The sequence below is a fragment of the Hippocampus zosterae genome, chromosome 11, assembly GCF_025434085.1.
Source record: "Hippocampus zosterae strain Florida chromosome 11, ASM2543408v3, whole genome shotgun sequence".
Taxonomy (NCBI): domain Eukaryota; kingdom Metazoa; phylum Chordata; class Actinopteri; order Syngnathiformes; family Syngnathidae; genus Hippocampus; species Hippocampus zosterae.
The window spans coordinates 16,286,625-16,400,382 of NC_067461.1; the positions used below are offsets into that span (position 1 = coordinate 16,286,625).

The 113,758-nt window shown below is 41.6% G+C and overlaps 9 protein-coding genes and 2 long non-coding RNA genes across 21 annotated transcripts in view; 5 read left to right on the forward strand and 6 right to left on the reverse strand.

Annotated features, from left to right (window-relative positions):
- The window catches only part of LOC127610173 (uncharacterized), a 4,356-nt gene extending 626 nt beyond the window's left edge, over positions 1-3,730 (forward strand). The window contains exons 1-3 of the long non-coding RNA XR_007964762.1: positions 1-135; positions 2,695-2,819; positions 3,325-3,730. The exon at positions 1-135 is cut by the window's left edge and continues 626 nt beyond it. This is a non-coding gene — a long non-coding RNA (uncharacterized LOC127610173). The remainder of the gene's footprint in view (positions 136-2,694; positions 2,820-3,324) is intronic.
- A 32,814-nt stretch (positions 3,731-36,544) lies between these two features.
- On the reverse strand, positions 36,545-40,383 carry emx2 (empty spiracles homeobox 2). Its single transcript, XM_052079954.1, has 3 exons — positions 39,554-40,383; positions 38,610-38,794; positions 36,545-37,629 (listed from the first exon to the last, which is right to left on the reverse strand). Exons 1-3 carry the CDS (start codon positions 39,942-39,944, stop codon positions 37,462-37,464), a joined length of 744 nt encoding a protein of 247 aa, XP_051935914.1. The 5' UTR covers positions 39,945-40,383; the 3' UTR covers positions 36,545-37,461.
- A 1,483-nt stretch (positions 40,384-41,866) lies between these two features.
- eif3s10 (eukaryotic translation initiation factor 3, subunit 10 (theta)) lies at positions 41,867-59,276 on the reverse strand. 2 transcript variants are annotated; one of them, XM_052079932.1, is made up of 23 exons: positions 59,095-59,276; positions 58,522-58,712; positions 58,303-58,439; positions 58,051-58,214; positions 55,929-56,128; positions 55,113-55,321; positions 54,841-55,012; positions 53,641-53,745; positions 53,396-53,494; positions 53,186-53,302; positions 52,922-53,107; positions 51,460-51,807; positions 51,250-51,354; positions 51,056-51,169; positions 50,859-50,981; positions 50,622-50,775; positions 49,626-49,804; positions 49,303-49,382; positions 48,667-49,217; positions 47,605-47,631; positions 47,404-47,530; positions 44,811-44,989; positions 41,867-42,624 (listed from the first exon to the last, which is right to left on the reverse strand). In XM_052079932.1, the coding sequence occupies exons 1-23, from the start codon at positions 59,141-59,143 to the stop codon at positions 42,455-42,457; spliced, it is 3,786 nt and encodes a 1,261-aa protein (XP_051935892.1). In that variant the 5' UTR covers positions 59,144-59,276; the 3' UTR covers positions 41,867-42,454. The 2 variants fall into 2 exon arrangements, with proteins under 2 accessions (XP_051935892.1, XP_051935893.1); XM_052079933.1 differs by lacking the exon at positions 47,605-47,631.
- A 607-nt stretch (positions 59,277-59,883) lies between these two features.
- Positions 59,884-63,957, forward strand: dennd10 (DENN domain containing 10). 2 transcript variants are annotated; one of them, XM_052079948.1, is made up of 9 exons: positions 59,884-60,176; positions 60,404-60,600; positions 60,679-60,758; positions 60,841-60,989; positions 61,373-61,484; positions 61,683-61,783; positions 63,281-63,388; positions 63,499-63,593; positions 63,676-63,957. In XM_052079948.1, exons 1-9 carry the CDS (start codon positions 60,131-60,133, stop codon positions 63,841-63,843), a joined length of 1,056 nt encoding a protein of 351 aa, XP_051935908.1. In that variant the 5' UTR covers positions 59,884-60,130; the 3' UTR covers positions 63,844-63,957. The 2 variants fall into 2 exon arrangements, with proteins under 2 accessions (XP_051935908.1, XP_051935909.1); XM_052079949.1 differs by lacking the exon at positions 59,884-60,176 and having other exon boundaries at positions 60,451-60,600; positions 60,906-60,989.
- A 574-nt stretch (positions 63,958-64,531) lies between these two features.
- On the reverse strand, positions 64,532-68,491 carry sfxn4 (sideroflexin 4). 2 transcript variants are annotated; one of them, XM_052079952.1, is made up of 14 exons: positions 68,166-68,491; positions 67,912-67,977; positions 67,544-67,600; positions 67,428-67,454; positions 67,202-67,256; positions 67,085-67,110; positions 66,964-67,017; positions 66,815-66,877; positions 66,631-66,699; positions 66,162-66,252; positions 65,740-65,855; positions 65,589-65,674; positions 65,406-65,523; positions 64,532-65,333 (listed from the first exon to the last, which is right to left on the reverse strand). In XM_052079952.1, exons 1-14 carry the CDS (start codon positions 68,205-68,207, stop codon positions 65,256-65,258), a joined length of 948 nt encoding a protein of 315 aa, XP_051935912.1. In that variant the 5' UTR covers positions 68,208-68,491; the 3' UTR covers positions 64,532-65,255. The 2 variants fall into 2 exon arrangements, with proteins under 2 accessions (XP_051935912.1, XP_051935913.1); XM_052079953.1 differs by lacking the exons at positions 67,085-67,110; positions 67,202-67,256.
- Positions 68,492-68,625: 134 nt separating this feature from the next.
- Positions 68,626-72,556, forward strand: prdx3 (peroxiredoxin 3). The gene is made up of 7 exons (XM_052079955.1): positions 68,626-68,788; positions 70,245-70,335; positions 70,422-70,563; positions 71,075-71,210; positions 71,821-71,924; positions 72,160-72,325; positions 72,415-72,556. Exons 1-7 carry the CDS (start codon positions 68,753-68,755, stop codon positions 72,463-72,465), a joined length of 726 nt encoding a protein of 241 aa, XP_051935915.1. The 5' UTR covers positions 68,626-68,752; the 3' UTR covers positions 72,466-72,556.
- Positions 72,557-72,642: 86 nt separating this feature from the next.
- On the reverse strand, positions 72,643-85,671 carry tm9sf3 (transmembrane 9 superfamily member 3). Its single transcript, XM_052079940.1, has 15 exons — positions 85,475-85,671; positions 82,575-82,770; positions 80,963-81,085; positions 78,549-78,709; positions 78,286-78,363; positions 77,765-77,896; positions 77,521-77,687; positions 77,356-77,450; positions 77,139-77,269; positions 75,311-75,450; positions 75,135-75,203; positions 74,908-75,054; positions 74,744-74,827; positions 74,587-74,663; positions 72,643-74,051 (listed from the first exon to the last, which is right to left on the reverse strand). The coding sequence occupies exons 1-15, from the start codon at positions 85,565-85,567 to the stop codon at positions 73,984-73,986; spliced, it is 1,761 nt and encodes a 586-aa protein (XP_051935900.1). The 5' UTR covers positions 85,568-85,671; the 3' UTR covers positions 72,643-73,983.
- LOC127610174 (uncharacterized) lies at positions 78,319-78,706 on the forward strand. Its single transcript, XR_007964763.1, has 2 exons — positions 78,319-78,463; positions 78,505-78,706. It is a non-coding gene; the product is annotated as an uncharacterized LOC127610174 (long non-coding RNA).
- Positions 85,672-86,385: 714 nt separating the features above from the next.
- si:ch211-117n7.7 (Monoacylglycerol lipase ABHD12-like) lies at positions 86,386-91,244 on the reverse strand. 2 transcript variants are annotated; one of them, XM_052079947.1, is made up of 13 exons: positions 91,045-91,244; positions 89,584-89,696; positions 89,408-89,513; positions 89,206-89,325; positions 89,061-89,091; positions 88,919-88,964; positions 88,579-88,708; positions 87,921-87,958; positions 87,771-87,850; positions 87,591-87,673; positions 87,404-87,482; positions 87,200-87,321; positions 86,386-87,050 (listed from the first exon to the last, which is right to left on the reverse strand). In XM_052079947.1, the coding sequence occupies exons 1-13, from the start codon at positions 91,122-91,124 to the stop codon at positions 87,029-87,031; spliced, it is 1,050 nt and encodes a 349-aa protein (XP_051935907.1). In that variant the 5' UTR covers positions 91,125-91,244; the 3' UTR covers positions 86,386-87,028. The 2 variants fall into 2 exon arrangements, with proteins under 2 accessions (XP_051935907.1, XP_051935905.1); XM_052079945.1 differs by having other exon boundaries at positions 89,061-89,325.
- A 2,763-nt stretch (positions 91,245-94,007) lies between these two features.
- Positions 94,008-99,521, reverse strand: mocos (molybdenum cofactor sulfurase). 3 transcript variants are annotated; one of them, XM_052079936.1, is made up of 15 exons: positions 99,291-99,520; positions 99,122-99,211; positions 98,967-99,033; positions 98,199-98,843; positions 98,017-98,093; positions 97,748-97,947; positions 97,531-97,647; positions 97,088-97,444; positions 96,840-97,002; positions 96,638-96,725; positions 95,786-95,910; positions 94,990-95,086; positions 94,715-94,844; positions 94,512-94,616; positions 94,008-94,263 (listed from the first exon to the last, which is right to left on the reverse strand). In XM_052079936.1, the coding sequence occupies exons 1-15, from the start codon at positions 99,400-99,402 to the stop codon at positions 94,075-94,077; spliced, it is 2,562 nt and encodes an 853-aa protein (XP_051935896.1). In that variant the 5' UTR covers positions 99,403-99,520; the 3' UTR covers positions 94,008-94,074. The 3 variants fall into 3 exon arrangements, 2 of the variants coding, with proteins under 2 accessions (XP_051935896.1, XP_051935897.1); XM_052079937.1 differs by having other exon boundaries at positions 99,122-99,230; positions 99,291-99,429; XR_007964761.1 differs by lacking the exon at positions 94,008-94,263 and having other exon boundaries at positions 95,004-95,086; positions 99,291-99,521.
- A 2,954-nt stretch (positions 99,522-102,475) lies between these two features.
- Positions 102,476-112,417, forward strand: zgc:110045 (uncharacterized protein LOC664755 homolog). Of its 5 annotated transcripts, none has more exons than XM_052079461.1 (15): positions 102,476-102,835; positions 103,763-103,803; positions 104,911-105,021; positions 105,134-105,157; positions 105,238-105,270; positions 105,370-105,486; positions 105,562-105,693; positions 106,081-106,209; positions 106,996-107,076; positions 107,324-107,350; positions 108,183-108,224; positions 108,627-108,702; positions 109,994-110,046; positions 110,798-110,967; positions 112,106-112,417. In XM_052079461.1, the coding sequence occupies exons 3-15, from the start codon at positions 104,944-104,946 to the stop codon at positions 112,140-112,142; spliced, it is 999 nt and encodes a 332-aa protein (XP_051935421.1). In that variant the 5' UTR covers positions 102,476-102,835; positions 103,763-103,803; positions 104,911-104,943; the 3' UTR covers positions 112,143-112,417. The 5 variants fall into 5 exon arrangements, with proteins under 5 accessions (XP_051935421.1, XP_051935422.1, XP_051935417.1 ...); XM_052079457.1 differs by having other exon boundaries at positions 102,502-102,835; positions 111,279-112,417; XM_052079458.1 differs by lacking the exon at positions 102,476-102,835 and adding an exon at positions 102,885-103,586 and having other exon boundaries at positions 111,279-112,417.
- Positions 112,418-113,758: the final 1,341 nt, after the last annotated feature.

Genomic DNA, 113,758 nt, shown 5'->3' on the forward strand with positions numbered 1-113,758 from the left:
GTGGTGCTCATTCTCCAGGCTTGCACAGAAGCCTCCCTGAGGGACTGCAAAATCTACCTTAAGACTGGTGCTTTCACCCCTCCACTACCTTCCTTCAGACGTTTACGAATAAACAACAGGTCATCACCTGTCGTGGTAGGTGATTTATTTGACCCTGAATGGCCATGATGGGCGTGCACTGGAGAGGGTGGCAGGTTGGGGGTTAAAGAGGGAATACCTCCAGCTCCACAGCCCTGCAGGCCTGGAAGTCAACGCCCCCACTGTAAAGCACTTACCACGCACTTCGTTCTGCTTCTTATTTGACTGCTTTCTTTATTTGCACAGTAAAAACGGCCTAATCATTCCCATTTATCACCAGGAGCTCATAAAGTGCCTGAAGGATTGACTAGTCACTTCTTTGGCAGGTGTGCGCATGACGGGGTGGGTGGTGTGAGGGACGGGGGGCGGGGGTGCCCCAGACTATGACATCACATCCTGAAGTCCAGCTGCCTCTGAGTAAGCTACGCCCAGTATTATACCATTTAGGCCCGGCACAGGGCCACCATGTCATTGAGCAGCGATAACGGATTATAGCATGTTTCCCCGCATCTGTCCGATGGATTGAGATGATCAGAGGAGGTACAGGGCAGGATCGTGTCCAGGAACCTAACTAGAGCAGAATTATTCAGGAACAGGAAATTAAAAAATTCCTACAATGCCGATCCACCACTAAAAGCAATTCTTGTACAATCTTTCTTGTCCCCTGTCTGAACCTTCAGTCACTGGGCCATAACAAGTTTGCCTGTTTTCCATGCTTTGGATATCATAAGTCTACACGCTGCTCTGTTCAAATGTCAGATTTTGGGGAGATAAAATAATGAGACCAAGATAAGTCACTTAAAAACCTTTTCCGCTCGTAATATGACATAAAACCTGTACAACTTCTTTGAAAAAAATGAAATATTTTCTAAAGGGGAAATAAAAAAATAAACAAAAGAACTGCTATACAGTAATGTGGTTGCATTGTAGACACCTTCCTATACTGTAGCTGGGGATATGATCGCTTGGAAATAACCAATCACAATCAAATTATTTATAATGGGAGGCAGCGCAACCTACCACCATTTGAAGTGCCTTTGATGAGCCCCAAATAGAAGCTTTAAGGTTTCTTGCTAACACAAGAGATGTCAAATGTTACTGTCCATATTTCTGTAAACAGAAAAACTTGGTCTCAGCTGCCCCTTCACATATTTAGACCACGCAAGATGTTGGTATGTTCGTAGATGCATGCAGTTAAGCAACATTGGTAACGCGCAATTTGCGCTGCTGTGGGCGTGAACACAGGCATCTTGCTTCTCGGCCAATCAAAGCGGCTTCTCTCATTCTTTTCAAAATCAGTGCACACGAGGTCAGTCCTTGACATGATAAAAGCAGAAACTGATGTCCGTGCAGGAATTCAAGGCAAACCAATTACATTTATCAGGAAATTCAAGATCTTAACTTGCAGACGATGTTAAGTTGGACAGGGCGATCACTTCCCACTGGGAAGTCAGAGCTACCTTACACCATGATAGTACGTATTCATGTGTGACCCCCAAATCCTAACAACGCCCCCCCCCCCCCCCCATGCAGTATTTGTGCCATGGCCAGGAGAGGGTCATTTAAAAACAAATCAACTGTCCAATGAATTTATTTCTACAGTGATTGAGTGGGCTGAATGCACACTGCTATTGTATTTATGAATGACATATGATGACATCAGGACGGCCCGGTAGTCCAATGGTTAGCACGTCGGCTTCACAGTGCAGAGGTACCGGGTTCGATTCCAGCTCCGGCCTCCCTGTGTGGAGTTTGCATGTTCTCCCCGGGCCTGCGTGGGTTTTCTCCGGGTGCTCCGGTTTCCTCCCATATTCCAAAAACATGCGTGGCAGGCTGATTGAACACTCTAAATTGTCCCTAGTTGTGAGTGTGAATGGTTGTTCGTTTCTGTGTGCCCTGCGATTGGCTGGCAACCGATTCAGGGTGTCCCCCGCCTACTGCCCGAAGACAGCTGGGATAGGCTCCAGCACCCCCCGCAACCCTAGTGAGGATCAAGCGGCTCGGAAGATGAATGAATGAATGAATATGATGACATCCACCACACACATTTCCATTGAGTTTAGAATCTGTCTGTCTGCAGCTTCATCAAATTCACCAAATTTGCATTTGGCTCCTTGTGCCAACACTTAGGCGTGGTTCCAGCAGGTGTGAAATTTTGTTTCTTTCAGACACCAAATTGTCAGTTGCACCGGGCATGTGAGAGGAACCATCCCCAGTATGTCGTAACGCCCAGCATGATGAAGACATAAGAACTAAATAACCAAACAGGCAAAACGAGGCTTGCACAACCCCAAAAATCAAGATGAGCCAGTTTTTACACTTAAGTGCACTTGCACTGTCTATAAACACTGAGCCGCTGTTGTCAAAACTAGCTATTTTTGTATTCCTGTTCTTTGTTTTTAAGTCTTTAGCTTGGCCTTGTCTTGCCAAAATTGTGCAAAGACAACTGAAATTTTGAACAGTTAGACATGCATTCAAAAGTTTAGAGAAGTGCTTTTAGGTTCATCCAGAAATGTCACCAATTTCAAAGCCAAATATCCCAAATGTATTGTGACTAATGTCTATATTTCAATACAGCATTGTTAATAATGTATTTCATTTTACAACATCCACTAGGAAGAAGAAGATAGACAGCTCCGGATGGTTAATATGAAAGCAAAAACCTGATTCCACACTGTACAATTTCTCCATTTAAGGGATTTCCAGGATGTAATTTTGAAGATGTTGAAGTTATACATACAGTATGTTCTGTCTCTTCATTCTGGAAATAATGTATCTGCCGCCGGTATCCACTTCCCTTTCAACATACAATACTGCATTAAGGCTGCAACGTGCACAGTTGACTGAAATGTTCTGTGCAATAAACGTTCTACATCCGTCACCGACTTGAAAGTATTGTTCCTCCATGAACCAAATCAGACAGAGGGAAATTATGACATGGCGGAATGGCCTCTGAGTATGACTGTGCGCTTTTATGTGGGCAATATTACAGATTTTGTGGCCGCATTACACAACCTCCTCAAAACGGTTAAAGTTAAAGCGGTCATTGTAAAAGTGTAAGCAGGTGTGAACAAAATCCGAAGTATCAAACTGTGACCGCTCGCAAAGGTGGACCCTAAACTCGCGTGTAAAATATTAACAAACGACGGAAGAATTACAGGTGTATTACTTCAAAATTTCAGCGGCATGTGGGAACAGTTAATGCGGCACCACTAATATGTCCTTGCGGGCTTCTGTCATTAACAGGCTGGCTGTGTCAGGAAGGCGGGGTGCGGTGTGACAGAGACCAGTCAAGCCTATTTGTCCAAGACCTCAGCGCACCTTTAAAGGCTGCATGAGGATGTCCATGTTTCAAAAGAATCACTCCTCCTAAAAGCCTTGTCGCTGGGATCACGTACATGCCCCATCAGTCTTCTTCTTGACCAGATCGGGGTCATATTGCGTTGGCAAGTAGTTCATTTGTTTTAGCCACTTCGGAACGCTCTGTAATGGGGTTGCTCAAGTGGAACCATGTACAGTGGAGGGTTTAAAAAGCGCCAATTTTTCTTGTAATAGTGTTTTGAAATCAAGGTATTAATATTTTATTTGTCTGACCTCAAGAAATGAAAAGATGTTTATATAAAGGTCACTGGATGAAAGATTAACACTGCAAGTGTCTATGTAGTGCGTGTGCGTGTGTGTGTGTTCATGACTCTTTGGGGACAAAAGTCACATCACTGGAACCTCTCGCAGAATAAAGTAAAAATAATACCAGACAGGAGCTCTCCCCTGAATATCTGTTTTCGCATTGGTCCTTACAACATCTTTTCCTCCCGGGTATAGGTAGCAATCAGCTCTGCTAATATTAATTCACGTTAATTTGTCTGTCGATGACATTGCAAATTCCATTCATAGTTTTGACTCTGACCTTTCTTTTTACAGTCGAAAGCAAAATGGTGAAATCACCGTAGATTGATTTTTTCTTTCTGTCCAAAGTTGGTTTCAGCCTGCTGTGACATCATATTTTCCCGTCAGGAATAGGTTAGCAAATGTTTATTGTATATTTATTTACTCATGCTGTAGAGCAGACGCAGCAACGTCACCCTTTCGGCAGTCAAACAGAAGTGTAACGCTCGCTCTCCTTTCCACTGTTTTTTTGGCCTCCACATACTCGAGTGAAGCTTTTCCAACAGCCAGCTCCTCAAGGCGTCTGGCTGGCAGGTAGCACTGCAGTTGGTTCATAAAAGCTTATTTGCTGGAAACAGCTGCTGATGAGTATGGCGCGACTCAAAGACACGTGACACAAGGTTGATCTTCGTCTTGCTACGTTTCTGTCTGCGCTAAGTAAGCGGTGTCAAGTCAATCGGGTGGCGCTTTGGCTGCATGGCACCAAAAAAAAAAAAAAAAGCAGTTATTCGAGCAGAGTCTATTTAATGCCTTTTCCAAAGCGGAGCCATGTTTAGCCCTGTCATGTACATTACATCAACGTTTAATTCTGCTGCCTCCTACAACAATCATGTGGAGGAATTGTCAGGGAAAATCTCAGTATACACACCGTGGTAAACGTGTGTGTGTGTGTATGTCTAAACTCACACAGCTATTTTTCTCTCTGTCAGAAACGTGAAGTGTGAGTTGTATTTGAAAGGTGGTAAAGCGGCTGAGGCTCTTTAATTTCCCCCCTCTTCACTGGCATGAGGGATGGTTCAAAGGGTGACTCTCTGACAGTGCATGTGATCGCTCCTCCGTCCTTTATCTGCCTCCCCACATTAGCACGTAAATGAGGCTGCACTTTGGGTTTTGGGAGCTGAAGCGTGCTCAGTGTAAACAGGAGTTGTACTGTTATCATTATTGGACAGATTTCCGACACCCTAACACCTCCCTTTCATTAACATTCAAAAAGGCTGGGATTTTGACACGGCCTCTGTTTATACAGATTTGGAATACTTTGCTGGAGGGATTGTATACAAAATACTGTATACATAATACCGCCACAATTGAGTGGAGTTATTGGCAACCTCAGCACAGCATTAGAGCCCGATGCGTGACCCAGTAATTATGGCTCGACCAATATTTCTTTTTTCATTAACACGATTTTATCCGAAAAGGTGTTTGGACAAAACATGGGGGAAGAGGGTGAGGCGTTCACGAGGGCCAAGGCAACCAGATCAGTCTCCTGTCCGAAGTTTTTAGGAGGGCACTTGAAATGCATGGGAAGGGGGAGCGGGGGGTATGCCTACTACCACATGAACAGAGGTGTGTGTGTGAGTGTGTGTGTGTGTGTGTGTGTGTGTGTGTGTGGCTGGAATGCAACAGTGCAACGGATTCTTATACATCATGTTTGGCTCCAGACAGGACCTCTCACAGTTTACGATGTTGCTCAAAGTGCTAAAAATGTGTCGGGTTTTGTTTCATGTGGTGTAACATAACGTTGCTTTCTTGCATTTGAGTACCCACAACCACAACACCATGCTCTGGTTCAAAGTCTCCTTTTTTAACTCCAGATTACCTAAAAAAAATATTCACCACTAACTCTGGAGAATTGTGTTCTGCACAATATTCTCTTTAACTTCCACCTAAATTCCCAGTGTGTCGCTCAACTTTGCTCCCGCTCTCGGATGTTTGCATTTGGGTGCCTTCATCTGATGTACCGCGGCATGCATGGGCAATTTACAAAATCCTGCCAGTCCGTCATTCATCATTTGTCAGCGGCCTGGGCACCCATGCGTCATCGTCAGTCATTTTTTCGAGCCGAACCAAACTGTCATTATCAGTCCATCATGTTATTTTAACCACATCCATAAATGCTTCCAGCAGTAAATTTAACTGATTCGCCAATCCATCTATTATCCCATGAAATAAAAAACACATTATTGTTAAATAGATGGAAAATACAATTTGATTAAAACAGTAAATGGAGTGCACTACCCATCAGTGTATCTCCACCATACACTGGCTGCCCAAATTTCTTTTTACACACATACTGTACACTCAGATGTTTATTTCACATTCACTTATTTACCAATCTAACTGGTAATTACAGCGGGAGTACTCCTAAAATGCTAAAAAGTTTTGGAGCTTAAAATGACAAACCCCACTTCGCTATGACCAAAGGCATTATCCATTCCAAGGCGTTCTCCTATTCCTATCGTCATTGTCGTCTTCTTCTTGATCTTCTTGGTTTATTGACAGATTTACAGCTCTTTGTTGAATACCGCCACTTACTGTACAGGAAGCGCAAAACAGACGGCGGGTGTGATCGCAACCAGTGCTATCAAGGTGCTCGAACAAAATTTTGTTTCCCGCTACTATTTGTACTTCTAACTTTGAGCGCCAGCATTGCTCTTTGATGCAATAGAAATGCAAAAACATTGTGTGTTGCTCGGTGGAAATGGTTGAATCAACAAACTAGAATGAACAAGTGATCTAGAGAGTGTCTCAATGGTTGTGTTCATATGATGCGATTTGATCACATATCTGTACGTCCGGTGCTATGTTGAAGTGTGTGACTTATCTCGGCGTGTTTGTTGGAGTGCGTTCTCAGGCCGACAGTGGGGTGACTGCAGTGGGGTCCTGAAACTCCATTGTGATTCGAGCAGAGCTTATCACATGGGAGTGAACTGGCAGGCTCTTAAAAGGTATTATACGTGCTCCCGTTCGCCTTCCCTCTGTCTGACAGGAGCCCTTGGGATGAAAGGGAAAAGCTGTGGAAAAAGAGACATCGGTTCCCGACATGGGGAAGTCTTTGTTTCTATTCTCTCCATCCCAAGTCTCCCCAGGAATCCTAATTCCCACCATTCACCTACCTATTGGCAGATAAAAGCTGGGCGAGCAGGAAGGCTTGGTGGTGGTGGGGGGCGGGGGGGAATAGGGGCTCCTCAATTCAGACAGCTTGTAACCAGTCTAGTTGAGGGGGAGCGACACAAAGCTCTTGAGTGAGAGAAGGTTTGGAACATAGATCTCCAGTCGCTTTGAATTTCACAATATGGCCGTGCAAATTCTTCCAAAGGGCATTTTTACAGGAGCTGATCTGAAGTCTGCTATTGAGCCTGTGAGAAGCGGTTTGTCATCACAACATCACATAACATCACATGGGATTCGATCCTCAATCTCGAGAATCCTCCTCAAAGAAGGAGAGCAAAATGTCAGTGCTCAACTCCACAACCCTCTCTCCCTCATTATTCCGGTTTCTTGAAACCACCCTTATTAAATCTGTTCTCTCCTTTTAGGAGGGGGCTGAGACGGTGATGTCCAAGTTCAGCCGATGCCAAGCCTGGCAGCTGATGTGCCTAATGCGGGTGCTTGGCATTCGAATGAGGGGTACCAGTCTTTGGGGAATGGGAGGTGTTAACTTCTAATGGCTTTCTCTGTCACGGCCCTGACATCTGCGGGGCTCGCGGCAAAGTGAGTGAGGCCTTTTTGAAAAATTAATGGAGCCGAATGCATCTCGCAGCAAAAAGAGGGCCGGATTAATCAGCACATTAAGGGCTAGCTCCGGATTGGAAATAATTATTGGAGCTGACAAGGTGCAGAGATGCCAGCACCGGCTCCTTTCAGGAATGCATTTTAAATAGCAGTTTAAAAAGCCTTCAGATGTTGGCATTATCTTGCGTGACCAAATTAGGAGCAAATGAGAAAAGTTTATCTGGCATTTTGGAGTATTGAAAGAGCTTAGGCTTTATAAATTATACAGTGTGGTTCTTGCGTGTGACATTGTGTGTCTCTTTATGCACGTGTGCGAAAAGAGGGTACGGATATCTTTCCTGCAAGTATACGATGATGGGGGTGAGGGTTTTGGGGGGGAATCGCAGGTTTCAGATTAAAAGTGGGTGGTTTGTTTTTCTTTTTTCTCGACAAAACGTTAAGGGGGATTAATTTATATGGGTGCTTGAAACCATCATGCTATTTGTGCAAATGAAGAGTGCATGTCTTAACAACCTGAAAGAGGCAGACACTAAACTGATTACTGCTGACCACCCATGAAAAGCATGAAGAGGGGCTGATTTAATAAGCGGCATGTTTTTTCCCCTTTCGGGAATAATCCTCTCTAATTTTTTTTTTTCTCCCGGAGAAGTGATTGGGCCATGTTACAGTTATTATTCATACTCAGTCGATTTTAGACATCAATTGCGTTTCATCTTTACAGAATCGTGGTGAAGTAGAAGAATGAAAGATAAAAAAGTAACTTTTTAAGATTAAAAAGCTGACATTTTTACTACATGGGTGAGGAAAATGAACAGATCGAATGTTTCCCTAAAGCTGCTAAATGTTGAGTGGCATTCAGATATGCCACCACATCTTACAAATGCAACAATGATTATTTGGGATGAGGCATTAATCAAATTCAAATCGACATCTCATTGAAGTAGGATGCAAATTACAAATTGCAAAGGGTGCAATTAGAGACCCCCCAAAAAATTAATTGCTTAATTTCGGTCACCTACCAAGCTCTATTGTTTTTTTCTCCATGTATTTTTTTACATTTATTTGTCTCGACAGGTTCACTGCTGAAGAAGTTGTGTGTTTAGATATTGTTTTGCGAAACACAAAAGTTGAAGTGATAAAGCCACAAAATTGTTTGCATTATTGTTGCAATTGGATTCATGGTTATGCCGCCATTTGTTTGGTAGATTTTTATTTATTTATTTTTTTAGTTGAAAAGACTGCAAGTCCAAGCGTCAAGTAAGTTAACAGCTCTAATTGAAGTAGTAGATACATAAACTATCATGGTTTATTTGCCTTTATTTTAGCATAAAAGCATAAACCGAACCGACCAAAACATTTATGTAGAATAAATCTGATATTGTTTACTGCAATATAGATAATTTAATTGCTTGTGTTAAAAATTAAAATAAAAAACAAAAAATAATCACGCGTTGTATTGCAATCCCAATTCGATTATTTTCACTGCGCCCTATTTTTTGGATTCATTCTGCATGAAACGAACTCAGTCCTGCCCTGAAAACAAACAAAAGAAATAATATGAAACCAACGATTAGCCCTCATAATGTTAACATTGTTGTGGTTAGGGGAGGACAACACTTTTGAAGGGGCCGGTGGACATCAGTGGGACTCGGCGAGGAATTCCAAATGTTTGCCTCAACTGTTTGATCTTTAGAGCACCTCCATCAGATATGTCACCCTTGGATAGAGATCTGCATTATAGCTGTTAGCCCCTTTTAACTGGAGCAGCTCTCCAGGTAGGAACAACATGCCGGCTGGTCAACTGGAAACACCGAGTTGTCGCAATAATCTTTACGATGTCCGCTGCACTGAAATGAAAGAATCCCAAACTAATCGGCGCATTATGTTGTCTCGAATGCCATCCACGACTGTGTCATTGCACGAGGCATGACTAAAGGCAAGCCTCGCAACACGGGTGGGTGCGCCGATGCAATCATGTTTATGATTCACCTGATTTGTGGGGTGGCAAATACCATTGAACTATTCAATAGGAAATTGAGGGAAACGATATTCTCATACAAGCAGCCACATTGAAAGAATAAATAGGGAAGCCATCGTCGTGATTAGCTTGAAATTTGACTCTTATTGCATGATGCGGCTTATCACCAATTGATACCAGGTTGCATTATCCAGCAGTTATGTCCTGATTGTCGCTTACTTAATATGATGCTGTTGGTAGTAGTTTGAATGAAAACTCAGGGAAGATTCAATACTAGAAGAGTTCACTTGTAACGTGAAAGGTACATTTATCCATTGACAGTTGGCTTGAATCTGGACCAGTCCCCCACAAGCCAGGAAAGTACAACGCCGATAGCTTCCCATGTCGGGGCTGATGTCTTCCTGAGTGCCCTGAATACTCACCTTGTCACAGACATTGTTGACCTAGTCATGATTGATAGTTGGCAAGATCTGTTAAACCGAAACGGACGCCAGAAAAATATGCGAGGCAAGTTGAGAGAAATGAAGAGGTTGATTTCACACATTAGACGGGTTGAAAAACAAAATGAAAGACCTCATAGATCCCAAGATCTCAAGTAGGCTACAAGTACAAGGTGGTGGCCAAGGTGGTGAAGGTGACGTGTATATGCCAGTGTTGGAATAATGAACTTTGCTTTACGTTATTCCAACACGAGCCAACAAAAGGTGTGCATGCCCTTAGTCAAAGTAAGCAAATTCCAAAAACTCAACGCTTGATAATGGACACCGAATTCCTTTCACAAAAAGTCACTGAGTTCCAACACATTCATCCGGGAGCCTCCTTGGAATCTGCCCACTCTTAGGCCTCTGACTGAAGATGCACACATATGTCAGACTCTTGCAAGAGGAGCACTACAAATCCGTAGCCTGAAGCCCTTTTAGCAAAGCCTGGTTGGAACAGGCAAAGGTGTCTCTCAGCCAGATGATTCTCTTCAACCTGTTTCTCTTCCACCAGACTGCGGAAACATGCAGCAACCTTGGGGACTCTGCTGTACATGGCCGACGCTGAGTTGGACCAGCTGGCCATTTTTCTCCGTCATGACAATTAGAGACCCGTGGTGCATTTCCCGATTTGGTCATAAACCAGGTCATTAGTAATCCAAGGTCCCACTGTCTTTATTTCTCCTTATACTAACCGCTACCAATGACAACCAACCAACGACTGTATGCCTCCGCGTGTTGAGCTTCTACATGCATGCACAAATACTGCGATGGCTTTCCGACTGAAACGATCCCTGCGCAAACGAATTATCTCCACACGAAGTGACAAACTTCACAAAGGTGGGTGTTTCTCCAGAAGCATTCCCAGCTATTCATGACTGCCTGTTCAGCTCCTACTTCAGCGCTTGCTGCATGCGGCAGCTCATCTGAGCCCTGTGGCCACAGCCTCGGGCAAAGCATTCTGGGTAGCGCTTGAAAACACCCCCTTTCTCCTCTGTTCAAAAGCTGTTTAGAGCTTACCGATGGCTCCTTCTCTCCTATCTTTGCATACCCACACAAATATATACAGTGGACGCGGATTAAAGGAACTGTGTGAGAGTGTGTAAGAAAAAGGGCTGCATATTTTTTGATGTTGTTGTCATTGTAACCTGATCGTTCAATCCACCCTTACCAGGGTGTTCAATTGTTTGCCGCTGTTCTCCAACCTTCTGCATACATGCATGATTGAATTTTTAACCAAATCAAGCAACATAATCAACCTACTATTCCACAAATGTGTTTCATTAAAAATAAGTCGACGGCTTTGTAGTTTCCAAATAAAGAAGAATCTGCGATCTCCCCAACATCCTGCAATTAAACTATCTTGATAGGACTTCAACAAAGAGAAGATCAAAGGTCATCGGCTGGCACCGCGTCCACTGTGTGGGTGCTAGCGGGACAGTGTGGCAGCGGTGGAGAGCTGAGACTGAGGGCAGCTGCTGTTGAGTTAATGAGCGAGGAGGGCACTGGGCCCCCCGCCGCTACTTGTTGCCACTTAATGGCCCCACTAATCCCTGCGGAGGCAATGGCTGTACGCTCAATTGCTTTGCCCTCCATGTGGTAATATATCCCGGTGGCTGGTTCTCACACCCAACAACGGCGCTCCACAATTGAGAGATGCGGCTAAGAAGAAAGGCCGAGCCGCCTCATTATTTGTCCTTCAGTCTAGAACTTTCTTTGAATGTTGTTTTTTTTTTTTTTTACAAACACCACCTTTCACCATAAGGCAGGAAGGTCCAAAGGCTGTAAAGTTGAGCCCATTATTTTCTTTTCTTAACCAGTCAATGGTTTGATTTTTTTTTTTTTTTTGCAAAATGACTCATTTTCTGTAGGCTATTCTGCCATTTATTTTAAAGTAATTCAAATTTGTCAGGGTTGAAGACACCACTCTTCTGCGTGTGTATGTCAAATTTCCATGATTTTTTTGTTGTGCTTTACAGTGTCTTTAATGAAGAAATGGAAACATCCGGAAAGTGTAGAGACATGTCGACCGTGTGTTCCCCTCAACTACATCCCTGGGTGGAGATATCATGATGTCTGTAGTGTACTGTGCTGGTTATGTTTTGTACTACACCACACGGTATAGGAGCAAGAAACACACACTTGCACACTCACGCTACGACAAGCTGAACATTTTGTTTCAATTTGTTGTGAAATAGCTCTGCTATTACGTGTGGTTCAAATGTTAACATTCAGCAGTTTTGGTTTTGTAGAATAACATGAATGTAAACGCTCTCAGCATTCATACAATCAGTCTAACTTTTTGACAGTGTCAATCAAAAATGCACGTGATTTTCATTGTAGGATTTTGGATGCAGCTCTTGTAATTAGGATCATTAGATTGTGTAAATGGTGTGGTTTGTGTGTGTATGCCAACATCTCCAAGTACTTGGCCAACAGTGTTGTAAGCGCAGAAGGGCATCAGGGAACTGATTTGCTGGGGAGATTTGAAAGCATGAAAATTCAAACCACACTCTAAAAACATTCTGCATCTGAGTGTGGTCGTGGTGGCGGTGTCAGGTGGTGTCGCAGGTCCTGCAAGGTAACGCGTCTACAGCAGAAATGTCGGCGTTTATCATTTATAAAACTTCTCAATATGTCAATGCAATGGTAACAGGACTTACAGTTTGAAAAATTAACAGATAGAACTCAATCACGTTTTCCCCCACTCCGGAGCTTTTTTTTCTCCCGAAGCCACCAACATACATATACCCGTTGTCTGGCTAATAAATACAAAGTTTTCAAAGTTTTTCCTGAATGAAATTAGTCTCACAGGGAGCACAACAAATAAAGAAGAATCTGCGATCGCGGGGCAGTGGAGAAATCATGATTTACAACTTTACAAGTATCTTTTTTTGTTTGTTTGTTTTTGAGCTGCAACTTCAACTCATTTGTGATTAGAGGACGAGGACAGTCGTCACACCTCCAGAATGTGCTGCGACCTGCCCAAAATACAGACATGCACAATCCCTGCTAACAGCGCTCATATATAAACACTTTCCATCCCTCAAACTCACGTCCAGATGTGCGGTGCTCCCGGCTTGCCAGCTGAGCAGAGCACATTACCAACAGCAAAGAGCAAAAAGCATAGATGAAAACAGACTCTCTCAAAACTTTCATTTATGTATATGTATTATGTGTAACTAACTACCCATAATACATTCACACTTGTCTGTGGTTGGAGTTGGAAAAGGTTTTACGCTGTTCTTGCTCCTGCTGGAAGATACTAGCATTTATTGGAGTTATTGACATGGCACCCCATTGCTGTATTTCAAGAAATCCCCAGAAACTGTAGAATATTGTACAAATAAACTTTCAGGCCACTAACTTTATCAACACACTGCAAAGACATACTGTCCATTTCAAACACTGTATGCATATATTAAAAAAAAAAATCCTCGTCTCACCCCTCGGGTGGTGTCCGTCCCTCATTCAGCTCGGGTCCTCTTCCAGAGGCCAGGAAGCTTGAGGGTTCTGCGCAGTATCCTTGCTGTTCCCAGCACTGCACATTTCTGGACTGAGATGTCCGATGTTGTTCCCGGGATCTGTTTCAACCACTCATCTAGTTTGGGGGTCACTGCCCCGAGTGCTCCGACCACCACAGGCACGACTTCGGAGGTGGTGAGAGCCACTGTCCAGGATGAAACATCCAAGCTCCATGAATACATCAAGGAGAAGGCTCCAACGGATGACGTACTCAGAGAATGTCTCAGACAATGGGGAACAGAAGATGAGGCGCTGGAAGAGGGACCATCATGGGAGGACAAGCCCCTACACGGGATGTACCACCGGACAATAACTGAAGTGGCCGATCTCAAGAAGTCCTATCAGTGGCTAGAGAGGGCTGGCCTGAAGGACAGCACAGAGACACTCATCCTGGCTGCTCAGGAGCAGGTCTTGAGCACCAGAGCAATCGAGGCCCAGATATACCACACCAGACAAGACCCAAGGTGTAGGTTGTGCAAAGAGGCACCTGAGACGATCCAACACATAACTGCAGGGTGTAAGATGCTGGCAGGGAAAGCCTACAAGGAACGCCATAACCAGGTGGCTGGCATAGTCTACCGAAACATCTGTGCGGAGTATGGACTGGAAACCCCAAGGTCAAAATGGGAAACACCTCCGAAGGTGGTGGAGAATGACAGAGCGAAGATCCTGTGGGACTTCCAGATCCAGACTGACAAGATGGTAACGGCGAACCAACCAGATATCGTGATCATAGGTAAAGGGTAGAGGAAAGCCGTTGTAGTGGATGTAGCGGTCCCCAGTGATGGAAACATCAGGAAGAAGGAACATGAGAAACTCGAGAAGTACCAAGGGCTCAGAGAGGAGCTGGAGAGAGCCTGGAAGGTAAAGGTGACAGTCGGTTTTCAGATCATAATGCAAAAATAGCAAAATTCAGCATGAGGGCAAAACATTTCAAGCTCAACAAAAATTATAAATGTATAACAAATGTACAAAATATAAAATTTGTACATAAATAGGAATGCTCATAAAATATTGCCTCTCTGAAAGCGCTCGACTCTTTTTTTTAATGGGTAAATTGAACCAAACTACAGTTATCATCTCCATTGTTCAAGCAAAATCCTGAAATACTTTCTATCTGTGAATTTTTAATCAACCACATTAGCTCTCTGTATGACCCCTTTTGGTTTTGCATGTGTACTTAATGCTATGGCGTGGATCTTGATTTTCCCGCAGATGTATTTATCCTGTTCTACTTTTATGTTGTCGCTGTCTCGATCTCACTGATGAGACTGTTGTGTCCAAGCAGGACAGCAGCCAAAGAGTACACACCTCAAGGGGTGGTGCTTCATGTTCCTCTCCAAAAGGATTATCGGGGACACCTCTCCATCACCCCCCCCCCCTCCAAAACATACATACATACATACATATATATATATATATATATATATATATATATATATATATATATACACACACACACACACACACACACACACACACACACACACACACACACACACACACAGTCGAGGGTGTCTCAGTGCTTTCGGCAAATAAACTGCAAGACATTAAAATTGCTAAACTAACCAAGGATGAGGTTAGCACGTTTAACAGTGACTGAGTCCACTTTTCACAGACATCTGGCTGGAACTACATTAAAGCGAAGAATTTGTTTCAGCACATGAAGTCAGGTGGGCACGAATGGCCTGTTTTGAGCTCAGAAGATTTAAAAAGCCAAATCAAACCATCTTTTTATACATGGTGGTGAATGTATATGATGAGCCACAAGTGAAAAGTGAAACGGAGTGAGGTTTTCGCTGCCATTGCCCTCATCATCCTTGATAAATGGAGCAGCGGTAGAAAGGCCTCTTTGAGTGAGCTGTAACTTTTGGCAGCCCCTCGCAGGTGTGGGTGATCTTTCATCCTCCTCCTCCTCCCGAGCCTCCATGTCCTATCTCTGGCCTCTATCAAACATGAACGTGCCGCCCCAGGTTCAGATTAACCTGGCCCCTCTCTACTTGCGCTCACACGTCGCCTGCAATAAGGGAAATTAGGGCTAGTTTAGCAGATCTTACAGCAGCACTCAACGACGCCCCAGATTGTTTGCTGATTGCCCCGCTCACTATATTATTTCCCCCCTGCCCCACCTGCCTCATCCACCCTGTGCTTATCTTTTCATTTTGCCAAAAGCGGCACTTTAACCATCACACGTGCGTGCTCACACACACACACACACACACACACACACACACACACACACACACACACATACACACACACAATCACACACACATAATCCTCCCTCCTGCTTGGTTGGAGAAAATCTATAATATATAACTAACTCACAGCAAAGAACAGGTTCAGTAGTTCTTTGAGATATGTCCCTTGTCACAATGTTTGCTTTGTGGTTTTCCATAAAAAGTCACTCACGTTAATCTTTCCCTTAATTGTTGTTTATTGAAAACATTACCGTGTCGGGTTTTTGTTTTTTGTGATAAACTTAACACTTTATCAAACCACAATTATTGACAGACATTATAAATATAAAAAATGTTTCTCAGTTATGATTAAGTTATTACAACGTTATATTAAGTTATTATAACAATTTTGTATCGTATCTTCATGATCAATTTCGTTTCTTTCTGCTGATTATCGGAAAGAGATCTGTCACATCTACATGGTGAGATGTGCCTAGTGCATGTTCGACACCTACTTAAGGAACCAATATGGATACAAGGCTGCAGAATGTTTTTCCTTGTCCTGCTCCAAATTGAAAATACCTGTAAATTTGGACGGCAGCACAAAAGTGGAAAAAAAGGAAAACACTACATTGTATTTGTGTGTGCCATTTTGTTCACTAGTTCACAGTCTGCTTCCTGGTTCATGGCTGAAGGGGTTGGATTCGACTAATCACATCATTAGTCAAGATGTTTGCATGCGCACATGCAACTTCCATTAATGTCGACTACTTTATTTAATCCGTCCTCTCTCCTTGCCACTCGTGTTCTTCTCTGCAGCACTCGGTGGCAATATGGCCCTTTTCCGCTTGCTTCGCGGTGGAACTTTTTTCATGACCAAATATGGACTCCTCCACATATAGCTTTGTCCATGGTAATATTCATCTTCTTCGAGTCATGCTTTTCATGTTCCAGGTCACTTGCCACAGAAGAAAGCCTGGTCAGAATCCAATCCAAGCTGGCTGTAAATTTGATTTACCTGAGACTTTTTGGAAATTTGGTTGGGGAAAAAAACCAGCAACAATAATTTGATCTTCTCCATTGACATAAATTGATTTAAAGTGACTCAAAGGGTGAAAAGAGAAGGACAAAGTCATGGTTTACATCTTGATCTGGCTCCAGACAATATTTCAAGAGGTTTTTTTTCACCCGTTTTAAAGAATAGGTATACAGTAACTCTCGCCCCAATTATGTTTGATCTAGCTTTGTGGCAGAACGCTTAAATGCCCATGGTTGGGTGAGACCGATCATTTGTCTCTCTTGTCAGTTTCCTGTTTTCCTGAGCGACTCCTCTGACCTCGCTGTCAGGCCTGCCTGCCCTGAAGAGCACTTTCACTTTCCTCATTCTGCACGGGGGATTGAGAGCGGAGAAGGATGAGGAGGAGGAGGGGTTCAAACTTAATCTGACCCGTTGCTCAGGTCAGTGAGCTGCTTACCAGGTCTATCCAAACATAGGGGCTTGTTTTGCTAAAGCTGTGGAAAGAAGAAGTACCCTCTTAAATCAATGCTTTACTGAGAGCTGTGCACATGCAAGGTTGTTATGCGTGAAACCGCAGGAGGCCGAGCTGGCACACAACCAGCAGCGTGCTCCTCTCCTCCGTACTCCCCTCAACATGAAGGCGAAGAAAAAAGAAAGCCTCTGTACGTGGCCAAAAAGGTTTTTCAAGCCCACAGCTTTTATGCTTGTACCTTTAAAGCTTCTACCTTGCTGCAATTCACCGAAAAAAAAATAAATAAAAATTGCTGCAGCGTTTTTCATCCAGTGCAGACTTTATTACACCGGAGAAATGTTTTCAGCTGTGTGCACTTATCTTGTTTCTTTTGACATAGCCCCCCCCCCCCCCCCCTCCGCCTCCCCACCCTTAAAACCATGAAAATAAATAAATAAAAACAAGCAGGGACTGGTCTAAACATGACACTGCCGAGAGACACGTGTGACTGTGGCTGAAGTAGTTGGAAAGCTGACGAGGAATGTAGAAATCAGCCAGATTTATTGTTCCTCTTTGGCTCAGCGCGATCAGAGGAAAGCGGAAAAAGACGTTTTCCCCCCAGATCGAGGAGGCATTTAAGGCATCTTTAAAAGACTTTAGGCCACTTAACAGCCTTGTTGCACAGCCTGCAGATGAAATCAATTGTCATTGGGATGGGCGTTTTATGAGCGGCCAAAGGCACTCCTCTGAAATGGAGCCCCGGGTCCTTGCTCTTAAGTAGGTTGGGCTTTGGGAAGTCATTGAGCCTGACCCGGCAAAGGAAAGGAATTCATATGTCTTTAGTAGTTCGAAGTCAAACAAGCGTGCTATGTTCACTCCCCGCAAGTGAACCGTGGCACACTTGTGAGCTTGGTGACAAACATCACTACTGGTAAGAAGGCACCGGTTGTGATGGTAAACAAATGCTCTAATTCACCATAATGGTTGCCTAGGTTCATTGCTCTGGGAGATGCAAAGGCCAGTCTCAGCAGCTTAATTAGCATTCTAATTTGTATTAACGCTGGCTATTCTCTCAGGGATAATTATGTATCTCAGGTGTGAGCGGGCTTAATGAGGTTACCGTTCTGCACCGAATCAAGGTTGAGTCACCCTATAGAGGGAAAAGTGGCCGCCAATTGCAGTGTTTTTCTCAAAGGTGCAGGATGACCATTAGGCAGCGGGTTCTGGAATTTCAGGACAACATTTTTAGCTAAAAACTCTTATAGCTCTTCATTTATGCAACAAAAATTTGGAGGCCTAACATTCAAACGTCAAATTTCCTGCCTGCCTTAACATTGAGATGTTAGCCCGAGACACACCCTCTTCATGCTTCGTTTAAAGCATTCACCAGTAAGTTGCATCAAAAACAACAATGGAGCACCGGAAGGGTTGCTGTTTTGTACTTTTACTGTTCCAGCGATGTCATATTACGTACAAGTGTCTCATGTGAAGTTGGAATACTTACATCCCTCAATCTTCACAGATACTGGAACATGCACATCACCTACACCAATAGAAGATATATTGAAAATATATGTTGAATCCAGGCGAGTAGACATTCATATTGCAACAGATTCGGCTATTGTTTTTTTTTCTGGTCTGTGTTAGTCTGGGAGGTTTTTGCCAACTTATCAAAAAAGCACAAACTTCAATCACAAAGACGTTTCTTGACCTAAACCATTCTGATTGACCGCCTTTTACCTTATGTGCTATCAGGTGAATACAACTCGGCTTTTCATTCACCGCGCAGTGCCAGCTCCTCTTCTGTTGACACTTTCTCAAGATCTTTGAGAATCAACCACTCACCGAGCACTGAACTGCACCATGTTTAGCTGCTATGGATATGGTGCTGATAAGAATTTGCTTCCTGATCTCATCTAAATTCCAAAAGTCCTGTGATCTTGCGCCATTTCCCTCTAGGCGCATACGTGACATATTGTGTTCAGCAAGCACTAAAGACGACGTACGACAACCAGCCACAACTTAATGTCCACATGTACACTATAAATACCTGCACACTATGAAGAGGCCCTATCAGATTTCTGCCTTTACAAAAGTGATCATGTTCAGTGTCAAAGTGTGGTATTATTTTTCTTTGAAATCAAATAAGACCTCTCATGCGACATAATGAGAGATCTATGTCATATTTTGGTAACCTCGAGCAGTTGCATCAGAGAGTAGAATTTTTTTTTTCGAAATAATAGAAGAGCTCTCATCACTGCAATGTACAAGCGCTATAATAACTGTGAAATTTACCATGGGCACCTATCGTAAAGACAGAATATTTAAGACAGCTGTTGTATTGGATATCATTATTTTGTACAAGTGGTGTGGAGTCAATGCATCTCCTCTTCTGTCTGTTTGACTGGACAGTATGCAAATGTTATCCGCACATCCGTTTGCTGAACCCTCCCATTTAGTTTGTGCAATAATTGTTGATTATTGTTTCCCTCACGGCAATTAGCAAGAGAAACCATCTTATCAAGGACTTTTGAGTTTGATTACCGCAAAAAAAAGAGGGAAAAAAACCCAAAGATAATTGGTATTCATAGGCCAAAACTAATATTTTGAATTCCACAGTTCTTTTTTTTTTCCGTCCTGCTATCTCCAGCCTTGCCTGCAGCGCGCAGGAGGGGGAGAGGTCACACTGGATGATGAGGGATGGCCCGGGCAAAACTTCCACTTGGTGCCACTGGCTAAGACTAATGTGTGAGGAAGTAGTCAACATGAAAAAAAAAAACTCTTCCATGTAGGTCTGCCTGGAGCTGACAAACACCTGCTCTACTTAACCGGTAATGAGTCTACATCTGTCTTGGACTTTTGGGTATGAGCGCAATCCGAAAACATTTTTCGAAAATCAGGTTTTAAATCATGACCGTGCGTGTTCACTTTTGGACTGTATTGGCAATAATCACATTCACATTGGCTAAAATTCCCCTCTGTTTTTCCCCTTGGCACGCTGCTCTTACAGTGAAGACATAACCTGCCATCTGAAAGGTCATACCAATGCTATGACGATTGTATTACCTGAAACACAGGAAGCATCTTTTTGTCTGTGTGGGAAGGGTTGGTTGCAGGCAAAACAGGAAATGAAGAGTGTTGGGCTTGTCTGTCCATGCTGATCCTCCAGCTGACCAGGAGGCAGGGAGTTTAAGCGAGGGGAGGGTGAGAGCGCTCAGATGGGAGGTCACGAGTTCACAGCCCAGGTGTTATGCCTCGCAGCGGGACACTTCCCAGTCTAAACAGTGACAATGCTTTTCGAGAGTGTAGAGGTTAACCTGAGATCAAGACTGTCCACCTCTGACTCCAACCCCCCTGAAACATCACTCGGTCAAAACAGTAAAACACTCAACATTTCAATTTGATAACATTTGATAACAACAATTCGGTTGATTTTAGATCAGTGGTTCTTAACCTTCCTAGAGGTACCGAACCCAACCAGTTAATATGCACATTTGCCGAACCCTTCATTAGTGAAAAATAAATAAATATATTTTTGACAAATCCAAGATATAATTAAAATAAAACGCATTTTTAAAAACAAAAAAGTAAATTAAAATTCAACAGATAAGTATATATATATATTAGGGATTCTCAGCACTGAGGACGACTCGATACACATCTCGATGCACTACCAGCGATGCGATACTTAAACGATACATAGAATTTTCTGGCGACACGGTGCGATACGTTTTACCGTCTTCACGATGTGATACGACGCGATACACATTTAGTTCAAATCAATGTGATCCGATACGATACAGTGCAATTTGTTGTGATATTGCGCAATTAAACATAATGCAAATACGCAAAGAAAAAAAGTTTAAGAAAAGATGGAATTCAGTATGGTATTACAAAAAGTAATAAGTGGTATGGTATTGCAAAAATTTTATAAGTAACTTTATTCCTTATAAAGAGTAGAACTTGTAAAACAACTTATATAAGCCCCTTCACAATTGGGTTTTGTGCAAAGAAAATGTAAACAATTTGGCACCTGAGACTCACAGCTGTTGCTGTAGTGTAAACACAAACAGACTACTCACTGAGTGTCTTACATGAGATATCCATCTCCGTAGGACAGGAAAAAAATACAATTAAAACAATGTGGCAGTCACAGGCTCAAAGCTGCTGTGTGTATTGTAGCGTACAGAGACCACTCTCACTGAGTGTCAAAATGAAATGTCCAAAAGAGTCATCCATATATAGTTTTTCCTTGCGCGGTCACAGTGAGCTGCAAGGGGACCCCCAAAATAAGAGGCGATTTTTTTCTGATCCTGACCTGGTTTGCCAAGGAACTGGACGGGGCGGGAAACTTGTCGGTGATGTGGTGCCATCGTTTTAAGTGGTCTGCATATTTGTCGTGCTGCCGTTGTATAGCTTCGTAGTGCGACATTCTTTGCAAATTACGGAGCTTTTATCAATCTTTCCGTGTTTCTTTTCGAAGGCGTAGTATTTTCAAACATAAGATCTGAATGTTGCGGAAGCATTAAATACAGTAGATTCCTCGCTGCTGCTTGCGCGAACTTCCATAATGTTTCGCTAGTTGTGTACTGTACTGTATGTGACGCACGGCTACCGTCCGTATTCAACACAAAACGCAAAACAATGATGGTGCATTCCATGCGCCTAGGAAAGGGCAGATAGGTGATGTTTAACATGAATAAAACAGCGCTGAAATCGGATTTTACCGATACCCACCAATGCATCGTGATGAATCTCGATTTCACCCGTCAATCACGTCGTACCCAGTGAATGAGCCGATGCACTCGCATCGCGCACGTGCGCAATGATGTATCGATTGATATCGATTATTTTCCACACCCTTAATATATATATATATATATATATATATTCTTTTTTTTTAAACCACACCACGTGTGATCACGGCAGTCACATGTAGACGACTGAGTGAACTAAATTTTCTGCAGCACTGATTGGACAAGCAATGTCATGTGATCATCTGCTGCCACTGATGGTCAAGTTGGCGTGTCATAACTAAATTACATGTTGAGTCGGGTGTGTCTTACCCTCCATTGGCACAGGCTCCGTCGAACCCCCGAGATGGATTCACCGAACCCCGAGGGTTCGATCGAACCCAAGTTATGAACCGCTGTTTTAGATCGACCTATATGACATTGATATTTGTCCCTGAGGGAAGGGGTGAAAATATAAAGAAGTATTTCCCAATCTGGAGTTATTGTCACACTTTAGAGTCAATTGATTGCACATTTGCTTCATGTAAGGCTAAATTCACCTGAATCGTCATAAGTGGGAAACAATAATGACGCGTATGCATAACCCACTACTTGGGGATAAGGCAAAAGCGAGAACATGCCAACTAAGTTTCAATAAACAATAAATATACATTATATCATTTGGAAAGCATCCCGCCCGAGGAGCCCCAGAATCCAGCTTTTCCTTCTTTCCATTTCATTGATTTAATTTCTCATCCTTTGAAGATGTCACTTTGCGAGGAAAATGTATTCATCCTGCACATGCAACTCTTACCGACGCTAATCTTTTCGCCAGCGCAGAAATCTCATGGAGGGATAATCTCAGATAAATATAGTTAATTGAGGCCAGGTGAACTTTCTTTATCAGCTGCATAGTCAACCAATCTGAAGTAAATGTGATAATTAGGACGGACATGTCTTCGCTGTGAACAGAGCGAAGTTATGTCCCTCAGCCATTTTCCTCCAGTTATATCTGATTTCACAACACGTCCGAGATCCATAGCGTGGTAACCATCACAGCGTTACACTGCGTACATTTATGTGTGCTAGGGAGAGAGGCACATCTTTGAGTGTGGTGACTGATCCTAAATTATATTGCAACTTTTCACATCAGCACATTTGCAGATGATAAAGCAAGCCCATTAAAGATGCTGTGGATGTGAATTAAAAGTAGATGATGACTGTGGACGTACTTACGCTCTCTGTGCTCCGCTGAGCCTGGCCACCACTCACACCCAAGAGAAACCTCGTCCTAATTACTCATTCACCCTGACAGAATCTCCTTAATTACAAACTTCATTAGCCCGCAAGACTTTGTTTTTCTGCTGCAAAGGAGGAAGCAGGAGACAACTCAGGCCAAAGTGCAGTCAGGGTGTGAGTTAGCTGCTTTAGCACCTTTATCCCTCGATGCTTTTCCCTTTTTTATTTTTTAGACCCCAGTCAGAGATCTAATTAGATTCGTGGTGGGAATCACACACCTTTTAACTAGCCTCTGGAGCCTTTGTAAAAGGACAGCAAGATGAAGGCGCAGAAAATTGCCAGGGCCTGCTAATGCCAGTCATGTGCCAAGTCGCTGAGCAATTATATATATAAATTTATATATATATATATATATATATATATATATATATATATATGTATATATTTTTTCCCTCGTCTCACCCCCCCTCGAGTGGTGTCCGTCCCTCATTCAGCTCGGGTCCTCCACCAGAGGCCAGGAAGCTTGAGAGTTCTGCGCAGTATCCTTGCTGTTCCCAGCACTGCACATTTCTGGACTGAGATGTCCGATGTTGTTCCCGGGATCTGTTGCAACCACTCATCTAGTTTGGGGGTCACTGCCCCGAGTGCTCCGACCACCACAGGCACGACTGTCACCTTTACCTTCCAGGCTCTCTCCAGCTCCTCTCTGAGCCCTTGGTATTTCTCGAGTTTCTCGTGTTCCTTCTTTCTGATGTTTCCATCACTGGGGACCGCTACATCCACTACAACGGCTTTCCTCTACCCTTTACCTATGATCACGATATCTGGTTGGTTCGCCATTACCATCTTGTCAGTCTGGATCTGGAAGTCCCACAGGATCTTCGCCCTGTCATTCTCCACCACCTTCGGAGGTGTTTCCCATTTTGACCTTGGGGTTTCCAGTCCATACTCCGCACAGATGTTTCGGTAGACTATGCCAGCGACCTGGTTAGGGCGTTCCATGTAGGCTTTCCCTGCCAGCATCTTACACCCTGCAGTTATGTGTTGGATCGTCACAGGTGCCTCTTTGCACAACCTACACCTTGGGTCTTGTCTGGTGTGGTATATCTGGGCCTCGATGGCTCTGGTGCTCAAGGCCTGCTCCTGAGCAGCCAGGATGAGTGCCTCTGTGCTGTCCTTCAGGCCAGCCCTCTCTAGCCTTACTACACTTGGTTGTTTTTTTTGGCTAAAAATTGCGTCCAAAAACGCCTTACTATATATACATGGTCGGTTTTTTTTCGGTCAAAAACACCTTAATACACATGGTTGTCTTTTTTTTTCAGCTAAAAACGCCTTCTTGTACATGTTCGTTGTTTTCGTCTAAAAACACCTGACTCTACATGGTCGTTTTTTTTCGGCTACAAACGCCTTACTATAACCGGTCGTTTTTTTTTCAGCTAAAACTTTCGTCCCAAAACGCCTTACTTGTACATGGTCGTTTTTTTCGATCAAAAACAAAAACGCCTTACTATACATGGTCGTTTTTTTCGGCAAAAAAATGTTGTCCAAAAATGTCTTACTATGTACATGGTCATTTTTTTTCGTCCAAAAAGGCCTTACTTTACATGGTCATTTTTTTTTTCAGCTAAAAACGCGTTACTATACATAGTCTGGGTTTTTTTCGGCTAAAAACGCCTTACGATACATCAATAAGCTTTACTTATCATGTTGGTCAAAAAAAGAAGCGATGTGGTTGCAACTTGAGGGGATTGAACACGCAACCGCTAGTTTGGGACATGGTTTCTCTACCGCTGAGCCACACCGCCACATAACTTACTGTTTGTTTTGTGTTTCCTTTAATAAAGCTGCAAATGGTGGTTAAAGAAAGATGTGATCTTGTTGCAAACACTGGGACACGAACACTCAACCGATGGATTTGGGGCTTCAGCTTTCTACCACTGAGCTAACCCACCACAATGAACCTTCGGGTTGTTTTGTGTTTTTCCTCAAATTAGTTGTATATGATAAATAATAGACATTGTTGCAACAACCAGGGATAGAAAACTCAACCTCTGGTGTGGCACTCCATCACTCTACCACTGAGCCAAAGCACCACTAGGAGCATTGGGGTTGTTTTTTTTATCAATCATGGTTGTTTCTTACGGCTAAAAACTGACTATACATGGTGGGGTTTTTTTTATGGTCTAAAAACGCCTTACTATACATGGTCGTTTTTTTTTTTGGCTAAAAACACCTTACTCTTCATGGCCGTTTTTTTCGAGTTAAAATGCCTTACTATATAGTACATGGTCATTTTTTTCGGCTAAAAACGCTTTACTATATATGGTTGTTTTTTTCGGCTAAAAACGCCTTACTATACATGGTCGTTTTTTTCGGCTAAACATTTCATCCCAAAATGCCTCACTATGCATGGTCGTTTTTTTCAGTTAAAAATGCCTTACTATATACATGGTCTTTTTTCGGCTAAAAACGCCTTACTATACATGGTAGTTTTTTTTTTGTTAAAATGCCTTACTGTTCATGGTCGGGTTTTTTTCATTGAAAAACGCCTTATTATATATGGTCTTTTTTCCGTCTAAAAACGCATTACTATACAGTGTCATTTTTTTGGCTAAAAACGTATTTTTTCGGCTAAAAACGCCTTACTATACATGGTAGTTTTTTTCGTCTAAAAATGCCTTCCTATTCATGGTCATTTTTTTTCGGCTAAAACACCTTACGATACATGGTCAGGGTTTTTTTTAAGGCTAAAACGCCTTACTACACACGGTTGGGGTTTTTTTCGGCTAAAAACGCCTTCTTGTACATGGTCGTTGTTTTCGTCTAAAAACGCCTGACTGTAGATGGTTGGGTTTTTTCGGCTAAACATTTCGTCTAGAAATGCCTTACTATACATGGTCCTTTTTTTTCGTCCAAAAACGCCTTACTATACATGGTCGTTTTTTTCGTCTAAATACGGCTTACTATACATGGTCATTTTTTTCGGCTAAAAGCGCCTTACTATACGTGGTCATTTTTTCGGCGAAAAACACCTTACTAGACGTCCTTTTTTTTCAGCTCAAAACGCCTGACATGGTCGTTTTTTTTGGCTAAAAACACCTTCTTGTACATGGTCGTTGTTTTCGGCTAAAAACACCTTACTCTTCATGGTCGTTTTTTTCGAGTTAAAATGCCTTACTATACAGTACATGGTCATTTTTTTCGGCTAAAAACGCTTTACTATGTTCGTTCAAAAAAACTTTCATCATTCATGCTGATTTAAAGTGTGCATGCTCCTAAAAAGTGTGTAATGTTGCGGTTGTTGCAGCAGCATGGCAAGATCTGATACCAAGATCCCAATTTGAAGCACATTGCTACCTTTTCTTATCGCGTCGCGAGGGCTAGTCAGATTGTGCTAAATTATGTCCGACCAAGCCCCCTTGGATCTGGATTAAGAGATTAAAGTGGACCACTGGGCAGGTGAGGAACCAACTGAGGAAGATGAATGTGAGGAAGGCAGCAGGTCCAGACAAGATCAGTTCCCGGCTCCTCAGGACCTGCTCTGACCAGTTGTGTGACATTGTCCCACACATGTTCAACCTGAGCCTGAAGCTGGGCAGAGCTCCACAGCTGTGGAAAACTTCGTGCATGGTGCCAGTGCCCAAGAGTAGGGAACAGCTACAGACTGGTGGCGCTGACGTCTCACCTGATGAAGACGCTGGAGAGACTCGTCCTCGCCCACCTTCGACCGCTGGTGAGCCCGGCACTCAACCCGCTGCAGTTTGCCTATCAGCCTGGCATTGGCGTGGAAGACGCCATTATCTAGCTCCTCCACTCAGTGCTGTCACACTTGAAGAAGGCTGGGAGCACTGTGAGAATCACAATCACAATTTCTCCAGTGCCTTTAACACCACCCACCCCAACTTACTGGGATGCAAACTGCAGAACGCCGGAGTGGACCACCATCTCACAGCATGGATCATAGACTACCTCACAAATCGGCCGCAGTACGTGAGGTTGCAGAGCTGTGAGTCGGACACGCTTCTCTGCAGCACTGGAGCGCCGCAGGGGACTGTTCTGGCTCAATTCCCGTTCACCCTCTAAACCTCGGACTTCAGACACGCCACTCCAAACTGCCACCTTCAGAAGTTCTCAGATGACTCTGCGATTGTTGGCCTCATTACAGAGGGGGACAATCGGGAGTACAGGAGACTGATGAAGGACTTTGTGGACTGTTGCCAGCAGAATCTCCTCCAGATCAACCCTAGGAAAACTAAGGAGTTGGTTGTGGATTTCTGCAGGAAACAGTCCTCACCAGCACCGATGAACATCCAGGGTATGGACATAGAGAGGGTGACCTCCTACAAGTACCTAGGTGTTCTTCTGAACAACAAACTGGACTGGTCTACAAACACGGACACCCTGATTAGGAAAGGACAGAGCCGAAACGTACTCAGGAAACTGGGGTCTTTTGGAATTCAGGGGTCCTTAAGACTTTCTATAACTCGGTGATGGCCTCGGCCATCCATTATGGCATTGTCTGCTGGTCAGGCAGCATCTCAGCCCGGGACAGAAAGAGACTGGAGCGACTGGTCAGGAAGGCCAGTTCTGTCCTGGGCTGCTGCCTTGACACTCTGGAGGATGTGGGCAACAAAAGGATGCTCACTAAGCTGAAAGCTATGATGGCCAGTCCCTCCCACCCTCTCCAGCCCGCCCTGAAAGCACTAGGTAGCTCCTTCAGCCAGAGACTGTTACACCCGCGCTGCAAGAAGGAGAGATACAGACGCTCGTTCCTACCGACTGCTGTCAGGCTGATGAATAAAAAATAACAATCATAATAATAATAATAATTAAATTATGTGAAGGAAAATTGTAAATAGTACTGTGATTTATCCATTTTGTATTTGTATTGCACTTAATTGAACGGTGTTTGTTGTTTTTTTCTTCTTTCTTCTTTCTACCTACATTCTTGCTGCTGGAGGCTGTAAATTTCCCCAGTGTGGGACAAATAAAGCATATCTTATCTTATCTCCGTCCCCAGACCTCATCCCCATTGAAAACCCGTGGTGGGGGCAAAAGAGGAGAGCGCGGACATGATTTTGAGAAATTGTGCAAAGAAGAATGGTCTAAGAGTCCACTATGTTGTACATTTGGGATGTGAGATTTTTTTCCTCCACTGGATTAATGCACTTGAGGTTAAGGTTGGAATTTCCTTTTTTGGCACAACATTATTTAGGAGGGAAAACAAATTTATTATCATCTAAGGAACACATCTTAACCAGTTGAACCAATAATTAAGGGTGGCAGTCTATATACAGTACTGTACAAGCCATAACTGTAATGGATTCAATGACAAACATGCTTGTGCCTGTGTCCACATGAAGACTAATTGCAGTTGACTTTGCGATATTGCCATTCCACTTTATTGTTGACCGTTTGTCACTTTAACCATATTGTACCGATCAGCTGGGTCATGAATATCATTTTTACTAAATTAAAATTCATTCATTCCTAATGGACAGGGCATCCATGACCAAGTGTTTAAAGAACACATCCTGGGACAGCCACTGGAAATGTCACTCTGGTGTGCACACAGAAAGCGGGCGCACTGGTGATGTTTTGTTCAGGCATGTACAAAGTATATGGAACAACGACTACATTTCTTCTCAGGCCAATATTGTGATAGCCGGCTCATCTAAAATGGATTGCTGCACTGTCGATGTTTTGGCAAAGTCGAAAACAATTCTTCAAAATTCCCATCTCTTAAGTATTTCAGCTTCTGTGAACCCGCCATAAGGCTTTGTGCTTGTCATTCATCAGTCATGACTGCTTGAGATCATTACACAATGTTAGCGTCTCTCTTCTTCAATGACTAAACTGACAGCGCAGAGGAGAAACATTATGAGTGAATGAAAGCAAATGATTAGCAGGAATCAATTGAGGTAGTTGGAATGGCGGAAGTGTTCATTAGACAATCACAGATGTCTCAGTGTGCATGATAACAACCAATCATTTACACTCTGAAATCAAAACATTTTCCCTCTTTACAGAATGATCATCCAAATTGGTGCCCATAATAAACAACAACCCTCCAGCTCTACACTACTGAGGATTTGAGATCACTGGAAAAGACTTTGTGAACGTATGATGCAAAAATTTTATGGTACCTACATCTGCCATCTTACATGTTGTATAACAAGGATGAACCTTTTTCATATTCCCTATTGTTAGCCGCCTAGCATATTTACATCATTTTTATCTATCCATCCATTTTCGGATTCGCTCTATCCTCACAACGGTCGCGGGGCATGCTGGAGCCTATCCCAGCTGATTTCGGGCTGTAGGCGGGGGACACCCCGAACCGGTTGCCAGCCAATCGCAGATCATTTTTATATCAGTCATTCCCAACAAGGGTGCCATGGTTCCTTTGTATAGCGTAAGAGATCGTCAGAGTTGATGAAGGAAATTATCAAATTATCATCGCAACATCTACTTTACCAGCGATATATTTTGAAAGGCAGAGCAATTAAATGCTCTTCCATTAAATGGCAGAAAGTACAAGACCCGTGTCTATGCACTTGATATTCATGTACGGTAACTTGAATAAATCATACCTTCCCTGTGTTCAATTAAACGGGCCCAGAATTCATGATGAGTACGTCATTTTGTGAATCAGTTGAGAGAAGATCATCATTATTTTGGTTGTCATACTTTTTGTGACTTTTTGTTTGGCGGTGTGCAGACAGATTTTTTCTAATGTCAAATGGATGTCTTGGCTCAATAAAGTTTGGGAGTCCACTCGCTGGCTGTCGAGTTGGATTTTCTTTTCCTTGTTCTCACTCGTTTACCATTCTCTGCGTGATGTGCGCACACACACACACACATGTATTTTTTGATGGCGGCATTGATAACCAGTTAACTCTTTGGTGCAATTGAACCGGATAACCGTTGATGGCACCTAAGTGCATCACTTAGCCCCTTTTTAGCCAGGTCAAAAAACTAAAATTTGTATTCTTTTGTTGTAACCAGGTGAGGCGATTGAAAACAGTTTCTCATTTACAGCACTGACTTGGAAAGTTGTAAGCCAACATAATGAATTGTATTTAGAAACAAATATAAACAGATTTAACAGCAGTTTTAGGATCAAGAGAAAATAACAAAGCACTCACTACAATTGTGTTTTTTCTTTTTTTCCGAAAACGTTCAAGGAATACTTCCACATACTATAGTTTGGACTATAAACTGTATTTCTTCTTCCATATCGAACAGTCAAAACAATTTGTCTTCAGGTTTGTTGGGGCCGTTTTGGTGTTTATGCTGAACCGAGAACCAGCACATTTGCAGCCCCACCATCATGACATTAAACTCTTCAAAACGACCCCACACACTATTTTGTCATACAGACCGAAGAGCGTTTTTCCACTTAAAGAGGCAGGTCCAGAATGCACGCAACTCCACTCCCTCACCACAAATATAGTGCATGAGGGGAGGACATGGTGCAGAGCTGCACACAGACAGCTTCATGGAAAATATTGTTTGGGAATATTAAGTCATGTTAAAACTAACTTTAAGGGTATGTTGTGTTTGGAGGGGTGCTATTATGACAGTTCTGATCAAGGAGCTGGCCCTGTTTCACACGGATAACACAAATAGTACTTGAAAAGGATCTAATGAGACTTGGCGTAGAGGTTAGCTTCACGTTTCAGAGTTCAGACTTTCTGCATACGTCTCGATTGGGCTGCAGACACAATTTGGAACATTCCGGTTCTCACAAACACTGCGAAAAACTGATGTGAAAGTCTTTTTTTTTAAATACTGTAAAGTGCTTTAATTCCATCCGTTTTTCTACACCACTCATTCTTTTCATTGTTGCGGGGAGCTTCAGTCTGTAGCTCGTCGCCTTTCACTCTGTGCACATGTGGAGACAGAAAACTCGCCGAGTAGGAAGTCAGCATCAGTCACTGCTTTTAATTAATTACATTAACACAATGTAAATAAATAAATACATTTAAGGATGTAATACTTTTTTTGTTCAAATGTTTCGTGATCTAAAAATTCCAAATGCTAATTTATTCACTTTGCAAAACAATGTTTCACATAAGTAATAAAGATAATTGAATAAATCTGTTCTGGGATCAATAAAACAGTAGTTAAAAAAAATACTTCTATAACAGTACTACATTCACACTAATAAAGGCCATAAAACAAGTCTTATATTGATAACAAGTGGCATACAGCTCAGCATGGGCCAGTTACCGCTTTCAAGCTATGCCACTGTTTTAAAAAGTCACCATTCCAAAACAACTAAAACGTTCCATCAGCCATATGAGCTGTGGGGTGTTGTTTGTCTGTTTGTTTGTTTATTTTTTATCATCAGTGCAGGCAATGTGACCCCTGTGTTCCAGTTGATGGTGCAAGAGGTCAGGAAAGTACATTTTGGGGGACAGTTTTGCAAAATATGCTTTGAAGAGTGTCAGCTATAGAAGGCAATACTTGCAATTTGAAATCACAGATTCAACATAACATTGATATAAATGCTGTCTCGAAACAGCAATGGGAGTTCGCGCGACTACTAATGGGGAAATTGTATATGTTCGTTGCTCCATATACAACACTTTGTATGCAGCGCTGGCTGTTTGAAAGTGCTCTATAAGTACAGTTGAGTTGAGTTGAATTGAGAAATAAATACTATAGACTCACGAATTAGCTGGCAAGCTAACTAATGTCGCCAATCCCAGTTAATTTCCACGCTCATCATGACATGACTTCACAAAGCAGAGAAGTGAAAAGTAGCTCGTGATTTTCTGAGAAATAAGCACGTTTATTTGATCTACAGAGCTCTTTCAATGGAAAAAAGTTATTTACCTAAACATTTCATAGCAATACATTTTTGAGCTGTAATTACAATACTGAGACCTGGTGAAATAATATCATACCGCAATACTTTTTCCTCATGGTTAGAATCTGGTATCAGCCCAGGCCTCTATACAGAGAGCCCATTGCTTCCATCTATATCCTTTTCGTCTTTTCTCACTGCTCCTGATAAGTATTGGGGGGAAAAAATCCTAAGAAAATAAATCTTTTCATGACATTACTCTGACCTCCAAGTTTCTGCAGATGTCTTCCATAAGTTTTGGTTGGTTCCAATTTTGAGGTGCACCTGTAATTCCAAACATGCCAACAAATCCTCTTCAATATATTTAGCACAAGTGTCTTCTCCACTTTTGGAAATGTAAAGCTGTATATTTTATTTTGAATATATTTGCATATTTGATGTCATGTTGAAACAGAAGTGCGATCCATCCATCCCAATGCAAACAAGCATTCGTCCTACACCACTGCTATTTTTCTGTTGCTTCACTTTCCAGACACTCATTTGCACCTGGACTTTGCCAATAGAAACGTGATATATTGGGTGAGGCGGGTGGGAGGCGGGGAGGGGAGGGGGCTATATTAGACTTACTTTTCCACAACTTTGTTACCAAGAGGGGGAGACACAGAGAAACGGTGCTATGTACAGAGCAGGTGTACACCTGTCACCCACAGCAAGCTTTTTTAATTAAGTGCAGCAGAGTAATGTAATGAAAGACAATGTGAGGGAGTGTAATGTTGCCTACTAGATTTTGGAAGTCAAAGCTTTATTTTCAACATTAATAGCCGCGCTCGATGGGCAATCGAGCTGCACAGATGACTCTCATATCAGTGGTGATGAGCGAGGCAACTCACAGGTCAAAAGATGCCGAATAGTTCAGCAGGCACATGTGATATATTTAGTGAAGCCATTGTTTGTTTTATTTAGGGAGCGAATTGAGGATTTTCCAAACTGCAGGGCCCCTGAGGTATTTTATCAGGTGTACAGTCCACCATATGTTACACATTAGGGCACTGAGGGGAATGTAGCCGCTTGCACATACGACTTATAAAATGTTTGTAATTTCAGAGGACGGGGGGGTCCACAATTGCTCCCTTCAGAACTGGCGGACGGATGGAAAACATGCCACTTATATGCAAATGAAACAGCATCGCATTACACACACACACACACACACACACACACACACACACACACACGCTCACACCTCATTAAAGAAAATAAACCTCATGGAATCTGTAGGACTTCAGCAGGCTGTATGAGGGCTGTAAAAGTTGTGTAGTGTGGTGTTCAAGAAAAAAAAGAGGATAAATAGCTCTTATGTCACAATGCTTTCAGAGGAGACAGCAATGGAGTGCATGTGCAGAGCAGTGCATCGTGGGTATGAAGTCAAGATGAAACATTGCCTTATTTTTCATTTCTTGTTGTGTTTTGACCCCGGGCAACATGCATGCTACGTGTTTAAATCAGTGAATGACTTTTATCATGTCACTACCTCATCACAGTTGGACAACATGTGTGTATGTGCAAATGCTGAGTTCACACTCTGTGTTCAAAAGTTGTATACGTAAAAGATACACAAAAATAAAATATGGAAGTATTACTGCCGTCATTATTATTACTTTCTTATAATTTACATATAATCCAAGCAACATATAATAATAATAATAATAATAATAATAATAATAATAATGATAATAATAATAACAATTAAATAATGGTAAAAATAATAATAATAATGGGATAAATGCAGAGTGTGAAGGCAGTTACACTTATGTGCTGACTGCACTGGTTGAGACGGGAAAGTGCTGCGTCTGTGAAATCATCACTTCACATCATGTATGCCTCATTATTAATCAAATAAAAAAAAGGAAGACCGAAAGCGAGCCTGCAATGTTTAATTCATTATGATGCAAGTTGTTTGAAGGCTGATGGTAATTGCTCATTTGTCTTGTATATTTATCGCTGCGTCTTATGTCAAGGTCGAGAAGAATTGTGTGGGGTCCATTCTCTCGTTTCATGGATCCATTTCAGCGGCAATTTGCGAAACGGGGCAGCTCAAGTTAGTCGCAACCCGGGTCCGCGAACGTGCGGCGGCCTGGTGTGTGCCGCAGATTCTCCAGCCATGGATAACTTCTACTCGCCTCCCCCCCCAAAAAATAAATAGAGCTAAAAATATCAAAATGCAATTTGTTGTTGTTTGATATCAGCGGCGACATTAAACCTGTCTGGTGTGTTCCCTTCCCCCATTCAGCCTCCATTCACATTAGTGGTGTCAGCGGACGTCATTAGAACTACTAATTGCAGATGAGAGGTTTTGGGTCAGTGGGGGTCACTTGATAGGGGCAACTATACACTTTTCACTGAAGGATAATTATTTCACATTGCGCGCTAAATCTTTAATGCAGCAAATTGTGTGGCGTACACGTGGAAATGCATCATCCAAGCGAGGAGGACTGGAGATGATGTGTGGTGAGTGCACGATATTTGGAATAGCCTACTCAACATTCGTTTTCGCAATTTTTTCTTTCCATATTGCGCGTTTTGAATTTAAAAAAAATGTACGTTTTAAATAATTGACTGCACGAAACAGAATTGTTTTTACTACATTTTTAGGTTTATGTTTTTTTGATAATAATATTTTACGATTATGCATGGGGAGTTTATGATTTTTATTGTAAATGTCGGTTCGTGGTTTTTATTACTTAACCTGTGCGGCTTGCTCAATAAAATACAATAGTTTTAGCGTGGGGGTTATTTTGGTATATATTTCAGTTCATGAAAATGCATGCAATTCAATACACTATAAATAAAAAATGGGAGTAATATTTACATTACAAATAGTAACGTTTCTTTCACTCAGAAATTCTAACGACATTTTAAAAGGAGAGTTTTTTTTAATTGCATAGTCTTAGTCTATTTTTTAAAAAGTCCCTCAATGGTTGATGAACAAACCCACGTCACTTTGTATTACATTGCTCAGGGTGTCAGGCGGTAATACTCAGATAACCAAAAAGAGTTTTGAGGATCTCCTTTGGAGACACCACCTCCTGACATACTGAGTGGCGCGGCTGTCTTCCAAATTGAAGCTTGTGGGAACGTTCCTTAACCCTGAGCGACTTCTTTTCATTAAACTACAACTGCGCAAGTACAATTTTGTGTAAATTTCTCCTTGTAAATTTAACTTCGAAATTCTCAGTGGAAAAAAATATATATACAGTATATAGTTTATTTTGTCAAGTAGATATCACTCCCAAATTTGCTCAGTGCGTGACAACTCTAAAACAATATAATGTGAAATAATAGAATGTGATGTAATGAAAGATAATTTAATAAAGATAAAATAATGTAATTTGAAGGTAAGTCGTCGAGAAATGTGATGAATACCAATATATAATATAATATAATATAATATAATATAATATAATATAATATAATATAATATAATATAATATAATATAGACTTCCATAAAGAGCATCTTCCCATTTTTGTCACCGACTTGTCTTCGCTGGTACATGTATTGGGAATTTTCCTAATCGTAAGAGGTTGAATAGAGGGATTTGCAGGTTAAAACATATGCATTAAATTTATCAAATGGTGGCAGGCTCTAATGAGACTCCGTCCCGTCTCCTGTGTGTCCACACAGGCGCACAGAGGGTGCGCCAAATTTTGTTTGTGGCGGATCAAGGCTCACCGCCTCCACTGCACTTTCTTTATCTTAATTCCAACTTGAAAAGATATAATTATCTAGTTTGAACAGGACCGCTATCAAATCCGTCTTTATAGGCAGGGAGGGGAAAAACTCGAGTGGATTGTGAGGCTCTGAGCCGCTCGGTGTTGCCCGAGATAGGAGTAATGAAGTTGTGGAGTCCGGAGATACAAAGGGCATTAACCTCATTAGCATGAAACCTTTTCTTCTAACTATTGTGGGACCCTTTCAGTGCTCTAATCCCCCCCTATTTCAAAGCTGGGTTTGTAATAAAGCTTTTAGCCCCCCCCTTTCCCCTCTAACGCTTAATGGTATTCTCTAAAGATTTTTATTGCTGTTGTAATCAAATGGACCGAGTAAAAATTGCACGTTACAAAAAAAAAGAACACTTGCGAAAATATGTACGTTCAAAAAAAACTTTCATCATTCATGCTGATTTAAAGTGTGCACGATCCTAAAAAGTGTGTAATGTTGCGGTTGTTGCAGCAGCACGGCAAGATGTGAGACAAAGATCCCATTTTGCGGCACATTGCAACCTTCTCTTATCGCGTCGCGAGGGCTAGTCAGATTGTGCTAAATTATGTCCAACCAAGCCCCCTTGGATCCGGATTAAGAGATTAAAGTGGACCACTGGGCAATGCCCCCCTCCCCGACCCCACCCCTCTTCCCCCCCCTCATATTACTCGCATGATAATTGCCCAAACTGATTTGCACTTTCACAAAAGCTTGTCGAGACTCTTTGGAGCTGCTGCACACAATCATGAGAAAGAAACTGAATTGTGCGCAAATTATGAGCGCTTCTTTTGCTTTTTTTTTTTACAATGCACAGGAAAAAAAACGGCAACGGCTATCAATTAAGAAGTGCTTTTAAAATAAAGGCCTGCGTACTTTAACAGCACGCGACATATTGATAAAACTTTATTGACAAAATATTGACAATTACATACTTCTTGGAAGTATACTTTGTGTTAAAATTGTAGCAAACTTAACACATACACAAAAATTATTTACATTCTGTAAAAGAGAGTTTAACAGAAACAATAACAATAACTTTTTTTCTGTACATGGAATATGCTCAGTGCTTGGATTTTTATTTTTTTATTTTTTGTCTATAATTCATTTTAGTCCTTGTGGCATCTTTGAGTGGAGGCTCACGTCCTGACAGAAGGCTGCGTGGGGCCAAGCACAACCGCACACTGGTAAAGCTTTAGAGGTTCAAGGAATGTCCTGATAGTTTCCCTTAAATTCTCTCTCGTCCTTTGACATTTTTTATTTTTTTTAGAAAAACCAGTTTTTGCTTCTTTTTTTTGATAAAGCAAAACATGATAAAGCACTGCTACTTCGTATGTTTTCACAATCACTTTTACACGATAATTATGAATTAAAGACTGCACACTGTTGAAAAAGAAGTACAACACCCCTCTGTTTGAAAATAGTTAAATCAAATTTTTGTTTCGTTTTCCACTTGATTGTTTCAAATTAAAACAACTACCATGCAAGTTTTTTAAATGCAGTTTTGGTATATCTGGAGTGAAAAAAAATAGAAGTGCAACCGTCCAATTTGAATTGGAGAAAAAAAAAGAATATTTCAGGTGGTGGTGGGTGGTGACACACAATCTGTCAGTACCATGTTCCTGGTTCTTTTGGACTGACGGAGCTGCAGGGTGACAGCTGGGCCACGCCGCAGCTGGCCTTCCGTCGGCTTCAGATGCCCATCGGGGATGTGAAATGAGACATCGGGTTATTTGACCCGACTGTCTTCCCACGGTATCCTGTATTCGTGTCCTCCTCCGCTCAGAAGCACGTTTGAGTCTCATTTTAATCGTCCGAAGTCACATCGATTTCCTCCGGGCTGGACTGTTTGGTGGCCAGCCTCCAGCGGTTTATATGATGGGAGCCCTTCTTTTTCTGCTGCGACTCGGAGCCCTCCTCCTCCAGCTTCTGTCTCTTGAACTTTGTCCTTCGGTTCTGAAACCACACTTTTACCTAAGGTGGAGAGAAGGGGGTTGGGGGAAGAATCGGTATCAGCAAACACGGATGCGCAAATCATTGCGTAAAACGGGCACAGGCCTACACTGACTGAACATGTTGGAAATGAAAGGGTAAAAATATTATCACATTGAACATTTGTCATGATTAATTTGAATGGTATTAAGCATTGAAAGGAATAGACCACCGCTGCAGCTGTTATTTTAACACGCAATCGTAAATTACAGCTCGTCCTATAAAAACAGGCCGCGACGACAAGCGTCAATTAAGCCGAGCACCATTTTTACATGGCTGATAAAATAAAATCAGAACGAGAACGAGAAGAACGAGGGGAAAGGATTTCCATTCGCTCCTCTAAATCCACTCATCGTGATGATCAGTAGCACCCTGGGGAATTAACTACATCTAAATCGATAAATTATCTGGCCCACGCAGCTTTGTCACTCCCTTCAATGGCAAGTGAGGTGCATTTAAAAAGCTCTCAGTGTGCTAATTGAACGACGTGATGCTTCATTTGGGCCGGTGGGCTCGAACAATGTGGCAAATATGGCAGCGCGACCCACCGAGGCCGCCACCTTCTTTGTATCGCTGAGCCACAAAATGGTTAACTCCTTCATTTAGCTTCCATTTTGAAAGGAAACATTCTCTGAGTCCCCCCTCGAAACAAAAGTCATGCAACCCCTCCGAGAATGAGGTGAGGTGAATTGTATAATGAAGGGGCGGGGGTCAGGTATTGCCTCGTATACGCCACAACACAATTTAACCCCCCCCCCACCCCCCAATACGTGTTGCGCAAATTAATGTTTAATTTTAAATACCACAATAAATTAGACATTTTGATTTGAAACGTACAAGAGCAAATATTTGGGGGAAACGGAACATCACGCACGGTGCAGTATATATTCAAAATGTAAAAAAAAATTAAATGTCAAGAGATGCATTCATAAATACATGCAAATGCTAAATTGTAGTCTTACCTGAGTTTCTGTGAGACTAAGGCTGTGCGCGAGCTGTTTCCTCTCTGCGCCCACCACGTAATGATTTTTCTCAAAGGCGTGTTCGAGCCTCAGGAGTTGCGACGGCGAGAAAGCCGTGCGGATTCGTTTGGGCTTTCGGGCCAGCGCGTTGTGCAAAAGGAAGCTCTCGGGACTCGTTTCGTTACCTGAAGCCCAACAAGGGAAAAAAAGACCACCCCGCTGTCAATCTGTTTGGCGGATTTTAAATGATACAGCGTATACGGTTGACAATGAAGGCCCTTGCAAAGATTGGGAGGGGGTTAGAGATTTTAGGATGAAAAATGATTTCAAGAATTACCGTCAAACGTCATCTCACATTTTTCACATGCCAAAACGAAATTAAACCAAAGGCTTAATTTAATCAATTTGTATTGAAAAACTGAAAAGGAAATAATTGTGTCCATTTTTATTAAAGTCCGTTAATTGAACTTCGCCTTAATTTCAATGCAAATATTTTCCTAATAGTACAAATATATATATAGCACGAACAATATGCGAGCGTCGGGGCTTGCTTTTTATACAAAAAGAGAGTCGCCCTAAATTAAAGACATGCCATCTGCAAATTAAAAAAAATAATACAATGTAGGCGCAATCCATAGAAATAACACGACTAAGCCTTTAAATGTATTTTTATTTAAATGAGTTGTGATTGAGTGCCAATAAGATGCAACCTGTAGTACATATTGCAGAACATATTTCGAAATGCGCAAAAAACACAAAATATGATATTTTTCTTTAAGAAAACATGAGTCAATACAATATTCACACAAATCAATTGTTTGAATTAATAACGCCACACAGAAAGGCGATGACCAATTTTGAAGCAATGTCGCTTGAAAATTGCTCTCTCAACACAAACTTTGGGAATGGAGCATTCCACGCCAAAAAGCGATCTGAAAACTCACCTTGAAATCTGTGTCCCAAGTATCTATATCTGTGTAATAACCAGGGGTAGAAGGTTGAGGGGTCCCTTTGCTGGCTGCCAAAAAGAGGGTGCGGACTATGAGGGGACGAGAGCGGATGAGCGGCCAGGGCGTGCGGCGGGGCCACCGGATGCACCGGGACCGCCGAGTTGGGCGGATGCGAGACCGTCTCGGCGAACACCAAGTCCGGGTTCGAGTAGACACCCCTGGCGCCGGAGTGAAAACCGTTGAGGAAGGGGTTCATCTGGCCCGAGTTTGCATAGCTGAGAGCCGCCGGCCTGATGGGCTCCTCCGTGCGGGACGCCGGTACCGGATTATCCTTCGCCACCAACGACTCTATCGTGAAACACCTCTTGGGTGTGGGTTGAAACATGGCGCGATGGTCCGGGTTCCCCAGTTTAAGTGGAAGTTATCGCGGAAAATACTCCAGAGTTGGGGAAAGAAGCGAAAGTTGTTGCGCGCGGCGACGAAGTTCAGCAAAAGCGCAGCACGCACCCGCCGCGGCGGACACCGAAGAAGGACGTCAAATCAAAAGTGTCCGTGAGCTCCCAGACTAATCCATGGATGTGATCGTTTTCCTCCGTGACTCGGTGCGGGCAGATGTGTTAGTTCATGAGGCTAATTAGCGCTGCACTCCCATAAACAGCTTCCTGTGAAGTCGCTAATGGCATGCTGATTGGCCGCTGCCTCTGCCGCTCGCCTTAAGGTGGAGAATAGCGAGCCGCTTTAAAGTGCGTCAATGGCAAAGCGGCCTGAGCTCAGAGAGGCGGACTCGAACGCAACGCCGACACGATTCGTCCGCTCGACGGCAACACGCCGTGCGCGCGCACGCACGCACGCCAGCGCGCGCAACTCACGCACGGAGCTCAGGCTCGGGGAAGGCCTCTGACACGTCCGCACTCGAAACGAGAATTCGCTAGTTTATTCCAAGTCTTCCCGGACCGAGTAATTGCATCGGTCGGCCTTAATTCCTCTGCCAATTATGTTTGTCCGTGTATTGTTTTGGTTCAGCTCGATTGAGCCCATTGTGGGACTGCGTTTAAAAAGTATTGGAGGCTACAGTGGACAGTCGCAATTCGTTGAAAACTAGCGAGGGAATTACCCGATCAGAATCATTCCAATCTGATGTAGACAAATGAAAATCGAGTATTTCCGAAATCAGACATATTTGTCAACAATTGTCACTGAGCATATTTAATGCGGTGCAGGCCTTTCAATCTTTATACGTAGACTACATTTAATCTATCATTTGCACCAATCTGGAAAAATACAGAATTTGTTTTCCTGTCCTTGGGTCAGCAGCACAACGTTGAAAAAAAACTCCACTAATTTATTTCAGACTTAAAATGTGAATTTCTCCAATATGAATGTATTATTATTATTTTATAACATGTCGTGCATTTGCCGAAGTGAATTTGTATTTTGGTGCCTTGATCTTAGTTTTGCGCAAAATACACACAATTTCAAGATGATTATTTTTAAATTATTTAAACTTCTGCAACACCTAAATTTCCCCTTTGAAGACCAATAAAGGAGGTCGTATCTTATAGCATTAAAGGCTAATTAATACATAGTTAATAGTTGAATACGTGTTCTATTTTAGAGTGCTTGCGTTTTGGTTTAATTATTGGGAATGCAAAGTTTCTGATGATATTGAATACATTTCCGCGGTTTAAAAAAAGCCTCATTTTGCCTGCTATTGCCATGTGAAAGGTCCCGCTGCACTCCGTGGAGCTTTAGTGACCTCTAGTGGATTTCATGTGTGCAAAGACAAAGTTCGAAAGCGTGAGCTGATTTGCACAAATATTCAAATAGTGTTTGAACCTTTTCGGAAAACAATACATTTTTAGCTAGCACAATTGTATTTTTATTGATATTGTGTATTATATAGTATCGTTTATATTGTGTGCAAGCGAGAAACAACTGTTAATCATGGCCTAACGAGAGCAGAATAAAATGTTCAAATATGAAATAGCGCAACGGTATTAGGCAAATAACCACAGGTGAGTTTACAATGTGGAAGTTTTGACAATGGCATGCATTGGGCAGCATGTCTGCAGCAGTACATTATCCCTGCAATAATGAAACAAAGCATGTTTTTAGATTGTGTAATTTTCCCCATTTAATTTACAGGGGGGGAAAATGTCAACATGTGTGCAGACTTGCTATTTGTTGTCATCGTTGCTTTTTAGCTCTGGCACCAGTAAGTCAGCCACTGTCCCATTTCTCCTCAGGAGAGCTTGTTATTAAGATGGTCACATCCAACGGTTGGCTTTTGACAAAAAAGTAGACAACTGGAGGTCAAACTATTTTAATAAAGGCTTTATCTGTTCACATGCAATCTGGTATAACGCCATTGTCACTGCAGCGAGAGAAGCAGAAAACTCTTAGATGAGACAAATTTAATATTTGAAGCACACATTTCAAAATGGGTATTTCACTCATGTAACATGTTAATATCACCTGAAATTGATATTTTCCCAAGCGCTTGGCATTAGTATAAGAGTGCCATCATACAATACCAATGCGAAAGTTAACAGTTTAAAAGAGGCAGTTGGTGATTCACTGAGTTTACATTGAGAACTGAGGTTGATATATTGTCCAATATGCTATGATAACATGGATAAGACTCCTATCCATGGTGGTCGTCATGTCTACGGCGACGGTTTGCTTGAGGCCTCAAGTTTTCCAAACTGCTGAAAGTCAACTAATAGTAAAAAGAATATCCATCCCCAGAAAAAATGAGTTATGACACTGAATTTGAAAATGAATAATACACGGTGTATCAGAAGCTTAAATGGAGCTAAAGGAGGAATCAATTACCAAAGGCTAATCTAATTTGTCTTTCCATCATATTTGGAGCCAAGTTACAGATGTTGGCACTCAGCGGCGGACGGTGGTCCAGCCATCATCATCGGTTTCGTTCTTAGTGCGACGAGCGTCTTTGTCTGCACGCCAGTTCTTCTCTCCTTCAGCATCTTTGTCTTGCTCGCGCTCCTTGGGCCTGTCTCGTTCCTCACGCCTTTCTTCACCACCACGACGCCAAGTGCCTCCTGCAAAAAAAGGGTTGCTCATTAGAAATGATGTCGATAGTCATAAATTTGCTCACTCAGTTGGAGCCATGTAGAATAACTACTTTCATATAAGTACACGACGCCACCTACTGGCTGCCGTTTGAAGTGTGGCTCATTTACTAACGGGTCCCATACCATCAAAATCCATCTTCCCCCAGTTTAACACGACATACAGTAGGTCAAAAGAACACAGTAGCCGAGTTTACATGGATCCATATATTCTGATTAGAATGAATCTGAATGAACAAATGGAATGAAAATGAGCCATGACAACATCTCAATAGGAATGAAAGGGTCAAATCTGAATGGATGTTCGTTTGGATTCAGAGGTGATATTCCTTTTGCCAATCTGACCGTGCGTAATGTACATGGTTCAATCAGAATAGCCAAGCTGCATCCGGTCTGTGCACACCCTGTCTTGACATAAATGCGTGGTCGTATATGCATGATGGGAGAAGTTGTTTAGAAGTACTATACCTTGTTTTTATCAAGACGTTGATTTAATAAGTGTTAAAACTATCATGATCACCTTTCAAAATAAACTTCTATCTTGGTAAATCGTGTGATGTTGGTATCAAACTCCGTGCATTACACAGCTGGTATAATCAACGGAAGTAAGCGGCAGATCGGAAAAGATCACGTTGCATGTCGTAGACTCACTACTACTTATTCTTCAAGTATGTACCTACTCTACTCAGGAAGAATGGTTACCCGGTGACAAACCTGCCAACCTTCAAGGAGTTGAGCAACGAAAGGCTGAAATTCTTTTTGGGAGAAATTCCAAAGCATTTCAGAACGAGAATTGTGCCGTGTTCTAAAAATACACCGACCACCACCAAGCCATATATGTGCTTCACACAATGATTAACTATAGTAAGTGCATTCATGTATGTGTGAGACAAGATCTTTAGAACATTTCTACAGCACTTTTTCAATACAGTGAAACTCCTCTAGAACGAAACCTACATGGGTGAAAATACCCGAATGTGAAAAAATCTTCATGCATTAACACAATTCCCATTCTCCTGCCCCCATATGACGAAAACCCCCCTGTTGCGTTATACGAAATCATTTTCTCTTCTCCAGCCTCGGGACATTCACTACAACGAAGTCTTATCCAATAGCGACCTCTACTGCTTCGTTTGAAAAAAAGGCAACAGCAACCACCACACTGGTTTACATAGTGAACAATGTTTATTTCGGTCACAGCTGCGAGTTTCCTGGACTCAACATACTCATAGCTGCTCTGCCATTGGCTTACCGAGCATCCTCCTGGCCTCCGATTGGCCAAGAGGGACTTCACTGTCTATGTGTGTAGATACTGAAGCTAGATCCGTAGCATCCGATTAGCTGCTCAGAGTAAATTGCTTATGGCTCGACAGACATTCAAATAAACGAACGTTTCCTCGAATGCTTTACTTATCATGCGAAAAACACCCACAGGACGCTTCGTAGTTAAGGCTAAAAACCTTACGCTAACTGGAGCGCTAATGAGAAAGAAGCGCTCCAGTTAGTGTAAGGTTTTTAGCCTTCGAGAGCTAACTATGGCCATCGAGGACTACGAAGCGTCCCGTGGCTGGCTTAAAAGTTCATTGCATGACAGGAAGTATTTGTTATTGTTAGATTCAGAGGAGGATGGACGTTGCATTACTAAAATGGCTACAAAACGGACCATTTGATGTCAAGCAGCCAAGACAAGAAGAGCTTTGATGCTGGAAGAGAGGGTAAAAGTGATCAAAATGAAAGACGGAGCAAGCAAAATAAAATACATTATCCAAGAAAATTATGTAAGTGAAAGTCAATGCTGATCGTACATTTTGCAATTTCTTTCCCTTTTTTTCTTTCTACACTGACAATATGAAGTGTCAAATTAGTGTGTGCTCATACTTATGCACTATTGGAATAAAAATGGAGTACACATACGTTTGTGTGTGCGGGTGTGTGTGTGTGCTTACATTCGAGATCAAATTTGTTACAATGGAAAAACTCCCGTTGTGAAAAATTTCTTGCTGCAAACATGATTTGATGTAGAGGAGTTTCACTGTAGCATTTTAATTTCTTTTAATTATAAATATTCTACATTTCCCAATAATACCAAACCTACCACTAAAATATGTCTGAAACCCTTGTGATGTGATGAGAGTGCAAGCACATGCTCCGTTTACCATCATTCGGCTCTCTCGGAGGAGCTTTCTGAGGATCATCACGGCGAGCTCCGTCACGTGGGCGATCATCACGTTCCCCGCCGCGATCATCGCGGTTGCCACGACGGTCAGTGTCCTCTCGGCGAGAATCTCTCCAACTGCCCTTTCCTTCTTCTGATCTCCTCCAGCCATTGTCCTCTCTGGAACCGCACACATTAATTAAAGTGACAATCCACACAAACGAATAAAATCCAGGATTTTCCTGCGGTCAAAATTGCCCTCAGCCAAACGGATTGATAACGCTTATAACAGCTTAAAGCTCCAGCAGCTTCGTATTGTAACTGCAGATGGAGCATTACGCCACTATGAAGGTGATATATCAACTGCAGTGCACAGGACAGACCTGAAGCAACTACAGAATAAACATATCAAATTGTGATTTTTCCACGCTAGTCGGTGCTCGTGTCGTCCGAATTTTCTCTGGCTGATGGAACACATGTAAATCTTGCCTTTTTTGGCATCCAAGCATCTCGTGTTTATTAAAGTTTCCTTTTATGAATTTTAGGCACTTTTTAAAAAAGCGAACTGGGGTGTATGAAAGTAAAGCTGAGATAAAAGAGCAGAGAAATGAATGCAACAGGCAGTTAACATGTAATAGTTCATGGTGGTGGTATGAAACACTGAGGATAGTGAGGGTCAGAATACAGGACGAGTCCGCGAGGCTATATAAATCCATTTCCAATTAGATGCATAACAACGCAAAAATGCAACTGTCATAATTAACTCAAATGGACAAAAAAATTAATCGTGATTACTCACACATTTTTTTATCGTTTCTGAATTTCCTTTTACATTTTTTGTCTTATTTTTCCCCCCATTTTAATGCTCTCATCAACATGGAATCATGAATCCATTTTGTATGTACCAAATGCAAATATTTACTGAAATAACAATTTCGATTTTCAATTTTACATGAACTGTCTACAAAACTAATACTACAAAACTACTGGTTACTCTAAAATGGTTCAATGATTTTGTTGTTTACGATGATACTAGTGCAGCGTGTTATACCGGAGACAAATTCCTTGTGTGTTCTACAAACTTGGCCAATAAAGATGATTCTGATTCTTCTGAACATTTTTCACTTGGAGCAGTTATTCACACATAATATTACTGTCCATCAACAACAGTGAAAACAATATTTTGTCACACAACAGCTGCTTTAACAGCTTTTTTTATAAAATCAAAACAGAGCAATATAACATTATAAAGTGCACATCAAAGGTAAACTAGTAATCAGCCTATAGTAGATTTAAACCATGGTTGCATACTTCGTTTTTCTCAAGTTTACTTTGAACACAGCAGTCTGTTTCTGTATGTTTGTTGAAGAATAACGAGACACCGGACACCAGTGTTCATTATGTGCCGCTGTATTCAAAACTGCCCGTCGTACAAAAAAGCGCACGCACTTCCCCGTGCTGCTGGGGCAAACCATTCTGGAAGGTGGTGGTGGTGGTGGTGGTGGGTGTCACTCCCCCTTACACAGTCAGGCTATGTTGATTGTGTTGGTCCTTCTTGTGTGGAAGTCTCCCCACTGTTTTTGTGTAGACCTCATTTCGAATAACTACATTTGGTTCGATGACAACACTGGAGACGTTTTATTTTCGTTAGGTCGCTACCACTGTCAGACAAACAGAGAAGCTCCACCCACTCTATTTATATGGACGCAGAACACTGTAACCTTCCACACAAAATAGTTCCAAACAAGTAACAATCGTGTCAGTGGCATACATCTTATACCTGTATGATACAGAGAGAAAGAAGAACAGATAACTTTGGTCTTGTCAGTGGAGCAATCGGGCAACTTTTTAAAAGTAAACTTTCCATTCATAAACTCTTTAAGTATCCGTTTTCGGTGTCTCGTGCTGCCGTGGTGGGCAAAACAGACATGGGCGTGGACTTCTGCAGCGCGCTTGTTGTTTTGTTCTGGTGTATTTATAGAGCAACGTAACATCCGCTTGTGACGTGTGCAGCGTTAATCTCGCGAGAAAATTTTTGATCCCGTTAAGGTGTATTTAAATTAATGCCAATAAAAACGCGCTAAACTGACAGCTCTACTTTTTTTTTTTATTCCTCTTTCCATATCGTCTCAAAAACACATGAGCCAGTGGCTTTGACAGGCAGTGGCTAATTGAATTTACCTGGCTCAGGCATACTGGGGAAGGCATGCACTGTTATTTACGCAAAAAGCACCGTACCCCCTCAACACAGTAGGCAATTGCTGCTTCCCTTGTAACTTACTACAGGCTGAACACATTAAAAATACATGAGGTGACAGCCCTTCACAAAGCAGCAGAAGGGGAGAAGTATATTAAAGAACTCAAATAATAAAGTTACAAAACCCAAAATAATATCGCTATAATAATGCTTTAACATGATAATGGTCATTCTTATTGGAACTCTGAACGTAAAGTATGTTTCCTGTTAAAGAAAGTGAGGCAGTTCAATTTACAGAATACATGCACGCCATGGAGCACGGTCAGGATGGTCCCACCTCTGCCTCAATTTGAGCCAGGAAAAACCCTGAACATGATCTTTATTCTGTCAAACTCACCGTTGACGGTCCCTGAAGCGGTCATTGGGACGTTCCTCTCTCTCGTCGTCATCATGGTCATCATTGGTACCGCCACGAGGAGGCCCCCAGCTCTCCTCCCGAGCCTTTTCCCGCTCACGCCAACCACCTGCAACATGAGCCCCTAGCTTGTCATTTTATCAAAATCAAGTACACTAGAACCTCAGGTTATGAACCACCCACCTGATCGACAAACATTCAGGTCTTGCACTAAATATTCGCACAAAAAACAAAAACATATGCATTTATTTACAGCAATTAGCCCAGGTACAGTGTTATTTCTTTGCAAATTAAATTTCACTTATTTCGTATATCCTGCTGTATTTGCAACACATCCATAAAAATAAGGTAAATACAGCTTTGTTTTGTAACTTGGATTGATTTCTGTGAAATGCATTGAATTACACTCACCCCCAGTACTAGATGGGTACTAGACCCTTAAACTGGTCTGATAATTGAGCCTCTCCAGTTGGGAAGACGAGTCAAAACTTAAAAGCCTACCAAGGAACTGATTTTAGTGTATTACTAAATTTGGAATCATTTTAATTTGAAGGTGGCATCATAACTTTGCGGCGTGCTCCACCATGGATAGCATGAACAACTGTTGCTGTTGGCTTGAATAAGTCTTCCCCACGGTGCACACAAGTATTTTTTGTAACATTGGACAATAAATATGTTGGAATGAATGTACCCTTCTCTTTTTCAATAACATTTAATGTTTTTTAATGAATCTTGAGTACCATACTGTGGGGTGACTTCAAATCATTTTTAATGATTTCAATGGAAAAGGTTTCCTCAATTTGCAAAAGTTTTGTGTTGCTACTGATGTTATGGAACAAATTGAAATGTGTACTCGGAAGTTCCACAATATGGATTGAGAAACCAACACAAGTTTGCTTCACCACTACATGACATTAAAGGGACTGGACGATTAGGCCTGTCAAATCCATTTGGGATCAACCGAATTTAGAAGCAGAAAACCACTAAATTGACAATGGTCATTTGGGAAATGTGTAATAATGCGTTTCTGCTAAAAAATAAAGGTCCTAATGCTGTTCTTGGCTCTTTTATGTTGACAGACATCCAATTTTAAAATTGCCTTGAGAGGTCAAAATCATTCAATGATACCTTTTCTGACTAGTCACAATCCCAACTTCTTTTTTTAATGCAGCTCTGAAACTAAACTGTTCTCTGGATTTAACTTTAGTCCCCATTTACGATATGACTCAATGGCCAAATGCTTACCTGGTCTACCGAGAGGCTTCCAGGGTGAGGGGTCATCACGATCATGATCATCTCTTCTTCCACCTCTGTTGTCATCGCCCCCTCTTCTTGCTCCCCAGTCATCCATGCCCCTACGTGGACCTCTGTCGTCATCAAAGCCACGCCGGGGGCCGCGATCGTCGTCAAAGCCGCGCCGCGGGCCGCGATCGTCGTCAAAGCCGCGCCGGGGGCCGCGATCGTCATCAAAGCCACGCCGGGGGCCGCGATCGTCGTCAAAGCCGCGCCGGGGGCCGCGATCATCGTCAAAGCCGCGCCGGGGGCCGCGATCGTCGTCAAAGCCGCGCCGGGGGCCGCGATCGTCGTCAAAGCCACGCCGGGGACCGCGATCGTCATCAAAACCTCTGCGTGGGCCCCTGTCGTCATCCACCCCTCTGCGGGATGGACGGTCGTCATCTCCACCCCGACGTGGACCTCGATCATCATCATAGCCCCTACGAGGTCCTTTGTCATCCCCGCCCCTACGTGGAGCCTCTCTTTCCTTGTCATCATCACGACCCTCTTGCCTCCAATCCCTACGCAGAGAAAGACAGAGAGAGAGAGACCAAGTTTTAGAAGAGCACAGACTCCTCCAACCAATGAGAATAACAGCAAACACACCTGTCAGCTACAGGACGACGCCACTCTGATTCCCCTTCAGTGCGCTTCCGCCATCCTCCCTCCTCTTTTTCACCCCAGTCCTGTTTAGACCAATGAAAACTTTATCCTTCACAATAAGACAGCAAACATGCAGTATATTGCCAAGTGTGTGGTAGTGGTAAAACGATAATAATGTTGTCATGCAGCCTCTCATAGATTTTGACTTATCACATGAGATGGCGGGCTTGGAACATGCAGTAACTCCACAATAACCTGGCATATACTGTTTGTATGTGGCCCTAAAATATCTAGAATAACTGATGAACACATGGAGACAATTGAACCTTTGCTTTCTCATCTGGGATGCGCCTCTCCTCTTCACGACGGCGCTCGCGCTCTTCGATCTCCTGCTGACGAGCACGCTGTTTCCGTTCCTGCTCTTCCAGTTTGCGCAGGCGCTCCTGATACTCTCTCTCCTCCTCCTCTCGCTGCTCCTGTTCAATGCGCTCACGCTCCTCACGTTCTGAGAGAAAAACAGCAGGCAACTTCAGTCAATGTAAACTCAAAAAGGTTTTAGTTAAAAAGGGGTAGGGGGGGGGGAACTATTAACCTTTTCTCAAATGTATGTTTCAAGTTCAACACACAACAAAACAGAATGGCTTCAACTATAAAACAAGTAAAGCAAAAATAAGTTTTGATATCTTATTAACCATCTGGTGGAGGTGGGCGATATGGGGAGAGAAGGGGGGAAAAAATCATTTTTCAAAATATTCAATGATAATTGATAGCAAATGATTTTCAGAACAAATTTCTGCTAAAGATTCATTCTGAACTTACGTCACAGAACAATTATGAATAGATAGCATTTATGAACAACAGCTCATTTTTATTTTAAATTGCTTCAAGCATCTGCAAAACATTGTGCGACATTCTACAATAAAGGATGTATGTATCAAATTTGCGCAGTCTGTATATTAGGCCTGTGTGATATGACTGAATAGCAAGGGTGGGTGTCTTCCCACAAACAACAATTCCATACGTTTCTCAATACGTCAGGTACAAAACGATTCAAAGACCGTTCGATTTGAAGTCGGAACGATTTGATTCAACCCAATGAGATGACGATTTAATATAATACAGTAAGTTAAAGAGGGAATGATGCAATTAATTGTTGTCATTTTACCAACATTTACATTTCAATGAATACGTTGGTATCATAAATGTACAATTTCCTTCTAAGATACAGCTCTCCAATAAATATCTCCATATATTTCAAAGTGGAATCGTCCACACCTGCCCTCTGGTTTGAGCGTCATAGTGTATAAATAAATGTTCATTACCTTTCTTGAGTTGTTCCTCATGGATCCGCTGTTCTTCTTCCTCTTTCTGGAGGTAGAAAGCCTTACGTCTGTCTTCTTTACGCTGCCTCTTCCTTTCCTCAAGACGATTCTTCCTTTCCTCCACGACGCGCTCCTGGAATGCTTTCAGTTTCTCCTACAAAAAGAAAAATCCAAATACACATAAAAAGTGTGCTTATATTATGTTACTACTAAACCAATGTAGGCATTCTATCTCACCTCATAAATGAAGCTTCGAGCAGCAGTTATTTTGGACAAAAAGTTTTCCTTGTCCTCCATCATGCGAGACATGCGCTTTTTGTGCTCCAAGGCCTTCTCCCGTTCTACTTTCATGTTACTGATCTGCAACAACAAAAAAGGTTTGTAGAATCTGGAAGGGAGTTAATGTGTGTACAGTACTTTATCTTCCAACGAACCCGTTCCTCCTCCTGGAGCTCCCAGAGTTCCATGTCCTTGATTCGCTGCTCCTCATATGCCTTTTTAATAAGAGGAATTTCCTCAAGTCGTTTTGCCCTCTCAAAGTAGTCAATCTGCGGAGAGAGAGAGAGAGAGAGAGAGTGAATCAAGTACAAAGGTGAGTGATGTCACCAATAAAACATCTCAGCCATACCTTCTTCTCCTGATTCTTCAGGCGCTCTTGCAGTTCCTTCTTCTCTTTCTCCAGCTGCTCCACTTGCTTAGCCATGATGAAGTCGGGATCCAGCTCCTCCAGGTCCTGCTTGCCAAAAGGTATGTTAGAGACATCGTCGTGAAAATTACGATATACTGCTCCAATACGGAGACGATATGAAGCAGCAGGGATGTAGTGGCTTGACTTTACCTCAATGTCAATATCCTTGAAGGCCTTGGCTCCCAGTTCAGTCTTTTTAATTTGCTCCAGCCGCTCTCGCACCGTCTTTTTCTTGATCTGCTCATGCTCTTGCATAATGCGCTCCTTCTCCCTCTCCTTAGCCTCCTGGCGTAGGCGCTCCTCCTCTGCTTTGCGAACCTTCTGCATCTCGGCTTCCCGCTGCTCTAGTTCCTCCTTCTCACGTTGTATGTTTAGGCTTTCCAGGCGCTCCTTGCGCTCTTCTATGGTCTGTCTGCGAGCCAGGATACGTTGATGATCTTTGCGGGCATTTTTCAGATAAGCAGCTATGGCCTGCTGGCTCTGCTCCTCACGCTCTTGCTAAAAGAGAAAAGTACGGTTAGTTAACATTTTGCACTGAAGAATACAAAACCTATTTAAGAATCAAGGGGAATTATGCCACATCTGTTCAAATGTGAGTATATACAGGTCATTTAGCAAAGAAAAGACTTTTTTTTGGCTTTGCAACATTTGTGAGAATTTGTCAAAGTGTTTGGTGTACAGGCATAAATCGGCATGAGGCTATGATAGTAGTTTTATGTAGTTCAGTTTTGGTAGTTGTACAAAAACAATTTTGAAATCAATGAATATATATATTTATCGTGAGTTCAATATGAAACAAAATAATTGAGATTCCTATTTTTTTTTCTATAATCGCCCAGCCCTCTTTTAGCAAAGCTAAACTAATAAATAAAAATCTACTGTAATATAATTTTGAGAACATTTGTTGAACAGGCCTCAGAAGTCAAAACGAATGACTACTGAGAAAAATTACAAATAACTATTGATAACAAGAATGTTATATTAATACTTTTAAACTTATGGTCCACTCCTCCTGGCTGAAATACACCATAACAAAATTATTTTCCGATTTCCATCCGGTTGAGCTGTGTAGTGAAAAAGACGAGTATTAAATTGCCTGCTAATTTGCCCTTTCAAATTGTACACCCAAGCCATTAAATTCTGCTGTTTCAAGATTAATTTATGATTATTTGTGAATCTGAGGGTAGATTTGGAAGTAGCATTGCTTTTTCCATCTTTTCCTTCTTTCCTCATCATCCCTTCATGACGATACTCGTCAGAACTTTTGCTTATCCACCACCACGGAGGCAATGACTACCGACTTAGGAGTGACTGCGACGGGTTTAGCCACACTCGTACACAGCCAAAGCTCGTTGCTAGTGAGTTAGCTGCTGCGGTGTAAGTAACACCCAGCTTTCCTCAATCTTAGACAACCCATGCACGCGTTTTTGCAATCAATCCAGCCAAAGCACAGTTTTGTTTTTGACCGTCCTGTGAATCAATGACTGGAAACAAAAATTTGTGAATATCATTTTTGCTATTCAATGTGTTTTTTGTCTTGCAATCTAAAATGCAACCGGTGGCGACTTAGATAAAAGTGGCAAGCGACTGTGCGAGAAGAAACTGAGCTCACCAGTGTGGAGGCAGGTTTGATGACCTGCAGGGCCTTGGCCAAAGAGGCAGACATAGCAGTCAGCTGGTTCCTTATTTGTTCAGAGGGCATGTTTTGCAAGAAAGGACCAAGTGGAGCATCCTCCTTAGTTGAGTAGTTAAGGTCCGATCCAAAGCCCAGTGTGCGAGAGGTGTGGTCAATTCGAACCTTCACAAGGGAACACAGATTTTGATGATGATAGCCAACACTTCTGTGCGCCAGTGTGCGATGTGATCATGACCTTACCTGCAGATCACAGTGCCTGGCAGCATCAACAATGGAGCGCTCCAGCTGGAAGGCATCCACGAATGGAACAAGGGAGGCCAGACGACTGAACTCAATGCTCTGATAGATCTGTGCGACCTATTATCATGGACACAAAATATGAAACTACCACAGCAAAGGTATGCTTGTAAAATCAAAGGGTTTCAAGGAAATACATTGTTTTTAATTTACTTGTTGCAGGAGACGCAAGATGGTGTTACTTTGCAGGTGAGGGACATAGTGCTGAAGGTCAGATTCCTTCTCACCTTGGTCTTTCACCCAATTCAGCACCTGTGAACAGAACAAAGGGGATTTTGGCTTGGGAATGGGGAAATTATCAAAGGCAACAAAAGGCATACATACGGTATGCATTTTATAATATTCTACTTGTGGAAAAACTACGATATTGCGAAGTTTATTGCTCTCAAATGCTTTACCTTGGTTACTCTTCCACTCAGCTTCAAAGGATGAAAGTCGACTTCAAGCCAGTTGTGAAGTTCTTTTACTTCAGGTACTACATATTGCAACAAGTTAAATCTCACCTGGAAGGAACAAAATAATGTCTTTCAATACCACCAAGACAAAAGGTTTACAAAGTTAAGCGGCATGCTTGTTATGACATTATACTCCACGGGGAATTCACCAATTATTCAATATAGACAATGTACAAAAGATAAAACTGATTTGCTTTCTTCTTACATATTACACGACTGGCCACAATTTTATGCCCATCTGCACTCTTCAATATGGTCGACGTTGTGATTTAAAGTAGGGCTGTAACTATCAAATACAGTAAGTATTCCCACCTACGGACTTCTGTCAAACGGAAATTCCCTCACCCAGAATAAAAACCTATGCATTAAAATTTCGACTACGATATTACATTAACGATCGATTCAGAACAACAGACGTTCTAGTACCCAGACTCATACGGAAGCCCACAGTCGCGCAAAGTCAAGCAAGTGCCCCTCGATACTATGGAATAACTGTGTCACCGCCGCTATTTACTCTCATTGGATCAAAAACGGCGACATGTCAATGACTCGATTGGCATGAGTTTTACTGGAATCGAGAGTGATTAAAAAAAAAAAAAATTACATCCTGTATATCGCAGCATCCAAACAAAGAGGAAGGGTAATAACCGTGGAAGAGAGTGGAATGCATCCGATTAACTGCTTGGAGTAAATTGCTTGTGGCTCGACGAACAGTCGACAACTTTACCTGTTGTCATGCTAAAAACCTTCCGCTAACTGGACCGCTAATTGGAGAAAAGGCGAGTTCCATTGTGCTAACTATGGGCATCAAGGACTTCAAAGCGTCCCGTGGCTGGCTTCAAAAGTTCGTTATACGACATCAGATGAGCTACATGGTGATCGAGGGGAGGTAAAGTTAGAGACAGTGAGTGAGTGTAAACAAAAGGTACCAGGTCTGTTACTAGTCTCATTTTGTAGCAAATAGTCCTAATTGTGACGCGTCTTGTTATACTGTATTTTGTTCATATACCTGTACTGTATGCTGCAGTTTTTTCAAATGAAACGACATCAACATAAAGAACACAAACTCACTCTGAAACATAATCATGTAAAACTACTCCACAATCTAAAATATTTAAGAAAAATTTCATACAAACGACGCACCATGTCATTGATCAGACTTTGGCGGGTAGGTGGCGCCTGCAGGCCCAAGAGAGTTGCCAGGCGGCGGTGTTTCTCCACAATGATACCATCCATGTCCAACAGCCGAGCGATATCTGTGCGCTCAGGGGTGATAGGAATGGAGAGAGTAGCCAGGAGGACTCTGGTAGACATCCTGAATGTGGAGTGAGTAGGTATTTATAATTAAATTGTCTTCATCAGAATAAAACTTATACAAATCTGAACGTATTTATTAAAAAATAAAATACAGATACCTCTGCATCTCCTCTTGTGTGAGATTCTTGCGCATCTCTCTGGAGAGGTGATAAAGCCTGTGGAGGGTGCAAGCATGGAAAAGTGCATTTCCAGACTTCCAAAACACAGTTGACACCTTGTTGTAATAGTTGGCCATTAGCTGCGGTTTGGGTGGCTTCTTGGACAGAGCAAACAGACCATGGATGTCCTCAACAGCCTTGAATGCTTCCTGGACAGACAAAATGTTTTCGCATAGCACCTTTATCTTAAAAAGTTGCAACATTAGAGAACATTTACATTATCATTAAGGGGCTACATCAACCATTTCACAACGTTTCTTAATATTTGTCATATACAGCGGAACACGTTATTCATGAGGCTGACCGTACAAATTTAAGGATACACTGTGTAGAATTTAGTGCCATCTAGTTGTAAACTAATAGTATCCAGTGACCAAAGCTCGAAGATTGCATTTTGAAGCATGTGCACGACAGTTCCTTGGACAGAGAACACTTTCCAAGCCTATTACCATTTTTTTCAGCAGTATTTATCCCAAACGGCTTCTAGCTCATTAGGACCTTTCCTCAAGTTATGGAGTTCATGCATTGCATCTGTTACACAAGCAATAGTCATTATGTTGAAAACTATGTTCGCCGAGTTTGTCGCCTTCGGTTACGCATAGCAGAAAGATAAGAGGCGAAACATGGCATCCTCTTATTTCACAGATTATTTCCATTTCCAGTATTTATATTCACAACAGATTGTGTTCCACCTTTTAGATTTCACAGTTCTCAAAGTGAATGAGATATTCATATATTCTTCTGTGAGAAACGGACCTGCCAGAGCTCCATGCTTATGGCACTGTCAAGCTGCACCAGGCGCGTCTCCAGGTGCATGGACTGGCTTTCAGGGTTGTTCAGGTTGATGGCAGTGCTCTGGTTATGGTGTCGCTGAATCTGACCCAGATGCATCCGCAGGTTGTCACACAACTTGCGAAACTCTGCCTTTCGGGTGTACTGAAGGCAAAACTTGAATGCTGCAAAAGAGAGAACACACTTGATGAAGAGGAGTTTGGTTCCAAGCGCTTGATAATTTATCTCTCATAGTGGACCGTTTACGTTAAATACAAAATTAAGATGTATTCTCGTCTTTGATTCAAAAGCAAAGGCATTCGGAAAAACACGAGAGAGCTGAAACGTAAAGGGGGGGTTCTAAAATGGCCGAAATTTCATGACGTTGTCGGCTGATAATTCTCAGGCATTGCAGCAAAAAAACGTTTTGATTCCGTAATTTCCACAATTTACATATTTTGCACCATAGAGACCCATTATAATTCATATTTTTGAATGCATCGTAAACCTAATGTGTAAACATGCATTTCACGCGATTTTTACGTCAATCGCTTTGTTTTCGCTTGGACAGATGTATGCATGCCACATTGTTGGGTTGAGGTCATTCCAATTTTGCAACTTTAGGTGTCGTCAGAGGATCACAAATGAGTTTGCCTTTTGACAGGAGGCTTCAAACCGATGCATTCTTACATGAACAATTCCGGTCGGGATTGTTAGTAGGGCTTGGTTGGGACCTCCAGACAATTTTTTTTTTCCTTTTGCAAAAAATAAAGTTACGTTGGGTACCTAACGGCTGGCTGCGCCGTCCCGACGGCCTCGCGGGGCATTCATGCATGAACAATTCCGTTCGGGATTGTTTGTTGGGCTTGGTTGGGACCTCCAGACACAACTTTATTTTTCTTTTGCAAAAAATAAAGTTATGGGCTGGGTGCACTGCCGCCGACGCCCTCGCGTGGTTCAGGCCGCGAGACAGGCGCTGTGGGTCGGCGAGGGGGAGTAGGAAACCAGCCAATGACCGGCGCCGTAGCCCGTCGTCACACCACGCCCCACGCCTCTCCCACCAGCCGCCATCGTGGAGCGGGCGCTGTGGGCCAGGGCGGAGGGGGTAGGAAACCGGCCAATGACCGGCACCGTACCCCAATCCCTACACATCTCCCCGTGGGCGCCGGCGCACACAGCCGCCGAGTACCCAACATAACTTTATTTTTTGCAAAAGAAAAAAAGCCGCATTCGACCGCCGCCGCTCGCCGAATTCGAGCTGCCAGCAGCCGCCTTGGACGCCGCTATCAGCCGCCTTGGAGGCCACTAGCAGCCGCCTTGGAGGCCGCTGGCAGCCGCCTTGGAGGCCGCTGGCAGCCGCCTCCCCCTCCGCCCCCGCCTCCAAGCTTGAGGTTTACACCGGCAAGCCTCTAAGCGGCGCCGGGGCGCATGGACTCACCGGAAGGGCACACAATAACAACGAACAATTTTTTTTTACCTCATACCGTTTTGTGTTTGTGACTTTCCTTTGGAAACTATATATGTATGGATAGCTCTGATGCCACTGAACATTTTGAGTTGTTGAAAGTAAAAAAATATGCATAAATGACTTAGTTATCACACCTCAAAACATTTACTAGCAATTGTACATATTCATGAAAATGGCACTTCCACATTTTTTTTTCTTTTGGATAATTCTTTGACATTATCAAGGCTCTACTTATGTGATATGACATCTTCCAATTATAGATTTCTTTGAAGTGTCATAGCACAGTACTGCCTTTGTTGTCCATAAAGGGCAAAAAAATCCCAAAGAACTAATAAAAACTGTCTATGTATAGATAGCACAGATGCCGCTGAACATTTTGAGTGATTGAAAATAAAAAAAAAACACATGCTGGAATAATGCGACATATACAATTTTCAAAAATCGTAAAACACGTATGTTTGGTTTAGTTTTTTTCTTAGGGCATCAGGGTTTTAAAAGAGAGACCTTAAAGTGGTGATTTGTGCTGAGGTAACTCGGGTGAGAACATAGTTTTGTCCATGTGAGCAATAAACAGACCAGATTTTCTCTTTTACCAATCTGCCCCTTTGAACATGAGATTAATAAATACATTAACGGTACCTTGCTGGGCGATGTCATGGTAAAGGCGCTCCACCTTGGAGTTGTTTCGAAGAAGGTCCAGGCACTGGCGGTAGGACTCCCACAAAAATTTCACCCATGGAGTTAGGAGAAGACGATCAGTACGGTCCTGAGTGTCCTCTCCACTCACAGCACTCAGGAGCACACTGAATGTAGACAACAAAGCCCAAAGTAATAAAACTATTTAAGTGGAACCAATAAACCGACAATTAAAAACAAAACAAACGCTCTCACTTTTCTGGAGTCTGGATGCTGTCCAGATCTTCGATGTCCAGGACCATCTGCTGAGACTCCTCTTTAGCCGTTTCGGTCTTGTCCTCCGCCAGCTTCAAGTAAGCTCTAACCACATCCTCGAGAGATTTTATGTTCACCTGACAGTACAAACAAAAAAAATACTTTAACCCCTAAAGAGCTGAGAGAAGAGGACACACCACTTAAACACCACGACCTAACCTGCTGGCAGATATTTTTGTACTGGTAGAGACCCTCCTTTGCCAGGTGGCTCTTGCGAAGATCCACGCAAAGCTCCAGGTATTTGAGCATAATGGGCTCGTGGATCTTCTGCCATGTTCGATGTTTCTTGCTCTTGATGACATCGTACAGAACATCCAATGCAGGTTGTTTCTTGCCAACTTCCAGAAATTCTGTACATTACACAAAAATGAAATGACTGTGTAAACAGACAATCAACTCGGCAGAGCTGCATCACCTCTCGTCAAATGACAGTTTTTAGTACGCAGCAGGGCCCAATGGGAGAAAACATTAGCATATACATCGTCACCGGTTAGGAAGGGATAAATTTTACTTTAGGAACTTGACAAGGCATCATTCAGTTTGACTGGCCAACTTCAAATGGTCTCTGGGCTTAATTCTCATCAATCCACGACAGCTGCCTTGCTCGTTAACTGGCTGAAACATTCATGGTGACTTCCTCCGCGCCATTCACTAGCTAGCATTAGCATTGGCACCGTTAGGGGTGACGAGGCGGCTCAAGGCTAACCGCTGAATCAAATTATTTCGACTCACCATTCGCTCGTTTCAGAGCATTCTCTGGGCGCTGAAAGTACGCCGGCATCTTGATGGTTTGCTTGTCTACTCAAATCACCGAATTTATAAGAATTTTGAAAGAATCCACCAGTCCATCCAGGCCACGGGTTCACGCACGCAGACGTCGGTGCCTGAGAAAGGAAGAACCTCGTGAGCGGCCTACAAAGGTTGCCGAGTCCGTCAGGCGCTATCCCCCATCAAAGTAACAGTTTACATGAAGGACATTGAATTAGTGTACTTTCGATATATATTACAGATGATGTAGATATTAGAATAATTCTTGATACCCCAAAACATTTTCGACAACTTTGAAAGACGTGCCTTTAGAAAAACTTAAATCCAAAAGGGCGTTTCACAAAATCCGGAATCCAAGAGGGGGTTTCACAAAATCTGGCAACTCTGGATGACTCAAAAATTCCCGTATGTACGTTCTTTGTTGTGCGTTCGTCGACACTCAAATGTTGTCACAAGTATGACGTCTTAGTTATGTTAAGTGTTGATTCCGTGTCAATCCAATATAAATCAAATGTGAAGTAATTGAGACATCCAACTGGATTGCTGGGATTGCCAAATAGCAGTTGCACTTAAAAGAAACCCAGGTTTATAATGCAGTCAAAATGAAATATGCATTACCGTATTTTCTATTGTTGCAGAAATTTGTATATCTATGAGGGAAACGGAATTAAAGGATTAGGCCGGCAATTTGATCATAAAAATATTTTAGACGTAGCCTGGAATGCATCGTTTACGCCCACAATGTGATTGGTTATTCGATGCCTGTCAGGTCTCTTGACCCGGAAAAAGGAAGAAATAAGCACAGAGCAGAAGAAAAGTGGTTGACAGCAGACGTGACAGAAACAACTTGTCAATGTCATCGCGCTTTTGGGCTCATCACTTGACTGCAGCATCCACTTCGAGCTTTTTGCATTTGAATAGCTTTTAGCCTTCGCGGCTTGACAGTCGCATCTTCATGCGATTTTATCAGTAATCTGTTTAAACTATACGGGAATGGAATATGGCAGCAACTGAAACACAGTCTATGTTAAGCATTGGATTGATTGGTAAGTTAACGTTCTCGAGCCAATCTTTTACCTCTGTTCTTTTTCATGGGAGGTTAGTGACTCACGCAGGCAGTTTGTGCTGTCGAATCACATGATGGCAGTGTGAACTAAATTGCTCCCATAGCGGATTTACCATGTTCTGTCTTGTGGCTGTAATACCATTGCCTCAGTGTGTACAAGTGTGTTCACAAGAGTCGTCCATTTAAAATGTCCCATGCTGTCCCCAGAAAAAGATGTGAACGGGGACACTCTGTGGGTTTGGTGCTATCCCGCGGTGGGCTCCGAATTTAGACAAGTCTTGCTCAGCAAGTGCTGTCTGACACAGAACAACGAAGATTTTCACACATTTGTATTTGGCCAATTCTGTCGCTCTTGGTACTATATCAGCACAATGGAGGTACAGGAGCCTACACCTCTAAAGAAGGTACTATGCTCATTCATAACAACAAAGGCGCAGAAGTTGCTTTTCTTAGATACATAAAGTTGTTTCTCCCTTTCCTAGGTCACTCATTTGTCAGTGGTTATTACAGCAAAAGACTTCAACCCTGAGAAATATGCCGCACTCAATCGAATACTGTGCAGGTACAGTACTGTGCATGTAACAAAGCTAGTGAACTGGTACACAATGTGAGAGGACCACCTTTAATAAAGCTTTGGTATTCAGGATGTACATCAAATATGGCAGTCCGGTGAAAATGATGGAGGTCTACATCGCTGTTCTCACCAAAGGTATTTGCCAGAGTGAAGAGAATGGCTCATTTTTAACCAAGGACTACGATGTTCGAAAGGCCTTCCTGGCAGGATCAATCAAAGGTAGGGATGTAAAATGTGACTACTGCTTCATTTCAGTAATAGACCATCCCTTGATTTCAATTGTAAGTGAGGTAAAATATGAGGATTTCTTGGGATGGGGTGACAGATTCAACTTCTACCACTTTACCACCCAGAGAAAAGACTTAGGCATAAAAAAGAAGAAAACCATGATCCATCTTCTTAAAAACAGCATTTGGATTATGGGTTATAGTTCTGTGTAATAATTGCAAACTACAAACTGAAGAAGCCAAATCAAGCTGATAAAGCGTTATTGCTACCATTATTACCTCATCTTAACTTTAACTTTTTTCTCCTGTCAGTGTTTGTAGATAAATAGATAGGTGGTAAGACGCATACAAATGTGCACCTGTATTTTGTATCAGATGTGGTGTCTCAGTTTGGCATGGAGACCATTATCCTGTACACCGCTGTCATACTGAAAAAGCGTATCGCTGTGCACCATCCTCGAATTGAAGCCTTGTTGGAATTCACAAGGTAAATTTAATAATATTTCATTTAAAATGTAATTATTATTTCCCTCTAGTGGTGGCTGTGGTAATTTTAAGATAAGATATCCTTTATTCGTCCCACACTGGGGAAATTTACAGCCTCACGCAGCAAGAATGTATGTAGAAAGAAGAAAGAGAAAAAAAACTAGCTATGCATGTTCACGCTGTGAATCTTGTCTTTCAGAGTGCTTCCTGCTCTATCGTGGCACAGGAAAGATTGGTCTATTCTGCATCCATATGTGCACCTGACTGATACTGAACTGGAGCATCTCAGTAAATGCCCAGGTGAAAAAAGTGTCCTGCTTTCATTCATCCATTTTCAATGTTGTCTCATTCAATGAATAGCAGGTAAAGTGGGGTCCATCCAGGTGACTTTGGGTGAAAGGTTGGTACACACTAAAACTAATTGCTGGCCAATCGCCGGAGAGATACAGACAAACTACTGTTCACACTTACAATACATTCACACCTATGTGGGATTTAAAGTTTCAATTAACTTAATAGTTGGAATACCTTGAGAAAACCCACACAAGCTCAGGGAGAACATGCACATTCCACACAGGGAGGTCTAACAGGCTTCCCTGATTCTAATGATAAATTCTTGTCAATAAAGCACCAGAGGTGGGCATCATCAGTCCATCAGTGAGCTGCCGTCAGTATTTCAGGCCGGCCCAGTCCGTCAAGAGTCGTCGTCGACAGACAAACAGTGTCAGGAGTGAATTTGCCGTTCCTACGTAAACACGCACCTGCCGCACACCTGAAACGCAGCTAAATACGGAACAAATAAAACTGGGTTGTATACTCTCTGGTCCCAAAGACCACAATAACATTATTCCATATTATTTATATCACCACACTTTGTGTGTGCGTGTGTGTGTGTGTGTGTGTGTGTGTGTGTGTGCACTCTTTTTTATAAGATAAGATATTCTTTATTTGTCCCATACTGGGGAAATTACAGCCTCCAGCAGCAAGAATGTGGGTAGAAAGAAGAAAAAACAAACAAACAAACACTGTTCAATTAAGTGCAATATAAATACAAAATTGATAAATCGCAGTGCTATTTACAATTGTTTTTCACATTTTACATTTGTTTTACATCATTTAAGTATTATTATTATTATTGTTATTATTTTTATTCAGCAGCCTGACAGCAGTCTGTAGGAACGAGCGTCGGTATCTCTCCTTCTTGCAGCGCAGTGTAACAGTCTCTGGCTGAAGGAGCTACCAAGTGCTGTCAGGGTGGGCTGGAGGGGGTGGGAGGGACTGACCATCATAGCTTTTAGCTTAGTTAGCATCCTTCTGTTGCCCACCTCCTCCAGAGTGTCAAGGGAGCAGCCCATTATTTTATTTTATTTATTTGGCTGCGGGCGAAAATACGTTCTCGAATGCTGATTGACTGTTGCCGCTGACATGTTGAAAATGTTGTGATTTCCAACACATCTTTTGTCATGTTCTTGTGTCCTTTCGAGTAAGACAACATTTCAGCAACAAAAGAAGTCACTTTAATTAAAAATTTGGCCAGAGTGTGAATAAATGTAGGGCTGAACTATATTTTTAAGGGTGGGGAAGAAAAAGGGTCACAATTTTATTTTATTTTTTTGAAAGGATGACTTGTTTCTCCTTTACCGATAGGTTCAGCAGAATCAACCTTATTTAAAAAAAACCCCAGCTGTTTAGCTCAGTGAATTATGTTAGAATGGGTGTTGTAATGGTCAATGTAATCTTTGTTTTACCATGGTCAGGGATCTCAGTTATTTATGTGCAATTTTTTTCCCCCGACAGGGTATATAGCAGGATTTGTCGATCCAGAGGTGAGCAACAGGTCAGACCTGTTTGATGTGTATGTGAATCTCCCAGACAGCATCATCACTGTGTCACAGAGTGCCAAAGGTGCTGTAAACTTTTAGTAAAGAAAGTTAACACAATAGTTCTGCGTCCGTGAGCATTTTGACCACAAGGAGGGGGGAAATGGCAATAAAGGATCTGGTGTTTCAACACAGAGGCTATGGTGATGGGGAAGTTACACAAGGACATCGGCCATCTTATTCTCCAGTCTGCAGAAGACACGGAGAGGTCAGATAGTCACGTCATTAAGGTGAGAGTTGATTTGTTTTTTTAAGCTGCAAGGAATGGATACACTTTTTCCCCAAGTGTGACACCCACATTCTCAATTGCAGGACATTTCTTTGAAGACCAAACAGATTCTTGCTCATTTGGAGACCTTGGCTGATCAATGTGAAGGTTCCAAAATCACTCTGGAACATTTAAAGCAACAGAATTTCCCTCCAGCGACAGAAAACTTCCTGTTTCATCTGGCTGCCGCTGAGCAGATTTTACTGGTGTAAGACTTTTAGAAGATTTTGAGATTTTCAGATGCTATCCTAAAGGGCGATGACAATGCGGGCACGCCTGTCACTTTCGCAGACCCTGGATATGACAATAAAAGTATGCCAAATGTGGCGCTTATTTATTAATTTTTTTAGATGAGGTATGAGTTTAAAAGTGTTCTTACTGATTTCAAATTTCAAGACCTGATATAGATCCAGAAATTAAGTTGTATCCGCTCATATGGCTTTGTTTTGTCTTACAACAGGTTACTGTGCCTCATTGATTCTCAGCAGAAAATGTTGGTAATATTTGCTATTAAAAAGAGAATGAATTATTTTTGACAAAAGATAACATTTTAAAATGGGTCTGTCCTAAGCTCCTTGTCGGAATTTTAAAAAACACCATATTTTAAGCCTGTTTTGAGGGAGCTTTCCTGCCTCATGAAAATCAGTGACATAACCCCGCCAGCTCCACCGTAACTGAATAAGGCTTTTGTTACCTGACGACTGTGAGAGGAGCGATAAGTGCCACCAAGCACCTTCAGATGCATAAGTGGAGCCCAGAGTGTGTGTGCCCATCAAGACAATGAAAGCATTTTCACCCATGAAATCAGTATTTCTTTCTGTCAGCCAAGTACGTTGCACTCACCTCACACAAACGTTTATCTGACTCTGATTCAAATTTAGTAGTGCTCTTCAGTTTGACCATGGCTTGAAAGTGGTGGTTTCTTTTCCATGGGAGGAGAGTTGAGGTATTTGGGTGCTAGGCGCAGTTACAATCGAAATGATCAGAATTGTGTTGTCACAACGATGAAGTGCCAGCTCACAGACACATTGACAGCAACAAGCAAGTAATAGAAAAATTACTGGGTTTTTTATCTTCATACCTCATGCATGGGCAGAAACTATAATAAACTATTTGCCAGTCAATTTTTCACGTCAGTTTTGGGGGAGGGGTGGGAATGAACAAACAAGCTTTGGATTGGTTGCCATAGTGCTAACAATAATTATACAACGATTTCAAACCAAGTCAGTTTTTCTATTGATTTGCTAACCATTTCACATTTGTTGAAACAAGTGTTTCATTTCATATTATCTTGTTAACAGATCATTGTCTACGCCTACAGATGCATTGTCTCTCTGTTCAGGTTTTTTAAATGTTACTAATAAGTACTTGGGTTGTGGTCTGCATTTGCCAGAAGGACAGTTAAGTGCCTCAGTATTTGATTACCGGTACATCGTTCAGTGCATAGAATTCACAATACAGTATGATGTTGGAGGGTTGCATTTACTAGTATGAGCAGATGTGTATTTGGCATTGATTGATACGCTGAATATTCTTCCTTTATTAATTAAAAGTAATGTAAAAAAAATGCACTGCTTAGTCATTTTACATCCAAGCCTACTAGTTTCAGTTGTATTAAACTTGCTCAAAGTCCTCGGTGGTAGAATAACTGTTCTTCAGCCACCTTGGCCTGTAGGTCTTCATCAACATTTTCTTTCCTTATCTGGAAGAACAAGGTCAGTGTCAGCTGAGCCCAAGTCGATAAATTCAGTCGAGAGGACGTCCAGAATCTTACCATCCCCAATTGGGGGTAGAGACTGAATGAAAGTGGGATCATCAGGCCTAAGACAAATGCTACGCTGATGTGACGGATAGGAGCGACCAGCAGCGCATTCTTCTGGAAGATTCTTGTTCTGCATGAGAGAATTTGTTTAAGTCACCAATTTCAATCTGATGATTCATATTAGAGTGAGCTGACCTCTGTAAGACTGAAACCAGGAGACTTGGAACAGCAGCAGTTGTGCCAAACAGTACTGCTCTTGACAATGCAGTTTCCATCACAGCCTGACAAACATATCAGAGCAATCGTGAGGATAACCAACATGGAGCTTTGAGATTAACTCTATTACCTTTTCTGCCGCTGCCTTAGATAGGCCGACAGAATTGCCATTGGAATCGAACACTTGGATACCATTTTGACATTCCTCCTCTCTGACAGTAAACACGTTGAAGAAAGCGAGAGCAGCTGGCAAGACAAAACATGTTATGCTATAAAATATCTTACCATTCTATTGTGACAAATTGGGTCAGTTGTATATATTTTTTTCTCAAATTACTACTTACTTAGTCAGTCCCCTTGAGCTAAACAAAAGTAACCAAGCTAAAGTTCTTAAAATAGGCTGCTGTCAAATGATACAATGTTTTCATAACTTAAAAAAAAAATCCTAAAAAATAATGGGTTTGTAGATATGAGGATTCCCACCAACAGCAATGTTGCCAAATAAATATAGATGTATTTATCGAAGTGCTTTTATTTTAAGAGATGACAAACCTGAGAGTGGGATTGTTGCGAAGAACCTAAAGAAATTTTGGATGAATAGACTTCTGATACCTAGTCGGTTCACAATAATTTGAGGAAGGGCCTGCAACCAAAAAGTACAGCATATTATAACAATATACAATCTCTCAAACAACTTACAGTATTGAAAGGACATAAAGTATCAGAAAAAGGCATAATGTACAGTATACTTATATGATCTGCATTAAAAAAAATCTATGTTGTCAAAGATAATCAGTTTCACGCTAAGGTACAGTATACTTAAATGAGTCCATTAAAAAAAATCTGTGTTGTCAAAGATAAAGAGTTTGACGCTTCATGACAGCGTTGTAGAACATGCACTCGAGCCCTTGAACTGCATCTCAGTGAATTGTGCAGGTGCACCCAATGTTGTGGTCGTGACTTTTACAGGTACACAACAAAAATATCGACAGTTGATTTGCACAATAACTGCTGTACATACCCCCGCGCATGTTGCATATGAGACTGTGCCTGCTATCAAGAGGAGCTGCTTCGGAGACGGCGTCTGACCCTGCAGATAAGCAAAAAGTGCCAACTCCTCATTCATGAGTCATTTGATTGCAACTGTCAAAGTGGAGGTCTTATGTGTGTTGGGATTCATGACCGTCTTGCAAAAAATACATTACCTTCTCTGAGGAGCAATTTCTGTTTGCATAGTTGAAACCGGCAGTGTAACTTTGTAGCAAAAACTGAAATGAAGCGTTTGGTTGATATTAATCAAGTATTATGCAACACACAACTGAGAAAAGAGAGTTTAATATGGTAAGTCCCATACCTGCCAGAACAAAGTTGGTTTGATATTTCTATGTGGCAAAAAGCTGGCAACTACCTGAAAATGGAGACATTTTTAAATATTCCTCCAACAAGTGCCAGACTATTACATATGATGGACGTACCAAAGGAGCTGTAAATGGCAAAAAGGCTGGAAAGAAAAGAGACAGGCGGGTTCATTAGAAGCAGTGAAACTTCCACGAAACGTGCGTGTGTGCGTGCGTGTACATAATGTACAGTACCTGGAGGGCGGAAAACTAGTGGAAGCACAGAACCAGAATCAGCATGGATGGATGACTGTTAAGACAAACTCGTTGTTAAAACATGAATATGAACTTTAATTCGAAGACCATGAATTATGTAGAAACATTTGATTGAATTATAAACCCAAATTATGGTACACATCAAAGATAGGCCAAACAATATTTCCAGCAACTAAAACAGGGACGTGTTTCCTGCATTACTTACAAGGGAGATGTTCCATGAATGTTCATCCTACAGGCAGTAAGAACAAACAGAAAAATGAGTACCTCTAGTTTAGTTACAGTGTCAAAAAGACAAAGCGAACACTGAGCATATCTGACCTTTTTGTTGAATTTTTCTGCACTTCTGAGTTGGTTGTAAGTTTCTTGTATTTCTGTCTGAGAGGAGCCGGATCATCAGTTCACCACTTGTGGTACATCACTTTCCAGCAGTGAGGGGAAAATGAAGCTTCAAACTTTCTTCAGGAACCAGTTGTTTTTTATTTATTTTTAACTCTTCCGATGGTGCTCTCGGTTTAAATGAAGGGGGTGGAGGAATGGCAAGTCAATGTACTTTCAGCCCAATTTTGAACAGAGTGCCATCTTGAGGAGTCCAAAAATACAACAACTGGTTCATGAAGCAAATTTGAAGCTTCACTTTCCCATCAATACTGTCCAATATTGTTACACTGAAGGTTCCTGATACTCACGTTTGATGTGAGCAGAAAGGATGGATCCAGAAGATTTACCCAGATCTTTAGGCGACTAAATACAGACTGAAAATAACACGCTCATTATTGGAAATCTATACTGTATCAAAGGAATGTCTATATATAACCATTTCCACGTAAATATTCACGCAAATTATATAATGCATAAGCTACATAATACAGTATACCAACTACAAATGGAACGGTTATTTTACTAAATGATGATGCTGTAGAAGTTTAACTTGCTAAATTACCTCTCCGTGGTTCTTCCAGTACAATAGATTGGCATCCATCATACCAGTACAGAACTGAAATTACTTCTTCTAAAATCACTAAAGGGGTGGGGGCGATCATATCAAGATACAAACAACAATATTCTCACATTCAAACAGAAGCGGTCAAGTAAGACCGCTTACTTGTTGAGGTCAAGTAAGAGCTACTTCCGTTTTCAGTCACGTGATCATTGTTGTTCAGGGTCGGTCGGAAAGTTGAAAACTGCAAACGTCCATGTTGACAATGAGATTATGTTTAATTTGCAGAAACACAAGCGTCAAATCGTACGACGTGTATCTCATTCTGTATATTCAATTCAAGTTGAAAAATATCCAGCTGCATGTTTAAAATATCAGCAAAGATATTTTGTCAGTTCTGTGAGCACGTGAAAGTCTCTATTATCGATTTCGTTTCATTTTATTGTATTTGTTTATTTTAATTTCAACATATTTTTGTGCTGAATAACAATAACAGCAATAGTAGTACAATTATATACAATACTGTAGTATATAATTCGGTCATGCGCGATGTAGTAACGTCCAACCGCACTCTTCTGACATAATCCAAAATGGCAGCCAGCATTGGAAGTCTCCTCAGGACGTCCGTGAGTTCACGACTTTACACTAAATTGTATCATGTTGTGTTTGCTTTCATTTAACCTGTTAGTAATGTCACTCGAGATGCTGTTGACGAATGCGTGACAGCCGTTCTTGGGTTGTATTGACATGCTGCTGAACATGAGGGCAAATTTCTGGTTGATGACCACCTGGCGTTGTATTTTACATTTCGATAACAAAGTGAAAACACAGTCAAAATATTAACTTGCATTTCGATTTAGCATCTGGAAATGTAAAATACGGAATAGGAGGTATATGTTTGCCTCCATAACTCAAGTGGTTACGAAACTGAAAATAAATAGAACGTGCATAGGTCTTTTGAAAATGCGCAACAGTTGACCATCAACCATGTTGCCATGTTTTTGTTTTAACAGAAGTCATCACTCTACGTATTATTATTACTATTATTATTGTCACTGATGGGACACTTGCTGGACAGTGATTTCAAACTCGATCGGCAAATTGGTGCCGTTGTTAAATCCAGCTTCTTTCACCTTAGACAGCTGGCCAAAATAAAACCTTTCCTCTCACATGAACACTTTGAGACAGTAATTCATGCCTTTGTCACATCCCGGCTCGATTACTGCAACGCCCTGTACTTTGGAGTCAGCCAGTCCTCCATCAAGCGCCTTCAGCTGGTACAGAATGCCGCTGCTCGCCTCTTGACTGGTACTCGTAAGAGGGAGCATATAACTCCTACTTTGGCATCCCTTCACTGGCTCCCCATTCATTTTAGAATTATTTTTAAGATCCTCCTCTTTGTTTTCAAATCTCTGAATAATCTCGCGCCACCTTACCTCTCTGAGCTCATACGCCCCTACACCCCTGCCCGCCGTCTCAGGTCTGTGGACCAGTCTTTGCTAGACGTACCAAGAACTAAACTGAGGCTCAGAGGGGATCGAGCCTTTTCTGTTGCTGGTCCATCTCTCTGGAATGACCTCCCACTGAACATTCGGCAAGCCTCCTCGCTGCCCATCTTTAAAGCCCTCCTCAAAACTCACTTGTATTCTTTGGCGTTTGACTCAGCATGACTTAGATTTGCTCTTGATTTTACTGCTTGGTGCTTTCTACCGCCTTATTACTTATTACTTATTATTGATTCGTCTTACTGTTTATTGTATATGTTAAATCGCTCCATGTACAGCACTTTGTATGCAGCGATGGCTGTTTGAAAGTGCTCTATAAATACTGTTGACTTGACTTGACTTGCGTGAGTCAGCAGTGATAGGCTCCAGCTCCTGGCATGCTGTGGCACAACGTGGTACTAAACTGAAGACACTCAGTTTAGTGCCTCAAAATTAAGATCCCACTAAATTGGCCGTGTAAAAAAATGTCTTATAAGTCTACAATAACACTCATGCACGAATTATGGCACACGATCACAGAGGATGACAGTGACACACAAGTATAACTGCATGTTTAATCATGACTATTATTTTCTAGGCAAGAGTTGCAGTCGCATGTCGACAAGGAGTTGCTGCAGCTGGACAAATTGTGTCTGCTTCTGCACTTCACAGGGCCTGTTTCTCTACCAGTATGTACTCATGTCAACAGTCTATTTCTGCCGTAGTAGTGCCGACTTCACAGTGTCTTAAGTAGGTAACATATTCATTCTCTCAGGCTCGAGCAGATGGATCGCTGCAGTCACTCAACCAGCACCTGCTTTTAAAGCCACAGCGGTCCAGAATGGGGAATTCAAGGAGATGAGCCTCGCTGACTTCAAGGGCAAATACTTGGTCCTCTTCTTCTACCCACTGGATTTGTGAGTTCTGCCAGTCCCTCCGACAAACTTTAAAACCTCCCATGCTGTGCTCTGTCAGCGTCCTGTGTTTTTGACAAGTATTTCCATAATGACAAAGGCCGGACCATTTATCTGACAAATGGTGTGGCTTGTCAGATGAGTTAATACAGTAAAAGAATGATGCTGAAAAAGATGATAGAACTTTGATACTGAAAGTTCTTAAGCTTGTGTGAACCCAGTTACTTGGAATGAAATTGATGGCAGGGGTTAAAATGTAGTGACCTCAATTTATTGTGAGGGCTATGTTCTAGACCCCCCCACCCAGCAAATGGTGAAAAAATGCAACATAGAAAAAACAAATGCAATATAATGTTGAAACGTCAGGCAACATTTTAAGGATCACCATATGTTTACTGACCAAATATTGCAAAAGGCAACATGCCTAAGCCATAAATGGATTAACAGATGGAAGTTTCAATTATGTACTATGTCGTACTTTAAAAATGGTTTCTTTGTCTTTACTTTATTGTAGCACCTTCGTGTGCCCAACAGAGATAATCTCATTCAGCGACAAGGCAAATGAGTTCCATGACATCAACTGCGAGGTAGTGGGTGTGTCTGTGGACTCTCACTTCACACACCTAGCGTGGACCAACACACCTCGCAAGGTATGCTCCCTTGTGGAATAAGATACAATTAAATTCAGTTCTCAATGCAACAGTCACATGTGGTGTTTTTAGCTGGATGAAATTTTGTTTTATTTGTTGTAGTGTTGAACATAAATGAATGCCGCAGTTTGAAAACCTTGTTTTGCTTTTAGATGTTTCTATTTTATTTTTGCGCAAAAATACTGTTTGCCAATGACATTTGTCAACAGATAATTTTTTTTCTTGCGCTCCAAAATGATACAATGCAAGAAAAAGTATGGAAAATGCATGCTACTAATTTTTATCTTTTTATATGCCTACACGTATCATCCATGAAAATATATTCACATAAAGCATCCGGTGACTGGAATGTCCCACCATGTCATTGTGGGGACATGGTACTCAGAATTTTGAAACATTATTTTATATTTGCTTGGATTGTATTTGTGAGATATCACCCAAAAAAAAACAGGTTACCGGCAACCCTTTGAGCAACTTATACCCCGACAAAATCGGGCATTAGGAAGGGGAAAATACCGTTTTATCAGCACTGTATGTTGAGTGCGGTCACTGACGTATTACCTGAGCGTTATAGACCCTTGTTATGGTGGTGTTGACGTTTGTCTTGCAGACCGGAGGCTTGGGCAGCATTCATATACCTCTGCTCTCCGACCTCAATAAGCAGATTTCCAGAGACTATGGCGTACTGCTGGAGGACCCAGGCATTGCTCTGAGGTACAAACAGTATTTTCAACAGAATTATTACTGTGAAATATTTTACAAACTCAATAAGTAAAACTATTAAAGCGTCCTGCCAGGAAGTAGGTTTTTATTCCTGTTTGTAATTCAAAGTCCAGGCACAAGCCTTATTTTTCATTCAGGGTGAATGCTGACCTGGATTGACCCAAAGAAAGTAGATTGCTGCGTAATTTTCCTGATATTTTACATTTACCTGCAACTTTCCTCTTAGGGGTCTGTTCATTATCGATCCAAATGGTGTGGTGAAGCACATGAGCATAAATGACCTGCCAGTGGGTCGTTGTGTTCAAGAGACCCTTCGCCTTGTGAAGGCTTTCCAGTTTGTGGAGACCCACGGTGAGGTGTGTCCAGCAAGCTGGACTCCCAAGTCGCCAACAGTGAGTGGAAATTATTCTAACATGCCCATATTAATTTGTTGAGAGACTCTGAAATTGAAAGTCAATACTGTATTTCCTTTTGATTTCAGATCAAACCAACCCCTGAAGGATCAAAAGAGTATTTTGAAAATGTCAACTGATGGTAAATCACGACAAGTCCATGTAAGATTTTTGTTTGATGCATTGAGACTTGGACAATTATGCTAATAAAAGCTCCTTTATGGGGAAAAATAGTAAAATATCTTCCACTGTTGGTACTTTTGTTTTGCACAATAAGTACACATCATTTACAAGAAGATAACAGGCTTAAGATTGCGACCCCTGTACATGTGTTTATTTAGTCTTTTTACAATATGCAGGATGAAAATATCTCTTCAGACATTGGGACACAACATGGTGCCAAAATCAGTGGGGAATAACGAACTCAGAAGGCAGTACAAGTAGGGAACATACTGTATATACATACATAATATGTAGGGGGTAAATAAAGACTTTGAAAGATTGCAGCACTCCGTGTGGTTATGAAGACATCGAAGTGTGCGTTGTGTGTAGTTGTGATAAGAAAGCTCATTCCTTTGGACATTCACACAGAACGTGTCGTGTTAGGCAACAAAAAGGGTGTGCGAGGGTAATGGCTTACGAGATGCCAAGCCTTTTTTTAAAGCTTTAAATAATAGTAAATTAAGCGAGCCGAAGTGTACCAGCCTGCTTCCACAATGCATTCCATTGTGAAGCTGATCATAACGGTGAAACAATTTGAGTTATCTGGTATGGTGAAATCCTCATGCAATTTCAGGCGAGATGAAGTAGCGCCACCAGCCCCCACCCCAAGCACCAAACAACATAATTTTTGTTTTTCGCCGATTCATAAAAAAACACCCTATTGTAAATCTGTACAATGAAAATACATTTGGGATCTACATCTAAAGGTACATTAAGGTTATATACACTCCCCTCATACATATATTATTATCTTTACATGTAGACGTAATTCAAAGCCAAACATTAAACAAGACTAAACCTAGGGGAAAGCATCACAGCCATTTAAAAGTCTGTTACTGTCCCCCAACGGCTGATCTGACCCTCATTCGATTCCACAGTCAACTACAGCAGGACTCGAACATTGCCACTGGATGGACAGGGACCGGAACAGGGAAATTGGAGCCGCCAAAATGGGGGATGATTCGAGTGACAGCAGTGGAAATAAATGGGAACAAAGTACTTCAACTATGCACTAATGGTACAAAATAGAAATCAAGTCAGAATGTGGGCACAGAGCCAACTCTGTTATTCTGACACATTAGAACAAATAAAGGCTTTCAATATACATAGGCCTCTTCACTGAAGAGAGCTACACTATTCCATCCATAAACATGTATGTAGTCTGGTCTCAGGTGGGACTGGTTCGGAAGAGAAGCCACGTAAGCCTTAAACATTTGCCCCCGATATTCGTATGAAAGCAACTGATAAAAACAGATCTGATCACTTCATGTTGCAGCGTTGAAAATCATTCAGAAAATGGAGAACTACATTGTACAAAGTGAGATTCTCACAATCTCTTTGCAAGAAAGAAAACTACTACAGGATGTTGTCTGCCGGCCGTCTTCCAGGATACACGCAGGTGACTCCATGACCATGATCCATCTTGCTGTGCTGCTTTAGTCTATTTTCACATTTGTGTATATCTTCCTCACAAAGGCACTTGTTCCCATGTATCCGACTGCACCTGCAACACACACACACAAACACAAAGGTTCAGTCCAAGTCATTGGGATTTCATGATGCTGTCCACCTATTCCTAACTAAAATGCCTGTTATGAAAAAAAAATGCAAGGCCAGGCACCAATCAGAATGCAGCATTCTTCCCCGAAAAATAATGTATAACGCAGTCTAAAGGCTTCAAAATATATAGATCTGTCAATTACTTGGATTTTTAAAAATGTGATGATTGACAATGAGACAACTCTTGCCCAAAAGGTAGCTGGGACAGGCTCCAGCTAACCCATGACCCGAATGAGGACAAGCGCTGATGAAATTGGAGGGACGGATATTTCACCAAATGGGAACTTATGTTAATGAGTGTCAACGCAAAAGTCAGGGTTGTGTGATTTGTTTGTACGAATGAAAACTAAAACGTTCAGACAATATTTATTTCAGCATATAGTCCATTATTTTGTGTGGTGTTCTGGTCATGACCATGTCTTTATTAAAAACGTCTTATCATTTGAATTTGATTTTGAAGAACAACAGGCAGGACTGACCACACATGATTCCAAGAGCAGTGCTGAACACGGCCATGTAACCAAAGTAGAAGGATGTCTGGAACAGCCCGTACATCCTGAAATAGGCCAGAGAAGAAAGCCTTCAGTTTATGCAATTTTGTACAAAAAAATAATAATCACCCAGACTCAAACTCACTTTGTTTTGAAGAAATAGTAATAAAAAGAGTACATGTAAACATAAACTGCAGTGGACGCAGCAGACAGGAAGCTTGTCCACTGCCTGGAAAGGAGAAATGTCATGTTCCGTTATAATTTAATTCCTTCCAAAATTACAGTCTGAGACAAGACAAAGACGTTCACCATCTGTAGTCCTCGGCATTGAGCAGGAAGTACGTGCACACAATGGTGACGCACACCGTCACAATGCAAAGGATAACCAGGACCAGCATCATGAAGCCGTAGACGTAGTAGATTTTATAGGCCCAGAAAGATGTGAAGATAAAATACCTGATGAGGGAAGAAAAGTCAACTTGTGTCATAAAAAAATTGCCTAAAATATAACCACCCCGCTCAGGATGTCGACTTACATTTCAATGAAGATGGAACCGAAAGGAAGGATTCCACCGAGACAAACGATGACAGCTGGCTCCATGAACCTAACGGCACAAAATACCCGTCTGGCTTTAGTGGGTGGTTGTAAACTGAGTAAATGTTGACGACCCTTGTTTGGCCCCAGAGAGAACGGTGCTCAAAGCACACCTACCATTTCTTTTCAGGGATTGGCCTCGGCACAGCGTTCACCCTGCATGGGAAGTTAGGCTGCCCTGAAAGATTCCTCCCCAAAATTGTTCCCACCAGGTTTAGTGGCAGAATGACGAAGAAGCAGATGCAACAAACAGCCACCTGCAAATGGGCAGAGGCCATTTTCTTATCGGCTTAGGTGGCATGACAAACACCACCACTGATACAATAGTAACGGAGATTGTTCCCTTAACATGTACATTGTTGCCGAATGGAAACCGATTCAGTTTCCGTACAATTCGTTTTAGTGTTACCGTATTTTCACGACTATAAGGCGCCATTAAAAGTCTTAAATTTTCTCCAAAATGGACAGGACGCCTTATGGTGCGCAGCGTCCTTTATATACGCTGAGTTCCAAAATCTGACCGACAGCCGACACGCTGTTTATATAGAGAAAAGGCGGAAGTGACTGTGGCCAGGCATACGGGGAAGAAGTCGGCCAATCAGGGAAGGGTGGGCGTGTATATATAATTATATGGAGAGAGAGAGAGAGAGAGAGAGAGAGAGAGAGCGAGAGAGCGAGAGGGAGAGAGGGAGAGAGGGAGAGAGGGAGAGAGGGAGAGAGGGAGAGAGGGAGAGAGGGAGAGAGGGAGAGAGAGGACAGGCAAGCTAGTCCGCCAATGGTGAAGGGTGGGCGTGTAAGTAGACGCCTCAAGCCAGTACCAACACTTGTATAGAGTGTGGCAATGTGCATTGTTGCAAAACAACTCCGGTTTTGGTTTCTAAGACCCCCTGAAAATAAATTTGACAAGAAGACACACCTACGAAGCTCAGTTCATGCCAAAAGCCACCGGTTATGCTTTTGGCATGCGTGCCCATCTCACAGCAGCGGTGAAAAAACAAGTCAAGCAAATGAACTCTGAGCTTGCCGTTATTCCCGGAGGCTTGACTAAAGAACTCCAACCGCTGGACATTGGCATCAACCGGGCGTTCAAAGTAAAGTTGCAAACGGCATGGGAACAATGGATGATCGGTGGCAAACACAACTTTACAAAGAGTGAGAGGCAGCGCTTGGCGAGTTACGCCACAATACGCAACAACGAGAGGGAACGCGGCGTTTTTGATGGATTACGGTACTTGCACAATTGTTCAATTCTTTCTACAAACACACGCGCTGCCACCATGTTTCGCTCTGTTCTTTACTTTCAAATGTGGGAAAGCTTCACACGAGAGAAATGTTGACTTTGCTGTTGCTACTCCGTCTTTCCGCTCGGCAATGCGTAGCAACTCACACTAGCATGTGATGCGTTCAATGACAACTGGGATGTGCAGTCCTCTGCTTCTGATACAGAGGATGAGGACTTTGATGGATTTTCTGGGTGATGATTGATCGAAAAACGTGAGAACATTGTACGATGACTAAATAAAATACACTCGAACTCAGTTCTGCTTTCGTTGCCTTTTTAAAAACGTGTTTTTAGCTTGTATCTGTATGTCTTGGCATGCTACCGTATGCTTCAAGCTAACGCGTTAGCGTGCGCGCATGCATGCCGTATGTTTAAGCTGGCGTATGTTTTACCACTAAAACTGTGCCCATTAAGACAGTGCGGTTTGTCTATGTGTAAAATACAGAAATGTCACCCATTAATGAGACTGCGGCCATTAGTACGGTGCGTCGAAAATACGGTACTTTGTGGGACAGAATCAGAAAAATCGAGACTCCACGGTATTATATACCAATCCATCTGCCTCACAATATTAGTGCCATGCAGGTTCACCTCAAAACTGCTAATAATTGATCTGGGCAAGGTTTCTCATATGATGTGGTGTACATGTTTGTCTAAACCCACCATGGTGCCAAATGGGATTGCTCTGGAGGCGTGATAGTAGATTGCGATGAAGTTGATGAAGAAAGCAGTTCCGCAAACCATTGCTGGGATCATAAAGGCCCCGATGAACATTTGCTTGATCCATCTTCTTCCTGTATTTGTCAAGAAATCAAACAAGAAAATTTAAATCCAGTAGGATGACATGCAAATACAACGGTCGATTGTCAAATATCATTACCTCCTTGTTTAGCGTATAAGCTTCCACCAAAATAGCCATTAACAGGGGAGGTGGCCGCATACACAAAAATGGCTGTGCTCAGCATCGATCCTCTCCTGTAGAGAGGGGGGGTCCACGTCTGTTAAGTCCATGATTCCTTGCACGGAACTGTACTTTCTGACTTACTCTGTATACAGATCCTCGACCATTGCTACGATTATGACAATTAGAGATACAGAGAAGATCTGGCAGCCAGAACCGATGAGTGAGGAGAAAATCAGTGGATGGCTGGAGGGCCGGAATACATCCCCATGCACCTGTTTCCAACCGTATTCATCTCCCAAGTCTCGGTCCTATTGGGAAAGCCGCAGCATGGTATAAACTCATTTGAGAGTGCAGGTTGTCACTCAATCATCATTAGTGATCTTACCATGTCATCCATTTCCTCCTCTTTGCTGTATCTGGCATAATCCTTTCGGAGAGTTCTCATCAAAATCATGGACACCAGGCCCACCAAGAAGATCACCATCATGAAGGAGTTAAAAATAGAGAACCAATGTATCTAGAAATGAGTGAGTGAATACCACAGGTTAAGAGGTTCAAAATTCAAAGCTGTGTGTTAAAGAACTTATTGGTCTATAATGACAATAAAATATTGCTTGCAAGATCCCCCGATACCCTTTTGAGAACACTTCACCTGAGAGAATACTCTTAAACACCGAAAGAAAATGAAACATCTGCGAAAACATGTTGACATTGTACGCACACTGCTTGCTCGTCATTGTGGATAATTTTGCATGTGGATTAAAAAGAAAATCTACTCATGTGCCCTGAGATAAATGTTGCCGTTATGTCTCTGTTTTTACCATGAGAGAGTTCAGACACGCACTCACGTCATGGCAGATATGCTTGTTCGTGACATGATCTAAAGCAGACAATGGACTCACTCACCCTGTGCTGGAAGAAGGATGGGTCGAGGTACTTGTCAAATCTGTCCTCAAATTTCACATCCGACTTCTTCCATTTCACCTGTATATGCATTTAGGGACACTCAAATGCGTAGTTTATACCATTTGTTTACAATAAAATCACATTTACAAGACAGCCATAATTATTAACACCCAAAGACGTTTTTAAACGTCTTTTCAGAATTGGTTAGTATCGAATGAGTTAATTATACCAAAAGAAATTTGAATAGCCCATCCAGTACTCACAGAGTAAGACATTGCAATCCTTGTGTTGGGCACGAGTCGAACTTTGCCTTCACTTGTAAGATTTACATCAACAATTCTGTTGCCGTTAAAGCCAATCTCGAGTTTCTTGTACGTCCAAAGGTAGTGATCTTCTCCATTTTCATCTGCCTCTCCAACAATCCCTGGACAAAAATGAATAAGGGTTGACATTTATATCAGAAACAGACCAGCGGATGTACACAAGCACATTAATAGAGTATTACTTTATCAAACATGGTACATGTAATATTAAGAGCATTTGTGACACTGGCTATTTGCCAAAAGACTATTCCAGCATTTGCCAGACACAATCCCACTCATTTACCTGTGTACGAGAACATTGACTGCCGTTATGTTTTGGTATTCCGATTGGTAGTAGTTTATACAAAGGGTGTTCCGATCAGGTTTTATGCTGCCGATTCTCATCCATAAGTGAGATCGGCCGATACAGATTCGGATGCTACACATTTTTAATTTTAGCGCTGCTCACCAACAGTTATTTTAATAATTCATTAACATTTTTGATTTGATGAATCAGTTGGAATAAAATCCACCTTCACAAATCCTCCTGTTCACATTTATTCCAAACGTTTCCTTTGTGGGAAACCCCGCCTAATGACATTTTTTTTTAACTGTACTGTTCACCACAAATACTGTCTACATCAGCGCCAAACCATTTTCATCTGACTGCTCCTGGCTGAGAGAGCTCACCCAACCAACATTATTCTTTCTCGGGTGGCAGTTAAGGCAACCTGGGTCTGCAAATCCTGTTACGGTGTAACTTAGATCTCGCTAAACATCGATGATCTTAATGAGCAACAGGTTAGAAAATGTGAATCATTTAAAAGACTCATCTTCTAACTGAGCAGTCTATCACGACAATTGTTTTTGTGCCTTACTGGTTGCGTTGGACAAGGCAATTCATCAAAAGTGATGTGTGTAAACGAGCTGAGTTGAACACTTGATCACAACTATGCAACTGAGGCTGCACTGACTTGTCATACCACGCATTCGATGAAGGCACAGTTTTAAATGACCAACAATAAATGTATTGTTTACTATAGAAAAGGCCAAATGGCTCAAATATACTGTAGAAATCCTATATAATATTCATAGCTATCAGTATTTATCCATCCATATCATACTGAATTGTTGAGGTACCATAACGACAGATATGCAAAATCAAGAGGGGCATATGGACATTACAATCACTTTTTGGATGACCCCTGCAATTCAGACTCTTGATATTTGTGGCCAGGCTCGGTGCCATTTCACTGCCAACAGTGGTGGCCAAAATAGGAATATAATTATCTCTCTCCCTCGCTGGGATACTGTCACTCTTTTCAGAAAGTTTTGCCTTCCTGCATGGTGAGGTAAAAAAGCGGATCCGACAAGTTGCCCTTTCTCACATGTGAATGATTTATCGTCGTATTTGAATGTAAAAGACGCACCTTGGCCGAGGGAGTTCAAAGTCCAAATTCATTTATTTTTGGTACGCTGACAGTAGATACACAGCACTCCACCCATTGCATTATAATTATTATATTTATACTGCACTTTTGTTTGAGCAGCTGTCTGGGGATTCACCTGAACATCTTGAACTTTGAATTAAAAGACTCGATTCAACTGAGGAACAGATTGTCTTTTGCTGATATGCAAAGGGGGCGGAGTTCCTTGAAGGCAGCACAAGTCGTGTTGACTCTCAAATCGAAACCCCACCTTCACACCCCCGCTGACCACTTTTTATTCACAGGATATGCAAAATACAAGTAACATATCAAAAAAATATTCCTCATTATTTGCATGTCGCGCTTTCCAGCCCAGCCCACCGTTGACATGCTGCCCTCCCGAAGTTGAACCTTCCTGTCTATATTATCAGTTCAGGAGGCCTTGGCTTTATTCAGCTCAGGTTGGCCCTTTTTTCTGTGTGCTCCATTGTGTACAAGTTGTGAGAACATAGCGTTCGAGGTCAATCAAGTATAAACTGAAATGACTTTGAAACATGGTAATATTAAGTTTGTCTTTCTCCATCAGCAGCCCAAAGTGTGGCACTTTGTGTGTGATGAACTAATAACACTGTACGTGTTTCACTTTTTGAAAAAAAATTATTGCAATAAATGGATTTTTCACACCCACCAATATTAAACCAAAGCGTTAGAGGGTGTTAAGTAATTAAAATTTATGTGGAAAAAAAGCTGTTTTTTAAAATGAAAAAAAAAAAAACACAGACTATAACACACAAAAGGTCTGTAAACTAAAATGCTAACATTCTGCAACAAAGGCTAACCGTAAAGGCTGATCCAGACATACAGGACAATAGACAGAGCAGCAAAGATTATAACATAACAGATGTGTAGCTAACTATTCACTAATTCGTCTTTTTGATTGTCACTTACCCCAAATGGGCAGGTCATCAATGTACATTTGGTACCAGTAGTGATTCTTTATTGCATACACAAAAGCATCCCGTTTGGCTTTGTCCAGATCAATTTCACAAAACGTCGTCTGCATAACTTCATCTGCAGAGGTAGAGAAAACGCATTGCTTTGAGTGACATTAAAACTGTGAATGTGAAGGCATACATCTACACTTTGAGAAGCTGTAATAATGAGAACATTGCCCAACTTGATGTATATCCTCCTTTTAACACGTGTGTAGTCTTCGTATGTTTGTATTTCAGCAAGCCAATGTACACGGGTCTGTACATTGGCTTGTACAATCTATGATCAAGTCTGAAATGCAATAAATCATCTGAACTTCATTGATGTCGGACTTCCTCCCACCTCTAGCAAAATGTTCGGGAATATGAGAGAATCAATTAAATCCTTTATCCATCCATCTATTTTCTAATCCGCTTATCCTCACGAGTCGCGGGGCATGGTGGAGCCTATTCCAGCTGTCTTCGGGCAGTAGGTAGGGTACACCTTGAACTGGTTGCTAGCCAATCACATAGCAAACATGGACAAATCATTTGCGCTCATAATCACACCGTGGGACAATTTGGAGTGCCCAATCAACCTGCCATGCATGTTTTTGGTATGTGGGAGGAAAACGGAGTAGCCAGAGAAAACCCACGCAGGCACAGGGAGAACAAGAGAACAACAATTGAACCCTGCACCTCTGCACTGTGAGGCTGAAGTGCTAACCAGTTGACCACCGAATCGTCCTAAATTCTTTATGTAAAAGGTTTAAAATGTGTATATTCTCTGAAAATGAGCCAAGAAGTCTGGGCCTAAAATAAGGCTTATTAAAGTTTTCATAAGAATACATACATAATGGCTTCTTAAAACTTTTCATAAGAAAGGAAATCATGCTCTACCATCCTTGAAAGAAAGGTAAAGCATGTTTTAGTTGATATACCATTTCTCATATTGGGACGGTCGTGTTTGGAGGCTATCCTAAGCACACGCAGATTACAACGCGAGTTTCGTGTACCATAACACAATGTCATGTTTGGCTACACATATTGTGGCATCTACTATTGACTGTAGGGCCATTCGTCAGTGAACCCTGTTAATTACCGGTAATAAACAAAACACAGCTGCTGTAACAGAACTTGAAATATTTGCCACAACCCCTCAACAGCAACACTCACATAAATGTTACATAATAATACATTCCTCATGATCATAAAGGATTTTTTTTTGCTTCGTTTCAAATCCGTACCTTGATTTGGTAGATGTATGCAATACTTTTATTAGTCAAGCAAAGAAAAGCTTTTTGGATAAATGACTCTATAACTCTTATTTATTTTCAATTTGCACATACGTTGAAGAATATTCAAGCTGTCAAATAATGAGAGGGTGGATCATTGCTAGTGTGATACGCCACAATGTACATTTACCCCCATTACTCGTCGATTACTCAGGCGTACAATTGGTGACTAGTCGACTAGCAAAATAAATGTTTGTGGCTGCGGTTGCGCATGACAAGTTGCAGACTTTTAAATGCAACTGATCCCTCTGATGAAATGCTCAAATATTACATTTTGGGTGCACAATTACATACCTTTGAACTTGATATCAAGACCGCTAAATTCCAGCTCCACTCCCTGCAGCGCTTCTCCAAGTGTTTCATGATAATGACTGATGGTTTTCTTTGTTCCAACACAGAAGGGTAAAGAGAAATACTTGTAGGTCTCCTGTCGGTTGTGGTAAGGCCCCACTGTGTTCATCCATAATACTACCTCCTCTTTATCTGTGTACTGAAAGGTAAAAGGACACTTAGTTTGTATCAACATCACCATAAGATGACTGAGATTTCCCCCATTTCACCCACACAAATCTTATATTTTAGATTAATATACATTGTATTGAGTAATGTTATGTTGTAAAAAATGGATATTGGTAAAGCCCTCACACTTTCAGAAATTTACTGCAAGCAGACCATGTACGGGTAACAGTATATGCAAACAACAAAATATGTGAACATTTTAAGCTTGCCAACATTCAACTATTCACATAATAGGATGAACATTATGGACCATAAATTTAAACATTCAACCAGTTTCAGTCTCTAATAAAAAAATAAAATGTGAGGGATTGGACGCTTTAAATTGTGTTAATAAAAATTGTAGGCGCGGATGGTTGTTCGTCTCTGTGTGCCATGCTATTGGCTGGCAACTGATTCAGGGTGTCCCCCGCCTACTGCCCGAAGACGGCTGGGATAAGCTCCAGCACCCCCGTGACCCTAGTGAGGATCAAGCGGTTCGGAAAACGGATGGATGGATGGTTTGCAAGCGAGCACCTTAGCTTGAACCCTGAATAAAAGAACGTCCAAGTATTTTTGTTGGTTTCAACACAAAAAAAAAGTCATTTCTTCAAACTCGCGCACAAAAAAAAATGGAATCCCTCGAGTCCATGTCGAGGAAAAAAAGCCAAACAGGATGAAGAGACTGTGACTCCGAGAAATCACCAATTAATCGTTTGTACGCTTTCTCTACACATTCTAATTTTATTTCATGCGTTGTCTTCACACATTTTCCCCATGCGCACTCAGCCCTGATGCGCATAGTTTTCCCACAATGCACACTGATTAATGTTTGCTGCAGTAGTAAACTATAACTTACTTAGTAGTAAACTATATTACAATCAAATTGAACAGGGCAAATAATAATTTATCATTACGTCCGTACAGACATTATGTTGCAGAATCATAAAATATATCTGTACGTCTAATAACAGCTTCAAAAAGCATCTCATTCAACTAGGGCAGTGCTTCTCTAGGTTTTTATAGCAAGGACCACCTAAAAACCACTCATTTTACAATTACCGGTAGCGGCCATCATCAAAATACAGCAACAGATTGGGCCAAACGTTTCATAAAAAATAGGCATTTTTTCCCCCTGAAATATACCTTTATTTATTATAGTAAACAATTGTAGAATTATGCATAGTCGAAACATTAAGACTGTGCTATACAATAAAAAGTAGTCATGATTACGTTTAAATGTTTGAAAAAAATATTGGAGTATGATATTTATTCAACAACTCTTTAAAAACTAACAATTTTTAAACGCTAAACAACTTTCAGTGTGTTTTGTATCATTAAATACATTTTAGAAACAAATGTTGAAAAAAATAATACGACTCAAAATTAACTATACTGAATTGCTGAGATTTGTTGTAAAACATTTTCTTTTCATTCTCCGATATTGGGGGCGGGACTGAACGCAGGCAAGTTGACACCCAAGGAACAGCTTCCTGACTGATGATAAAGTTGCTTATTTAAACTACTACGTGCAGTTGGGCTATCAAGCTGTGCCTATAACCTGAAAGACAAGCTCCAAAGTCGTCCAAAGGCCGCATTTGGAGCGCATGGTGCACAGAGTGTACAAATTCACATTATGCCTGTCCGAAATTGCCACGGTTTACGCGGTCGCTAAAGCTACATCGGGAGTAGCCTTGGAAGCCTCGAAGGACTCAACCTACGACTGTTTTTCGACAATGTTAAAATCACGTGCGGTCGAGTCGCGCCGAAAGTGACGTCACGCCACCAAGAAACGCGGCCTTCTGTGGACGTAGCCTGTGAATTTTCGACACGGCCGAAGTGTGGCTAGGAGATTTATATTCTGTTTAGCCACATTGGCGAGGGGGGTTCATGACAAACCACCAACCTAGATTCAACCACTTATTACAGTGTTTAGCAACACAGTGCAGGCCACAAGCCCAAATCAGGAAGACAGCAGTTTCATGACAGTAGTAGTTTTTATGTCACGGCGATTGTTATAGGAACATCAGTGACATTGACCCAAATTCTAGGAATCCATACTTACATTTAAGGACTGACACAACACGAACATTTGAAAACTATTGTAGCCATGACAAACGCGTGATTAAATAGCAGCAAATTTCAATCCAGCAGTTATTTTAATAATAATTTTAATCTATAATTGAAAATCACCAAAAACCTGTCAATACGAGAGACTAGTGTGAGGCCTGGCACTCAACTAGTGTTCTCAGATATTACTTAGCACAGAAGAAAGCAACTTGGTCTCTTACGGGCTGCCTATGCGGTACTGTAGATAATTTTACGACGGGTGTATAAAAACACTTTCTCTAACATGACCCGATAACGCGACTCATCAAACTTGAGCGCCGCTTCCGCCGGCCGGCGATCCGAAATAGCTTAGGAGATAGGAAGCCGTGCTGGCAAACCAGCAGGCAAGCGTTTGGCCATAAGTACTTAGGCCGAGGAGCGCTGACAGGTTAGCTAGCTAATGGTCGGGCTCGCTGTCGTTTCCCTAGCCCAATAATGTAACGAGAAATAACACGGGTGGCTCTCCTCTCTGCGAAATGAGTACAGCCCCACTTTAAAGCTAAGCATAACGTTAGCATGCTGCACACAGTACAGACGTCTATTATTTCTAAGGAAGTCATTTTCATTCGGCTTTACAAACGCAGCCTTACTGTATGTATATGTTCATCTGCTTCGACAGGTAATAAGGAGCCGAGTAGACTGAGGAACACCGCAGCTGCCACCCTCCACCTGGATGATCCCATTCTTTTTCGGTGAAAGTGTGCAGAAAGATCGGGGGTGTTAGCTTTGCAGGGCTATCCCACCTTCTTCCTGGTTCTGACTGAGGCGATTTTGGAAGCTCCTCTACGCATATGGCGTAGGTGTTTCGCGATTACTCATCGGATACACTTTCAATTGGACGAAGGGCCCCACGTGACTCGGCTAATCCAATCACCCTGGGTAGCGGTGAATGAAACGATGGATAAGGAAACGGTGGCTGCGCATCATCCGCAACCTTCAGCCACGTCATCCGACTGCCAAAGACCGGAGCTTTTTTTTTCCTTGTCAAAGACCGGACCTTTACGTTTACAAGGATACGAATGACGTGAAAGATGTAACAAAGCAAACACTATCCGAACTTGCCTCCATCTACATGAGGTATACTGAACATTTATTTAGCTTTTCAGTAAAAAACAAATAAAAAGCGCACGCCAAAGTGAATGCAATATTTTAGCTGTGTGTTTCAATGCACTGCATGTTTGCACTGTGGTTGAGAGAGGAAAGTAATTTCATCTGTGCTGTATGTTGCACATATTTGACAAAGATGGACTTGATTTGAACATGTACATTCCCCAGGGTTGAGATTTTTCGCTTTCAGAATGCGTATGCGAATATGACAACGAAGACATGCGTTGACTTTCAAACAGGATACGGGGAAAGGTTGAATACTGTTATTTTAAGGTTGACACGGAAAAACAAGGTTCCGGATATTGAATATTTATATTACAACGTTCATCATATTGCGAAACTGTATGTTTTCGGGATCGCTTTGTTTATAAACTAATGACATTTAAACACCAACTCTACATCGAACCAGGACATTTATTAGTCGCTTCAAACATCAAACGCTTGTTCTTTGAATTTTGCTGTGAAGATCCTCGTCAGAGAACAGCAACTTGAGCAAACGAACTGAAACAACAAACAGTTTGACCTGTGGATTGAAAAGCTGAGAGAAGGTCACATTACGTTCACATGTAAAGGTTTGAATGCATTTTGGGCTCGTCACAAGATTTAATAGCCAAATATCCGTAACTTTTTTTGCGAGGAGGGAGGGAGGGGGAGAGAGAGAGAGAAAAGAGTGAGTGTGTTTAGTCAAAGTGGAGTGTGTTTCTAGCTGAACTTCCTCTAGGTGATGTTATTTTTCTATTCTTCAGCCAGCAAGCTAATGCTGAATCACTATCTATCAATACTTAATGTTTCATCAGTTTTCATAACATCTCTATAATTTAAACAAAATTAAGCACCAGACCGTTTTCAGGAATTACCAGGGTACGTTCTGGAGCTTTGTCATCCCTTAATTACATGTCCTAGAGCAATTACCCAAATGTGTTTGCATTGATCACATTTATAAGACAATCAAAATAATAAATGGCATGCTACACTTGAGAAAAAGCAAATCATACTTTCAACCATCACTGAATATCCACTGAAGGCGTCTCCCCACATCACAAAGTCAACACAAACTTTCTGTGGAGAAAAATGATACACCGTTAAGCCTCTATCCCTTAACATATACAGATATTTACTTCACTCTATGCATACACACACACACACACACACACACACACACACACACACAAACACACATATATATAAAATTATCAATGGTCTCTCACTTAATGATGTCTGGCAGACGGGGGTCTTTGTACAATCCATTGTGTAGATACCCTAAAGACCCTTCAAAGGACACAAACTTGACTCGCTCTGCATTCTGAGCACTCACTGCTACGTTGTACAGCTGGCGAGAAAGGCCAAACATATATACAATTAACTAATAATACTGTCACATTTGGTAAATAGCAAAATAATCATAGTAATACTTGCTGAGCAGAATGAATGAGAACAATTGGATCGTCTTCTGCATGCAGGAAAAGTAGAGGGCTTTTCATTTTTTTTACACTGCAGAATAATACAAAATCATGTTAGGCAGGTGAATATTAGTTTGACCCAATTACAATGCAAATTAATGTTTGAACAGATTCGGCACTGCCAATAATTAAAACTTACTTTTCCTCAGTGGGAAAGACAACTTTATTTTCAGCCCATGGCTCTGGAAAGAAATATCCCCAGCCAGGAAAGTTCCAGTAATACTGATAAAAAAGTGTAAATAAAAGCAAAATCAACATTATGTTTAACCTAAAATAAATCTATGAAGTGACATAAGTGGCACATGTTAGCGTAGCTTACCCATGAAAACACATGAAATGGTAGTTTCTCATTACGCATGTTAAAGGTGCCTTCGAGAATCACGCCGTCCAAAACAATACCTGCTGATGCAATCACAGTAAAACTGAATTGGATTTCATGATTAGTATTTGCTTGTGTGGCTGAACCCACCTTGTTCTATAAGTTTGACTGCAGTATTCGTGGACACTCTGCAAAGACACACATTATATAATTTCTTTACACTTTTTAACTGTACTTTCTATTACTTCTCATTGACTTTTCCCACAATCTTTTGCTTAATTTCTGATACTCAAAAAATTAACGTGTTTTAGCTCGATCACTTAAAATTAATTGAGGTGCACATAGAAGAAAATAAAACAAAAATAAAAAACAAGTTAAACAATTGAAACAGTGTGATTGGTGCCTCTAAAGTCTAAACCAAACTATAGACACATCTTGCTACACATTATATTTGTATTGCAACAGCAACACTTGACACTTGGATGTTTGATACTAAAAAGATGTTAATGAGCTTCCATTGACTAACCAGGTTTGTCTAACATCCAAAACAGAACTTGACCCTCCCGCCCCCCCAAAAAAAAGTGAAGTGAGGGTTGACTACGATTTTTCTTTCTTTGCACTTCGCAGCCGCTGAATGCACTGTAGCAAAATGCTGCCCCCCACAGGTCAGTCTTGATTTTGAAGAAATACTGTAATTACTGTACTGTGTGTGTGGTGTGCTGTGTTGGTCACCTTCAGTGAGCCAAAAATCGTATGCGTGTACTTTGCGTTTGTAATGCTGACTTAAATAGTTGCAAATCCAACTGACCCAGTGCCAAGAGAATGTCCCCAGAAGACGACCAGGCTGCTTCCGCTGCGTTCTTTGACCCAGTTGTACACATGGAGGGCATCTGTTGTGAGTCCAACTTCAGTTGGCTCACCACTTGAGTCTCCAAAACCTGTCAGTAGTTCACTGAAGACGGTTAGGTGAAATTTCCCCGTGTCACCACTAGATGGCCATCACGCAAAGCAAAAGTTGAAGCGAATGGCAGGCTGACAAGAATATTCAACTGCGTGCTATTTATTACTGCCAAAGCTTTCATTTCTATGTTGCTATCAATCATTCGGACTGAAAAAGAAATGAAAATAAATGATTCATTTTCACCAACCTCTGTAGTCAGGCACCAACACATGGTAACCAAGTGCACTCAATACCTGTTAACAAAATAAGTCTTACTTGACATTGGACGAGCTTGACTGACTTAATATCATTGTGAAATAATGAATAGGTTTGTGTGTATAATCACTCACCTTTGCAACTCCCACCCGATGAGTCGCTGCCCTGTTGAAATGATTTGTAAGAAATAAATTGCTAATAATTTCGAGGGAAAGAGCTAGTTGACGGAGTATGTTCCCATATTTTCTAACCAGGACATAAATAGATTGAATACCATACCGTGTGCCTGTGTTCCCATGTAGATATATAAATACTGGATTTCCATCACTTAATGTTCTTTGGTACCATGCCAAGTCTTTACCTTGCGCCTCCCTCCAGTGACTCTCAGGCACTGTGTGCCTGGAACAAGTTTAAAAAATGCAAAGCTGATAAGTCAGTCATTAAAATTGAATATCTGTTTAAAATTAGATACTCAACTCACCATACACCAAGAGAAATCCCTTCTTCTGATTTTAAGTACATGTTGATGGTGTGATTTAGGGAGAAATCAACAGGTTGGTTGAGGTCAACAAAGAATGGAACCTTGACTGCAAACAGAAGACAAGAATATTTTATAAGCAAATAAAGGATTTATATTCGTATTGGGAATTCACTTACTTCTGTGCTTGTAAACAAGGTGTTGGAATAATTCCCGTGACATGATCAGGGTGAAGGGAGCCAAAAGAAGGATGACAAACAGTGCAAATAAACAACGCTTCATCCACCGAGACCTAGCCAAAGACAGCAGAGAGAATACTTGAGTGACTAAATTTATCCAGGTGGTGCTTTTGTCTTCACGGTTAAATGTGAATGTTTCTGTCTTTCATTTTGGTATTCATTTACGTGTGCCTATGAGGGTTCTCAGCACTACTCCACCCAACCTCCCACAGTCCAGAAACGTGTCTATTAGGTCAATTATAGGTGTCAGCCTTTCAACTGACAGGCTCCGGAAGCATCCGTGTGTGTGATTGTACTCAGAGGTGAAAAAGATCCACCATATGTATGTAAGTCTAGGGGTTCGTAGTTTTGTAGTGGTAGCTGAGCTCTACTTTAAGATAGGGCAAAAGGAGAGATGGAATCCTTTGAAGGCAACTTTTTTTATTTTCCAACGTCTGTACCTCCAAACGAACGAACGAGAACACACCTTCTTTCGGTAACACAAACACTTCCTGGTTTCCTTCAGCCAATCAGACAATATCAACATAAGCTTGTTTCAGCAATTATTAAACGGAATATAAATTATGCAACTGTATCACAAAAGAATATAATGCTGGGGTAGGACTAGATAAGTTTTTTTACTTCATCCTACTCCCTTGAACATAATAACTGTGTTGAATGAAGACTGATTTCTTTCTTTTACTTTTTTATCTACCTTATTTTCTGTCAAACTATTACTGTATATGTTTTATGTTCAATAAACAAACAAACCAAAAAAAAACAAACCAACCAAACCAATGCTCAAATATAAAATGAAAATAATGAATCATTTAACATAAGCTTACGTGTATCCTATCCTATCTTATACTCCATACTGCAGATGTATTATGTGTTGAAAACATATCTATTCTGTTTGCAGTAGCAATAATCCATAATAAAGTTAATGAGTTGAATGACGTGATGGGATGTCAAGACTCTTACTGTAATCGCCTTGACCTTGCTAGAGGCAACAACACAAAAGAGGGTGCTCTTCAGACTGTTTTCCGTTAATGGACAACACATTCCTCCCCCTCCGTTAACAATGTAATATGACATAAGAGCCCGGTGAGGAGAAAGACTGATTTCTTCACACCCCTCAAGTGAAACACAGAGCAGGTCATTATTCCACCAGCCTTCCAAAAATCGAATAATTTGTCCAGATTTAGCACCAACTTTTGTATGAATGCTCTCAATCTATCTAAATACAGAACTGCCATCATAGTAAAAGTGTTAATTTGAATTCTATCGTACAATTACAGTACTGGCGATGTAGGTGCTTTATTAGATATGACATTGCGCAATGAATGCTTTTATTAAGTCCTACAGTGAAGTATGTGATATCCAGACTGACTCCAAAAACATTAAACTAACATGCTAACTTACTCATTTTCGTGCTTCCGCTGAACTTGGGCTGTTTTCTGCGCGGAGGTCGACACTTCCTTTTTATGTGTTCTTTGTCTCATTTTGAACAGCAATTTTAACGCGTTTTGCTACCTCGAGACTCTTTCAGTTGTTCGTGTAGCGCTACGGTTCGTTCAAAGTTCGGTTTCAGGGCGGTCTGGGAGGAGTTAAGCTTAACTTTTTATTTAAGGTGGCACCAGTCATGAATACAGCCTGATCGGACACAGAGCACAAATCAATTTTTTTCTATTGTTAAGAATCGCTGTAAACTACAAAGCATATCACTTTTGCAGCTTTTTGAATACTGGGTAGTATACTACTAATTAAAATAACGCATCGTCTATCCTGATGCTATTTGACAGTTCAACCTTCCTCGTTGTAATTAAAGTAAATTATATTTTAATTGTACATGAGCATTTTGTGCCGTTGCTAATTATCGTGTAGTGCACCTTAATAATTCAATAAAATCAAATAAAACCGCAGTAATAAATCATTTTATTTAAACTGTGCCTTCCCACACAAGGAATTTAAAATAATAGACATGGATCAAATTTACAACAACACAAGACTATGGTTTGATAATGCAGCAAACAGGAAGTGGTTCATTTGATGGTGGTTAAATTAATTTACAATCCAACAGACTCCAACAGAATCCAAAAGCACTACCATACAATACATAGATAACACAACAGACATCATGGTATTTTAATAACATGAAAATAAAATGTAATTTGCTAAACAATGGTGTGCCTGCTAAAATGACCATCTAAATTGCTCATGGTGTTTTACTCCAGCAGTCGTTGACTCAAAAATCCCATTTGGGGACCCCACCCTAAATTCTGCAAATCCTGTCTCAAACATTCGGTCAAACGCAGCACTTTTATAGTGATTAAGACAGTGGTCTTCAACAGAGAATATATAAGAAGATGGTCATCTTACTCAGCAATCTGATCTTTCAGGAAATACAGCTTTGTATTAGCCTTAGCTTAGCTTAGGCTAAGCTTATTAGCTTAGCCTGTCTGGTAGTTTTGTTCTTCACTGGGCAACTTTTTTTTTGTTGCTTCTGTATTTACTATTTCTATCTTCAATTTTGCTGCTGTAAATTGGGAATTTCTCCATTGTGAGTCAAATAAAGGTTTTCTTATCTTATCTCATCTTAAAAAGTCTGTCTTGGGTTTCTGGCAGCAGGCTTAGTGGTGTGTTTGGAATAAAAAATGATATGAAGCCATACTGGAATAACCAGAGGAAGAATTGTTGAGCAGGTTAAAATGAGAACCGGTGATTGCATCAAGCCTGACTTGTGAAAATTGTGTCTACCAGAAGTTTTCCACTTAAGTTGGAAATTTGTTATGAATACTTCAGCAAATTAGCACTTAATTTGACTACAGAAACTGGGGCCCTACATTTTTACGAACAGCAATCCTCTTTTCTTTATTGCCAAAAACAATTACCGCAGTTTAGATTAGGTTTAGTTGAAGTACATTTTGATTCTTCCAGTTATTAATTTGTTTAAGACAGTGACAGAACTTTCATTGAATTGTTGTCAGTTGCTGACATGATAGATATAGTTGTCTATCATATAAGGCCACGATAGCCATTGTGAAGACCATAGGCTAGCATATACATAGCCTGTATTACAGGCTGAACAAAAGGGGGCAAGGACTGACCGTCATATCATATTTACAGGGTTAGAATGATCACAAAAGAACTCATTTTCTCCAAGTAGGAGCTGGACCATTTTAGGACTGTTCCATTTCATCCTACCCAAGTTTTCAACCTGTCCAACAGTACACAGTACAGTAAACCCTTGTTTATCGCAGGGGTTACGTGCCAAAAAGAACCTGCGAGTCAGCTATATTTTTTTCATTATATCGTACAATACACCCGCGGACGGGGAGGCAACTGCACCGACCTCCCCTTCCCTCACCGCCCCCAGCCTCCCAGCACGCCCTTCCCACCCCACCAGCACGGGGTAGCGTGTCGACCTCACAGTGCCGAGGTCTGTTGAATTCCAGCTCCAGCCTCCCTGTGTGGAGTTTGCATGTTCTCCTGGGTGGGTTTTCTCCGGGTACTCCGGTTTCCTCCCACATTCCAAAAACATGCATGGCAGGCTTATGGAACACTCTAAATTGTCCCTAGGTATGAGTGTGAGTGTGGATGTTTGTTCGTCTTTGTGTGCCCTGCGATTGGCTGGCAACTGGTTCAGGGTGTCCCCCGCCTACTGCCTGAAGACAGCTGGGATAGGCTCCAGCACCCCCCGCAACCCTTGTGAGGATAAAGCGGATCGGAAAATGGATGGATGATAAAATACCGTACAAAATAATTAACCCAAAGATCAAAAGCTATTTTTATTGCAAACGTAAATTTGGCACGCTGTGAAGAGACAAAGTGGGGAGACAGTTGACAGTCCCTTTAGCCAATCCGGATGCAGACCACTGTCAAAAAAATAATTAAAAACCACAACAACAAAAAAATCAGTGAAACAGCGAGGCCATGAAAGGTGAACTGCGTTATAGCGAGGGTTCACTGTAGTAGGATTTACTGTATATATATATATTAGTCATGTTATATTGACTCAATGCTCTGATATTGGAAAAAAAAACCTGTCCAATTCTTTGCCCCTGTTCTTTCATGATTACAGGAACTGACAGGCTGTGAAGGGACAAGGATCTCACCAAAATATAATGTAACAAACATTCACTCATCCATTATTTGAACCGCTTTATCCTCATGAGGGTCACGGGCGTGCTTTAGCCTATCCCAGCTGACTCCGGGCAGGAGGCGGGGTACAAAATGGACTGGTTGCCAGCCAATCACATACAGACAAACAACTATCCACATTTACAATCACACCTAGGAACAATTTAGAGTGTTCCATTAACCTACTGTGCATGTTTCTGGACACCGAGAAAACCCACGCAGGCACAAGGAGAACATGCATCACCGCGGCGCTGCGAACAACAGTATATAAAATAAAACCCACGTGCACACTCAACACATAACTATCTGCAATCATGAGACAAATCCCCCTGATGTTGAGGGTAAGTCACCAGTGTTTGATGAAGGAAGAGATGGTGATGGAGATGGGTGACCAGTTTCAGAAATATGGGGCTCTGGCAGTATGTGGGAGCCAGCACTGAGGACACCAGCTGTCGGTGACCCTTTTGGCAACTGATGGCTCAAGTAGACACCAAATGTAACCTGGAAATGCCAGAAATAACAAGCAACATGATGAGGAACCAAATATTATACTAAGAATTGTGTGGCAAGAGGAATGGGGTGAGAGGTGGTGGGTCAGCTTTTTGTTTTAATTTGAAAAGAGGGAGAGGCATAGCTACTGTAAATTTGTGTATGTTTAATTCTCCACAATTACCGGTAAAAAAAAAAAACATTTTAAACAAGCAAAAAGAAAGGAGTGGATGAATTGAAATCGCTTGGCCTTGACTCACCTTTCCATTGTGGTACGCAGAGAGAGACATCAGAGGCTCCTTTGTTTTGGTCCCAGTATTCTGATCAACCCCAACCATTTGGCACCGTACACATTGGCCTCTGACCTTTGTGATTCATCACACAGCAAGCAGATTTAGCTTTTTCAGAATCTACTTTTAATACATTGCAAGACGTCATCTGATTTCCCAAAGTGGAATCTCACCATGAATCGAATGTTGCCAATTACCAAGTGTGACCAATTATCTTCTTCAAATGGTTCAACCCCTGAGATGATGAAATTGGATCGGAACCGACTGATGATGTTCTCTGTATCAAACTCGGGATAGTCTTGCCTTTAAAAGGAATAGTGGCAATTGCATGTTATTTTCTAACACTCTCTATATTATACAGTGTTATGTAAATGATGTCACATCCTGATGTCTTTCACTGCACGAAGTGCACATTGACTATTTTGAATAAGATAGCATGTGTTCAAACCTGCTGCTCATTACTTTTTGAATGAGCTCCACACTTGCACGGTTAATCATGAGATACTGAGCCTCATTCACCAGGGAGAGTGTCGAAGAGGTGATGGCTAGAAGGAAAATACTTTGTATTACCCATCTATTTCAGGCACTCATCTCTGCTGGAAATCCCCAATGAATGCGAAAATTGAAGTTCTAATCATCAGGGTGAAGGGGTTACTGCACACAAACTGCACATTCAGGATATTTGTTGTTATTTTGGATTTAGCCTGTGCACTTTCGATTAAATAGGAAGTAATATTGATCACATTTTCTGTCATTGAACAAATATAGTTTAATTACTAGAGGATAATGATGCTCCAAATCTTTTTAGCTGCAAATCAAAGAAGATACAGTAATGCATCTGGAAAGTATTCACAACCATTTACTTTGAAATTTGCTAAAAAGCATTTAGAAAGAAAATTCTCTTTTTGGCGTAAATGTCAGGCATCGTGTGCAGAGGAAACCAAGCACCGCTCATCACCGGACCAATACCATCTCTAAAGTGAAGCATAGTGGTGGCAGCATCATGAAGGTAGGAATGATTTTCATCGGTAGGACCTGGGAAACTAGTCCGGTTTTAGGGAGATAAAAGCAAGAATGTACAGAGTAATCCGTGCTGAAATCCTGCACTCGAGTGGTCAGTAATGAGCGGGCTAGACTAGTTTTGGTATTTTTGTAGACATAGTGTGTCTCTTTATCTGTCCTCAAAGGAAGAGAGCATTTGAGATGTTGCAATATGAAGCAGAGCAAAATTTGGACACATTTACCTGTATCAGACTTCTTGTTCATGTATCGAGTAAAATCTGGACTTTGTCTAATCAAGCGGCATGGCTGTCCAAGCAAGTCTGAAAGCCACGATGCAGCCTCATCACCACAGTCCATTGTCTCAACCCTGGGGAAAGCAAGAAGATTTTGTTTAGGAGACCCCAGGTTTGCACAGCTTGATATCAGAAAGAGAAGGTTGCAAACTTTGCGCATCATCTAATCTAAGAATCACCATCTCTGTAGCCGATGACAAAAATTTGACTCATTAAAATGTATCCATAATACCTCTTACTCATTATTCCATTTTGTCATTAAAAAAAAAACAGCTGTAAATTTTGTTTGAAATTCTGAGGCTCTCAAACACACATACTAAACTCAAGGTTGGAGGGCCAGATCTGGCTCAACACATCAATTTCTGTGTCGCATGAAAGCAAATTATGTGCATCGACTTCATGTTTCTAATTAAAAACGTCTTTCAAATTGTCTTTACTTTTCAAAACGTTAAGATATTGCAAGCATTTTTCTTACCAATCCCACTTATAATTAAATGTAATATTTGAACAAACACTTTTTATTGGATCTCTGATTCCAAAGCTCGTTATTCATTCATCTGTTGTGTTAATTTAGTGTCATACGGGAAAATCATACATTTATTTGTATTGACCGTCATAATGGCCCTCCAAAGAAAACCATAACGATGATATGGCCTACGACAAAAATGAATTTGACACCCCAGCTTTAAAGTGTCATTTGTAGTCAAAAAAATACCGTCTGTAAAAGGAAAATAGAATGCTGCTACAAGCGGCAAGTATAAATATCAAACAAATGTGAATTGTTTCCTGTCCGCAGCTCACCTGTCACCACAAACTTTACTCTGACAGATTTGAAAGCTTGCGTGCATTTCCCTCCTGATTTCCAGTGGAACTGAAATGGTATTCATCCCTACAGCACAGGAGGAAATTTCTTTGAAGAAAGAAAAATTACAGACTGACAGACTTTTTTTTTCTTGCTCGAGTAGTGTGTCACATTCAGAGAGCCGATGACTGACTGACTGACCTGAAGCCCGCAAGAGCAATTCGTTTGAGGACAAATGAACTTGTGGGCGAATGAGGCATAAACGTGACTCTCTTTTTTGACTCAAGCACACGCCATTTCCATTTACCACCATCCAGCTTCTGTCATAGAGTAAACCCTGAGGTCCTACCGGCCATTTGTGGGCCTAGAATAAATGACAACATGTTCTGTATAAAGATAAAGAATGTTGAAATGCAGGTAGTGACTGAAAGTTAAGTGGATGCTCACACCTCAAATGCTCCACATGATTTGATGGGGTATATGTAGATGTTGGTCAATATATAAGGCCCCTCACAGCTGTTTGGACGTACAGGTTCAAATCCTTTCTGTGAAATCTTCTTTTCTTCAACTTTGTGTGTTACCTCAATGATATTGACTGTTTTCTCTTCATTTGATACGATGGCTGCTTTAAGCCTCTCTAGTCTTGCATGGTCAATTGTGACTGGTTTCTCCACAAAACACTCAACAACAAAACTCAGGAACTTTTGGCAGTCGTCAAATGTTGACATGTAGCCAAATGACACGCGAACAGATCCGGTCGGCTGCCCATCCACCAAGTCGATGGTGTCTCCGCAGACGTGGCCGGCCTCAAAAGGAAAAAGACGTTTCATTCAACAAGCACAGATTTTGAAATGCTGTCTTTGCGCATTTCATGTTTCTTTTTTTTTTTTACCTGCAGGTTTCTCCTCATCTCCTGATTTGTGATCCCAAGAAAGCTCTGACAAGCTCCAGTGTTGCAAAAGCAACCAGTGCGCACATGAATGTTGTACAAACTTGCCATTCTGTCTACCTGCATGGAGGACAATTATTATGCTACTCATAAGTGTTGCCAGCGCATCTATACAGGATGTTTTTTACTTGATATGGCATGAGCAATCCAACATATGCACCTGAGAATATCCAATTATTTCTCCACACGAATCAATAAGGTTGAAGTTTAATATTGCGCCCTGGGTTCTTGGACTGTCAAACTGGCCTAGTGTGTACATCTGGGCCACTGGTCGCCTGTTGCCATGGCAAAGACTTGACAGAAGCATGTAAGTGTAACGCGCTAAGCCAAAGGTGTGCTGTTGTATGTTTTGCATTCCTCCTGAAAGAAAGAAAAGAAACAGAGGGCTGTTATTTCCCTCTGCATGGCTGTTGTGTCACTCTTACTTACCAGTGATCCTGTATAAAGCTTCAAAACTGTGGTTGAGGGCAATGATGTCCAAAAACGAGACAGTGCCATCTTCAAATCTTATCCAGGAAATAAAAGAAACATTTCATTACAGGGCATGAATGCGCAAAGTTATGGTGTTTTCAGAGACGGTCCATGATTGGCAATTTTGTTCACGGCATTACCTGTCAGAAACATTTGCAGCCTGCACATAATAATCTTCGCTAGAAAGGTAAGCTGCTGCTGTGCCTCCCCCAAAATAAGTCTTTTTTAGTATGCCTGCAGCATGGTTGCGGACAAGAAGGGCGCCCAGACCTGTAGGGAAGCCAAATATCTTGTAGAAGGAGATTGGGATGAAATCAGCAGGGCAGTCTTGTAGGTTAAGAGGAGAACAGCTGACAAGCGAGGCTGCATCCAGCAGCACAAACCAATGGCCTTGATGGTCACATGCTGGATAAAGGCGTCTTGCCTGTAAGCCTTCTACATGGCTGAGGGGATACTTCGTCCCTGAGTAGTTGCTCTGTGCCGGGTAGCAGAAGAGATGTGGGGTCTGACAAACCTCAACTTCACCCAGAATCTTATCTTTTGCCCTATTTTCCACTTCCTGAGGGGAGACGGGCAGGGTAACTACTCCCCGGTTAGATGTTAGTCCCCTTATGCCAACAACAGATGTGTGGTTGTCAGTGAGGTAGCAGAAGTGACTCCCCGCCTCGCTTTCTGTTTGCGACCTCCAGGGGAAGACCTCTGCCGCTAATTTGATAGCGGCCGTACAGCCAGAAGTGAAAATCACTGAATACTCCTCTGGGGTAGTGTTGAAATGCTGCAATATCCTGAAAGAAAATGATCTCTTTAAAAAAAAAAAAAAAAAAAAAAACCTCATTTCATGCACGGTAGTTTCAAAGAGGGCACATGGGACCATTTAGAATGTGTCTCAGGGCATGGTTGGAGCTCACCTGTATCTGACCCTCTCCATGGTCTCATGTGTCAATCTGCTGCTGGGGTTGTGGCTGTGAGGGTTTCCTATTGGGAAGATGATGCCGTACATCAACATTACCGCTTCATAAAGTATCATGAGCTGACAAATAAAAAGAACCGCTGCTTTTCATACCATACACATTCCTTGAAATATCAAGGCTGTAGCTCCTGACCAGTGATTCCGGGTACAAAGTATTTGCTGCATGATCCAAATATACAGTGCCTTTGTAGAATAACAAGAACTGTACTGTTATTTAACTTTAAACCGCTCACAGCAATTCAGAGGAGAACGCAATTCTTACCTTTCATCCGCGTGAACTCCCTCTCAAGCATGTCCTCCAGGTTTTCTCCGTAGCCATAACAACTCCACACCTCCTTAAAGGTTTCAAAAGAGTTAAGTTTGTGGAAGTCCATCGAGCGTCTTGCGATACCAAGTGTCCGCGTTCGACACAGATAAACCCTCACAGCTGCTCGAATGAATGCAGTTATTGATTGATTTCCACGCTCAAAGTCCGCTGACCACGTGCTCAGTTTCATAGTCCCATGAAGAGCACAAGACCCTGGTCCCGCATTGTCGTAGTCTTGTGGGAACTTCAACAGCAATTGCTATTAATATTAAAGTTAGAACCAGTGATGTGCTGTGGGGGAGGGGCTCAAAGCCAATTTCTTCTCTCGTGACAGTGGACTATGCCTCGAATGCCAGATCATAGGTATGCATGAATAATAAACAGGCGAGAAATATGTGACAAAAGCCACAGCCTCTTTCTTTCACCTCAGATATTTTTACAGGGCCATTTACATTCCAGCAGAAACTATAAATGTCAAACCAATGTACAACATCATATGCATGTGATAGAAGAGGGATAGGAAAACTATGGCCCGTGGTCCATAGGGCTTCACTCCAATCATTAATCTGTCCCATCGATCTTTTACAATAGCAAGACTCATAGACTTTTTTTTTTGCATTAATTCATCCCCCACCATGAAATGTACACATTAATGTTTGGATCAGTTTAGCTGATTTAATAATTGATTTATTGATTTATTGCAAACAGGGCTGTAACTAATAATTATTTTAATAATTGATTATTCTGTCTATTTTTTTATTAATCTATGAATTAGACAAAAAAACTTTTATCCATTGATTGTAATTCACAGACATAGCACGTTGGCTTCACAGTGCAGAGGTGCAGGGTTTGATTCAGGCTCTGGCTGTCCTGTGTAGAGTTTGCATGTTCTCCCCATGTCAGCGTGGGTTTTCTCCGGGTACTCCGGTTTCCTCCCACATACCAACGACAAGCATGGTCAAGCAATTGTCCCTTTGTGTGAGTGTGAGCATAAATGGTTGTTCGTCTCTGTGTGCCCTGCGATTGGCTGGTAATTAGGTTCAGGGTGTACTCCGCCTACTGCCCGAGGACAGCTGGGATAGGCTCCAGCACCCACTCGTGACCCTGTTCAAAAGAAGCGGTGTTGAAAATGAGAAAGAGTTATTGTTTTGTTCTGAAAAGAAACTGTTTGATATTTTCATCGAAACTTGGTGAAGAAAGGAAGGATGGAAGTAAAGATGAAAAAAGACACTCCGTGAGGGAAGGAAAGGAAAACATTTAATTATACCTACTTTTGGTCCACACTGTATATGAGAATTTTTTTTCATATGACATACCTTCACAGAATACAAGAAAAGTTCTACGAGTGGGTTCACAAAAGACTTATTTGAAACAAATTCCCAAACTACAAGCTGCTTATTACTTCACTTTATTGTGAGCCAGAAAATCAACCAGCACATCGTCAAAGAGTTCCTGCGACATTTGCTTTGTTCAGTGGAGGAAGAGAAAGGTGAGCCATGACAGGACAACCCGTGATTGCTTCACAACGACAACGCACGTCCTCACAACGGCCATGAGCGTCCGACAGTTCCTGGTTGAGAAGAACATCAATGTGCTGGAGGCGTTTGACTCGTTTGTTCTTGATTTTGTTGTTGTTATTGTTCTTCTTCTTCTTCTTCTTTGCCTGGCTCAAGTGGGTCATCTAGGGGATCCTGTTTTGAAGACAAGGTATTATCAAGATGGTCTTTATACAGAGGTGTGAAGGATCCCGGAAGAATCCTTTCAGGAGTGAATGAAGCCGTGGCAGAAAATTAATGCTGGGAGAGATTAATTGATTCTACTATTACATCAGTGGGAGAAATTTGAATATGCAATTTTGATTTCAAGTATAATGTATGTATCAAGTATGTATATGTGACAGCAGTTCTGGAATGTTTCTGACCAGCTTTGTATACTGTAAATAGTAGAAATAGTAAACACATAACATTAACCTTTCTCAGGGACAGCGGTTACTACAGTGGACAGCTCATCATGCTATCAGGTTGAAGGGTGCACAAAAGGGCTAATGAGGACATTTTGTGCTCAGACAATTCAATAAACAATGCACCGTCATTTATTCCAATATTACCTTAGTGATATGCAATGGACGACACTCTCAAAATAAGAAATAGCACAATTTAAAATACAGAAACCTTCTCTATTTCTGGTTTTAATCCTCATTGAAAACATAATGTCATATAAGAGAAAGAGTGGTCTACACAGTTTTTTTAGTCACTGAAATGAGGTGAGGCAGTATTTGTTTAGGGTGTGTACTGTAGGTCTCTAAGTCTAACTGGAACTAGTTACTGTAACAAGTTTTAAGTAATCCGTCCACAGTAATCCCATTACATATAATCCCATCCTCAACTGAAGCAACAATTTAGGAGGGAGATTAGGCACGAGTGACTTGAAATTGAAATGTTTGATCAGGCCAAATAATAGTGAAATAAATCTTTGGAGAACTGGACAATGAACTTTTGTTGACTTGCTTTCTTTAATTTATGACCCCCCGTTTTACTTCCTCACTTAACACAAAAAAGTATCCAAATACCCTTTTTCTTCTCATGACTAAATTAAACAGTTTTATTCACAGAAGAACTACTGGGGAGTTGTATTGAACTGCTGAGCAGCCCTCAGATGTCTAAAAGACTGCCATGAGGCTCACAGCAGCCATCATTGTTTCCGTGCAACACAGTGAATAGTAATTAAATATGCCACTTATGCTTCACTGATTCACTTCCCTCACAATTTTGAAGCTCAGCTGAATACATTTTTCTGTGCAGAAGGGCTGTATTGTATTGCGTATGGCCTAATTTCCAGGGCAGAGGGGCTTGGTGTGGGGGAGGGCACGGCAGAGAGAGGGGGGAAGTACCCCACGAGGACATTGTGCTTAACATCACTAAATACCTTCAACACCACATTGTCCTTTTCAGCCCTCAATTAGTTGGGCTCCAAGCACAACGAATCGATTTATTTATTTATTTAATATTATTTTTCAACCATTAAACATTTACTCACAAGCAATAGCGGTTAACTGCATCTTCCTAAGTCTGTGTTTTTTTTCCTAGTGTTTTTATGTTGAACAAAAGACCCTTTTTTGGTGGTGGCCCTTACCGTAGTCACTGCTATCTGTGGCTTGGACAGTGGCCAGCAGAAGAGACTCTTTGCCCTGCCCTTAGGCCTTTTCAGCCTGTGGATCGACGTGTGGAGGAACGCCTCTTTGGTGGCAGGGACGGAGAGAATTAGGCAAGAGATGTGGGTTCACTTGCCCTGTGTAGGGGCTTATCTTGGGCTAAGCTGAGGGACTAATAGCAAAGCCAACCTCCGCTCCAGCCAGTCTAAAGGCACAGGGAGCCATCTGTCCATTCTGTGGATAAGTGACAACAAAGGACGTAAACACGGAATACGGACAACAAACTAAGGGGTTACTCTATGAGGAGCTGTCCAATTTAAAGGAGACGAGTGAATGGTTGGCATATAAGGTCAGTACATTTTTGTAATTTTCCGTGTTGCATTAGGCCTCCATCTAGAGATATAATTGTGTAGGGTGTTGGGTGTTCGCCGTTGACTTTGGACAGCCAGCAGTGTTGCAGACAACTGTAATGTTGGCAATGAAACAATGAGCATCTTTGTACCTATGTTTAACTCCTGACTTCACTTAGTGAAGTGAAATGGATTAAGATGGCTGTTTGTCTTCAGTTAGGTGCGTTAAAGTTACTTGAACCGGATTTTATCAATACCTTACACATTGATGCAAGATATTATACAGCAGTTGTCTTCTTTCTAATAATTGCTCGAACATCAACTTGTGCTAAGCATTGTTTTGTGTTACTCCAAAAACCACTTGAGCATATAAACGAATCATTCTTTTATGCCATGAAAAATAAAATTACCTCCTCATTAAAATTTTCAAAAGCCATCAATCGATCTATGTCGTTTTTTTTTTTCCTCACCTGCTTGAATAACTAATCGGTTGTTTTAATTGTGTTGATCATATTGCATACACTGCGGATGCCATTGTGAGCAAATGTTTTGTTCGGAAGTCTTGAGTGATCGCTGACATACTAGAGGTGACAGAAATGGGTCAAACGGGTCTTAGCATTAACTAAACAAATCCTGGCCTATAGGATTAGGAAGAGATGTTGCTGTTTATTTGATGTTGCCACCGTAATTTTGTAATAAAACACAGAGGGGAGAGGAAGCCTCATTGTTGGCAGCAAAACAACCTCAAAGGTATTCATTGAATTTAATAATTTTGTCAGTATCAATGCAGGAACGTAGCAGGACAAATTCAGAGGACAGTGAAAAACCAACAACTCATTATCAAATCATTATCAACTCTTTTATTCTGGTAATTGCACCAAGATTAAGGTACAGTCGCCTCTCTTTCTTTTTTTGTTTCCTTCAAGGTTTGGAATGGAAGCAAGGAGTTTGCCATTCATTGCTTTATGTAAGTATTCAAACAGGGATCTGCGGGCGGGTCAATGGTCATGTATTACAAATGTAATTGTGTACACAAAATCCTGAGGTAGGACCAGATGAATCTGGATTAACAAATAACAGCTCATGGGTATGCGTCAATAGCATGTAGCCACAATCCCTTCCTTTTTTTTTTTTTTAAACTCTGTGAGGTCTCGGTGAATCAGTCTAGATGAGGCTTCATGGAATGAACCCCCAAAAGTCTCACTGAAATACTAAGAGAACGAAAATTCTCTTTATTGATGTTGATCATACTGCTACAGAGGAGGATACATTTTAGCAAAAAGTGCTGTTGTCTGCTCCTGATCAACTATCGCATTAACCGCAGGAGAGGTCTGCACACACCAAGAACACGTCATGGTACTCTTTCTATCAATAAAGAAATAAAACTTTCTTAATGCTAAAAGTAATCCAATCTGGTAAAAAGAAAAAAAAAGATTTCTCTTTGTGTGTTATTTGCGAGAAGCCCCTCTTCTGACACTGAATGCCTTCTAACATTCTTCATTTGTTCTGAATAGACAACAAAGATTTGATTCACAGTGTCTTCCAAACTGAAATTGTGGGTCAGTACATTGGAGACCATCACACACATATGACTTGATTGTCGGCTCTCCACAGTGACGTCCTTTGTGTCTTATCATATCCAAGGGAGTCACACATCTCGCGTTAAGCCGGAACCAAAGACTTGTTCCCATGTGAAGATTGCACCTCGTGATAGGTTTATCTCACCCGCACTCACAACGACAAGATCAGGAGAAAAACCTCACTGGTCCATACTCAGTCCCTTGATGAGTTTCTGAACATCTTTACAGACTAGAGCAGTTTTATTTTTCCTGGAGATTGAGAGATTGATGATACAGCCGAGGATTTTGTTATGAAAGCCATTGCTTTTACATAGTTATCAGTCGGACGGCATTTTCTCAAAGTGGCAAATTGGAAGTGATACATTTCCACCGGCAGCAGTAACTGCACTGCAAGGCCAGTTTAGCAGGGAAAGCGACGTCCGCATCATCTCTCCATCTACTGTATTATGTACTGGAATATATCTCTTGCCTAAACTATTTTCGTTCATTTGCAGAGTATTTACATAGAAGGTGTGAAAACACAGGGCATGTCTGAGAGGGAAGAAATGGCCTCAGATGGAAGCCTGAATGTTACACTGACACTGAGGCTATTGATGCATGGAAAGGTAATTGGCTAATGTGGAATAGAGGAATGAAACACGGTGGTATTGTTGTAGTCCTTTATTTTTTTGGTTGTAGCTTGTTACTGCTGTTATTTATGGTTTCTTGTCATTACAGGAAGTTGGCAGTATAATTGGAAAGGTAGGCTAATTTTAAAACAAAACATCCTTTGTTGCATCACTGCCATCTTTAAGATGCTTATCCCCTTTATTTGCTTCCAGAAAGGGGAAACAGTGAAGAAAATGAGAGAGGAGGTAAGAAGCAAACAGTGTGTAACTTAGCATCTTCTCACAGGTCTCTGCATGGCACAGCATAGGAATTAGATTGGATGTTTTGGGGGTTTTTTCCCTCAGAGTGGCGCTCGCATCAACATATCAGAGGGATCGTCTCCCGAGAGGATAGTGACCATCACAGGACCCACAGAGGGTATCTTCAGAGCTTTCTCCATGATTGCGCACAAGTTTGAGGAGGTCAGTATTGCCGGCATCCTGATATTCCCAATTTAAAGCTTGTGTTGATATTGACCTTGCGGATCTTCTCCTCAGGATATAACGGCGGCAATGACAAACAGCAATGTAACCAGCAATCCGCCTGTGACGCTTCGCTTGGTTTTCCCAGGGAGCCAGTGCGGCTCACTGATTGGAAAAGGAGGATCTAAGATTAAAGAGATCCGAGAGGTAGGTGCCCTGGTGTTTCTGCAATTTTCTCTCTGGAAGTTGTTTGTCTGCATCTGAATAGGAAGAGGCCACCTTTGACCTGATGTTCTGGAATCAAGGGTCCTCCAATATCAAACATTTCAATCAAGCCTGCTGGAACTGCATATGAGAATCTGAATGACTAAGCTTGTGCAGAGGCTGAAAACCCATTTTAAATGGAGATTATTTATGTGCACCTCTTTAAATATTGGTGCACACGTTTCTATTTGGCCTGCAGCCGGTCTTTGCATGTCCGAATCTTATCAGGATAAAGCTGCAGGTGTCTGAGACTGCATTTCAATTTTGGGTGATGGAGTGCTCTTTTTGGCAATAAATAGCCATTTTACTCTGTTGTCTGGTGATGTCAAGACCACAGGGGCTCAGGTTCAGGTGGCAGGAGACATGCTGCCGGATTCGACCGAGAGGGCTGTCACAATCTCTGGCACTCCACAGGCCATCACTCAGTGTGTGCGACACATCTGCTCCATCATGCTGGAGGTATGGACGGTCAAGCCGCTCTTTGTGACCTTTATTTTTATTTTTGGACACGCAACAGTACTACATTTGTTTATTTGTTCAGTGTTGTGGAAATCGCTTTGCATTGAGTTTCGAGTTGAGCCTCACTCTGGGTCATATACAACAATGTGCAGTCACCGGAACAACCCCTTAGATTATACCACCCATTACAATATATTTCAAACGTGATTACACTTTCACTAGTGGTTATGTTGTGGTCTTTTTATTTTACCGAATATGCATATTCATTTTCCTCTGTGAGCCAAATGGCCCAATGTTTCGGTGCAGTTTTTACAAAGGGAAGCTTTCAAGCGTAACACCATTATTTCTAAAGTGATCATTTCAGTAGGAGCACAGAATTAATTAGCTACTTAATAAGCTTTAAATCACCTCACCTTTGCATTCATGAAAGTGCTCCCAATTAGATGGGTTATTATTGCAGAATATCATGAAGAATTATCTCCGTTTTACCTATGTCACAGCATAATTTGTATTTTCGGAGTGAAGGAGTTGGGATCATTAATTTATCTCTCTTACCAACCCATTGGCAAGGGCACGATTATCCTCATGCTGGAAAAATGAAGTCTTGTAAATGAAGCCTTTATTTAATCTGTGGCATGCAAGGTCCATGTACCCTTCTCAACCGATTCGATGGCTATTAAAAGATTCAGCGAGGGATAGATGTGATGTAAAATGCATCAGTCTTAGTGAAAGTTCTGTATATAAAATATTCTTTTTTTTTCCTGGGTCTCCTAATTTTGTCCTTAGTCTCCTCCAAAAGGAGCCACTATTCCCTACCGTCCAAAGGTCATACCTGCTGGTGCCCATGCAGTATTAGCACAACAGCAAGTAAGTTTCCATCGACACTTTTGCCTTTTTGTAATAAGACAAGACTTGAAAATGTTGCTTTTGAGGGCAGGCAGGGTTTCCTCAACCTTAATTGCTTAAATTTTCATGGACGTAACATGTTAAGTGAATGAACACAGGGCATATTTATAAGAACAAACATGAAACTAGTTGTCTTTTGCTAGGAGCAAATGTGCCCTTGTCAACCACAATTTGATTTAAATAATAGGTTTTAATTTCTCATCCCAAGTGCTTCGGAAGCTACTGGAAGCTTGAGGTATCATGGGTGTAGTTGCTCTAGCCAACACAACAACGCGGCACCATGGAGATTGTGTACAATTTCCATGCACGACACAACACAGTATATTCGATGACGAGTAATGTTTTGCAATTCGAGGAAGAGGATTTTTACGCACAAAAGTCGACATAAGCGGCCATGATCAACCCTCACATGTTTGAGCCGATCAGCACATCGTAGCCGGTCAGGGGATGAGAAAGTGAAAGTGAGGACTTTTGCATCTCTGTATCTATATATACATATTTGCTCTAGCAACCTCAACTCGGCAGCACAATGGATTGAGAGAAATGAACAGTCGGTCGTGCTGTGCATGCGGTATACATACTAACAAGTCTGCCGTGCATGAAATGTTGCAACGTGGGGACAATGAGTTTGAGCTGCATTTTCAATGCATGAAAATGGTACATGTGGATCACATGCATTGTAAAAAAAAACAAAAAAAAAACAACATGACTAAACAATGAATGTGGGTATAAATGATACCCATTTACATTATTAGGCAGTGTGAAACATAAACAATATAGTTAGTCAAGCAGATTTTTTTCCATGAACTGGCATGCCACTGTCCTAGATTTGGCCCAGGCTGCTCTGATTTATCGGACATCTATTATTGAATTCCCGGCGTAGTAAAAATTGGGTAAAACCATTGGTGTGACATATTGATACAATTCCATCAAAGCCATTACAATCATGGGCCATGGAAAAAGTGAGGGGATGGATTTTCAGTCAAGCGCCCAAATGCCTGACTTTACGCTTGATGCTCACATGTCACATAACATGTTATCACATTTCTTCTCTTTACACCATCCAGGCATTTGCACTTCCAGGGCAATATGCGTTTGCTCATCAAGATGTAAGTGTGTTCCTTTAAATGACTGACTTCTCCCCTTTCTGTCCAACTCTGCCCACTCCCACCAGTCCCACCGATCTCCTTTCTCAACCGTCCCAAGCATCAATGAAACTCTGATTTGTCAACATTACTAACACTAACACAAATTAGCAGCATGCTCTGATTGAGATCAAAGTTTAAAGCTAGTCCCTTCATGATCAAGTTGTAGTTTTGTAGCCAGAGATGTGACTGTATTTGCAGACTACTTCCATGAGAATCCAGCATGCTTTCTGAAGGAAATGTATCTTCTCACTGACACCATCTGTGATGTTTGTGAACTTCAGATTGACTCTGTATTGTAGCTGTCAACTCCTCTAAAATAATCCACTTTGATTGGTTAGCTCTAACTTCCTTCCTACCCTGCAGTTGACCAAGCTTCACCAGTTGGCTATGCAGCATATCCCCCTCCCTTCCCTTGGGCAGAGCAACCCTACCTTCCCTGGTACGTACCCACGGCTCCCCGGGGAAGACCATCAATCCCTCTGTCGTCACTCCTCTTCCAATCACAACATCAAACAGCCCCGTAACATGAGAGAACATCAGGGTTGCCTCCATTCTCTCAGGTCAATTGTTAGTGGCCACATCTCGCCAAGCACAAGTGATCAAAACAAAACGTGATACCCGCAAGGTGGGTTAGTGTGTGGATAGCATGTAGACTGTATCGACACAAGAATTGGGAAAATCAAGCTGGTGGGAAAAATAAATGTCAGAGGTCATTAACTTTGGTCAAGAAGGTCTGCTGCCTCACAAGCTATGCCTCCCCCAAATGTTTTTGATGGAGTTTCAATTAGGGTTCACAAATTCATCTAAACCACAATTCTTCCTTTATGGACCTTCATCTGTGCAGTGGGGGCATGCTGATGGTGGAACAGTAAGCGTAATTTCCTTAAACCAGGGGTGTCAAACTCAGGTCCCGGAGGGCCGCTGTCCTGCATGTTTTCCAAGTCTCCCTGTTGCAACACACCTGATTAAAATGATCAGACCATCAGCAAACTCTGTGGAAACCTGACATTGAACCTGTTCATTTGAATCAGGTCTGTTGCAACAGGGAGACTTGGAAAACATGCAGGACAGCGGCCCTCCAGGACCTGAGTTTGACACCTATGCCTTAAACTATTCAGGCAACTGTAGAATTATAGAACTCTCCCACATGTCTGCAGAACCTCTAATAAAATAATAAAGTCACTGACGCATACACTATTTTTCCAAATTATAAAAGAAGGAAATGTGAAAATGACAGTCGTACTTACAAATTTGTCAATATTTCACCATTTATCACGATTTCCCAATCCTCTGAACGAGCCCCATTTCGCCGTCTGAAACAAATCCCAAACTTTTGACCCCCATCCCTCCCATCCAGCAACATCTCCCCTCAAAATCTAACATAATCTTGGCTCGGGCTGTCCTTGACGTCATCAACCCACATTTTCATGCATTCTGCCACAACTAACTGAGTCTGCACCAGATAGAGAGTACGGCTGTCAAAGAGGCTAGCCATGCTGTGCACGACATTAAAGCATTTGAACTATAGCCGTGTGATATACAGTATGTGGCTGAAATCTAAGTTAAATATGTGCCGGTATCCAATGTATGGTACACATGTGGATAGAAAGTTTCTTTTTGTTAGTCCCATGTTATCAAAAGTAATAACTACTGAAAGTAGGTCAACTTGTTATGTCATAAAAGTGGAAGCCATTAGTGCAGTTGTTAGCGTTCTGTGTCCTACTTTACAGGATTGGATGTGTCTGCCCCCACAAGTTCACAGGAGCTGGCGATACCTAATGATGTAAGTTTTTCGTTGTTTTATTTTGTGGCATTACTTCAAATCCACACCAATGATATGGATGCTGCATACTTCATTTGCACTGTCTGGTGGCTAGATTTGATAAGGAGTGTTTGGACACCAGTAATATGAACTGCATCCGCTTTGTCTTTCATTCATTTCAGCTTTCAATACTTTATTGTTCAATGTTAGTGTGGATTGCTTATGAAAAGCATGTCTCAAGATAATTTGGTCAAAGTGAAGAGAGATAACGTTGAGCTAAATTTGCAGTACCGTACAAAAGTTATTTCTCCATAACCTGTAGATCAGTGGCAAATGGGACAAGGAGGAACCCATTAAGTAGGAATGGGTTTGGATAAAGTTGCAGGTACAAAGATTTAGTTTAATCCTCCTTTGGTATCAATAGAGCCAACATAATAGCATCATCCGGCCAGCAGTCGCCTGCTCATTGACAAATAGACGGATACACATGTGCCATCCCCTCAAAACTTCAATGCACTACAACTAGCTCTTGTTGATTTGCGAAGGTATGGCAAGAGGTCACACATTTCATAATCCCTTAGAGTGAGATGTAATGTCTTCCCACAGTATGCGTTAATAAGTGGGAACCCACCACTCTTAAGATTTCACTGTGGTGTTAGTTTATTTATTTATTTATTTGTTTGTAGTTGTTCCCCTGCGATACTATTTCTGCAATAGGGAGAAACATGAGCTAATTTGCTATTTACATTATTTCACTCTACTGCTCTTCTAGTTTATTGGCTGCATAATTGGAAGACAAGGCAGCAAGATCAATGAAATTCGCCAGGTCTCGGGAGCTCACATCAAAATTGCCAGTGCCACTGATGGCTCAGCCGTGCGCCAAGTCACGATCACAGGCTCACCAGCAAGCATTAGCGTGGCCCAGTACCTCATCAGCGCCAGGTAAGACGATGCACAGCCACCATTTATAGCAGGGCTGCACAGTGCACTCTGACATAACAGCCAACCAAGCGTTTTTGTGAGGGTGGAATAATTGTGGTCAAGGAGCGCTTGGTTTTGTTGCAGCTAACTGCTCCAGTCTCTTGACTACATCAAAAAAAAAAAAAAAATCCCGATTGTCTCTGCTTTTTTAACACGTTGCTACTCTGACTCTCATGTTTTCTCCTCTCTCCCCCCTTCTCTTTTCTGTTGTCTTACCCACATTTCGTCCCTTCACGTTCCATTGTCTTCTCTTAACCTCACACGGCGTGCAGTTTAGAGATGGCTAAATACACCATGCAGGTTGCCGCCGCTGCGAACCCAGTTGATCTCAACATGAGCTACGCTCAGTCTGCTTCCACCACCTCCAATGCTGCTACCTCTCTCGCCGTCCTGGCGGCCACCACCCCAGCCCCCACCAACATTAACGTCCACTCTCCCTCCACATTACAGGCCATCCAAAATCCCCACTATGCCGTCCCTATTTCCAGCCTGCTTGGCATGAAAACACTACCCGTTCTGGCTGTCCACCCAGCAGCTGCTACCAGCCTAACACAGAGTTTAGCCCCTTACACAGCAAAAATACCAACCTCTGGCGTCAAAAAGTCTGAGCGACAGAAGTTTGCTCCATATTGAGTAATCTTGGGCATGTCTCTCTAATTGGATACCAGATTACAAAATGATGGTCAATGTGTCAACGGCTGGCAGAAGTACTATATGCAAGGTTTCCCAGTGAAGCACTTGCATTCCAATAATTGGGAAAGCATATTTTTAATAGGCGACAGAGGTGTGTGTTAACTCAATTACATAGTATGCTATGTGCGAACTCAGGCTTGCTTTGAACCCAGGAAAAAGAATAATTTTCTTATGGCTTTGTGTCCCAGAGCTTTATATGAAGACTTACTCCAGGAGATTTGTTTCTTAATATGCAATGTTTACTTTCTGTGTTCCCTCCTAGACCTGTTTTTGTGAATTAAATTTCTGTAGGCAGCAAGCGGGGAAAATGGGTTGTTGTGTACAATAAAGGTGGTTGTGTTTAGTGTTATTAACAAGGATTGCTTCATTTTTTTCTGTCATACTTCTGTCTGTTCCTTCACTGTAGACTCTCATCAGGGCTAACAGGCTTGGGTGTTCTGTAGTAGCGTGGCACTGCTGCAGTTCTGATGGGATTATTCTAAAGCCACACTGGATTCTAGTGGATTTCACTCTCCACAATAATCCTGTAGAGCTGGACTGGTCCAAACAACTCATTTATTGTTTCTGCTTGTTTTTTGTTCAATCTCCATCACAACTGATTAACCATTTATGTCAGAAACTGTTGCAGCACAGGAATTGTAATAGGGCACTGCAATTTTGTAATGCTTGATATTAATGATATGGATTTGGAATAAATGTGACTTTTTATGAATAAAAAGGGGTGGTCTTCATTTGGGGAATATGAATAATTATTTTATTTGATGCAAATCACTTAACAAGTTGAAGGATTCATGTATTGTTTATTCCTTGTTTACTCACATTTATTTTTTATTGTATTAAAAGGAAGACTACACTATGCCTTATTTGAAAGAAATATTTAGTATCTAATCCTTTTTTAAATACAGTTTTTTTTCAGTTACAGTTTTTTCCCCACAATTTTATTCACAGAGAGCCTCGGGATATACCGGGAATGTAAATATTTGCCCAAAGACCTAAACATGCAATTGACCCAATCATGAAAACGATGTTTTTATATAGGTCAAGACACTGCCAAAGCAAAGGTGTTTTTTTTTTTGGTACTATTTTGGATGGAGACTGTCGTTAGTAAATATACTTGCAAATCCCAAGTGAGAAAGGCGGAGAGCAGAATATAATCCTTGTAAATATGCGTAAGCGTGCAATAAAATAAAAGTAGTTTGCACAGAAGTGTATATACCAAAGTAGTGTATTGCTAACAGGCTGCATGTGTATTGGAGCGTAGTTACTCTGTGTCCCCCATGCTCTGTCCCAACCTTGAATTGACCACTGGAGAACCATATGGGCCATTTTGCTGGGATTAAATGTTGAAGTGCAGATGATCAATAGTTAATGGGGCTGAAATATAATGACAATGAAGATTGACATTCAACCTCGGGGAATGTGAAACAACAGAGAGCACTGATGTGTCTATGCTGATCTGTGTTCAAAGTTTTTGGGTCACAACCAACATCTGATGCCAAGATAATGATTTATATTTTCAACCAACAAAGGTAATAGGGTGGTCTTTACAACTTGAATCAAAACTAGGCTGACAGAAAGCAACCATTAAAAAAAAGACTATCAAACTTGACAACAGTGGTCAAAATGTTAGCAACATCATTATTTCCTGAAAGTGGAGGGAAAAGGTCCAAGAAGATAGCCTACCGGTACTTTATGTCACACCGCATTTAAGGCTGTTTGTGTTTGTCTGGTCACTTTCTCTTTTATTTTGAAAGAAGGACTCTTCTCTCATTTCCAGTCACTTGCTTTTCCTCCTATGTCAGTCTGTTTGACAGTCCCGCCCTGATTGTTTCTACCTGTTGCCCCTTACCTTGTGTTTAAATTGTCTTTGTCTTCCTTTTTCCTGTGCCAGTGTGTTTTGTCCTTATGCATGCACTCCAGCCTCTCACCACAAATCTGACCAGTCCTTGCCTTGTTTCCACAGCCTTGCCTATTATGAATTTTCAGTCGCTGATCCTCAAATAAAACCCAGCATCCATGTTCTGTGTCCAAACCTGTTTTTGACACTGTACACAAATCT

Coding starts and splice junctions, on each gene's coding strand:
- si:ch211-117n7.7 (XM_052079945.1), bottom strand. CDS start 91,124: ATGAGACAAAGAACACATAAAAAGGAAGTGTCGACCTCCGCGCAGAAA. Junction 89,514..89,583: donor CCTTGTTTACAAGCACAGAA/GTAAGTGAATTC, acceptor TTCTGTTTGCAG/TCAAGGTTCCATTCTTTGTT. Junction 87,959..88,578: donor GGACATTCTCTTGGCACTGG/GTCAGTTGGATT, acceptor GTGTCTTTGCAG/AGTGTCCACGAATACTGCAG.
- zgc:110045 (XM_052079457.1), top strand. CDS start 104,944: ATGTCTGAGAGGGAAGAAATGGCCTCAGATGGAAGCCTGAATGTTACA. Junction 105,022..105,133: donor GGCTATTGATGCATGGAAAG/GTAATTGGCTAA, acceptor TTGTCATTACAG/GAAGTTGGCAGTATAATTGG. Junction 108,225..108,626: donor ATGCGTTTGCTCATCAAGAT/GTAAGTGTGTTC, acceptor CCTACCCTGCAG/TTGACCAAGCTTCACCAGTT.
- tm9sf3 (XM_052079940.1), bottom strand. CDS start 85,567: ATGGGATCATCCAGGTGGAGGGTGGCAGCTGCGGTGTTCCTCAGTCTA. Junction 78,364..78,548: donor GGATTGCAATGTCTTACTCT/GTGAGTACTGGA, acceptor ATGCATATACAG/GTGAAATGGAAGAAGTCGGA. Junction 77,270..77,355: donor CTTATACGCTAAACAAGGAG/GTAATGATATTT, acceptor TGACAAATACAG/GAAGAAGATGGATCAAGCAA.
- mocos (XM_052079936.1), bottom strand. CDS start 99,402: ATGGACTTCCACAAACTTAACTCTTTTGAAACCTTTAAGGAGGTGTGG. Junction 99,034..99,121: donor TATTTCAAGGAATGTGTATG/GTATGAAAAGCA, acceptor TCTTCCCAATAG/GAAACCCTCACAGCCACAAC. Junction 95,087..95,785: donor GAACAAGAAGTCTGATACAG/GTAAATGTGTCC, acceptor TTTTCCTTCTAG/CCATCACCTCTTCGACACTC.
- eif3s10 (XM_052079932.1), bottom strand. CDS start 59,143: ATGCCGGCGTACTTTCAGCGCCCAGAGAATGCTCTGAAACGAGCGAAT. Junction 51,355..51,459: donor TCAAGGATATTGACATTGAG/GTAAAGTCAAGC, acceptor TTTGGCAAGCAG/GACCTGGAGGAGCTGGATCC. Junction 49,383..49,625: donor TCCCAGATGAGAAAGCAAAG/GTTCAATTGTCT, acceptor TGGTCTAAACAG/GACTGGGGTGAAAAAGAGGA.
- sfxn4 (XM_052079952.1), bottom strand. CDS start 68,207: ATGATGGATGCCAATCTATTGTACTGGAAGAACCACGGAGAG. Junction 67,978..68,165: donor ACTGGAAGAACCACGGAGAG/GTAATTTAGCAA, acceptor TGTTATTTTCAG/TCTGTATTTAGTCGCCTAAA. Junction 66,253..66,630: donor CATATGCAACATGCGCGGGG/GTATGTACAGCA, acceptor TTTTGGTTGCAG/GCCCTTCCTCAAATTATTGT.
- dennd10 (XM_052079948.1), top strand. CDS start 60,131: ATGGCAGCAACTGAAACACAGTCTATGTTAAGCATTGGATTGATTG. Junction 60,177..60,403: donor GTTAAGCATTGGATTGATTG/GTAAGTTAACGT, acceptor TGCTGTCCCCAG/AAAAAGATGTGAACGGGGAC. Junction 61,784..63,280: donor GCATCTCAGTAAATGCCCAG/GTGAAAAAAGTG, acceptor TTCCCCCGACAG/GGTATATAGCAGGATTTGTC.
- emx2 (XM_052079954.1), bottom strand. CDS start 39,944: ATGTTTCAACCCACACCCAAGAGGTGTTTCACGATAGAGTCGTTGGTG. Junction 38,795..39,553: donor CTTGGGACACAGATTTCAAG/GTGAGTTTTCAG, acceptor GTTGGGCTTCAG/GTAACGAAACGAGTCCCGAG. Junction 37,630..38,609: donor TTAGTCTCACAGAAACTCAG/GTAAGACTACAA, acceptor TCTCCACCTTAG/GTAAAAGTGTGGTTTCAGAA.
- prdx3 (XM_052079955.1), top strand. CDS start 68,753: ATGGCAGCCAGCATTGGAAGTCTCCTCAGGACGTCC. Junction 70,336..70,421: donor CAGGGCCTGTTTCTCTACCA/GTATGTACTCAT, acceptor TCATTCTCTCAG/GCTCGAGCAGATGGATCGCT. Junction 71,211..71,820: donor GGACCAACACACCTCGCAAG/GTATGCTCCCTT, acceptor TTTGTCTTGCAG/ACCGGAGGCTTGGGCAGCAT.